The sequence below is a fragment of the Microcaecilia unicolor genome, chromosome 3, assembly GCF_901765095.1.
Source record: "Microcaecilia unicolor chromosome 3, aMicUni1.1, whole genome shotgun sequence".
NCBI classification, from domain to species: Eukaryota; Metazoa; Chordata; class Amphibia; order Gymnophiona; family Siphonopidae; genus Microcaecilia; species Microcaecilia unicolor.
Genome location: NC_044033.1, coordinates 313,564,443 through 313,708,621, shown reverse-complemented (window position 1 = coordinate 313,708,621; position 144,179 = coordinate 313,564,443). Strand labels below are relative to the sequence as shown.

Below are 144,179 nucleotides of genomic sequence, written 5' to 3'. Positions count from 1 at the left end.
AAGAAGTACTTCACCATTCAAGTTTAACTCCTCTGCTTGCCAACCGGTGATGCCAAAATAACATGGTGCCGGCGTTTGTTCCAATTAATTAAATAATCAGCTGTTGGAGTCTGCCTATCAAATAACTTTATTCCTATGATGTCATATTAAAGAGGCCCATTTGATCTCAAGACTGAGCTCCATAGTAGTTACCGCCTGTAACAAAAAAATCCACTGCTGCTCTTTAAAATTGAGTGTATTCTCATAAGTACCACCCTCCCACCCTTCTTCTATTTGCTCTAAAATTCACCATCAAATATCTTTCACCGTATGCTGTTTTTCTCTCCAGTGGGGAACTAAAGGTGCCTCCGTGTTATTAGTAGTAATTTGAGAATTATGTTCAGTCAAACGTATATGCATTGGTATGCTTCTCCGACCTACATAAACTAGCCCACATGGGCATTCAATCATATACACTACATTAGAACTGTTACAATTTGTATTAGAATGAGATAGAATGTTTCTTCCTGTATGATGATCTGTCCATATTGGAACCATAATGGCTAACACCATTGACAGTGTCCACAAATTGACTGGCTTCCCTATCAAGCTATTTTTGCATGTTCCTCATATTTTTGTCTAGATAATAGCTCACCAATTGTGCGCCCCCATTCATAAGCAATAGTAGGAAATCTTTCTAAACATGGATGCAACTTTAGAACATGTGTGTGTTTTCAAAATGCTGACAAATGAATACATCAAATTTGAAAAAGGTAATATACATGTAAGATCAATAATATACCTGAATGCGGAGCCCCACAGGGATCCCCCCCCTTTCGCCGACTTTATTCAACCTAATGATGACACCCTTAGCCAAACTATTATCAAATCAAAACCTTAACCCATACATTTACGCAGACGACGTAACGATCTACATCCCATTTAAACATGATTTAAGGAAATTTCCAATGAAATCAACCAAAGCCTCCAGACCATGCATTCATGGGCGGATGCATTTCGGCTGAAACTTAATGCAGAAAAGACCCAATGCCTAATACTCACCTCTCAACATAACAAGAACAAATTCACCGCCATCAACACACCAAATCTGAACCTTCCAATCTCAGAAACCCTTAAAATTCTTGGAGTTACCATCGATCGACACCTAACACTCAACAGCCACGCGAAAAACACAACGAAGAAGATGTTCCACTCAATGTGGAAACTAAAAAGAGTAAGACCTTTCTTCCCAAGGACTGTTTTCCGTAACCTGGTGCAATCAATGGTGCTCAGTCACCTAGATTATTGTAACGCACTCTATGCCGGCTGCAAAGAACAAATAATTAAGAAACTTCAGACAGCCCAGAACACTGCAGCGAGACTCATATTCGGTAAAACAAAATATGAAAGTGCTAAACCCTTACGAGAAAAACTACACTGGCTTCCAATTAAAGAACGCATCACGTTCAAAATATGCTCCTTAGTCCACAAAATCATTCATGGAGATGCACCAGCCTACATGTCAGACCTGATAGACTTACCACCCAGGAATGCCAAAAGATCATCCCGCACATTCCTCAATCTGCACTACCCTAACTGCAAAGGTCTAAAATACAAACTAATGCACGCATCAAACTTTACCTTGGAACGCATTGCCGCGCAGCCTAAAAATGATCTACGAACTACTGAACTTCCGCAAACTGCTGAAAACCCATCTCTATAACAAGGCATACCACAAAGATCAACCAATGTGAACACACACAATTCCTCCACATATATTCAAAACTGTCTTATAATATCTGCTTGTTATGCTATTATCTTGCTTTATCATAATCATATTGCTTGTTATACTATTATCTTGCTTTTTCATTATCATATTGCCCAAGATTCCTCTGTAATACTAAATGTCTATTTTCTAATGTCTTCTATTTTTCAAGATGTACTGTAAGCCACACTGAGCCTGCAAAAAGGTGGGAAAATGTGGGATACAAATGCAATAAATAAATAAATAAATAAATAAATAAATATATACATGTAAGAACTTCAGTGTCTGACATCTGGGACTTGTCCATCAAAAGCGGTTCTCTGTTTGCAAATCGTGCCCTTAAATAAGCTTTAGAAATAGCTTTCTGAGGATAACCTCTAGATAAAAAGCTTTCACTTAATAATGTAGCTTGATGGGGGCAGAGTTTCAAGATGGCGGCGCATTGACCTCGCGATAAACTTTTCTCTGTGAACACTGTGAACTAAGCCTGATTTTCCTCTTCAATGTGCCTCATACAAAATGGGAAGGTTTGGTTAAAACCGTTGCCTCTTCAGTTAGAACCTCTTCACCTTTACAGCGAACCATTGAAAGTTTTGCCGTGAGGACTCCAGACTTTAATACCGGAAGACGCCCTGCTGTCCTATCGGTAGGAGACCTGCAGGACCTAGGGCTGGATGTTTCATTATCCCCTCTGGTACTCAATTCACTACCTCCACCAGTAGGATCTTCCTCACAGTCAGAGATTTCTCCGTTGGAAGTCGATAAAGGAGAAACTCTGGAACGAGGCACTGAGGGGATTCGACCCAAAGGAGGTTTGGGCTCTTTGGGCCCACTAACTCAATCTAGAGTTTTAATAATGAAACCGGAGACGGTTACCTTAGAGAGCATTTGGGAAGCTCTCCAACAACTGGATACCAAATTGACCAACTCAACAGAAGAAATAGCTTCATTAGTGAGTACTGTTGATTTATTTTCCAAATCTCTAGACGCCATAAAAAAAGATTCTTATAATCAAACAACTGAAATAAAAGAAGAGGTAAAAAAATTACAGGAATTTTCAACTGCGTCTATGAAACATAAAAATTGGACTCATAGAAAGATAGATTGAAAATTATAATCGCAGACTAAACCTACGCTTTTTGAATTTTCCTAAATTTGTGGGGATTACCCCCCTAGATGCATTTAAGAAATACCTAATAGAAAACTTGAAGTATTCCCCTGAACATATTCCTCCAGTAAATCTTGTATATTATATATTAAACAAGAAGAAAATAGAAGAAGCTGTAAATATGGATCAACAGACGGAGAAAAAAAAGAATCAGGATCAATTAAACTTAACTGGCATTTTAGAATCATCTTCCTTTGAAATTTCTGAATGGATGACTTTGATAGTATCTCTCATATTTGAACAAGACTTAGAAACGATTAAGTGATTATATTTTCGAAACTCACAACTTTTGTTTTATGGCGAGAAGATCTGGATATACATGGATGTTACAAAACAAACACAAGATAGAAGAAGAATTTTTCTAACCCTTAGAAAAGAAGTTTTGGCAAAAGGAGCCTCATTTTACCTTAACTACCCTTGTAAATGTGTAGTAAAATATATAGGGCTTAAATATATCTTCTTTGATCCAGAGCATTTAAAAACTTTTTTAAATGATAAAAAGCTGGGGACAATTTGATGTCATTGATTGAGAATTTGTAGAATTTGTCTGTGCAAGTGCTAAGCAATACTTGATCTTATGCCTGGTTTATCTCCTGAAAAATGATTATACTCCACCCCAATTTTGTGGTCTGAAGAAGATTAATAATATTATTCTTGTAATACATTTCCCCCCCCCCCCCCCCTTTTTTTTTCTTTCTGTATGCCATAGTAATATACAGAAATATCTAGTCTGTTTTGACTAATAGGTAAACTTGTTTTCAATTTCCTTGGATGGAAACTTGAAAAATGTAAAAACCTGTTTCTCTCCACTGGTTTACAATATAAGGTGGTCTTGATTTTAATATGTTCTTTCTGAATCAAAACATCTAGACACTCAGTTTGGGTTTTATAATAAGTCAAAGTAAATTGCAAATGAGTATTCAGTGAATTGATCCAAATACTGAACTGTTGGAGGTCTTCCTCAGTGCCTTGCCAAATGAAAAAAAAAAAACATCATCTAAAAATCGTTTCCAAAAAATCACTGATTTGAACTCTGTAGTTTGATATAACTTCATCTTCTCAAAACGTGCTATATATAGTGTTGCTACAGATGGTGCTAGGCTCCCATTGCCACCCCTTGTAATTGTAGATAGAACCCTTTCTGCCAAAAATAATTCCGTCTTAATACTAAATCAGCTAAAAATTTTAAAAACTCTAGATATGCGTGGAGCATCTTAATGTGCCTCTAAGGTTTCTTTAATAATTTCCATAATACCGTCTTCTGAAATCTGCAAACAGTGAAGTCACATCTAAAGTTGCAAAGATGGTATTGGCCAGCAAACCCCCAATAGTAACATACATAGTAGATGACGACAGAAAAAGACCTGCACAGTCCATCCAGTCTGCCCAACAAGATAAACTCATATGTGCTACTTTTTGTGTATACCCTACTTTGATTTGTACCTGTGCTCTTCAGGGCACAGACCGTATAAGTCTGCCCAGCACTATCCCCGCCTCCCAACCACCAGCCCCGCATCCCAACCACCGGCTCTGGCACAGACCGTATAAGTCTTCCCAGCACATCCCCGCCTCCCAACCACCGGCTTTGGCACAGACCGTATAAGTCTGCCCAGCACTATCCCCGCCTCCCAACCACCAGTCCCGCCTCCCAAAAGTCTCAAATGGCTTGTATCTTTTAAATATAATGGTATTTTAATTACCTATTCCCTTAAAAAACTGTCCACAAATTGGGAAAGGGGTTCCTATTCACTACTGGAACCACATCACTCAATCCAACTAGGATACATCAATGCAAGATCAGCAGTAAGCAACGCAGTAGACATACTAGATTGGATCATCACAGACAAATTGGACCTCCTATTCATCACAGAAACCTGGTTCCATAGTCCCACAGACCCTACCATCTTACAAACGTGCCCACCAGAATACAAAATCACGCACTGGACAAGAAATGGAAAAAAAAGAGGAGGCGGAATAGCTATTATATACAAACCTGAATTCACCATCACAATCACAGGCGAATCCACCTCACCACAACTTGAAATTGCATCAACTAGAATCAACCATCCAAGCCTAACAGGACACCTCAGCACAATCCTATTCTACAGGCCACCAGGAAAATGGCAAGACGCCCAAACACAACTCGTGGATTTCATCTCGAATACTTGCGTATCAGCCTCAAACATCCTCATACTAGGCGACATCAACTTACACCTAGAAGATGACACCTTACCAAATACACGAGAATTCAAAGAATTCCTAAAACTCTGGGATCTGCAAACACCTAACATACAACCAACTCACGAAAAAGGACACACACTAGATATCATAATGAATAGATTCGAACCGGACTCAACTATCATACTCGCTAACACAACATGGACACCCACATTATGGTCAGACCACCATAAAGCAAATGTCACTCTTTACTGGCGAAAAATACAACTAAACACAAACACCAAACATAAGCGAACAACCTACACCACGAGAGGAAAAATAGACCCCACAACATTCTGGCAACAGATCTACCAGAACGAATGGACTACAAACGCTGACACCACCCAATTCCTCCAAGAATGGGACGATATAAGCACAAGAACATTAGACAAAATTGCCCCAGTCCAAACAAGAACATCACACAGGAAAAATGCAAATCCATGGTTCACCGAAGAGCTGAAAAAACTAAAAACACAGGTCAGGAGACTAGAACGAGCTTGGAACAAAAAAAGAGACGAACAAACACGAAACGACTGGAAACTACTCCGAAGAAAATACAAATATACCATAAAACAAACAAAAAGACTACACTACAAAACATTAATAGGACCAAACTACAAAGACACACATAAACTCTTCAACCTCGTGAACAAACTGTTAGACACCACACCAGTTACAACCAACGGCAAAGATACACCAAGTGTTGACAACCTTGCGACATACTTCAAGGAGAAAATTATACTACTACGACACAAAATACCCGCCAGCCCTACAGAATACACCACTCTTCTAGATTGTCTAGATCCAGAAGAAGGAACACACCCAGCAGACAGAACCTGGACCGAATTTGAACTACTGTCAGAAGACCTCATCTCGATAACTCTCAAAAGATATGCCAAATCCAACTGCAAACTAGACATATGCCCAAATAGCCTCATGAAATCTGCTCCTCAACAATTCATACTAGACCTAACAAACCATATAAACCACATGCTACAAAATGGACTCTTCCCAAAAGAAAAAGGAAAAATCTTACTCACCCCAATTCCTAAAGATACAAAGAAAAACACGAGCGAAATAACCAACTACAGGCCAATAGCATCCATACCACTAATAACCAAGATAACTGAAGGTATGGTAACTAAACAGCTCACAAACTATCTAGACAAACATTCAATACTCCATGATGCCCAATCAGGATTCCGTTCGAATCACAGCACAGAAACAGTATTAGTCACTCTCATGACCAAATTCAAACAAATAATTGCAACTGGTAACAATATACTCCTCTTACAATTCGACATGTCAAGCGCCTTCGACATGGTTGATCATGGAATCCTACTACACATACTTGAATACTTTGGCATAGGAGGAAATGTCCTGAACTGGTTCAAGGGGTTCTTAACCATGCGTTCGTATCAAGTCACATCAAATTCAACCACGTCCAAAGCATGGACACCTGAATGTGGAGTCCCACAAGGATCGCCTCTCTCACCAACTATATTCAACCTAATGATGATCCCTTTAGTTAAACTCCTATCAAACCACAACCTCAACCCATACATATACGCCGACGATGTGACAATATACATCCCATTCAAACAAGATACCAAAGAAATCTCCAACGAAATCAATCAAAGTCTACACATCATGAACACATGGGCAGATGCATTCTGCCTGAAACTAAACGCAGAAAAAACCCAATGCCTGATACTCACCTCCCAATATAACACAAATGAATTCAACGCAATAAACACACCAACCCTAAACCTCCCAGTCTCAGAAACGCTAAAAATCCTTGGAGTCACCATCGACCGCCACTTAACACTCGAAGCCCACGCAAACAACACAACCAAGAAGATGTTCTACTGCATGTGGAAATTGAAAAGAATAAGACCATTCTTCCCAAGATACGTCTTCCGCAGCCTAGTGCAATCCCTCGTCCTCAGCCACCTGGACTACTGCAACTCACTATACGCGGGCTGCAAAGAGCAAATACTGAGGAAACTTCAAACAGCCCAAAATACAGCAGCCAGGCTCATCTTCGGAAAACCAAGATATGAAAGGGTAAAACCACTACGAGAAAAACTACATTGGCTTCCACTCAAGGAACGCGTTACTTTTAAAGTTTGTACACTAGTCCATAAGATCATCTACGGCGAAGCCCCAGCGTACATGTCTGATCTAATAGACCTACCACCCAGAAACGCTAAAAGATCATCCCGAACACACCTAAACCTCCACTTCCCCACTTGCAAAGGCATGAAATACAAGACGCTGCACGCGTCAACCTTTTCCCACAAGAGCACGCAGGCTTGGAATACACTACCGCGCAACCTGAGAATGATTGACGATCAAGCTTCCTTCCGCAAACTACTAAAGACTCACCTGTTTGAACAAACTTACGGAAAGAGCCAACTCACATAGAGTCCATACTCACTATTCATCAATGCAATTTACATCCACTTTGATCCCTCATCCCGCACCCCAGTCTATCACGCACTTATCCATGGAACTATGGACACCATATGTCTTTGTCTAACACTACCCTCTAGCTTCCCATTGTCCCCTCCCAATTATTTCTATGTTGATGTCCCATTGTCATATTCCAAATTTGATATTTGAATGTCTCGTATATCTTTGCACAATGTAATCCATAACCAAATTGTAACAAATGTATTTCTATTATTCATATGCTATTGTAAGCCACACTGAGCCCGCAAAAAGGTGGGAAAATGTGGGATACAAATGCAATAAATAAATAAATAAATAAATACTATGGGGCGACCCGGAGGATGTTCTACATTTTTATGAATCTTGGGAACAAAGTAGATTTTCGGCATCTTGGGATGTAATTCCATTAAGAAAGAGGCTTCTTTAGTTGTCAACGTTCCTCTGTCCCTTGTGGTGGTAACAATAATCTTTATTTCCTCCTTCAGTTTAGTCCTTGGATCAATATCCAGAGAACTGTAAATTGTAGTATTAAAGAGCTGGGTATTAGCCTCTCGCTCATACTGTGCCTTGCTTTGTACAACAGTTGCACCCCCTTTATCTGCTCTCATAATTATCAATTCAGATGACTGCTTAAGATTTTGCAATGCTTCATAGTGACGCTTAGTTAAATTGAGCTGCTCCTAAAAGATCTTCCTTCCTCTAATTCTATTAAATCTCTCAGGACTAAGTCTCTAAAAGTCAAAATTATAGGGGTAAGTGTCTCTGATGGTTGCCATTTTGACAAAGGTTTCTTTACTGATATATCTATCATGGGGAGTTTGCATGAAAATAAACTCAAAGTTGCGGTTTTCATATAAAATGAAAAAATGCTATTCCTTATTGAAATGGATCATACATTGTTGTGGGTACAAACCCCAATCCTAGTTCCAGCACCTCTAGTTCAGCTGTTGAAAGATTTACAGATGAAATGTTGATCACTGTGGACAATGTTGTGTCATCCTGATTCTCAAATCTGATTTTGCATTCCATTGGGTCTAGTCCAACCTCCTCCTTTGGACCAGTCCTGCTCTACATCCACTTCTACTGGACCTTTGTCCCCAGTAGTACTACTTCTTGTTGGTTCCACTCCTTCATAACTTCCACTATCAGTGTCTCGCAGGACCACATATATACACGATCTGTTTGATAGTCTCTTTCATCCCGCCTAAATTTTTTTATCTTCACTTGTCGCATACTTTCCTTATATTTAATTATCTGTCTCTTTACATCATTCATCTGTTTGTCATATTCTTCCCCTATAGATGTTTTCTGTAATTCACTCTGCATCAATTCCACTTTGGTTCTCAAATCCTTTTCTATTAATTCAGTAGTCTCCACTAATAATGTCCCGACTGCAACAATTCAAAATCCCAATCCATTTATCCATGAACATTTTATCGTAGTTAAAGGTCTTAGGTTCTTTAATTATTCTCAGTCTCCTTGGAATAATTTGTTTCTTCAAATACTGAACTAGGATGCTGCTATGGATTTCTGCCCTGGTTAATCGTTTCTGAATGTTTAACAAATCTGACCAAGAGTTCTATATGGTGGACTCCACATCTTCATCCAACAAGGCAGGTCTGCATATCCACCAAATTTCTCAACTGATTGAGCTATATTTAGTCCAGATAAATTTTCCATGATATAGCAATAATAATCCCAACTCTAGCGATGGTAATACAAATGTCTTACAAGAGTCCAAATCAACCTCAGTATTTCAAGCTCAAAGCTAGGAAGTAAACAGACCTCAGTAGTGCAACTTGGAGCTGAAAGATAAACTTTGTTACAGCTTCAAAAATCATGCACTCCATTCCTCATCAGTCTCTTTATACTTTTTACATTTTTTGTATAAAAATTTCTTCTAATGTTACTGTCCTATGGAATTTAAATGTTTAAATATTTAAACTTAGCTTTATCAAATTTGTTGGCTCATGGGCAACAGTCCGACATGGCACATGTTTCGCTTAACTCTGTTTCAAGGACCAATCCCCTGAAAAAGATCCAAACAGAGAAACATTAAGTTCCTATAATATTGTAATTAAATATTTCTCAATAATACCCCAAAACAATCTCCCATTGTGAACTCCCCCCCCCCCCAAAAAAAAAGCTTTTAAAGAGAGGTACTTCACCATTGAAGTTTAACTCCTGTGCTTGCCAACCAGCGATGCCAAAATAACATGATGCCAGTGTTTGTTCCAATTCTTTCAATAATCAGCTGTTAGAGCTCGCCTATCACATAACTCTGTTCCTATGATGTCATATTAAAGAGGCCCATTCGATCTCAAGATTGAGCCCCATAGGAAAGAGAATAGTGGTAAATGGAGCTCATTCTAAAGAAAAGGACGTTATCAGTGGTATGCTACAAGGTTTGGTTCTTGAGCCAGTTCTTTTTAACATTTTAGTAAGTGATATTGCTATCTGGTAAGGTTTGCCTCTTTGCGGATGATACCAAAATCTGCAAAAGAGTAGACACCCTTAATGGTGTGGATAACATGAAGAAAGACATAGCAAAGCTACAGGAATGCTCTGGAATTTGGGCAGCTAAAATTTAATGCTAAAAAATGCAGAGTCGTGCAGTTGGGCTGCAAAAACTTGAGGAACAGTACAGTTTAGACAGTAAAGAACTTTTGTGCATGAAAGACAAGCAGGACGTGGGTTTGGTCATATGTGATGATCTTAAGGTGGCCAAACAGATAGAAAAAGTGACAGCAAAAGCTAGAAGGATGCATGGGTGCATAGGGAGAGGAATGGCCAGTAGGAAACAGACAATGATGATGCCCCTTATAAGACTCTGGTGAGACCTAATTTAGAATATTATGTATAGTTCTAGAGACTGCATCTTCAAAAAATATAAGCAGGATGGAGTCTGTCCAGAGGTCGGCTGCTAAAATAGTCAGTGATCTTTGCTATAAAGAGTGTAGGAACAGACTTAAAGATCTCAATATGTATACTTTAGAAGAAAGGCGGAAGAGGGGAGATATGATAGAAATATTTAAATACCTACACGGTATAAGTGCACAGGAGGAGAGTCTCTTTCAATTGAAAGGAAGCTCTGGAAAAGGAAACATAGGATGAATTTGAAAGGGGATAGACTCAGAAGTAACCTGAGGAAATACTTCTTCACAGAAAGTATGGTGAATTCATAGAGCAGCCTCCAGGTGCAAGTGGTGGAAATGAAAACAGTATCTGAATTCAAGAGAGATTGGGACAAGTACATAGCATCTCTAAGGGAGTGATAGGGAGAGTAGATGGCATGGATGGACAGACTGGATAGGCCATATGGTCTTTATCTGCTTACATTTTACTTTGATTCTATCTATCCAGCATTCTCCTTTCTGTCAGTCTCTCAGTGTCTCCTGTTAATCCTTTCTCTCTTCCAGCATGTCCCCTCTTTCCCACTTATCCTTTCCCTCCAGCATCTCCTCCCTCATTCCCCTTCCCTAATGTCTTTTCCCTTTTCCAGCTGTAGTGGAAGTGAATTTTAAAGATTGTTTTTCAACTCTGCCTTGATCGACAAGTGCACTTGGGGTCTGTATTTTTAATTAGAAGTAATTCTGTTTGAATGAAAATGAGTTGGAATGTAGAAGACACTGCTCTAATTAATTTGGCATGTGAAGGGAGCGGTGGAGCCTGTTTTGGGTTCAGACTGGCCACCTGGACTGAGAAACATGTGAGCATATTCCCACAGTATGGCTTGTTTACCAAAACAGAGAAATTCTCAAGCATTCTGCAATGTTCCTTAGCTCTGAACAAGAGTTCTAAGCCTAATAAAAAAGGGGGCCTTTTGCAGTGAAGCTGGACGCTCATCTATGGGTGGATGCATCACATAGAACCAGACTCCTGGTCAGACTCCGGCTTCGCTGAAAAAGGGGCATCTCTCAGCTGATGTAAAGAGCCTGGATGTAGAGATTAAGGACCAGTGATGATGTATGTATAGTGCATTATTCCTTCTTTTCCTGGTCAAGGGACTCCTAGCATTGCTTGGATGTAGGGACCAGTGATGTAATGATTGTTTATAGATAGGTATTATTGTTTCTTTTCAGTTATATAGCTAATCATTGTTTATATAGCTTAATCATTGAGTATTTTAGAACCTCTAATAAAAGTCTCATTTACCTAATATGAATCCAAAAGAATCCACAGTAATTACTGAGTAGTTTGTGTCAGTGAAGCAGGCTGTAAAACTAGGGCAGAACATTTTGGAGATGGGGGTGGGATTCGTAGAAGTAATGGCACTTTTTAAGAGGAATGCAGAGGAGAGTGTCGAATTCCCAGGCTGGGATGAGGCACCATATGGTGTTATAGCCACTGATTGGTCAAAATGTGCAGGGTTATTCCTGTTTAAAGGAATCAGAGCCTTTGGCTGTGGTTTGTTGCAGGCAAAAATTTAAAACAGAAAGGGAGAAGGAACAGTATGGCTTATTGGAAAACCCATTAGAGCCGGGATCAACAGCATAGGAAAAGTACAGACTGATAAGAGGAAAAATTAATAAAAAGAAAATATATTTATGCATTACTAAAGCAGGGTTGGATTCATAGTCCTGCCATCTATAATCGGATGGTGGCAGATCATTTAGATGAGTTTTTTTCCATAGTTGATTACATACAAATTGTATATTACATTGATGATAGTATGATTTATACATAGGAGGACTCATTTGGAGTCATTAATTGCACATTTAAAGGACAAGGGATGGGAGATAAAGCTTAATAAGATACAAGGACCGTCTCAGGCAGTGAAATCTTTAGGCATTGGAATTTAACTACTCAGCTTTTGCAAGCAGCACATAAGTAAAATTCTAGCACAGGTTACTCAGAAAATAATATGACCTTGCGTGGAAGGAAAAAGAGAAACAGGCTATTAAGCAGACAACACAGTGTTTCAGATCTGTGGTTAGTGCAACTAGAAGTAGAATTAAGTGTCTCAGTGAATGATGATGAGGAGGGTGAGAGACAGGCACCAACACCACCAGCCTTCTTCACACCATCACCACCACTAGCACCAGCTGAGCACAATGCTGCTGTACTGCACCTCCTGCAGCAGGCTAACGAGTAGCACTTTGGGGCATAGAGGCAGCTCCTGGTGCTGCTCGTTAGCCTGCTGGAAAGGGCCATGCAGGGAGGAGGATAAAGCCCTCATTGAGAGACTATAAAAAATATTTGTACATAGTTCTGTTTTTTTGGTTAAACACACGTTTCATATTTTTCTGATAACAGGGTGTGTGTGTGTCTGTACTTTGTGCACTACATATTATCAAATACTGGGGTTGATGTGAGAGGAGGCAGCAATCTGGGTTGCATGACAGGTGAACTGTGACAGACAAACTTTGGTACATATGTTTCATAAGTGTGGCCATACAGAAGGCCACCTGTTCCTTCCAAACTGCATGGCTGTATGGTAAGTGGGGGGAGGCTGGGTGGGCATTTCTGTTGAGGAACAGATATGCCCATCCAGTCTCTCCCCCCTTACCATAGAGCCCCACAGCACAGAGTTGTGTAAATAATAGGTATGTTGTCTAGCACAAGTGCTGTCTGATCACCAGACACCCTTACCCATAACCAAACCACATTGGTGAAGGCCAGGAAGGAGCTACAAATAGCTGGGTCATCTTTTCACATTGAATGTATCAGCAATGGTATATAGTGCTGAGGAGAAAAGGGAAAACAACAGTAAAAGCATTAGATGGATGTTTACTTCATCACAATTGCAATATAATACATCAGGTACAGAAGGGCACAGGCTAGGGGAATTATATAGGCACCGGGCTGTAGCCATCTGCAGGTAATTTAGAATAGGAACTGTAACCAGAACCCCTCTCCCTCACCATGACTTAAGGGCTCAAGGCCGTGGTAGGCACGCACCTGTGGCCACCTAGAAAATGGTAGGCAGGATAGAATTTAGAAATGTTGTTCCATAACTATGGAGGATTGTAGGACTGTGTTGAATAATGTGGAAAAGACATTCAGTGCATATATGCTTCCCCCCTCCTCACCCCCAGCAACCTTGAGAATGGGTGGGTACTTCATAAAAGGGGACTGGGGTTCACCACATAAAGAAGGATGGAACCTACCAGGGAGACACATGTGGTGCAAAGCGGGAGAAAAACTACCAGATGTGGATACTCGTGAACCTGGTGAAAATAGAGGTAAGATTTGAATCCAGAGAACATACACAGAATGGGGAGTCCTTGACCATGAGGGCTAAACATATCCATTCTCAGGGCCTCTTCCCCTCCCCCACCCCCACAGGCAGCCACAACTGAGTGTGTCCAATAGAGAACAAGACATCTGTACAATGAATTGGGTAGAAACAATCATCACTATCAGAGTCCAGTGTATTAGAGTCCACTGCTGTCCCTTGCAAGCCTGTTGACCAGCTACAGTGCAAGATGCAAGAAGTGTTTGTTTAGCACCTACATAGCAGAAGGAGAAGAGGTGGCTGAGAGGTATGAGCTTACCTTGAATTTCTGGTGCAAGAAATTGCCAAAAGGAACACCAATCTGTTTGCGCAAGGGGCCAGAGGCTGGCTGCTTCAACTAAGGAGAGAGAATGGGGGGTCAGTGAGGGACCACATCAAACACAGCAAGCAGCTCCTGGAGGGTAGAGGATGGAGAGTTGGTCAGATGCAGAAAATGCAGAGTATATGCTAAGCTGCCAGCTAACACCCAGTCAGAAACATTTTGAAAGGAAAGGTACATAGCCCACACACCAGTTATTTATTTATTTGTTACATTTGTATCCCACATTTTCCCACCTATTTGTTATCTTTCAAGAATTGGCCAAAAGGTGTCTCCCCCCCCCCCCCCCCCAAAAAAAAAAAGGTGTACAAAAGCATACAGTGGCAAAAAGAAGGTTTACTATAACTGAAGCTAAAATGCTTAGAAATACCACCCCATAATCTAAATAAAAACCTCTTAAAGTGCAAGCACAGAGAAAGCCGTTTTAAAGAGGCGCCAATAAAGGGAATGCAAACTTCCAAACTGGAAGAGCAGCTGGGGACATTTATCATTTTCACCCATAATTGGAATGAAGGCGTCCAAAACACAGAGAGCAGCTGGGGACGTCCATAGTTCCCACCCATAAGCAAAATTAGGACGCCCAAATCGGCAGAGCAGCTGGGGACATTTAGGGATTTTGCCCATAATTGAAATTAGGACGTCCATCTTGGGGACGCCCATCCCGAAATACATGGACGTCCCTGGGGCAGCATTTAAGCATCCTTCTCAGTATTTTTGAATTTTTGCATCCCATTGTCAGAATGGCACCAAAACAGGCACCCACCCTCAAAGGTAATTTCACTGTGTCCCCTGCACTCCTTCCACAGTTCTATGTCTACCCACCTGCCTGTGTGGCTCTCTTGCACATCAGTCTATAAAGTGCACTGTACTCCTTGTCTCCAGCTCCGTACCATCTACAATGACATCTGTGATTGCCTGCTAATGCCATTCTTCACCATCTGTTTCCTGGGTCTTCACATGTGGGGCTATGTATATGAATGCTGCAAAACAAAACTGGGTTATTTTGAACAACACACTTCCTCCCCTTTTGCTATGCAGGTGATGACACCAGTCAGACACAGAAGCTGGTCTTAGTGGCCACCAGCCTCAACATACTGAAGGGCAGATAGAGCAGGAAACCAGGCACACAGACAAAGGTAACAGGGCACTGAACAACTCTCAACTTTCTCTCCAAATGACGATCCCACCACTCTCCAACTACACAAAATCTCTAATAGGTCTAAAGACTACTTACCCCTTACCCTGGACACTTTTATATCAGGTCTAACTAAGGACACCCATGTTCCCGCCCATGCGAAGCCATTTTGCTATCCGTTATACGTTGGAGGCGCCCATCTCGTAACGCCGCCCAGAACACATCCCCTGTGGGGACGTCCATAGATGGACGTCCTTGCTCTGAGGACGTCTTTATGGCCCTGTTTTGATTGTTGGACTTGGACTTGTGTTGCTTTTTGGGCGTCCTTCTCTTTCGAAAATGAGTCCAATAGTGTACTAGGCTAAATTCCAGAACAATAGACTGAAGATGAGATGGGAGTGCGAGATGGGCTGGGCAGATGCTGGAACAGAGTGTCTTGGATGGAACAGGGTTAGAGGGAGGAATGTTGAGGGGGCTCACAGGTGTTTATGGGACAGGGTGGCTGGTGGGGGGCTATAGAGGCAGGCAAGACAGGGCTGTTAGCAGGTTGAGGGAAGGGAGTTGGGTGGTATAAGGATCATAGATAACAGAAATAACAATCAGACTGTTTCACAGCTATTCCACAGTCAACACCAATGAAGCAGTCACATGGACATGCTTGGTGGCACTTATTCCCAATGTAGATCTTGCATTGCCTGTATGTCAATCTGCTATCTGGAATCAGAGATAGATGTAGAGAATGCCGCACTGCCCATGATATGCCCCCATACCGCCCCAACATACATTGGTTGGCCCTAGACATTTTCGCGTCTTAAATGTTTTGTCCTGATCCTTTGTAAGATGCCAATTCTGTTAAAACGTCTAAGTGCTGGGATTGGGATGTTTATAGCATGAACAGTGCTTGTAAAATGACTGCCATAGTCTAGACTAACATCACACACAGTTCCAGTACTACTTACAGCAATTAATTGTAGAAAAATCTTTAGTTGTTCTGGGTCAAAAACATGTACCTATTATTACAACACTAGTAAAAAAGGCCCGTTTCTGACACAAATGAAACGGGTGCTAGCAAGGTTTTCCTCGAAGTGTGTATGTTTGGGAGAGTGTATGTGAGAGTGACTGTGTGAGAGTCAGAGTGAAAGTGTGAGTGTGTGTGTGTGAGAGAGAGAGTGAGTCTGGGTGTGAGTGTGTTTGTGAGAGAGTGCGTGTGTGAGAATGAGAGTGTGTGCAAGTGTGTATGTGAGACACAGTGTGAGAGAGAGTGTGTGTGTGTGTGTGTGAGACACAGATTCTCTGTGAGAGTGAGTGTATGAGACCAAGCGAGTGTGTGAGTGACTGTGTGGCACATAGAGAGTGAATGTGATACAGTGTGAGACAGAGTGTGTGAGAGTGAGAGTCAGAAAGACATTGTATCTGAGAGAGAGAGTGTGAGCCCTGCCCTCCCAATCCATGCCCATCTGTCCCCGCCCCCTCCATTCATCCCTATCCAGCAATTCCCCTCTCTCCCTGAGCCCTGCCCTTTAATCCATATCCATCCATGCCCATCTGTCCCCTCCATTCATCCCTATCCAGCAATTCCCCTCTCTCCCTGAGTCCTGCCCTCCCAATCCATGCCCATCCATGCTCCTCTGTCACCTGCCCCCTCCATTCATCCCTATCCTGCAATTCCCCTCTCTCCCTGAGCCCTGCCCTGCAATCCATATCCATCCATGCCCATCTGTCCCCTCCATTCATCCCTATCCAGCAATTCCCCTCTCTCCCTGAGCCCTGCCCTCCCAATCCATGCCCATCCATGCTCCTCTGTCCCCTGCCCCCTCCATTCATCCCTTTCCAGCAATTCCCCTCTCTCCCTGAGCCCTGCCCTCCCAATCCATGCCCATCCATGCTCCTCTGTCCCCTGCCCCCTCTATTCATCCTTTTCCAGCAATTCCCCTCTCTCCCTTCCATGACCCCCCCTCGCATCCATGCTCCTCTCTGTCCCATGTCCCAGCCTGGCCCGCCCTCTTCTCCCCCCCCTTTGCATCCATGCCCCCCCCCTTCGCATCCATGCTGTCGTTTCTCCCCTGCCCTCCCGCTCCCATTGTTCAACTTTACTGCCCACCCTCTTCTCTCCCCCCAACATCCCTTTTTTTTTTTTCTTTTTAAATTTACCTCCGTGGCGGTTCCGGCAGCGCAGCGTCAGGGAAGGAGGCGGCGCTCCCGACGTCTAGCCTTCCCTTCGCTGTGTTCCGCCTTCTTCTGACGTCATCCTTGACGTCAGAAGAAGGCGGAACACAGCGAAGGGAAGGCTAGAGACGTCGGGAGTGCCGCCTCCTTCCCTGACGCTGCGCTTCCGCAACCGCCACCACGGAGGTAAATCTAATATAATAAAATGCACCGTACGTGGGTGCGATCCGTTTGTTTGTTTTTTTTTTCCGCCCTCGACGTCATGACGTTTGACGCGAGGGCGGGGCAGAGACGGCTGGCTGGCTGGCTTCACACCATGAATCCACGAACCCTACAGGGAGTGTTTGAGTGTCTTCAGAACGTTGCCTTCAGAACGTTCACGGTGCGTTTTATTATATTAGATTTATGAAGAAATTTTAAAGAAAGAAAGAAGAAACTTTAATGGTCTTGGACATCCAAGATGGTGCTTGACTGAGAAGCACAAACCTGCCGCTCATTTGTGACTACCAGCGTTTGGTGTGACTTTGGTGCTCTTGCCCGGTGCTAAGGGCAAGAGGAAGGGAATGACAAAGTTACGACTCCCAGCACCTAGCCAATTGCCTCCATTGTGGCAGATCTCACTTGAGGGTTTCCAAGTGGTGGCGGGATCTGTAAGTCCCATCTCTTCCGCTCCAATGTTGTCAGCTGCCCTCAGCAGCAGTGGAGACAGGGTTTCCATAAGCCCCATGAACCGTATGGCATCCCAGCAACCCTAAAGGAGTCTGTTAGAGGAACAACGCCGAGATGTAGACTCCGGAGAGTTCCCGGATTCTCCTGCATTGGCCAGGAGTTCACCTCTTGCAAGTCCTCTCCCCACGAAGCGGCTATCCCAGAACAACCCGCACTCTTGGACCAACAGGCTTGATTATCTGTGAGTGAAGAGAATGGAGAGAGTATGCCCTCTGGTGGAATGCAGCTGGGGAGGATAGCTAGACCTACCGTTGTTACAGTGGATGTACTCTGGGATGTTAAACAAGGTCTGAATACCTCTTTTTTGAGTGTTATTGAGAAAGTGGAGGGCGGTACAAATGCTTTGCAAGAAAATGCTTTACAAGCCCAGGAGTTTGACCAACAGGCCACTAAGGTTGTATCTTTGGAAAAGAGAGTTAAAATAGTACAAGATCTTGGTGAAGTGACTGTGAAGGATAAGAATATTATGCAGAGGAAACTGGAATATCTAGAGAACCAGCTAAGAAGGAACAATTTGCATTTTTTGAATTTTCCCCAAGTCCCCACTTGTATCTGCAATGGACTTGGTGAGACGCTACTTAAGATCCCAGAAGAGGCCCTCCTTCCAACTGTTAGAACACAGTATATTCTTGGGAAACATGTGGGGGGAAGGTAAAATTATGTATCATACCTGACAATTTTCTTTCCATTAATCATAGCTGATCAATCCATAGACTGGTGGGTTGTGTCCATCTACCAGCAGGTGGAGATAGAGAGCAATCCTTTTGCCTCCCTATATGTGGTCATGTTCTGCCGGAAACGCCTCAGTATGTCGATATCAAAGCTCCATCCGCAGGACTCAGCACCTAGAGAATTACACCCACAAGGGGACACTCTGCCCAGCTCACCACCACCGAAACGGGGGAGGGGAATGAACACAGCTCATCCCCACACAAGTGGGGGAGGGGAATCCATCCAGCTCATCCCCGCGGAGCGGGGGAGGGACACCACACCCGCCGATGCAGGGGGATCTGGCTTATCCTGCGACCGCAAACGCGGGAGGAGCTGGCTGACCCTAACACCGCCGAAGCGGGACGGATATAAGGCTGCCCTACTGCCGCACGAAGTGGGAGGGAGCGCCGGCAGAATTTAGGTCTCAATCCAGCCCCATAAAACGGAGGGGAGAGGAATGCAGCAGCTCACTGTAACACAAAATCGTCTCAATTCCAGAAGAATTCAATCGAAAAAACTTGAACACGAAGATCCTCCTGAACAGGAACTGAAGACTAAACTTGAACCTGAAATGCAACCAGAATATAAACAGTACAGATATCTGGGAGGGGCTATGGATTGATCAGCTATGATTAATGGAAAGAAAATTATCAGGTATGATACATAATTTTACCTTCCATATCATCATGCTGATCAATCCATAGACTGGTGAGATGTACCGAAGCAGTACTCACCCAGGGCGGGACATAGAAATCCCTGACCGCAACACTGAAGCTCCAAACCGGGCCTCCGCCCGAGCAGCCACAGTCAAGCGGTAATGACTGGAGAAGGTATGAGCCGATGCCCAAGTTGCCGCCTTACAAATTTCTTCCAAGGAGACGGACCCGGCCTCTGCCATCGAGGCCGCCTGTGCTCTAGTGGAGTGATCCTTCAGCTGGATAGGCAGCATCTTCCCCCCGGCCACATAAGCTGCTGCAATGGTTTCCTTGACCCATCGTGCCACTGTAGGCTTGGATGCCTGCAGACCCTTATGAGGACCTGCGAACAGCACAAACAGATGATCCGACTTCAGGAAATCATTGGTCACTTCCAAGTATCTGATGATGACTCGTCTCACATCTAGATATTTGAGAGCAGAGTACTCCTCTGGGTAGTCCTCCCTACGAAAGGAGGGTAGGCAGAGCTGCTGATTCACATGGAAACGAGACACAATCTTGGGTAGGAAGGAAGGCACCGTGCGAATAGACACTCCTGCCTCAGTGAACTGCAGGAAGGGCTCCCAACATGATAGCGCCTGGAGCTCGGAAACTCGTCTGGCTGAAGTGATAGCCACCAAAAAGACTGCTTTCAACGTCAGGTCTTTCAGAGATGCCCTCGACAAGGGTTCAAAAGGCGGCTTCTGCAAGGCTCTTAGCACTAGCTTGAGATTCCACGCAGGCACCACCGAGTGCAGAGGAGGGCGTAGGTGATTAACTCCCTTGAGAAAGCGCACCACATCTGGCTGCGAGGCCAGGGAAGCACCCTTCAGGCGACCCCTGAAGCAAGCCAGAGCCGCTACCTGGACTTTAAGGGAACTGAGCGACAGGCCTTTCTCCAGACCTTCTTGCAGGAACGCCAACACTGAAGAAATTGGAGCAGTGAAGGGAGAAAGAGAGCCTGCCTCACACCACGATGCAAAGGTACGCCAAACCCTGGCGTAAGCAGTAGAAGTAGAGCGCTTCCTCGCTCTCAGCATAGTGGCGATGACCTTGTCTGAGAAGCCCTTCTTCCTCAGACGCTGCCGTTCAATAGCCAGGCCGTAAGACCAAAGGGGGAGGGATCCTCCATCACCACGGGACCCTGATGCAACGGGCCCTGCACCGCTGGCAGTCGCAGAGGGCCGTCCACCGAGAGCCTGATCAAGTCCGCATACCAGGAATGTCTGGGCCAGTCCGGACCCACCAGGATTATCTGACCCGGATGCTTTGCCACCCGGTCTAGCACCCTGCCCAACATGGGCCAGGGCGGGAACACATAGAGAAGCTCCTGTGTCGGCCACCGTTGGAGAAGAGCATCTACTCCCAGAGATCGAGGGTCCCGTCCTCTGCTGAAAAAGCGCGGCACTTGGCAATTGGCCGATGACGCCATCAGATCTATGCTCGGCTGGCCCCAGTGCTTTGTGATGTCCAAGAACGCCTGAGCCGATAGCTGCCACTCTCCGGGATCCAAGGTATGGCAACTGAGAAAGTCCGCCTTGACATTCATGACTCCCGCAATGTGGGCCGCCGACAGCTGTTCCAGGTTCGCTTCCGCCCACTGGCATAGATTCATGGCCTCCTTGGCTAGAGGGGCGCTCTTGGTACCTCCCTGGCGATTGACATAGGCCACAGCCGTGGCATTGTCCGACAGGACCCGTACTGGCTTCATTGCCAGTACCGGGAGAAACTCCAAAAGCGCCAACCGAATGGCTCTGAGTTCCAGGAGGTTGATAGACCACTTTGCCTCTGCAGAAGACCAGAGCCCCTGCGCTGCCTTCCCAAGCAGTGGGCTCCCCAGCCCGTCAAAGAGGCATCCGTCGTGATGACAACCCACTCTGGGGTCAAAAGAGGCATTCCTGCGGACAGCTTGTCTGGCCTCAGCCACCAGCTCAGCGCCTTGCGCACCGCTGGATCCAAGGGAAGGCGCACAGCGTAATCCTCCAACACTGGAGTCCATCGCTGCAGCAGAGAGTGCTGTAGAGGTCTCATATGGGCCCTGGCCCAGGGCACTACTTCCATCGTGGCCGTCATAGAGCCCAACAGCTGCTCATAGTCCCAAGCCCGAAGAGGAGAGGCTACTAGGAACTGGTCCACCTGAGCCTGAAGCTTGACAATCCGATTGTCTGGCAGGAACACTCTGCCCACTTGGGTGTCGAAACGAACTCTCAGATACTCCAGGGACTGAGTCGGGCGCAGCTGGCTTTTCTCCCAGTTGATGATCCACCCCAGGGACCTCAAAAGAGCAATCACCCGGTCTGAAGCTCTGCCGCACTCTGCATAAGAGGGGGCTCGGATCAACCAGTCGTTCAGATAAGGTTGGACTTGTACTCCTTCCTTTTGTAGGAAGGCCGCGATGACCACCATTACTTTGGAGAAGGTCCGCGGAGCCGTAGCCAACCCGAACGGGAGGGCTCTGAACCGGAAGTGTCGGCCCAGGACTGCAAAACGCAGAAAGCGTTGATGAGGAGGCCAGATGGGAATATGCAAGTAAGCTTCCTTGATGTCCAAGGATGCCAGGAACTCCCCTGCTTTCACTGCCGCTATAACAGAGCGGAGAGTCTCCATTCGGAAGTGTCGAACTTTCAAGGCCCGTTTGACCCCTTTGAGGTCGAGGATAGGCCGCACAGAACTTCCTTTCTTTGGTACCACAAAGTAAATGGAGTAACGTCCCTTGCCAAGCTGATCTTCTGGCACCAGAACGACCGCACCCAGGCGGATCAGATTGTCCAAAGTCTGCTGCACTGCCACAGCTTTGACCGGAGACTTGCAGGGAGAGTGCACAAACCCGTCTCTTAAGGGTCGGCAGAACTCTAGCTTGTAGCCGTCTCTGATGACTTCCAGCACCGAAGCGTCTGAAGTTACCCTGGTCCACTCGCCCAGAAACGAGGATAGGCTTCCTCCAATCTGCTCTGGGCCATGGACCAGGGCCCCGTCATTGGGTACGAGACCCTGGGGGAGGACCGGAGGACGCACCTCCGGGACGGCGGTCTCTGCGAAAGGAATGCTGCTTGGGGGAGAAGTTCCTCTTGAAGGAAGAGGGGGCAGAGGAGCCCGACTTGCCCGGGCGATACCGACGGGCTTCCTGAAACCGTTCTTTGGAGGAACCGAGGTGGGCACCACTGGCCCGAGCCCTGACCTCCGGTAACCTCTTGCCCTTGGACGTGCCGAGATCGGTCACAATCTTGTCCAGCTCGACCCCAAAGAGCAGCTTGCCTTTAAAAGGCAACTTAGCCAGGCGAGACTTAGAGGCATGGTCAGCAGACCAATGCTTCAGCCAAAGCCAGCACCTTTAGCCAAGGCTCTCAAGACATCATACAGCAAGCCTGCCAAGTAGGCCAAGCCCTATTCCAGGGCCAGCCAATCAGCCCTCAAGGAAGGATCCGAGGGGAAAGCCCGCTGCACAATCGTCAGGCACGCCCTAGCCACATAGGAGCCACAAACTGAGGCCTGCAAACTTAAAGCAGCCGCCTCGAAGGACGACTTTAAAGCCGCCTCCAATCTTCTGTCTTGGGCGTTCTTTAGGGCCGTGCCACCTTCCACCGGCAACGCTGTTTTCTTAGTCACCGCAGTGATTAAGGAATCCACGGTAGGCCAAAGAAAGGCCTCCCGTTCGCCTTCAGGCAGAGGATAGAGGCGGGACATAGCCCTAGCCACTTTAAGGCTCGCTTCTGGGAAATCCCATTGAGCCGAAATCAAGGTGTGCATGGCTTCATGCACGTGGAAGGTTCTAGGCGGGCGCTTTGTCCCCAGCATAATGGCAGAGCCAGCAGAGGCTGAGGGAGAGACGTCCTCCGGAGAGGAAATCTTCAAAATGCTCATGGCCTGCACTAACAGGTTGGGCAAATCCTCTGAGCGAAAGATCCGCGCTGCAGAGGGGTCATCCGCTCCATCCGAGCGGGAATCCGTCTCCTCCAAGGAATTCCCAAAGGACCGTTGGTAGAACTCAGATACGCTGCCCTCATCTACATCAGAGGAGACAGAGTCCTCTAGGGCCTGGAAATTCACCCGAGGGCGTTTGCTTCCGGAGGCCTCAACCCCTTTATCAGACAGGGAAGCAGGGGCAGCGTTTTGCATAAGAAAAGCCTGATGCAGCAGCAAAATGAACTCAGGGGAGAACCCCCCCAGACTGTGCACTTCTGCACCCTGGGCCACAGCCCTAGACGCATGCTCAACCGGCGCTCGCAAGAGTGGGGGAGAAACATGCTGCGCATCCAAAATGGTGTCCGGCGCAAAACTCCGAGGAGCCGCGCGGGAAGAACGGCGCTTAACTTTTGCCGCTTTTTTGCCGTCGCCCGAATCAAGGGCGACCATAGCATTAACGTCTCCCACCTCGAGGGCGGCCCAAGAAGAAGCTGTCCGAGCAGAGTGGCCGGCCAAAATGGGGAGGGGGCGAGCAGCGGGGGATGGGCGCTTATGGCGGGAAAAACCGCCGCACCGGAGGAAGAACCGGGACACTGACTGGACTCCAAACTGACGCCCAAAAAAGGCAATTCAGGCTTTGAAACCCCCGCATCCCGGCTAGACGCGCACACGTGGTCCGGGGAGCGATTCTTCGCGCCCTCGCCCTCCGACGCCATAAGCCACGTGGAGACCGATCGGGGAATCCCCTGCCCACTACAAAAGGTAAAAGTTACCTGCTCCTTGCTCCTCGCTGTAACGAACTGGTGTCCCAGTGAGCAGCTGCAATAAACGCTGATATAAACGTTGAAATAAACGCCCTTAAAGGACGCCCACATTTTTTTTTAAACGGAGCCAGCGGGAGGGGGGAGAAAAGGAGGGACCTGGCACCACCAGGTTTGCACTTGCTCAAGAAGAGCCCTCAACCCCAGGTACTCAACAAAACCTAAGAATTAGGCTTGGAGACCTAGCCAGAGCTGCTGCTGTGTGTGACCACCACCTGCTGAGATAGAGAACATACTGAGGAGTTTCCGGCAGCACATGACCACATATAGGGAGGCAAAAGCTTTGCTCTCTATCTCTACCTGCTGGTAGATGGACACAACCCACCAGTCTATGGATTGATCAGCATGATGATATGGAATGGTGAATCCTGGACAGAATACTCCGGAGATGGACTTAACAGTTTTTCTTGAGTCTTCACTTGAAGTGGTAACTCAGAGACTCACCTTAGTGGTCACTTTTGCACTGTAATTGGATTGCAATAATGTATTGCATTTATATTTCCACAATATTAAATCAGCAGTTTATGGTTTCAAATATACATATATTTCCTGACTTGTCTCGAGACACACAGAAGAGGCGCCAGGCTTTCTTGGCATTTTGGCCAAAAATAGTAGCTTTGGGGGCTACTTTTGTTTTGAAATTTCGCTGTGTATATGTGGTACTTAAAGATGGTGTAACATATAATTTCTTTGACCCTAAATAGCTTTTGGAGTTTATAGTGGCTAAGGAGGAATGTAAGATTAATGTATAGTTTTCTCAGGGATTGATGGACTTGGATGGGCTTTGTGGAGGTAACATCATCTCTTTGTATTGTTTATCCTGATTCTTGTTTCCTGATTTTGGATCTAATATTGTGGTCTGTTGTATAGGATTTATATTCCTTATATTACTTTCCTGTAATATTTGCTTATTTCTTATCATTCACATTTTTGAAGTGATTGTAATCTTAAAACTATTAAAAATAAAAAGTTAAAAAAAAGAAGAAACTAACAATGATGAGGCCCAAGAACTAGTGACTGCAGCTTCCTAACTAAATACTTTTTCGACCTCCGAGTATTTCTGGTCTGGAGAATTAACAGGAATGCCTATATGAACCCAGGTATCTCCCCTAGCTTTCACTGTATTTAAGGAGTTAGAACCAGGTACCACATAAACCAGAATCAACATGAGCATGTATGTACAGCAGCAGTACTGGTTCCCCTTCTGTTGCTTCCTCTTTGCTCTAATTCCTAGAGCTCCTTCCTAGATAATTTCACAATTTATTTCTTATAATTTCTACTGCTTCCTTTTCTCAAAATTTCCTTCCCCATGTTTTCTCTTAAGCCGTGCATGATGTGTTCATGCTTTATGTACATCAGTGCAACCTCGACACTGAATTCTGATGAAGATACGCTATTTAAATGTCTGAGGTGTATTAATGTTTTTCATGTATCAGCGTGACACCTACATTAGACTTCAATGAACTACTCTACAGCTTTCCATGCAGCTGTCCAGGTTGTATTCATGCACTATGTACATCTGGGTAATTTCTGCATTAGGTTCTCATGAAGATCCTCTTTTTCAGTACTCTTTGCTGTATTCATGCTGTACGTCATCAAAGTGCTGCCTGTGTGAGTAGCATAACAGCACCACTGATTTACTTAGACTTATAATAGGGTTACCATATGGCTCCAGAAAAAGGAGGACAGATTGAGCAAGTCTGGGTTTTATTTCCATTGCTTTCAGTGGAAGCAAAACCCAGACTGGATCAATGTGTCCTCCTTTTTCTAGAGCCATATGGTAACCCTAATAATGAGTCCTCTAATAACTCAGTGGCCTTTTACTAAAGCTAAGCTTATTATTTGTATAACCCCATCCCAAACCACACCTCTTTTTGCTTAGGCCCATCCCATCCCTTGTCCCTTTTGGTGGTCATAGGAAGTGATGTCATAGCCATGTCCATTTTCCAAGATGGCAGCGAGTACTGGCTATATCACATCACTTCTTGTTTCACACTACTACTACCATCTTGGATGTATCACATGATGGGAAATGACATCAATCGCCTCCCCCCCACCAACACCATCCCCTATAGTCCTGGATAAGCATGCACAGTTTGTTTTATCCCTGTCCTTAAACCATTTCCTTATTTTTAATTCCATTCACTCCCTCCTCCCCACCCGCTTGTTTTTTCAGCTCTCTATTTTTTTTTTTAACACATGACTAAAATGTTAATTCCACAGACACAAGGACATCACCTTCCTTTAAAAAAAACAAATCAGCAGACATGAAGCTGCTTTACATAGTAACATATTAAGATAACTTTCACAAGAAATCAGAGGGAGGTCTGGCTTGTCAGGCTTTCAATGATATCTCTCAATACATGCTGACTTGTAAACTCCTTTTTCTGAACACTGCAGCAAAAAGGCTCGACCCCAGACCCCCCTCCTCTTCTTTCTCCCTGTCATGACAGATATGAAAAAAAAAAGCATTTTTAGCCGTTGCAGGAAAAAAAAATCAAAATTACATTTTACCCATGTTTACTAAGCCACTTTGAATGGGCTGTGTCGGCATTGCTGTGCGGCTTAGTAAAGGGGGGGGGGGGGTAAGCTTTAAAGGAAACATAAGCAAAAGAACTAGTGGGAATGGTTAGTGTTGAATTTTAAAATAAACCTAATGGTTTTACATTCGTTCCCCCTCTCCTTTTCCCTACAGCAAGCTCACGTATACACAGAGATCAGCAGATCGTACACAGAGATCAGGATCAGCACACAGAGATCAGCAGATCGACTGCTTTTAACATATCTCTCAAATCATGCTGCTTACAATGTTAGCAACAAAAAGACTTGTTGTTTAACAAAACAATGAACAATCCATGCCTGAAGAGCTGTTTGATTTTTAAGACAGCAAACCCTGAAGTGTGTATTTACAGTGCATACCACTAACCCCAGACCTCCTCTCCCTGGAGCAAACCCAGCTGATAGAGCAATGTTCTGTATTGTGTGAGAGAATCCACACCCTCTCCCATATCCTACACTCCCCCTTCTCCTCTCACAGCCCTCCTGTTTCAAGGCATCATAACACTTTCCCTGTCTGAATTAGAAATTAGATTATTTATTAGTCCCTGGATTCTATATATGGCGCCCAAATGTGGATGCTGAAATTTGTGCACAGATTGAAGATGTGCACGCAAATTAATTAGTTAACAAGCCATTAACTAGCAATAAACTGATGTCAAAAATCAAATGCTACAGTTTGTTCTGTCCTCCGACAGCCTCGCACTAATTTATAACGTGATCCTAAAAGGGGTGTAATGCCTTTACTGTTATTCTTTAACGACTATCATTGCTGCAGTTTCTCACTGCAAAGATACATGAGCAATGCACTGTGGGTAATGTAGTTCACAGGCAGTGCAACCACACTTGCTTGACTGTGTAAGAACTGTTCCACTGGTTATGAGGCTGCCCAGACCTCCTCTCTCTCTCTGCCAAGCTTGGCTCTTTTGTCTTCCTGCTATCATTTCCTGGCCATTCTCACTATCTCTGTCCTAGGAGGTCAGCCAGGTATGACCTTTCCCTCCAATCGAGAGCCATCCTCTAAGACCACCCCTTGCTACCCGATGGCAGGCTCTGTCACCATTGGTCTCTATCTGCTCCTCCCTGAACCCACGTGAAGCCTCATCACCTCTTTGTCCTTTCAGCCATGAGGCTTTCCCCCACCTAGCCAGAGACATGGAGCTTGTACCATCCTACTCCTGACAGCTCTGTCCTGCTGAAACTCCCTGTAACGAACCTGTTTTTTTTTACCTTGAAAATATCTCCTCTCTAATGAGATATTGCACATTCCAGTCACCCAGCTTTGGACCATTTCTACCTGTTCACCTATCCTTCCCCCCTGCAATATATCTACTTCTCTTCAGATCTCCACCCCCAACAGCTCTCAAATTAAGGAGTCTCTGTGTCCTGGAGCAGCACCTCAGAACATCTATTTGTGAGTAAATTATCTGTGATTTATTCAATAAAAGAGACTTCATAAAATAATAGAGACTTCGGGTGATTGGTGTGCCAAGGTTATACTCCAAGATATTGGGGTCTTTAGTTATCAAGCCCCAAGAGTCTTGAACACAGTTAATTGGTAGTAATTAGATTTCACACACATCTTCCTGCATGCTATTCTATAATCCTGCGTATCTAAATCCCGTGGAGGGGCATAATCGAACGGGGCGCCCAAGTTTTCATGAGGGCGTCCTCGCAGGATGGCCCCGTAAAGGGGCGGGGCAACCCGTATTATCGAAACATCCAATTCCCTGCTAAGCTTCTTTGGATCCATTTCTTCTAAATAGTATTTCTTTGTGTTTATCCCACACATTTTTGAATTCTGTAACTGTTTTCATCTCCACCACCTCCCGCGGAAGGGCATTCCAGGTATCTACCACCCTCTCTGTGAAAAAATACTTCCCGATATTATTCTTGATTCTGCACCCCTGCAGCCTCAATTCATGTCCTCTAGTTCTTCCACCTACCCATCTCTGGAAAAGTTTTGTTTGTAGATTAATACCTTTCAAATATTTTTAAGTCTATATCACCCCATCTCTCCTCTCCTCTAGGGTATACATGTTGCTCCAGTGTCGAGAATGATTGTGAATGAGTCTTTGGAAATGGGCACAGTGCCTGAGCCCCTGAAGCTGACCACAGTTAAGCCTCCATCCATGGACCCAATTCAGGCAGAAAATTATAGACTGATCTCAGACATACCAATGTTAGTGAAGATTCTGGAGAGTGCAGCTGCATTTTGTTATTTGAAGGAAGCTCAGACTGTGCAGCAGCACTTCCACTGTTTTCCTGTTTACTCCACGCCACCCATATGTGTCTTTGTTGTTCTAAGCAAGATTGTATCTTTTTTACTGATTGACATATAATTGAAAATTGTCTCTTCACAAGTTCCCAAGTTCCCGCACTTTTTGGCATCTCCTTTTTTTAAGTTCCCCTAGCAGACCTGTCTTTTTCAAGACAAGTTTGTTTATCATCTTTGGACCACTTGTGTTAGATGTCAAATATAGACCCCTGATGCAGGCATTTGTTGCCGAAATACGGACCGTGTCAGGTCTGACCTAATAAAGTGTAGCTGAGACGCTTTCAATTTTGAAGGCTTCTTGTGCATTTTTGCTTTCATGAGTGCAGTGTCAAAGCAATTTCGGGAGTATGTTGGGACAGTGGAATTTTCTGGACCTTATCAGAATGGATTTCACACAGCTCAATATTGTGGAAACACTACTGGTATTGACTGAGGATGTGCTGAGGTGCATCTTTATTGTTTTGTGATGTTGGACATATGTTCAACATGGATATTTGATGCAGATGAAGGAAGTGGGACACCTATCACCTGTGTACCCCATAAAGTTGGGGGTGCCACAGGGGTCAGTGCTATCAACATTGCTGTTTAATGTATGTATCGTTCTTTGGGGAAACTTTCGCAGGAGTTGCATGTATCTTATCGAATATATGCAGATAATGTGCACTTCTTTTTTTCTGGTGGGAGGAACTACTGAAGAACATATTATATTTAAAATGAAAGGTATTTGCTTACTACTGATATGCTAATGCACATGTATCACAACAAATACTGGAATCCACAGAGCTTCTGGGGTCAGCTGAAGAACATGGCAAATGTTGAGGTAAGCTAGTGGCCACATAAGTACATAAGTAATGCCATACTGGGAAAAGACCAAGGGTCCATCGAGCCCAGCATCCTGTCTACGACAGCGGCCAATCCAGGCCAAGGGCACCTGGCAAGCTTCCCAAACGTACAAACATTCTATACATGTTATTCCTGGAGTTGTGGATGTTTCCCAAGTCCATTTAGTAGCGGTTTATGAACTTGTCCTTTAGGAAACTGTCCAACCCCTTTTTAAACTCTGCTAAGCTAACCGCCTTCACCACTTTCTCCGGCAACGAATTCCAGAGTTTAATTACACGTTGGTTGAAGAAAATTTTTCTCAGATTTGTTTTAAATTTACTACACTGTAGTTTCATCGCATGCCCCCTAGTCCTAGTATTTTTGGAAAGCGTGAACAGACGCTTCACATCCACCTGTTCCACTTCACTCATTATTTTATATACCTCTATCATGTCTCCCCTCAGCCGTCTCTTCTCCAAGCTGAATAGCCCTAGCCTCCTTAATCTTTCTTCATAGGGAAGTCGTCCCATCCCCGCTATCATTTTAGTCGCCCTTTGCTGCACCTTTTCCAATTCTACTATATCTTTCTTGAGATGCGGCGACCAGAATTGAACACAATACTCAAGGTGCGGTCGCACCATGGAGCGATACAACGGCATTATAACATCCTCACACCTGTTTTCCATACCTTTCCTAATAATACACAACATTCTATTCGCTTTCCTAGCCGCAGCAGCACACTGAGCAGAAGGTTTCAGTGTATTATCGACGACGACACCCAGATCCCTTTCTTGGTCCGTAACTCCTAACGTGGAACCTTGCATGTCGTAGCTATAATTCGGGTTCTTTTTTTCCCACATGCATCACCTTGCACTTGCTCACATTAAACGTCATCTGCCATTTAGCCGCCCAGTCTCCCAGTCTCGTAAGGTCCTCTTGTAATCTTTCACAATCCTGTCGCGATTTAACAACTTTGAATAACTTTGTGTCATCAGCAAATTTAATTACCTCGCTAGTTACTCCCACCTCTAAATCATTTATAAATATATTAAAAAGCAGTGGTCCTAGCACAGACCCCTGAGGAACCCCACTAACTACCCTTCTCCATTGTGAATACTGCCCATTTAACCCCACTCTCTGTTTCCTATCCTTCAACCAGTTTTTAATCCACAATAGGACATTTCCTCCTATCCCATGACCCTCCAATTTCCTCTGTAGCCTTTCATGAGGTACCTTGTCAAATGCCTTTTGGAAATCCAGATACACAATATCAACCGGTTCCCCTTTGTCCACATGTTTGTTTACTCCTTCAAAGAATTGAAGTAAATTGGTCAGGCAAGATTTCCCCCCACAAAAGCCGTGCTGACTCGGTCTCAGTAATCCATGTCCTCGGATGTGCTCTGTAATTTTGTTTGTAATAATAGCCTCTACCATTTTCCCCGGCACTGACGTCAGACTCACCGGTCTATAATTTCCCGGATCTCCCCTGGAGCCGTTTTTAAAAATCGGTGTTACATTGGCCACCCTCCAATCTTCCGGTACCACGCTCAATTTTAAGGATAAGTTGCATATCATTAGCAGTAGCTCCGAAAGCTCATTTTTCAGTTCTATCAGTACTCTAGGATGAATACCATCCGGTCCAGGAGATTTGCTACTCTTCAGTTTGCTGAACTGCCCCATTACGTCCTCCAGGTTACCCGTGAATCAGTAAGTTTCTCCGACTCGTCCGCTTGAAATAGCATTTCTGACACCGGTATCCCACCCAAATCTTCCTCAGTGAAGACCGAAGCAAAGAATTCATTCAGTCTCTCCGCTACGTCTTTGTCTTCCTTGATCGCCCCTTTTACCCCTCGGTCATCCAGCGGCCCAAACGATTCTTTTGCCGGCTTCCTGCTTTTAATTATACCGAAAAAAAATTTTACTATGTTTTTTTGCCTCTAATGCTATCTTTTTTTCGTAATCCCTCTTGGCCTTCTTTATTTGCGCCTTGCATTTGCATTGACACTCCTTATGCTGCTTCTTGCTATTTTCAGACGGTTCCTTCTTCCATTTTCTGAAGGCGTTTCTTTTAGCCCTAATAGCTTCCTTCACCTCACTTTTCAACCGGGCCGGCTGTCTTTTGGACTTCCGTCTTTCTTTTCTAATTCGCGGAATACGTATGGCCTGGACCTCCAGGATGGTATTTTTGAACAGCGTCCACACCTGTTGTACAGTTTTTACTCTCTCAGTTACCTTTATCTCTCTGCTTTAATTTTTTGAACGCAGCATTAGGACCCACCTGAAACTACCATGCATCACCCACACATCGAGATTTAATTCAATGTTTTGAAAAGTGTTTTTTTTTTTTAGTTCTCTCCGCCGCCTAATTAGCACGATGGTTCATAATCATGATCCTACAGTAGCATGATGTTTTTTGTTTCAGTACTCAGTTTAAACAAATTGTGTGTGATTTTTTTTTTTTTAAGTACGCTGCTTTACTATAATACCTACAGTCCGTTATCACTTTAAGAGGCAGGTGATTACGGATGTAGACGTCAACAGTCAGGTAAGTCACGCTGAGAGTTCCGGGAAACGCCCTCTTACGATTTTACCAATCAAAATACAGCAAGCCGAACGGCAAAAAAGAGGCAGCTTTTTCGCTTTCGAACCCCCAAAGCTAGGGAATCACCAATCCTCGAAGAGCCTCTGCCAATCTCCGTTTAACAGATAGCCGGTGTGGCCAATTGAACGAAACTTAAGAATTACAGAGTCTCGACCAGTGACATCCTGTCCCTTTCTAACCAATCTGAATAGAGATAAGCAAGCAGCAGACGAACTTAGCCAGTGAGAAAGCGCGTTCGCTTTATGTTTTGGGAGGGACGAGTGGAGGCGGGTTGGACGGGGATTGGCAGGATCTTTCAACCAATCAGGTGTGATCGGTGTCAGAGCGAGAGTAGGTCCACGTCGGCAGGAGCGAGAAAGATGGAGGCACTGATCCTGGTGGGTACTGTGGAGGTGGCGGGTTTGGGGAGGTAGGAACGGCCGATCGGGTCAGTTATGCTCGTTGCAAGACAAACTCCAAGCAAGCCGCGCTTTTTTTTCCCTTCTTGGATGTGTATCGCTCCAAGACGGTGTAAAATCCTGGCCCTGTTGGTCCGGAGTCGATTGGTAACTTCACCCCCGGGGCATTGGGGGGGGGGGGGGGGACGCTGGTAGCGGCTTGCTCGGCTCTGCGGGATGGAAGCCGGTTGGGGAGTTTCCGTACACTCTAATTCGGGTCTGGGGCTGATTGGCGCCAGTAATGGTTGCGTTCCACTTAACCCGGATATGGAGCTTCCTTATAGCACCAGCACACCTGGGCCGCCCGGTGGCTGACAGCTGTTAGAAATTATTGTCATCTTGACAAGGGCACAGGGACGAAGAGATGAAGACTGAAGAAATGAGTACAGGGGTTATAGCTCTCCTTTCTATACTGTACGTTAAAGGAGTTTTAAGTTTGTAATTTAAACAGGGTCTGAGTTTTTTCTGCTGCCCCCCCCCCCCCTTTATCGGTTTGTCACCTATTTGGTAAGTGAGGACAGATAAAAACAAATTGGCCCATCTGGCCAGTTGTTTTCCTCTTCCCCCCCCCCCCCCCCCCCATCGTCGGATAGATGAGCATATAAATTCCTGTATTTAAGCTAGCTCTTGCCTTTTTCTCTCCCACCCACTGTTTATATTTATTAGATTCTATTAGTGGTTTTTTTTTTGCTTATGTTTCTATATCTGTCTCTAGCATGTTTAAATTTCATGGAGTTCTCGTTTACTTAATGGGACAATCAGAACACCCTATAACTTTCACAGGTTTTCCTGTCTTCTTGGAAGCCCAGGGTGGCCATACTGCTGCTTTCAGGGGGGCATGAGGAAGCAGACCAATCAGTTTGAGGGCCTAACAGATTTTCTTCTCTCAAATGACTTATAAATAACTTTTGTTTTCTCTGCATTGTTTCTTTAGGGAAAGTGTTTCAAAATACACACTTCATTGTGTTTTAATAATGACAATGTCAAGGAGGGAGAATAACATCTATTTAAAAGTTACAGATGTTCTGGATCCGTATGTATGTGACGCATCCAAAGTAAATTAAGGGTCAACATGAGTGCCCTGATTTAATTAGCATATTAATGGTGGGATTCTGGGTGCACTGTATGTTAGCTACACTTAGACAAAATTAGTATTCCCCGATCTTCCTGTGCCTTTGACCTCCAAATGGTGCAGCTATGGAAAGTGCACAACCCTTAGGTGGTTTAGGACAGTGGCAACCTATGAAGTGCCTGCCCAGGTCATGACTACAAATGCAGGTTTCTTGATTCTGTTTGGGTCCTGATCTCAGATCAGGAAGCTCCGGACTATATAGGTTTGGGTCCTGATCTCAGATCAGGAAGCTCTGGACTATATAGGTTTATTACAGAGTGATGTTTTTTTTCGACAGGTAATAGTGTCTGCAGAAATGAGAGCGTTGATTATTGTTCATGTCCATAGTAAAAGCACCCACACTTTTCAGTAACTTGTGGGCACAAAAGATGGAAAGAAGGCAAAGATTGGAACAGTGTGCAAGGTTTTGATTATATAAAATTGCATTCCCCCCCCCCCCCCCTTGGGAATTACCTTCAGAGAAAGCAGAATCTGTGGATAACCTTTTCCATGGGGAAGCATGAAATCCCATGCTAAATTATTCACAGGGTTTGCTAGTCTGAAATAGTATTTTCCTAGGCCATAGACACTAACAAAATATTTGTGTCAGTCCATGAATTCCTGTAAATTGAATCTAATAGTAGTTTTTTTTGTTTTCCCCTTTCCTGAGTGCCCATTCTTTGGGAGGAGACATGGTCTGATGCTTACAGAATTGGGCTGTTTATTCAGGAGCTATCCTGGACTTCCACTGATTGTGGGGCTAACACAGAAAAGTTTGCATTAGAGCTGTGCGCTGATGATTTGAGTGTATAGCTTGTAATGCTAAAGTTTTGCTTGCCATTGCAGTACGTTAATTGTGCAAATTTGAAGCTCACAGAACTTTCACACTAATTATGGCGAGCACATTGGATGTATGTACGTAATGTTTTGTGCTGAGGGCAGCTAGTACTGTGCTCATGTTCGAGCAAAACAGTGTTGACACACATCTGCTCATATCTTAGAATGTGATTCTACAGATCAATATCAGCAACATAAAAATTCTTGTGTGTAAAATTTTTGTGATGCTAATATTTATGCAGAGAACACTCCAGCACATGTGCAGATAAGAATTTGATTTTCTTACTGAGATTTGTGTGGAACCATTACCTCCTGTTTTGTCTTTAAAAAAGTTATGGATATTGTTATGCTTGGAGCAAAAAGAAGAAACTAGCATTACATCTTCAGACCTTACAAAGAATGAGTTAATCCTTCTATACCTTCTCCAATCTGATGTTCAAGTTCATTCATTGTGCTCCCTTAGTCTTCTGCATACTCCTCTGGGGTTTTTTTTTCTCTTCTAAATAAACTATGTGCTGGTGTCTGAGGTTTTATGCAGGGTTAACCAGTGCAGAAACTATTTTCTGCATCCTGCACCCAGAAACTTATGTGCAGACATGGTGCTAACGGCTTAGTACCTTTGCGTTAGCCTCCTGCATTGACCCCTCTGACTTTCAGGCAGGTTGTTTATTACGGTGTACCCCTATTTCCCAGTGAAAACAAGGTATTACATTTAATCTGGCTTTTTTCTAAATCAGTAAATTAAATTAAGTACATTAGTCTTTAATTTTTTGATTGTACTGGCAACAGGACTACAGATTTCAGAAAGGCCGGTAGAGTTTAAAAAATAGGAAAGACTCGAGATCCCTAGCGGCCTGGAATTAGTTGGTAACTATGAATCCTCTTTGCTGATAGAAGGAAGTATAGTAATTATGGTATGATCCTTCCCCTCCCCCTCCCCTCCACGCATCCTGTGAAGTTCAAGCAATTGTGCCAGCCTAAGGTTGCTGCCTTTTTCAGGTAAGGCATACTGGTAATTTTAAAAAGATAACGGGCAAGATCAAACTTGTGAAATGTTTGGCCCTCTGCATTTGTATACTTCTGCTATGCTATAATGCACCAAATAGGTTGTAAAGTGTTTGCCACTTGTTCTTGTTTTAATCTTCTAAAGTGTATGAATTTGTCTCCAAACTGACCTCCATGTTTGTTCTGGTTGTTTGTAGAGAAATGTTGCAAATGTGTGAGAATAGATTAGCAGAAGTGGTGGAGTAAGGAAGCCAGTGGCAGATTATCCCAAAGGGGGGGGGGGGGGGGTGTCACTCTTTGGGAGCTACCAGGAGAATTTTGCAGGGTCTGAGTTCATTACTGAAGGGAGTGGAAAGGAGAGGTGTCTCAGCTTTTATCCTGCCCCAAGTGAGATTAGAAGTGGGGTTTGTGCTAGTATTTTAATGTATTTGATTAATGGCAGAAGATCACTATCTTGTCTGGGGCAGTGGCTGAAGATCTGCATCAGAGTTTTCCCTGATGCCCTCCCTTCCCCTTCTTGATACTATTTGAGGAAAAAATTGTTTGACATTTGAAATGAAATAGAAAGTGTAAGACTTGGCTCACTAGATGGGCAAATGTAATGTTTGTAATGTTGAGCTATTCAATTAAAATTAGATTATTTTTTAAAGTATTTGCTGGAAATTTTTGTTAATGCATATAAAATAGCTTGATGCAAAGTGCAGAAACCTATTTCTTTTGGTAACTTTGTAAGATGAAATGATGAAAAGCACTTAAGAATCAAATCATCAAGCATATACGACACACATTAATAGGAAGCGCCAACATGGAATTTAGCATCCTTGCACATCCTTATAAACGTATAGACTTTTTTTTGAAGATGGTATAAATATGTGGATGCAGGAAAGCTGGCTGATATACTAGTTTATGTGAATTTTTAGCATAATCCTCGGGGGTGGCTCCTGAGGAAATTAGGAAGCCATGGGATAGAAGGCAGTCAGACTTATTTTTGAAAGAGAAGGGCGCCCATCTTCCGACAGAAATTGTGAGATGGGCGTCCTCTCAGGGTCGCCCAAATTGGCATAATCGAAAGCCGATTTTGGGCGCCCTCAACTGCTTTCCGTCGTGGGGACGACCAAAGGTCACGGGGGCGTGTTGGCAGCATAGCGAAGGCGGGACTGGGGCGTGCTTAAGAGATGGGCGTTCTCGGCTGATAATGGAAAAAGGAAGGGCGTCCCTGACGAGCACTTGGGCGACTTGGTCCATTTTTTTTCTTGCGACCAAGCCTCAAAAAAGTGCCTGAACTGACCAGATGACCACTGGCGGGAATGGGAGATGACCTCCCCTTACTCCCCCAGTGGTCACCAACCCCCACCCACCCTAAAAAAATTTTTTTTTTTGACAGCCTGTATGCCAGCCTCAAATGTCATACCCAGCTCCATGACAGCAGTATGCAGATCCTTGGAGCAGTTTTAGTGGGTGCAGTGCACTTCAGACAGGTGGACCCAGGCCCATCCCCCCCTACCTGTTACACTTGTGGTGGTAAATGTGAGCCCTTCAAAACCCACCAGAAACCCACTTTACCCACATGTAGGTGCCCCCCTTTACCCATTAGGGCTATGGTAGTGGTGTACAGTTGTGTGGAGTGGATTTGTTTTGGGGGGGTTGGGGGGCTCAGCACACAGGGTAAGGGAGCTATGCACCTGGGAGCAATTTGTGAAGTCCACTGCAGTGCCCCCTAGGGTGCCCGGTTGGTGTCATGGCATGTCAGGGGGACCAGTGCACTACGAATGCTGGCTCATCCCACGACCAAATGGCTTGGATTTGGTCATTTCTGAGATGGGCATCCTCTGTTTCCATTATGGCCGAAACCTGGGGACGACCATCTCTAAGGTCGACCTAAATGTTGAGATTTGGGCGTCCCCAACCGTATTATTGAAACAAAAGATGGATGCCCATCTTGTTTCGATAATACAGGTTTCCCCGCCCCTTCACGGAGCCGTCCTGTGAGGATGGCCCCAGGAAAACTTGGGCGTTGGATTAAGCCCCTCCACGTGATTGAAAACTGGTTAAAAGCTAGGAACCACAAAGTGGAATTAAATTGTCAGTTTTTCCCAGGGTGTTTTTTTTGTAGAGTTGACACTTGCCTTCTCGGTAGCTCATAAGTACATAAGTAACGCCACACTGGGAAAAGACCAAGGGTCCATCGAGCCCAGCATCCTGTCCACGACAGCGGCCAATCCAGGCCAAGGGCACCTGACAAGCTTCCCAAACGTACAAACATTCTATACATGTTATTCCCGGAATTGTGGATTTTTCCAAGTCCATTTAGTAGCGGTTTATGGACTTATCCTTTAAGAAACCGTCTAACCCCTTAAACTCTGCCAAGCTAACCGCCTTCACCACGTTCTCCGGCAACAAATTCCAGAGTTTAATTACGCGTTGGGTGAAGAAAAACTTTCTCCGATTTGTTTTAAATTTACTACACTGTAGTTTCATCGCATGCCCCCTAGTCCTAGTATTTTTGGAAAGCGTGAACAGACGCTTCACATCCACCTGTTCCACGCCACTCATTATTTTATATACCTCTATCATGTCTCCCCTCAGCTGTCTCTTCTCCAAGCTGAAAAGCCCTAGCCTCCGTAGTCTTTCGTCATAGGGAAGTCGTCCCATCCCCACTATCAATTTAGTTGCTCTTCGCTGCACCTTTTCCAGTTCCACTATATCTTTCTTGAGATGCGGCGACCAGAATTGAACACAATACTCAAGGTGCGGTCGCACCATGGAGCGATATAACGGCATTATATCATCCTCACACCTGTTTTCCATACCTTTCCTAATAGTACCCAACATTCTATTCGCTTTCCGAGCCGCAGCAGCACACTGAGCAGAAGGTTTCAGCGTATTATCGATGACGACACCCAGATCCCTTTCTTGGTCCGTAACTCCTAACGTGGAACCTTGCATGACGTAGCTATAATTTGAGTTCTTTTTTCCCACATGCATCACCTTGCACTTGCTCACATTAAACGTCATCTGCCATTTAGCCGCCCAGTCTCGTAAGGTCCTCTTGTAATTTTTCACAATCCTGTCACGAGTTAACGACTTTGAATAACTTTGTGTCATCAGCAAATTTAATTACCTCGCTAGTTACTCCCATCTCTAAATCATTTATAAATATATTAAGTAGAGAGGTGTGGTAGCCGTGTTAGTCTGATCTGACGAAGAAGGGCAACCTTCGAAAGCTAATCAAGAAATGTATTTAGTTATGTCCAATAAAAAAGGTGTCACCTTATTTTCTTTTCCATGTTTTGTTTGATTTCTATTGATAAATATATTAAAAATCAGCAGTCCTAGCACAGACCCCTGAGGAACCCCACTAACTACCCTTCTCCATTGTGAATACTACCCATTTAACCCCACTCTCTGTTTCCTATCCTTCAACCAGTTTTTAATCCACAATAGGACATTTCCTCCTATCCCATGACCCTTCAATTTCCTCTGTAGCCTTTCATGAGGTACCTTGTCAAACACCTTTTGAAAATCCAGATACACAATATCAACCGGCTCAAGGTGAGTTACATTCAGGAGCAGCAGGTATTTTTTGTTTCCTGAGGTCTTATATTCTAAAGCAGTGCTTTTCATCCCAGTCCTTTGGGCACACCCAGCCAGTCAGGTTTTCAGGATGCCAATAGTGTATATGCATGAGATTTACATATGGTGGCGGTATAGCCCATGCAAATCTCATATATATTCATTGTGGGTATCCTGAAACATGACTTCTGAAGTGTCCTGAGGACTGGGTTGAGAACCACTGCTCTAACAGTCTACTGTAACTTGCGTAAATGGAAAAATGATTTCACCACTTGCCTAATTTAAGATTCCATCTCAAGGGAAGATTAATAGGTGATCTTTGTTAAATACAAGAAGAGGCATCTCCAAAGGCTTAGGACAGTCTCTACCACCAATCCATAACAAGGTAATTCTTTTTCATCACTTATCCAGGTTGAGGTTGTATTCAAACAGACATTCAATCATAGGCCTTGATTGTTTCTTAAAAAAAAAAAAAAAAAAAAAAGAGAGAAGAGTGCCATGTTAACAGGTGGTTACTACCCATTGTGCCTAGGTCTTTGCTATAACTCAGACCACGATGTCATCTTCACGTCCATGTCCATTTGTTTTCATAGAAACCATCTTGTAAGGATCTGCCAGGTGCCCTTGACCTGGATTGGACGCTGTCGGGGACAGGGTGCTGGGCTCGATGGACCTTTGGTTTTTTTCCCAGTATGGCATTACTTATGTACTTATGGGTTTAGGTCATGTCTTTTTCAATAGTAGCACGGTGCAAGTTACATTCAGGTACTGTAGGTATTTCCTGTCCCCAGAGTGCTTTGTCTGTACTTGAGGCGGTGGCAGGTTAAGTGGGATGTTCAAGATCGTAAAAGGTATTTGAGAAATTTGGAAAGTACTTGTAGATTGCCAGCTCAAGAAAGAAGTGCTTCTGCATTGATGGCAGATGACTGCTCTTTCTGGACCATTAACCCACCGTCTTGCACAGTGGCTTATGATATCCAGCTGTACAGGAGCAAAATTGAGTGGCATAACTGTAGCTGAGCTCCATGGAGGTTCCCAGACAAGGAATGATTTTGTTGTACCACTTGCTGTAGTCCAAGGTATCCTAGAGTATATTAAAAGGATTGGTATTATCGTTTTCTTTCTGCGTAACATCACCAAAATGTATTGCTTCCTTATCCACACTGTCATCACCCCACACTTACTTTATTGGGAATTATTAACTGCTTTTATGAAGAGATTCACCTAAGTGTACAGTAGGTACAGTTTAACATAAAACTTAGAATTTTGTTAGCATGACAATAGTAAAATAACCAAGAATAAACATAAATACAGTAAATGACGTAAACCTGAAAACAGTAAATTGAAACATAACTTGCTTCTCAAGGTCTCTTGCTAAACCATTTCTCTCCCCTTCAACTATTCAAAATTCTTCTACATGATTTATCTTCCACCAGTGTCCTTTACACTCGCATAACCCCTCTCCAAGTCACTTCATTGGCTCCTTATCTTCTGTATACAGTTCGAACTCCTTACTGAGGAGCTGCAGAAAGAATGCACTGTTCATCTGGTTGTCTTTTTTCTGTACCCTTCTCCATTGCCAACTCCAGACTTTGTTCCTTTTATCTTGCTGTGCCAAATGCCTGGAATAGACTACCTGGCTGTATTCAAATCTAGGCTAAAAGCCCACCTTTTTGAGGCTGCTTTTTAACTCTTAAACCCCCTATTCATCTGTCGGTACCCATATCTATTTTTATCATTCCCATAATAACTCTCTAATTCCTTGTTTGTCCTATCTTGAATAGATTGTCAAGCAGGGACTGTCTCATATGTTTTGTGTACAGTGCTACATACATCTAGTAGCGCTACATAAATAAGTAGTACTACTGAAGCTTTAGAACAACTTTTGGTACCCGGTCAAAATGGCCCCAACAAAAAAGCTCCTGATATAATAGCCCCTGACATGACAGCCGCTATCAAAATGGCCTGCCCACAATATAGCCCTTGACAAATTACCCCCCCCCCCCCCCCGACAAAAGGGCCCGATCAGACTGCCCAGAATATGGCACTGCATTTTTTTTCCTAATAATCTTACCTTGCCAAACAGGATAAGATTGGTAAGACTATGAAAATGGTGACAATATTGTTTGTTTTTTAATTAGCATGTTGGTGGAAGAATAGTTTTCTTAAACAGCAAAACAGATCATAAATACAGTTGGTAGCTATAGAATTTTGTTTATATATGCTTTATACAGTGCAATGCTGGTAGGAGCCTTTATCAGTGAAGATTTCAGTTGTAGTTTATCATTTTTTTCTAGGGGGCTATTTTGTCAAGGCTTATTTTGTTAGGGGTTGATTTGTCGGGGCTATTTTGTCAGGTCTGTTATGTTGGGGAGCCCAACTTTTTCCATGTACTAGTAGTTAGCTAGGATACTCCCCATCAGAGGGAATGGATAGCAAGTTATGCACGGAATTTTCAGCATAGCTCCCTGTGCACACAGCCAGCTTGAGGCCTCTTTGACATTAATTACCAGTAACGAGCACAACTGTTTTGTTGTTCAACCAGCGCTGTGATCTTGTTCTCCTATTTTTGCGCATAGACTTCTTCTGTTTCTACTGGTCATTGTAATATGTTTTTGTTTTCTTTTTTTTTTTTTGATGTGGACTGTATGATATAGCTCTGCCCTGGCATAACAACTCCAAATTCACCGGTGTTTCCCATCCTCCCAGCCCCTCTCTGGTTCCCTTCCTACAACTGGAAGATCACCCTTCAGGGCCATTGTACAGTCCATCTGGATCACCCTTGCCTGTACTTTCAGAACACACTAGAGACTTTTGCAAAGGTGAACCAGAATTGCAGGTGTAACTCATCTTGACACTAAAACGAGTATACTTCTGCACATCTAGATATATATTTTTTCTGTGCAACCAAACATTTAAAAAAAAAAATCTTGCTTATGTGACTGCTTTTCATTATAAAAAAGCAAAGTGGTTTACCTGAGATTCATTCATAAGAACATAACATAAATACTTTCAGTTCAACAAAGTGCAGACCCACACTCTGATTTCCTTGGCCTTCTGTGATATTCCTATAGAACAAAACAGGCCATTGCTGCTGGACCAACAGCTAGTTTTCTAAACAGACTTCATCAGCCTGGAGCACTTATACTTTTAGCAACGGCTGTTAAACAAACATATGTGCCCTATCCATGAATTATCAGTAGCAGTATAAGGATGCCTTGTGTATAATTCTTTCCCATGTCTGTTGGGTTATAAAGGATAAAAAGGTATGAAGTATCTTAGAAAATGAAACAAGGTGAATTACCTTGAAAAGCTGAGGGCTATGGGGAAGGTGGGATAGTTAATACACAAGGGGAAAAATTGGAGAGCGGCTGCAGCCTCTTCTGCTGCTGTGGCGCTGAAGGCAAACTTTGAACCCTGTGGCTCAAATTTTGTATTCAGGAGGAGACTGGCCTGACAGGCAGCCACTCTCCTTTTCTTCCACTTATGATCCAGCAGGGCTAGGAACCTGTGGAGTTGGGGGGTGCTTATGTATGCCGTATGGAGGAGGTGAAGTTTAGATAGGCCGTACGCATGCTTTCTGCAGCCCCAGTAAAACTGCCTATGTTTTCAGGCTGGAAAACCTAGCGTATGACTTTTAATGTTACCATGGCGCCTGGGGTTGTTAGAGTCCTGAGCTAAGGTAATAAAACATTTTGAAGAAAATTTATTTAGCATTGCAAAAAAAAAAAGTGTAGAACTGTTTTTTGGGTGTTTTTTAAGACAACAGAAAAAAGGTTGAATATGTAGAAGGGTTCAAGGGACAAACCAATAAAAAGATACAGTGCCTACTGAAGAAGGGATTGGAGAAAATCCACAGAGACACAGGCGTACATACAGTAGAGGGATAGACCTCTTTCCATTTACAGAAGAGGTTTTCATGTGACTAACAAAAGTTGACAGCGAACAAGGCAGTGACATCATATGAGAGAGAGAGTAGCACAATAAATAATGGCTGGTATGGACTAGTTGGCTCCTACTGTTGTCATCTTCTCTGGACCTTTAAGCATTTAGGGTAGGAAAGTATATACAATCCATATTTAAAATCAGCTTCCTATCCTCTGTGTTTTTACCCATTTTCTGACTCTCTAGCATATTTTAAATTCTTAAGATTGGTGGCCTTGACTTCCTCTATAGTTCTTACAAGATGCATACATAATCTGACATCTAGACTTCTCTCATGTTTACTACCAAATATGTCAATGTGACCAGCCACCGGAACTAGTGGAGTGGTTTTCTGTCTGAACATTTAGCTGATCTGTGCTGGTTAGTGTTAGGGGTTGTTGATCTGCTGTTTTTTGTTGCAGAGTTCCACTGTTTTCACTTTACATCATGTGTGGGGAAATACTCATTTCAAGATTTAATTCTCAAAACGTTTGCTTTTCAGTTTTTCTAGACTTCTAACCTAGGCCATCTCCTCTCCCTCTCCCCCATGGTGCTGAATTGGATACCTTTGTAGGCAAACTAAAAAGGATTGGGCATCTTTGAAAGTTACAGAATAACCATGGTATAATGAGACTAGATATACAGAATTGAATGTCTGGAATCCAGGCTCCAATCCCATCATTTACGGCATGACTGTTAGAAAATCTCCGTCTCCTACTCAAATGACCCATTTCAAGTGCATTTCTATTTTTGGGCCCTGCAAGTTTCTTTTGTTTTAGCCAGCTCAGTTGCAGCCAAGGCTACGTTTCTGGAACCCTTAGAGTGCACACTTTCCTGAAGTGTATGTGCAAACCATTGTGCGTGCATTTTTTGGGAAAGAATGTGTTCTGTGTGCAGTCTATTGGCGAACGATATTCGTTTCAAATGACAGCCTACAGCCCATATTATGACTAGACTGGTCATAGCAGCAATGGTCCTCAGGCCAGACCCTTTATCATGGGCTCTGAATCAGGTCAGTGGATGTTGTGTTGTTGAGTATGACTTTACATCCCCCTCAAGCTGTGTATGCTGCTTCTGCAGAATCCTTTCTCAGTTTGATCTAAACTGGTCTCTTCATAAGCACTTCCAAGGTGCCTTCATAGAAACTGGATCCCAGTAATGTCTGAAACAGAAGAAAGTATCCATGTCGTCATGTGTGGGATACATGGAAGGGCAGCATATTTTTTTTTAGGTTGGAAGGAATAATGTTACAACCCCAGATCATAAGATAAAATGTTTGCAGAGGGCATGCAGTCATATGGTCAACACTAGCATATCTCCCAGTGTAAATATCTTGCATGAACATGAAACATTTTTTGTAATTCTGTGTACTAAAAGTACTAAAAAAAATGTACAGATGCAACATATAAAATATACAGTGGGAAACAATGCTATGGTATTCTATACTGAAAATTTACAGTAGTCTCTGGTGAAAAGCATATCTCTAGCTGTAGTACTTACAAAAATCAGACACATGTGACCAAGCCTTCACTGTGTATGTATGATAGTAATGTATCTACATTGTCCAGGAAAGTTTAAAATGATTGCAGTAGTTGAAACTACTTCCTCTGTTCAGGTCAGGAGTCAAAAGTATGCTTTTGAAAAGACCAGGCTCTCTGGTTCCCATGCAGAAAGATGTAGCTTAGTGACTTTTATGAGAGGAGCATTACAGCGATTTGCTGGCTTTCCCCCCTCCTGCTCTTCTCAGCCACAGTGGCCTACTGTAATTGAGTCAGATTAAACTTTAGGAACCTTATGAGCACACAAAATGTAGAAATACATTTCAGGGTTCAAAGCAGATCAGGGGCTCATTTTCAACGCACTTAAACTTGCATAGGTTACTATGGAACTTTGTAAGTCTAAGTGCTTTGAAAATATGCCTTCAAGTCTTTGTTGTAATTACTTCACTTCTTGTAACTAGCATGGTACACTCCATTATGGTCTTCCTCAATTCCAGGCTCTTTCCCCCCCTTCAGTACAAGCATTTGGACTAGCCTCCAGAAAGAGCCATATTTCCCAGCTTCCTGCACCCAGTGCTAGTGGCCTTCGGGGGGGGGGGGGGGGGGGGGGGGGGGGGGGTGGAAAGGCGTTGCCAGACCAGCCACTGTTTTATGCTGCTATCATGATGACCATCTGGATTATTGCACATCTACTTTAATAGATTGAAGCTTAATTTATTGAGTCTTTAAATTAAATTATCTGAATAAAGCCCACCATAACTCTTCATGTCTACTTTTAATGGTGGTTTGCTGGCAGCAGACCTCTGCTTGAACTAAAACCTCAAGCAGAACGATTTATGCAGCTCATGTCGCCTCTTCCCTTCAGTGAGCTCTAGTGTGGTGTACCGCTGGCTCTTATGTAGTCTCAGCAGCACTGTATACACTTCTATTGCCAGGAGATATTTCACATTTGATATTTTCATAATTGTTTTAGCCGCTGTCCAGCCAACATTTCCCTAACATAACATACCCATTTATTTTTGATAAAGCCATTCCTCCTATTGGAAGAGGATAAGAGCAGGGTAATGTACAAGGCTGTTCTTTTGTTTGGAGGGATTTTGAACTGTTTTTCAAGGACAAGCAGGCCAGTTGTATTCTCATAGCTGGTGACGTCATCTGATTGAGCCCGGTGCGTTTGCTGATAAGCGAGATTAATGTAGAATTTTCTAGCACGCCTGAAACTTGAGCTGCGGGACCCTCAGTCTTTGTTTTTCTGTAAAGCAAGGAGGACATAGCATTAGGTTCTCTTAGTGCATCTTTTCTCTGATTCTCGGGGCCTTCCCAATGGATATTTTTGTTCCTTTCGTAATTATTATTCCTTCCTCTTTATTTTATTCTGTTATCCTTTCATTTTTGTACTGTTTTCAGCTAGTTTCCTTTTTTTTTTTTTTTTTTTTTTCACGAGTTGCTAGGCCCATTCAGGCCAGAGTACTGACCTCAGTTTGAACGCTACCCCCTTTTGAAGCTCACAATTGCAATTTTTGTTTTGTAATTGCAATTTGCATCCATTACAAAGGAACAATTAAAAATAAGGAAAATACAGAATATCAAGATATAACCTACATATTATAGATTCAAGTCCACATCAAGGAAAGAAGAGCTAAGTTAGCTGCTTTACTAACTACAAAGGAAAAACGTACCGCTTACAGCAGTGAAGTAAACAAAATACATAAACACAAGTACAACCTGCTGCTTGGAAATTTTCCAAAGAATCATCGACCACTTTAGGTGCCAAATAAAGTCTGTAAATGCACAGGATTAAAATATATATATGTAAGCCCCAGGACCGGTCAGCATCGGGCCCAACAGCAAGGGCACATATGGTTTCGACGTTCTAGTTGGCAGCAAACTACTAAGGTGCTGAGCATTGAGGGAAGCCTAAGAAGCATAAGCACATGTCCTCTTCGCCGCATGGGGCTGGGAGCTCCAGGACATCTGCATCTCCAGTACCTGGGAAGTGCCGGCATCGGGAAGAGCATGCTCCCTCTTTGATAGTCTGGTGCGCAAGTTTCCAAGCAGCCAAGTTCCCGCTTCCAGTTTGGCACAGATGCCTTCTCATGCTGCATCTCTCCCGCCTTTGCCGATGCCCTCCTTTGACTGGTTTCAAGCCATGCTGAGGGAGGAGTTGCCACATATGCTACAGTTGCAATTCACTCAGGCTTCGTGGGTGCTTGCACTAACAGGATCAGCCCCAGATTCTTCCTGAGGCTCCATCCTTGCCTGTGAAGAGATCCTTGGCGCTGGTGCCTCGAATGGTGTTGACATCGACTCGTGCAGTAGCTCTCGATGTCAGGGAGGAAGCTTCCTCAGAGTCTTGAGGGTAGCGCTGTACCTTGGCAGTCTTCGGGGCATGGACATGGTTCCACTGAGTCAAGGCAGGTACAGACTCGTTCAGTTTGGTGTGAGTACGGGGAGGAGTCTGACTGGGACTGCTCAAGGGACTCTGAAGAAGACCCTCATTACTTCTTGGAGGAATCATCTTATGGAGTACCTTCTAATCCTTCCCCACCTCAAGAGACATAAATCTCCACATGATGGTCCCTCTTTCACTTGTTTTGTCAAGGAGATAGCTTCTTCCATCCCATTTAATTTGGAGACAGAGGAAGAACCCAGGGCCTTACTGGCCGAGACAGATCTGGTTTCCTCTTCTGGAGCTGTTCTCCAAAGATCTGTGGAGTTTGTAGTATTTTCCAACTCTCATCACACAGAACGAGGGATCTTTTCTGCATCCCAACCTCCAATCCGTGGCCCTCACAACTTGGATGTTGAGAGCATATAATTCAAATTCTTAGATTTGCCGGAGAGTGTCTCCTGCATTTTGGTAGCTTCCAGGAATGACTCCATCTGGTGTGAGAACAAGACCTTAGATCCCCCTTCACTTGCCCTACACAAAAACTACTTGAATACCTCCTGCACCTCGGAGTCTGGCTTGAAAACCAACTCTGTAAGGATTCATCTTGGTGCAATTAGTGCTTATCATCTAGGAGGTAAGCCCATCTCTGTACAGCCTCTAGTTAGGATCTCAACATTGTTCTCACCCAGTTAATGAAAGCTCCTTTTGAGCCGTTTGATTCCTGTCAACTGAAGTTTTTGGTGGCGGTAACATCAGCTCGCAGAGTTAGTGAACTTTAGGCCAACCCTGGTGGCTGATCCACCTTAACAGTAATAGAGTAGTCCTCTGCACGCACCCTAAGCTCCTTCCTAAGCTAGTGTTAAGAGTTCCATCTTAGTTAAGATTTCTGCTGACATTTTTCCCAAAACCACATGGCCATCCTAGTGAACCGCATACCTTGGATTGCAAGTGAGCCTTCTTTCTGGAATGGACTAAAGCACATAGACAATCCACCCAGCTTTTTTTTTTTAATCCAAACAGGATTGCGGTAGCCATAGGCAAATGCACAATTTCTAATTGGCTAGCCTAGTGGTTCCCAAACCTGGTCCTGGAGGCTCCCCCTCCCTAGCCAGTCGAGTTTTCAGGATATCCACAATGAATATTCATGAGAAAGACTTGCATGCAGAGGAGGCAGCAAAAACCTGACTGGCTGGGGTATCTTCAGGGCCCGGTTTGGGAACCACTGGGCTAGCAGATTGCATTTCCTTCACTTTTGCCCAGACTGGACTGACTCTAGAGCAGGATTGGCCAACCTTAGTCTTCAAGGGCCACAATCCAGTTGGGTTTTCAGGATTTCCCAATGAATATGCATGAGATCTATTTGCTTTAACTGCTTCCATTGTTTGCAAATATATCCTATGAATATTCATTGGGCAAAACAAACAAAGCAGATCAGTGGTAAATCCGAACAAATCTTTATTGCAGAATTTCAATCAAATAAAAATGGTCGACATAGGCTGTGTTTCACCCAGAGGGGCTGCAAAATAATAAATAATCAAAAACTACACATAACACAAGATAAATATGAAAAACATAGACGTATAACATATGGATATGGAACATTAATAATAGTAATAACATCACTTAAAAGCAAATCATTAAAAATACAAAAAGGTGAACTATTATAATAAACGTATAATAAAATAAATATATTAAATTATAGTAGACTTAGAACATACACCTATTCTGTGGTCTTTGTGTATAATATAATATGTCTACTATAATGTGCTTTATTTGTTTCCACGTTGGAGTTTGCGGATTGTCTGCCTTATTATATTGGGGAAATCCTGAAAACCTTACCTGATGAGGGCTGAGGTTGGACACTCCTGCTCTAGAGGGTCATGTCCAGGCTCATAATGGGGCTCATTTTCAAAGCACTTAGCCTTCCAAAGTTCCATAGGTTTCTATGGAACTTTGGAAGGCTAAGTGCTTTGAAAATGTGCCTCATTGTCAGTCATGGCTACGTTGGTAGCCCATTTGAGATCATAAGAGCATAAGCATTGCCATAGTGGGACAGACCAAAGGTCCACCAAGCCCACTATCCTGTTTCTAACAATGGCCAGTCCAGGTCAAAAGAACCTGGCAAGATCCCAAAACAGTACAATACATTTTATGCTGCTTATCCTAGAAATAAACAGTGGATTTTCCCCGAGTCTATCTTAATAGTTTATAGACTTCTTTTAGGTAGGTATCCAAACCTTTTTTTTTTTTTTTTTTAAACTCCGCTAATCTTAACTGCTTTAACCACATTCTCTGGCGGCAAATTCCAGAGTTTAATTACACATTGAAGAAATATTTTCTGCGTTTTGTTTTAAATTTACTACTTTTTAGCTTTGTTGCATATCCCCTAGTTCTAGCGTTTTTGGAAAGAGTAAACAAGCGATTGAAGTCTTACACTCATTATTTTATATACTTCTATTATATCTCCTATCAGACATCGTTTCTCCAAGTTGAAGAGCCCTTGCCGCTTCAGCCTTTTCTGATAGGGAAGTCAGCCCATCCCCTTTATAATTTTCATTGCCCTTCTCTGTACCTTTTCTAATTCCACATTTTTGAGATACTGTGACCAGAATTGCACACAGTATTCAAGGTGTGCTTGCACCATGGAGAGATAACAAAGGCATTATAACATCCTAATTTTTGTTTTCCATTCCTTTCCTAATACGTAATATTCTGTTTTCTTTCTTCACCGCCGCACACTGAGTAGAGGGTTTCAACTGTTGTCAACGATGACACCTAGACCTTTTCCTGGTTGGTGACTCCTAATATGGATAGTTCAGGTTCCTGTTTCCAACATGCATCACCTTGCACTTGCTCACATTAAACTTCATCTGCCGTATGGATGCCTAGTCTAGTAAGGTCCTCTTGCAATTTTTCACAATCCTTTGTGGTTTAACAACTTTGAATAACTTTGTGTCATCAGCAAATTTAATTACCTCACTAGTTACTCCCATGTCTAGATCATTTTGAAATACATTAAAAAGCAGTGGTCCTAGCACAGACCCCCTGTGGAACGCCACTGTCAACCTTCTCCATTGAGAATAACTGACCATTTAAACGTACTCTCTGTGTTCTTTCTTTTAACCAGTTTTTAATCTACAATAGAATACTACCTCCTATCCCATGACTCTCCAGTTTCCTCTGGAGTCTTTCGTGAGGTACTTTTCAAACTCCTTTTGAAAATCCAAATACACAGTATCCGACCAGCTTACCTTTATTCACATATTTGTTCACCCCTTCAAAGAGATGTAGTAGATTAGTGAGGCAAGGTTTCCTTCCACTAAATCCATGTTGGCTTTGTCTCATTAATCCATACTTATGCATATGCTCTGTAATCTTGTTCTTTTTACACCTGCTGGAATTCAGCGCCAAAAAAAATCAAAATTGTGCCCAAAAAGATTCAAAATTGTGCGCGCAAAATTTGCAAATTCTGCAAGTTTATTTGGCATCATTTAACCAATATTACCAATACATTTTGCAGCCCCCTCTCACCCACAGCATTTTTAAGTCCTCCACAGCAGCCCCTCCCTCCCTTATAACATACCCCTTTTTTTAGTCACCCACAGCACCCCTCTTTTTTTTTTTTTACAGCCCCCTCTCACAGCATTTTTTTTTTTTTTTTTTTTAATAGTCACAGCAGCCCCTCCTCCAACCACCCCCTTACCTGTGATGTAGAAGGAGCTGAACCAGGAGAACCTCTTTGGGGCAGAAAAAAACCCCACTCTTTCCTGCCCTCTGCTGCTGCTCTTTCGCTTTTTTCAAATGGCTGCCGAGACAGTAGTCTCACAAGATTATTGCTTGAAGTCGTAGCCATTTTGAAAAAGCAAGGCAGCGAGACTAAGAGTGCAGTGGCAGCGGGGCAGGAAAGGGGGGGGGGCTTCTTTCCTGCCGCCAAAGAGGCCACTTAGACTACCAGGGCATGCTGTGTTCAGGTAGGTGGGCAGGGGGGTCAGGCTGTGGCAGCAGCATTCAGGGGGGTTGGGCAGCAACGGGTGGGGGGTCAGCTGGGAGAAAGCACAGAAAATGGGCAGCGGCAGCAGACACGAGAGGTCGAGCAGCAGCGTCAGGCGGAGGAGAGTGCAGATTCTACACATAAACATTGAATTCTGTGTGTCTGGGTAATTCTGTGCAAATTCTGCGCTCCACAGTCGCGCAGAATTCTGCATAGTCTTTACCATTTTGCCCGGCACTGACATCAGGCTCACCGGTCTGTAATTCCTGGATCACCTCTGGAACCCTTAAAAAAAATCTGTGTTACATTGGCCACCCGCCAATCTTCTGGTGCCATGTTTGATTTTAAAGATAAATTTCATATTACTAACAAGTTCATTTTTCAATTCTATCAATACTCTGGGGTGTATATCATCCAGTCCAGGTGATTTGCTACTCTTCAGTTTGTCAAACTGCCCCATTACATCCTCCAGGTTTACAAAGATTTGATGTTTCTCCTACTCGTTAGCATTGAATACCATTTCTGGCACCGGTATCTCCCACATGTTCCTCGATGAAGACCGAAGCAAAGAGTTCATTTAATCTGTCTGCTGTGGCCTTGTCTTCCCTGACTGCCCCCCCCCCCCCCCCCCCCTTACTCCATGGTCATCCAGCGGTCCAACTGATTCCTTTGCTGGCTTCTTGCTTTTAACACCTAAAAAAGCTTTTACTATGTGTTTCGCCTCAAACAGAATCTTCCTTTCGAAGTCTCTTTGTCTTCCTTATCAGCCCTTTTCATTTGACTTGCCGTTCCTTATGCCAGTTCCTATTATTTTCAGCCTGGTCCTTCTATATTCTGAAGGATTTTCTTTTAGCTCTAATAGCTTCCTGTTCTCCCACAGAGCGGGACAGAGGATGTTACTCCATCTATTACATAGTGCCAAATAAAGGGAGTTCCTTCAGGCCCATTATGGACTCCCAGGGTGTCAACTGAGTGCTTAGAGTGTCAGTTTCAGATGGAAGCGCTGCATTCCGTCATTGCTTCCATTCAGCTGGTCAGGTTTCTTACCTCTCTGGCTCTGATGGAGGCCTACCTTCACATTCCCATCTGAGCAGCTCACAAGTGCTACTTCACAATTGCTACTTATGCTTTGTCCTGGGGAAGCATTTTCAGTTCTGTGCCTCCCCATTTGGTCTGGCACCAGCCCCTTGCACCTCTTCAAAGATGGTAGTGACCCAACTCCACTACCAAGGCATCAGGGTGCATCCCTCTCTCAGCTGCTGGCTGATCAGCGTCAATTCAGAAGAGAAGTCAGGGGCGGTCATCTCCTAGATGGTAAAGGGAGAATCAGTGGCATTTTGCTTTCAGCACAGCAGATGTCTTGCAGTCCTTGAAGGGAGAGTCGTGACCATAGCACCCCATTTGTCCTTTTCTCCCTTCATGAAACTTGAACCTCATGCTGAATATTCTTGCAGGCCCTCCCTTTCAACCATTGAGCATGATCTCTGTAAAAGATCTAATGCTGAAAACAGTTTTCATGGTTGCTATCATCTTGGCATGCAGGGTTTCAGAATTACAGGCTTTTTATTGTCTGGACCCATTCTTGTCCATTTCAGATAAGCTGAGTCTGTCTTCATTTACATAGTCCTGGTCCTTCTGCTGAAGGTGATTTTCCCCATTCATTGTTAATCGGGAGGCTTACGTTTGAGAGACAGGGAATGACCTCTTATCCCAGAAAACGTCATAAACTGTGTGTAGAGTATTGCTCCACTTCTTGCAGGAAACAAATGAACTCCTCTGTACTGTTCCATGGGCTGTGCAAGGGTCTAGCAGTTTCCAAGGGAACAATAGCATTCTGGATCAAGGCAGCTATTTAGGTGGTATGCATTTGTTGGAACAAACCAGTTCTGAGGTGCCTTGGGGCCCATTCTACTCATGGGTAGAGGCCCGCACAATTTTATCTGAAGACATTTGCAAGATGGCCACTGGTCATTTCTTCACTCCTTTGTGAAGTTCGATTCCCACTTCAGGCACAGGCAGCTCCTTGTGACTCTGGGCAAGTCACTTAACCCTCCATTGCCCCATATAAGCCGCATTGAGCCTGCCATGAGTGGGAAAGCGCGGGGTACAAATGTAACAAAAAAAATGTTACACTTAATGTTCTAGCCAGAGACTGCTCGATCTTGGCAGGACAGTGATCCGGGTGCCTTGTCTTCCTCCCCCAGTGAGATTCTGCTTAGGTACTTCCCACTTGTCCAGCTCACAGGACCTTGTATGCTTTTACAATACAATATAGTTGATATTATTTATTTATTTATTTAGATTTTTCTCACACCTTTTTCAGTAGTAACTCAAGGTGAGTTACATTCAGGTACACTGGGTATTTCTCTGTCCCTGGAGGTCTCACAATCACAACGGTTGTGTCAAGTCTTTTCTCATCAATAAACAAGCATTTTTAAGATTCATCTCTCCAGGTTTTGTTTGTCCATGGTCAAACATCCCACTCTCTTCTATACTTGTACCTGAAGCAATGGCAGGTTAAGTGACTTGTCCAAGATCACAAGGAGCAGCAGTGAGATTTGAACCAACCACCTCTGGATGTCATGACTGGTGCTTTAACCACTAGGCTATTCCTCCACTCCATTTATATAACACTGAAAAAGAGAGGAACAGGCTCCTGAATTACAACTTTGTAAAGTTAACTAGTTATGATTATATTGCCAGAAGTTTCTGAAAAAGCCAGGTTCCATATCATCAAGCTGATCAATCCATAGACTGGTGGGTTGTGTCCATCTACCAGCAGGTGGAGATAGAGAGCAAACTTTTGCCTCCCTATATGTGGTCATGTGCTGCCGGAAACTCCAGTATGTTCTCTATCTCAGCAGGTGGTGGTCACACACAGCAGCAGCTCTGGCTAGGCCTCCAAGCCTAATCCTTAGGTTTTGTTGAGGCCTGGGGTTGAGGGCTCTTTTGAGCAAGTGCAAACCTGGTGGTGCCAGGTCCCTCCTTTTCTCCCCCCCCTCCCGCTGGCTCCGTTAAAAAAAAAAAAAAAAATTTTAAACGTCCTTAAAGGCGTTTATTTCGACGTTTATTTAAACGTTCATTGCAGCTACTCACTGGGACACCAGTTCGTTACAGCTCGGAGCGGCAAGCAGGTAATTTTACCTTTTTATAGCGGGCAGGGGGTTCCCCGATTCTTCTCCTCGTGGCATATGGCGTCGGAGGGCGAGGGCGCAAAGGGTCGCTCCCCGGATCGCTTGAGCGCTTCTAGAGGGGATGCGGGGGTCTTACAGCCTGATTCGCCCTTGTTGGGTGACAGTTTCGTGACCGATGAATGTCCCGGTCCTTCCTCCGGCGTGGCGGTTTTTCCCGCCATAAACGCCCATCCCCCGCTCCTCGCCTCCGCCATCTTGGCCGGCCACGCGGCTCGGACGGCTTCTTCGTGGGCCGCTCTTGAGGTTGGAGACATTAATGCCATGAACGCCCTTAATTTGGGCGACGGCACAAAAGCGGCTAAAGTTAAGCGCCGTTCTTCCCGCGCGGCTCCTTCGCGGAGTGTCGCGCCGGACGCCATTTTGGATGCGCAGCATGTCTCTCCCCCGCTCTTGCGAGCGCCGGTTGAGGGTGCGTCTAGGGCTGTTGCCCAGGCTGCGGAAGTGCACAGTCTGGGGGGTTTCTCCCCCGAGTTTGTTTTGCTGCTGCATCAGGCTTTCCTCATGCAAAACGCTGCCCCTGCTCCCTCTTCTGGTAAAGAGGTTGAGGTTCCCAGAGGTAAACGCCCTCGGGTTGATTTCCAGGCCTTGGAGGACTTTGTCTCCTCCGATGTAGATGAGGGCAGCGTGTCTGAGGTCTCCCAACGGTCCTTTGCGGATTCCTTGGAGGAGACGGATCCCCGCTCGGATGGAGCGGATGACCCCTCTGCAGCGCGGCTTTTTAGCTCAGAGGATTTGCCCAACCTGTTGTTACAGGCCATGGACACTTTGAAGATTTCCTCTCCGGAGGACGTCTCTCCCTCAGCCCCTGTTGGCTCTGCCATTATGCTGGGGACGAAGCGCCCGCCTAGAACCTTCCACGTGCATGATGCCATGCACACCTTAATTGCGGCTCAATGGGATGTCCCGGAAGCGAGCCTTAAAGTGGCTAGGGCTATGTCCCGCCTCTATCCTTTGACTGAAAGTGAACGTGAGGCCTATCTGTGGCCTACCGTGGATTCTTTAATCACTGCGGTGACTAAGAAAACGGCGTTGCCGGTGGAAGGTGGCACGGCCCTAAAGGACGCCCAAGACAGAAGATTGGAGGCGGCCTTAAGGTCGTCCTTTGAGGCAGCTGCTTTAAGTTTGCAGGCCTCAATTTGCGGCTCCTATGTGGCCAGGGCGTGCCTGACTATGGTGCAGCGGGCTTTCCCCTCGGATCTTTCCTTGAGGGCTGATTGGCCGGCCCTGGAATCGGGCTTAGCCTATTTGGCAGACTTGCTGTATGATGTCTTGAGAGCCTCAGCTAAAGGCATGGCTCAGACAGTCTCTGCGCGGCGGTGGCTTTGGCTGAAACATTGGTCTGCTGACCACGCATCTAAATCCCGCCTGGCTAAGTTGCCTTTTAAAGGCAAGCTGCTCTTTGGGGTCGAGCTGGACAAAATCGTGACCGATCTCGGCACGTCTAAGGGCAAGAAGTTACCAGAGGTCAGGGCTCGGGCTAGTGCTCGTCCCGGTACCTCCAGAGGACGGTTTCAGGAAGCCCGTCGGTACCGCCCGGGCAGGTCGGGTTCTTCTGCCCCCTCTTCCTTTAAGAGGAATTTCTCCCCCAAGCAGCATTCCTTTCGCAGAGACCGCCGTCCCGGAGGTGCTCCCTCCGGTCCTCCCCCAGGGTCTCGTACCCAATGACGGGGCCTTGGTCCACGCCCCAGTGCAGATTGGAGGACGGCTGTCCTCGTTTATGGGCGAGTGGACCACAATAACTTCAGACGCTTGGGTGCTGGAAGTCATCAGAGACGGCTACAAGCTAGAGTTCTGCCGACCCTTAAAAGACGGGTTTGTACTCTCTCCCTGCAAGTCTCCGGTCAAAGCTGTGGTAGTGCAGCAGACCTTGAACAATCTGATCCGCCTGGGGGCGATCGTTCCGGTGCCAGAAAATCAGCTTGGCAAGGGATGTTACTCCTTTTTTCTTTGTGATACCAAAGAAAGGAGGTTCTATACGGCCTATCCTCGACCTCAAAGGGGTCAATTGGGCCTTGAAAGTTCGGCACTTTCGCATGGAGACCCTCCGCTCTGTTATAGCGGTAGTGAAGGCAGGAGAGTTCCTGGCATCCTTGGACATCAAGGAAGCGTACTTGCATATTCCCATCTGGCCTCCTCATCAACGCTTTCTGCGTTTTGCAGTACTGGCCGACACTTCCAGTTCAGAGCCCTCCCGGTCGGGTTGGCTACTGCTCCGCGGACCTTCTCCAAAGTAATGGTGGTCATCGCGGCCTTCCTGAGGAAGGAAGGAGTTCAAGTCCATCCTTATCTGGACGACTGGTTGATCCAAGCCCCCTCTTATGCAGAGTGCGGCAAAGCTGTGAACCGGGTGATTGCTCTTTTGAGCTCCCTGGGGTGGATCATCAACTGGGAGTAAAGCCAGCTGCGCCCGACTCAGTCCCTGGAGTATCTGGGAGTTCGATTCGACACCCAAGTGGGCAGAGTGTTCCTGCCAGACAATCGGATTGTCAAGTTTCAGGCTCAGGTGGACTAGTTCCTAGTAGCCTCTCCTATTCGGGCTTGGGACTACGTGCAGCTGTTGGGCTCTATGACGGCCACGATGGAAGTAGTGCCCTGGGCCAGGGCTCATATGAGACCACTACAACAATCTCTGCTGCTGCGCTGGACTCCGATGTCGGAGGATTATGCTGTGCGCCTTCCCTTGGACCCAGCAGTGCGCAAGGCGCTGAGCTGGTGGACGCAGACAGACAAGTTGTCTGCAGGAATGCCTCTGGTGACCCCGGAGTGGATTGTCGTCACGACAGACGCCTCTTTGATGGGCTGGGGAGCCCACTGCTTGGGAAGGACAGCGCAGGGGCTCTGGTCTCCTGCAGAGGCAAGTGGTCTATCAACCTCCTGGAACTCAGAGCCATTCGGTTGGTGTTGTTGGAGTTCATCCCGGTACTGGTGTTGAAGCCTGTACGGGTCCTGTCGGACAATGCCACGGCTGTGGCCTATGTCAACCGCCAGGGAGGTACCAAGAGCGCCCCTCTAGCCAAGGAGGCCATGAATCTATGCCAGTGGGCGGAAGCGAACCTGGAACAGCTGTCAGCGGCCCACATTGCCGGAGTCATGAATGTCAAGGCGGACTTTCTCAGTCGCCATACCTTGGAGCCCGGAGAGTGGCAACTATCTGCTCAGGCGTTCTTGGACATCACGAAGCGCTGGGGCCAGCCGAGCCTAGATCTGATGGCGTCATCGGCCAATTGCCAAGTGCCGCGCTTTTTCAGCAGAGGACGGGACCCTCGATCCCTGGGAGTAGATGCTCTTCTCCAACAGTGGCCGACACAAGAGCTCCTCTATGTGTTCCCGCCCTGGCCCATGTTGGGCAGGGTGCTAGACCGGGTGGCAAAGCATCCCGGCAGGGTAATCCTGGTGGGTCCGGATTGGCCCAGACGTCCCTGGTATGCGGACTTGATCAGGCTCTCAGTCGACGATCCTCTGCGGCTGTCAGTGGAGCAGGGCCTGTTACATCAGGGTCCCGTGGTGATGGAGGATCCCTCTCCCTTTGGTCTTACGGCCTGGCTATTGAGCGGCAGCGTCTGAGGAAGAAGGGCTTCTCAGACAAGGTCCTCGCCACTATGCTGAGAGCGAGGAAGCGCTCTACTTCTACTGCTTACGCCAGGGTTTGGCGTATCTTTGCAGCATGGTGTGAAGCAGGCTCACTTTCTCCCTTCACTGCTCCAATTTCTTCAGTGTTGGCGTTCCTGCAAGAAGGTCTGGAGAAAGGCCTGTCGCTCAGTTCCCTTAAAGTCCAGGTAGCGGCTCTGGCTTGCTTCAGGGGCCGCCTGAAGGGTGCTTCCCTGGCTTCGCAGCCAGATGTGGTGCGCTTTCTCAAGGGAGTTAATCACCTGCGCCCTCCTCTGCACTCAGTGGTGCCTGCGTGGAATCTCAATCTGGTGCTAAGAGCATTGCAGAAGCCGCCTTTTGAACCCTTGTCGAGGGCATCTCTGAAAGACCTGACGTTGAAAGCAGTCTTTTTGGTGGCTATCACTTCAGCCAGAAGAGTTTCCGAGCTCCAGGCGCTCTCATGTCGAGAGCCTTTTCTGCAGTTCACTGAGGCAGGAGTGACTATTCGCACAGTGCCTTCCTTCCTGCCCAAGATTGTTTCTCGCTTCCATGTGAATCAGCAGCTCTGTCTCCCTTCCTTTCGTAGGGAGGACTACCCAGAGGAGTACTCCGCTCTTAAATATCTGGATGTGAGACGAGTTATCATCAGATACTTGGAAGGGACCAATGATTTCCGGAAATCGGATCATCTGTTTGTCCTGTTCGCAGGTCCTCGTAAGGGTCTGCAGGCTGCTAAGCCTACAGTGGAAAGATGGGTCAAGGAAGCCATTGCAGCGGCTTATGTGGCCGCGGGGAAGGTGCCGCCTATCCAGCTGAAGGCTCACTCCACGAGAGCTCAGGCGGCCTCGAGGGCAGAGGCCGGATCCGTCTCCTTGGAAGAGATATACAAGGCGGCAACTTGGGCTTCGGCTCATACATTCTCCAAGCATTACCGTTTGACTGTGGCTGCACGGGCGGAGGCCCGGTTTGGAGCTTCAGTGTTGAGGTCAGGGATTTCTATGTCCCGCCCTGGGTGAGTACTGCTTCGGTACATCCCACCAGTCTATGGATTGATCAGCTTGATGATATGGAAGGTAAAATTATGTATAATCATACCTGATAATTTTCTTTCCATTAATCATAGCTGATCAATCCATAGCCCCTCCCAGATATCTGTACTGTTTATATTCTGGTTGAATTTTAGGTTCAAGTTTAGCCTTCAGTTACTTCAGGAGGACTTCGTGTTCAAGTTCTTCTTTCACTTGGATTCTTCAAGAGTTGAGACGAGTTTGTGTTACAGTGAGCTGCTGCATTCCTCTCCCCTCCGTTTTACGGGGCTGGATTGAGATTTAAATTCTGCCGGCACTCCCTCCCGCTTCGTGCGGCTGTAGGGCAGCTTTGTACCCCTCCCGCTTCGGCGGTGTTAGGGTCAGTCAGCTCCTCCCGCGGTTGCGGTTGCAGGATAAGCCAGATCCCCCCGCATCGGCGGGTGTGGTGTCCCTCCCCCGCTCCGCGGGGATGAGCTGGACGGATTCCCCTCCCCCACTTGTGTGGGGATGAGCTGGGTTAATTCCCCTCCCCCGTTTCGGCGGTGGTGAGCTGGGCAGAGTGTCCCTTCGTGGGTGTAATTCTCTTAAGTGCTGAGTCCTGCGGATGGAGCTTTGATATCGACATACTGAGGAGTTTCCGGCAGCACATGACCACATATAGGGAGGCAAAAGTTTGCTCTCTATCTCCACCTGCTGGTAGATGGACACAACCCACCAGTCTATGGATTGATCAGCTATGATTAATGGAAAGAAAATTATCAGGTATGATTATACATAATTTTACCTTTTAAGTACGTTCCTAAACATCGAATAGTTAAGTTCCAGATGGGGGTACAAGTATCCAGGCTACAGTAAGAAGTATTTTCTCAAATAAGGACCAACTGAGGGGACAATGGGTCGAAAGAACTCTTCCAACTAACATCAGAAATAGTAAAATACTTGATAGAAAAGAACCTATAGACACAAGAGTCTATTTGATGACCCCTATTGTGTGTGGAAGCTCCCTGAGTACCTTCAAAACCTAGGGAAGTTAAATAACAATAAAATTGAGTAGTTTTCGCATCATTAAGATCTTTAAGATGGAGATTGAAAATCACCCAGAATAACAATATTCTGGTATTCAACACCCAATCTAGAAATAGTCATAAAAAAAAAAACATCCTGGGCTTCTAGCTATTTACCCTGGGGGCTATAACATAAAACAAACTGAATTGTCCAGAGTATCATCCTCGATGATACATGATAAAATCTCTCCAATGATGGTAGAGTAATAATCTCTTCTATTTTTGGTTGCCAGAAAGCTTTATAGATCATTAATAGGCCCACACCTCTTCCCTTTACACAACAGCTGCTAATGACTTTATAACCTACTAGACATATATCATTGACATGATTCTCATTTCTTAACTAAGTTTCACTATAAAAAATAGATATGGCTGTTCTTCCTCCAACCAGTCTCTAATTAAAACAGCCTTATTTACTATAGATCTTGCATTAAAATACAAAATAGGGATAAGTACCGCCTCTCTTGTAATATCTTGATCAAGCTCAGTTGTAAGTGATGACACGTTTTTACCCCCTACCTTTCATCTTATTACATTTTATATAGGATCTAGTTGAAATAGGATTTTCACATCAGCCCCACTATTAGAAGATAAAAGTATATCTCTGATCTTATCTACCTTTGAGGTTGCAAAGCAAAATAATTGGCAATATGATATTGAGATGCAATCACTGGTATAGGCCTACTCGCACCCTCACGCCTTACCCTCCCCCCAACCAACAAAATTAAAACACCCTGTTAGACTGTAAAAAAAAGTCTAAATTAATCTAAAAAAGAAAACATTCATTACCTTCAAGCAGCAGCTTACAATGTTGATAATTTTGTGTTTTGGGGTATATTATTATCATCAAACTTGGGCATGTAACATCACCAGCAAGAGTCCCGAATGTGCTTAGTCAGCTCTCTCCTGCAGATGAAAGTGCAGCAGTTGTAGAGTGCTGGAAAGTCTCAAAGAGAATACTGGCCAGATGGAACACACACACACAGTCTGTGGCCTCAATAACTCGTGTCGCTTTTACTTGGCCAGTGACATACAGAAAAGTTCCAGCAGAGCACCAGCCTGTAATCTGGTTGTGTCACAGGAAGTTTCAGCTCTTTACCTCCATCTGCTGGTAGGAAAGGGAAGACATCACTTATCCAGACTGGTATGGCTGGACTAAAGGAAAGGACATTAACAGGTATGACCAAATTTCACCCTTTTTTTTTTTTTTTTTGTGGTGAGGTGATATCAAATCCCATCCAGATTTTGGTTGGGTATATATATATATATTGGGTGTTTAAAAAAAAAAAAGATTCAGGCAAAATGGAAAAACAGACAAAAACAGATACTTAGCCTCCCTTTACCTTAGATTTTGCTCTTCACTTCAGTCCGTGATGTTCAGACTCATCTGTCAGGAGTCTCTCTTCTTTGCTTGCCTCACATAATCAGGAAGTCGTCCTATGACCTGCAAGACACTTTATAAGGATCTCCAACTCCAATTCTGTATTGCAAGAGGTTCATAAGAGTTTCCAATAGGCACCCAATGTAAGACACCTCACCACCTCAAATTTCTTTTTCTCCAGGCACTTCCAGCCTTGTATGAAGGATGCACCTCACATATACTTTACCCTAGTAGTCATAGGACTCCAGCACTGCCCCCTCTGTTTTTGCTTTGGTGAAAAAGAGATAATAGATCATAACCCATCAGATGTTTCCTTTGTCCAGGGAATGGGCTAGTACCCAGAGCCCTTCTCCCCAGGAGCCATGTGCTCCCCCTCTTGGCAAAAAGGAGGTAGTGTTCCCTCCAACATTTTTGTAATCTGTGACATCAAAAACTCGCATCATTGCATTAGGGCAGATGGTACCTTCAACAATTGAATTAATACTGAGGTCATTGCTTTCACTAGGGCATTTTGTGATCTGGGTCGTACTTGCTCTTTGTACTTTACAGAAAGAAATGGGCCATGTTTGTCATTTGATCCAGTAGGTCCTCATATAGTGTTTCTCATATGTGATTATGTGATGTTGACCAAACATCTTGATTGTGACATGATCTCATTTCCTGTGTTAAAAAAAATGCTGAGTGCTCCATTGCACATGCTAAACCTTTCTGAATTCTCTTGTAGCATATTCATCAGTAGGGTAGGGTTGTGAGGGTCTCCTGTTGGTGGTCCAAACAAATTGATATCTTCACATCACCCTGGGACATTAATGAGCACGGCATTTGAGGTGAAGTTCTGTCATACACTCTGACTGTAAGTAACTGCAAGTCAGTGCATCACAGAACTTTGTCTCGAAAGCTTTCCAGCATCCAGTGAAGGAGTTTCCTCGGAGTACCAGGTCTCTGGTTTTTAATCGTGGACTGTGCTGATTGGCTGAGCCACCTCTGTGTGATCATGGATTTAGAGTGTAAAGACATCGCTGTCTAGACATGGAATGTTCTTTCAAATCTGTGATATTGGGGCAACATGGGCAGTAACATGCATTTTAACATTTGTGCTGCAGTATTGATCTCCAGCCACTAGAGACAGCTGGAGCTCATTTTTGCTGATGTTACAATATTTGCTAACTACAGGGATTCATAAAACACTGCCTGCATGTACTGCGTTTCCCAGTAACTATCTAAGAAGAGAAAGCAAAAGAGATTTCCAATGCTGGTGGGTGGGTATCATGATTATTGTAGTGTTATAACATAACTAGCCCCTGTGCAGTCCAGACAGCCCTCACTGACCATTTTAACAGCAGAGGACGCTTCAGCTACATATTTCTTAGGGTAAGCAATAGAAGGGATGTGACTACCTGCAGCTCCCAGCTGTGTTAACCCATATATATAATGGATATAGCCTTAAACTATGTGCTTTGTATATGTATGTATAGTGGCTAAGACAAGTTGTTATCTTCATATTTGAGAGGCATCAGTGTTTCCATGGCATGCCTATGTCTACACATACGTACACATGCAGCTCAAGGATGCCTTCATTACCCTTGTTCAAGATCTCTCTCCCTCCTGTCTAGCTATGTATAAATAAAAATAGTTTATACTTACTGGAATAAAGTAGTGTGATCATTCTAAAATTTTCAGCGTTACCATACTTGGACAGACTGAAGGTCCATCAAGGCCAGTATCCTGTTTCCAACAGTGGGCAGTGCAGCTCACAAGTACCTGTCATGATCCCAAAAGAGTAAAATAGATTTTATGCTGCTTATCCTAGAAATAAGCAGTGGATTATCCCAAGTCCATCTTAATAATGGCTTATGGACTTTTCTCTTTAGGAAATCATCCATATCTTTTTTTTTTTTTTTTTTTTTTTTAACCCCACTAAAGCTTTTATTACATTCTCTGGCAACAAATTGCAGAGTTTGATTACACTCTGAGTGAAATAATACTTTCTCCGATTTTTAAATTTATTACTGCTTAGTTCATTGCATGCCCCTTAGTCCTAGTATTTTTGGAAAGAGTAAACAAGCAATTCACATCTACCCGTGCCACTCCACTCATTATTTTATATACATCTATCATATCTCCCCATAGCCATCTTTTCTCCATGAGCCGCTTTAGCTTTTCCTCATACGGAAATCACCCCATCCCCTTTATCATTTTCATCGCCCTTCTCTGTACCTTTTCTGATTATGCTGTATTTTCTGTGTGACCAGAAATACACACAGTATTCAAAGTGTGATCGCACCATAGAGCAATACAGAGGCATTATAATATTTTCATTTTTGCTTTCCATTCCTTTCCTAATAATTTGTAACATTCTATTTGCTTTCTTAACCGCCGCTGCACACTGAGCAGAAGGGTTCAGTGTCAATGACACCTAGAGAAGTGGTAGGAATAAAATACCAAGATAGTGTATTTATCGATTTGCTGTATATTCTATCTTGATCCAAACCATGTATAGACACAGTCCCAGATGCACTTATACACTCAACAGTGGCCGTGCATCGACTTTTGCAGCCTTTATCAGATGTAAACTGCAGCTCACTTTTTACAACACTAGTGGTTTAGCTTTCTTGTGGAGGAAGAGTTGTCCAGTTTTTTTCTGCTTCTAATAGTGGCTTTTGCTAATTTGTGTCTTCAGACATTTTCTCTTTACAATCCATAGCTGCAGTATACTCCTGATCTGAGACTGTCTATACTTAGTTTGGATCAAGATAGAGTATACAGCAATCAATAAAGACACTGTTTTTATCATATTGGTTCATTTTAGTACTTTATTCCTACCACTTCTCTGGGATTATGAATACCATCTTGTCCAGGTGATTTTCTAGTCTTCAGTTTGTCAAATTGCTCTATTCATCTTCCAGGTTTACAGAGATTTGATTGAGCTTCTCTGGCTCATCAGCACTGAATACCATTTCTTGCACTGGTGTCTCCCCCACATCATCCTCTGTAAAAACCGAAGCAAAGATTTCATTTAATCTCTCTGCTACAACCTTGTCTTGTGTGCCTTTCTTACTCCTGAGACACCTAGCGGTCCAGCTGATTCTTGCTTCTAATATACCTTTTAAAAAAAAGTTTTTTACTATGTGTTTTTGCCTCGAACACAACCTTCTTTTAAAGTCTTTGTCTTCCTGTATCAGCACTTTTCATTTGACTTGCTGTTCCTTATGTTTCCTATTATTTTCAGTTAGATCCTTCTTCCATTCTGATTGTTCTGCTAGTCCATTTGGATTTCCAAAATTAAAGGTTAGCAAACTAGTAGTAAGTCATACTCATTACTGAACTAACATAGGCCATTTATTAGCTTTTCAGGGCCATAGGAACATTAGTTTTCATTAGCAATTAATGTAAAGTATTTCTGTTGCTCGCTTCAGTTTTGTTTACTCACTTTCTTTGCCATTGATTTACTTGGCGTTAGTAGATTGAGACTGGACGTGAAGAGACACCTGTATCCTGGAATTCAGGCAATCTCTCTCTCTCTCTCTCCCTCACGTGAGCCATTACATTAGATGCACTAAAAATGCAGGTCTCTCCCCAGAAGCTCATGTGTTTACAGCTGCTGCGTCCCTTCTTTGAGCTGCTGAATATAAAAAATAGTCAAGCAATCTGACTGTATCCCACAACCCATTATGGTAATGCATGGTTGGAAACTTAATATATTGTTTCCAGAAGGCCTCTTGGCTCTCCCATCTGCTTTTGGTAGTGATAATTTAGTAATGCAGGAGAAGTATCTTCAGGTCAGGCAAATTGTTGGAAAAGTAACTGCCAAAAGATTTGGGTGCTGGCTTCTGCCCAATAAGTGGAACTAGTTACTGCTGATGATTCCTGTTATGTACATAAATTAAATGTAGTTTCTCTAGTAACTTCTCGGGACTGGGGTTTCACAAAAATGAATCCAGTGTGAAAATAGGGTTTGTTGAAGTAGCTGGATATTGCTAATGCATTCCTGGAGTGGGCCCACCACAGTCTGTAAGTGGAATAGCAGTCTTTGTGCAACTTTGTTGGGCCTTCAGGTTAAGTTCTTTTACAGAGTTTTCTTGCTTTGCCTCCAAATAAACAGATCATTCTTGGCATGTATTTTTTTCTGTTACAGAAAACTAGTCAGTCCATTGAAAGTGGGTCAGGATAAGCCCTTTGGCAGGCCTTTCATTGTAATATAAATACATTTTAAAACTTGCACACCCAGGCCTTGTGCACTTCTGGTAGAGGAGTAAGCAGCAGGTAAGAAGGGCTGCTCGCTGACTCTTGCTAACTGGAGGACAGTGCACAGGGGGTGGGGTGATGACACCTCTGTAGACAGTGGTGGCTCTGCTCCCCTCTCTTTTTTTTTTTGCCAGTAGATGACACACTCCAGGGCCCTTCCTAAATATTTGAACCCTAGGCACAGGCCTAGTTTACCTGTGCTTTAATCCTATCCTGATGGAGAGAACTTAGCAGTGTTTTCTATGATAAACTCATCTTTAATAAAGGCCCATCATCTTATAGCTGAGCATTGTTTTATAGAATAGTTTAATGTTAGAAGTTTAGAATTATAAGTAATTAGACTGATTGATTCATTCTGCATTGGAGATGTCCTTGCATTAAAGACAGAGTATCACTGTAAAAGGAGGCATGTGACTGTTACAGAATAGATGGCTGCAGCCTTGTGTCCCTAATGAAGCAGAAACAGTTGGATGTCCATGTGTTCCAAATTGCCATACCCCCCTCTTTTATTGTATTCTGTCTCTGGGATAACAAGTCTATTATGATTCTAATTAGGGCTATACCAAATATCTGTGTCCGATGCGGCCCCGAATAGTGCCCTGAGTACATTATTCGTATTCGGTCGAATAGTGATTTAAATTTGAATACGAATAATCCGGGGCTGTACTGTGTTAAATCCTACTGAGATTAAAACACTTGATGTATGATTTCACGTTCCTTCTTTTAAAGCTCAATGCCCATTCATATTTGGTATTCGTATTCAGCCGAATAGAAAAATATGCTATTTGGTACAGCTCTAATTTTAATGTTCTGTATTCTTCCCCTCTCCTTTTTATGCACATTGATGCTTGATAAGGAAGCTCTTCTAATGCTCTTTTCAACCCCTTCTCATCTTTGCTGAGCTTCATGCTTTTTTGTCACTTCTGTTCTAGGGATGTGCTTCCCAAAACTTGGTTTTAGCTTCCCGTGTCATATATGGGAATGTTTCATTTGTGTGTGTTTTCATTTTGGGGACCCTGTCAAAAATAGTCTGGACTGTTTGCAAAAGAGTGGGCACCACTTTCCACTAATGGGCACGTGTCTACACAATTTTTGACTGGGGGAAGGAACAGTTTCAGGGTTTTTTTTTCTTTTTCTCTTTTTCTCTATTTCAGGCTGAAAATGACATGGTAAATGTTATTTCAAATCAACGTACATCATGTTCTGTTCTGTGCTTTAATAGAGCAAAGGAAGAAAATTAATGATAGGAGCTCAAAAAGAGCCCAGTAGAAGCTGCCACTCCCCTTTATTCCCCATCAGGAATGTTATCAAGGAATAATTGCGAGTATTGTAGGTTGATGACTCGTGTGCAACTCATGGTAGATTATGTAGGGTACTAGCCTCCAATAGTCATTATTCTGTGGGCTTAGCCCAGCGACTCTTGCCTTCATTGATGTGTATGTTTTTCTGCAGGAACCATCCCTGTACACCGTGAAGGCCGTGCTCATTCTGGATAATGATGGAGACCGCCTCTTTGCTAAGGTAAGATGTACAGAGAAATATTCTGCAAAAACCTGTTTGACGAACTTCTCAGCCCTCTCCTATTCTTTTGTTCTTTCTACTTTCCACTTACATTTCTGTGTTCTATTTCCTGGTGGTTTCCTTCTGTTTCAACTCCAGATCCTAACCAGAGAGAGGATTTTGTACCCTGACATTCATTCACAATTACTTGGGGAATTTCTCCCCTATTTTATATCTCCCACCATCAATTCCCTGCACCTTCCCTACCACCCCTCCCTAATTTCACCAGGTCCATTCATCGCTGTCTCAGCAAGTTACTAAGGCTTTTCCATAAACCTGATAGTTTGAGCCTTAAATCTGGCCACAGTGTGCCACCATCATGCAGTGACGACTTTGTTTATATTCTGCCTTTCAACAAAGTGAAATACAACATAACATCCACAGTATTAATTAAAATAAAAATAAACACAAAAACCACTATAAAATAAAACAAAATGAAATAGCATCAACATAAAATAAACTAAGAAACCATAAAAGAATTGCAGATAAAAATCTTACCAAATAGCATATTACTCCTGCCTGAATTCTGACTGCGCAGAATTCCCCAGCCACCCAGGATTTACCATTTTTGCACAGAATCTGTTTCCCGCCAACAGCCCTTGATATCATCTGGCACTTCAGAAGAGGCGATAATGGGAATCTTTTTAAAACTCCCATGGTAGTACTGTGGTAATAGGGCTAATTTGGCCGGCTACCCCCCCCCCCCCCCCCCCCCCCCCCGTGCGCCTCAGCCGGGCTTTAATGTGCCTTGGTAGTTTAGTGGCCTCTTCAGGGGCAGGAAAGAACCCCACTCTTTCCTACCTGCTGCCAGTGATGCCGCTTCTTCAGAATGGCCACAGGAAGTCTCAGTGGCCATTTTGAAGAAGTAGACACCGGCCAGAGCAGCAGCAGCGGGCAGGAAAGAATGGGGTTCTTTCCTGTCCCAGGAGTGTACTCTCAATATGTGCCTCTGCAGCTCCTCCCGCGCTGGGCCACTGAGTGGAGGGCGGGGGGGACTGGAAAAAGATGGATGGAGTGTGGGGGCTGGAAAAAAATGAATGGTATCTATGTACAGGGAGGGAGGCTGTAAGGTGGATAAAGTGTGGGTGCAGAGAGGGGGGGCTAGGAACAAAGGTGGATGGGTGCAAAAATATTGTTTAAAATATGACAAACTTTCAGAATTTTGAAACTTTTTTTGGCGCAGAATTCCACCAGGAGTAATTTTCCAGCCTATCTGTGGTAGTACTCCCTTAGTGATGAGTGCTCCATCTACAGCATCCCTAGTCAAACGGGGGAATGGAAGAGCAGACCGAAGAAGAATCAAACCCAAGTTCATTGATGGAACTTATATAATACATATGGATTTATATACATATGAACTTATACTTGTATAATAAATATGAACTTATGTAATACATATGGATTTTACCTACCATATGCCTTTCAGTTTTTCAAGAGTTCTTATATATAAGGACTTATCTAAGATCAATTAAAAAAATTATCAAATTTTCTTGACTGACAGCTTGTGGGAAATTTAGAACAGGGACAGTGAATTCGGTCTAAATGCTGCTGTGTAATTATCTGAGGACAGGGAGGGTCGTGACTGGCCCGAAATCCCAACAGTTGCTAGTGACGGCAGCAGCAAGATTTGAACTTTCATTTCCATCCTGCAGCTACGTAATCTCCAGTAACTCACGAGCTTGGTGTTTGCATTTGTGCAAGATCTTTGTTTATTTATCATACTTATGAAGGGTGACAATGCTTTATGGGTTTGTCTAATGAGACAGCATAGAATAGATGAAACCATTTTTCTCAGGTTAACTGGTAGAATTGGCTGTGGTGTAATATGCATATTTTTTACACTCTGAAGTGAGTTAGCAGACCTTGGATGTCTAGATTGTTATATGGCCCTCTCTTCAGGGAGGCAGCATGGTATAATACAGTGCTTCCCAAACTTTTTCATTATAACCTCATTTCAACCCTTTAAAAAAAGGATGCAAACAAAATAGCAGACCCCCGTTGCCCTCTTCTCTCTCATGAACTTCCTCCTCCATAGTATGAAAGCGACAGCATCAGTTGGCACAGGACCATGTGTGTCAGTATGCACTCACCTCGGTGCTGTACATGGGTTTCCAGTCTATCAGGAATCCCAGACAGGAAGGGGTAGGGCACATGAAACTTCTCCGACTCAAACATCGTACTGACTGCCACTACTGAGCATAGATTATAGAGAAGGTCCGGAGGGAGGAGGAACAGCCCTCTTTCTGTTGATCCCATTTGGGGTCCCAACCTACGGCTGGGGAATTTACTGGCCTGATGTATCTTAGCCTTAAGATCGACTTGTAAAATGAAACACCTAGGTTTAGAGCTATGCTTTGAAGCCAGGCCTGCCTTTGGCCCTTATGCCAAAATTGATGGTGCCCTAACTCATTGGGGCACATGGTGATGTAAGAACTATTTCCAAAGCAGGAGGACAAAACCTACGTTCAAAAAGAAGAAACTCAGAACCATAATATGTATAACTTCAAACCCTAGCACTGTCACTGATGTGCTTCTTTTCTAATCTCAACTGTAAGTGAAGAAAATATGATGATCTCCTTTGGAGGCTGTTGTAGGTACTAGTATCAAAATTTATAACTTGACTATATGGCCTGAGGTGGTTGCAACAGTGATCCAAAATTGCAAAATGTTTTGTGATCCTATGTGGAGGGCAACACATTGTGTAATAAATCCCCATTTCTGTTTGTACGAATATTTCTAATTAACCTGTGATAAAATTAATTTAAAAAAACACTCAGGTATTGGAGTTGTGCGGATAAATGACATTGAGAGTAGCTGTTTAATAGTCTTTGAACAGTGCAAGATTCACCTTCCTCCTTCCTTTCTCCCCTCCCCCACATCCCTTCACTTTCTGAAAATGAATAAATCAATTAACAGGGTAGTGGGGGGAGGAGGATAAGGGAGGGCTCAGCACTCAAGAGCTGTTCCACTGGTAATTGAATGTAACTGTGCAAAGAACCTTTTGCAGTTACTAAATGTCAAATCCATCACAGTCTGAGCTCAATTGACTGCAGCTGATTAGTTGGGGAAGAACTGAGGGAGGGCAGGCTTGGAAGTTCTGCGCATGCCTGGGGCAGCCAGTCAGAGGCTCTGTCCTTGGCGACCTGGCATAGTACTTGGGAAGTGACTGTTCATGAAGACACATTTATTTATTAGGATTTATTTACCACCTTTTTGAAGGAATTCACTCAAGGCTGTGTACATTTAGGAATCTGTGGGACAGAGCACTATGACCATACAACGAGAAATGCTTCCTGCTAATTACTATACAAGGAACTTTCATTTTTCCCTTATTTGAGTATTTCAGGGATGTACACTTTTTAAAATGGAAAGTTCTATGTTCAGTCTCGATTATCTAACCTTCATTGATCCAACCATTCGGCATATCTGTCAACCCCCCCCCCCCCCCCCCCCCCAGTGATGTCATTGCTGTTTGTTTTTTTTTTAACACTTTCCTGACATCTGATTTACTGGAAGAGCAGACATACCTCTGAATTTGCTGTTGAGTATCTGTTTTCACTGCAGCACTTAGAAATGATTGGCTTTGCTGACTGCTGAGATCCTGCTTTCACTACAGCCCTTGAATTATGCATTTTCAATGTGTTCTATGTTATCCAGCTTTTCATTTATCCAACAATGGGCTGGTCTCGTTTACGTTGGATAATCAATACTGTACTGTATTGCCCTTTATCTCTTCAGCATGTAAGATGTCTCTTGCTGCTCTTCTTTTCCCTTGCCTTGTGTCTTGTCTGTCAGTAGTTCTGTATCTGTTGATTGGTCCTGATCTTCAGTTTCCAGCCCTTTTCTCTGTCTTTAGCAGTTCTACATCTGTTTACTGCCCTCACCTTGATGACTGATCTCCCATTTTCTCCAATTGAAATAATCTTTTGGATATGTTGCAGTCAGCTGCTATTCTATGCATCTTCTCTGAACTCTGCCCTGTAATTACCCAGATAAGACCCTCTGGCATTGTTCATAGGCACTGCTGGGTTTAAACAGAAGTGCTCATTTATTTAGTACCTAACAAGAATTGGGCACTGATTCACACAGTGACCAGTGGAACAGCAGCCTGCACCTCCTAGCCATCCAGTTAAAAACAGCATCTCCTGATACAGGAAGTACTCAAAAGCCAGCATCATTAACATCCTGAGCTCTTCTGTTATATGCTGGAGACATGGGACCTGAATCCCAGAGCCATCCCATGGAGTTTGGTTCTTGTGTATATCTTACATATCTAATGCACTTTGAACCTTATGATTTTATGTAGATGTGTTGTTGGCTGTCTGCTGTCTAGAGCTTATTTGGCTAGGGGATCAAAAAATTAAATAGATTATCTGACTTTAAAGATACGTGGTGTCGTCATGCCCACTGGCATGAAATCACAGGCTGTCTGATCATCCATTCACAGGTTATATTTCATTCATCACTGTTCAAAACCCCATTGAAGCTCCAATCTACAGCTTTTCTCCAGCATTGATTCTAACTTGCTGCCTGAGTGTCTGAATTCATGTGTTGTTTTTTTTTTTGCTTGTTTTTGTTTCTGCAGTACTATGATGAGACCTATCCCAGTGTGAAAGAGCAGAAAGCTTTTGAGAAGAACATTTTCAACAAAACTCACCGGACAGACAGTATGACAAACCTGGCTTTGTATTCTTATGTGTGCATGGGGGTGGGGGAGAATGCTCCCTGCATTTTAATAGTAAACTCTGCAAGTAATATGGAGTTAAGCACAGTACTTACTGTGGACTTTAGATTTGCCTGTTAAGCTACCCGTCTGCATTCACGATTTATTGGCCCCACTTGGCAAATTAAACAGCCATGATGCCTATTGTACCACATCCATTAGGGCAGGTAAATGAAATCTTTAAAGGTGACCGCTCTGCGTTCTAATCATGGAATTAGAGCTGAGGTTGTGTTTTGTTTGCAGAATTAAGATGTTACCATCGCAGCCCAGCAGGTGTGGGAACTGGGCACTTAAATCTGTTTAACCTCTATATCATAATTTTCAATTGAATTTTAAGAGTAGTGTTTCCATCATGAAGTTGATGGGTCTAATGAGGACAGGTACTGTGCAAACATTCCATGGCAAAGCTCTCAGGGGCAGATGCTCAAACCTCCAGCGCTGTACTGAATAGTGCCAGAACAGTGCATCAGAACAACTCCATAATGCTCAGTGCTAATGAGATGCAAATATAGGTGAACTCGGAGTTGAGCATTAGGGAGTTAAGGGGGAAGATGTTGCCTGAGCTTGTGCACAAGAGCATGCTGCGGTGCTTACCCCAACCCCTTTCCTGTTTAAAAAAAAAAAATAAAACCTGGCCTGGCTCTAGTGGTCCAGTGGGACCCCTGACAGCCCCCCCTCAAATGGATAAAGCACTGGTGGACCAGTGGGGGTCAGACCAGATCCCTCCCCCCCCCCCCCCTGTAGTCTATCCTGTTGTCCTAGTGGTGGCCTCCCAACCCCATCAAAGGAGTCCTTCTCGCTCCTGCTGGGCTTGTCATCAAAATGGTGGTGCCCTGCCCCACCCGGTGCATCCTGGGATGCACTGGGTAAGGCCAAACAACCCTTATATGGTGGTTGGGCCCTGCCCAGTGCATCCCAAGATGCGCCAGGCAGGACGCTGCCATTTTAATGATTCACCCAGCAGGAGGGAGTAGAATTCCTCTCCTTCTCCTTGCAGGTATGATGGGATTGGGGGGCCACCAGGGTAGACTTTTGGGGGCGGGGTCAGGGGTCCACTGAACCACCAAGGTCATGGGTCCACCGGGGCCAGGCCAGGGTTTTTTTTTTTTTTTTTAAATAGAGAAGGGGGTCCCACTGGACACCCTAATGCCAGTGGCATAAGGTTCCCAGTGGCAAGGTCACCCTTGTTCAGGTCGCTCTTTGAACATCGGAGGGAATATGAAATGACTAGTCTAAATAGTATTAGCATGCTATTTGCGTTATCCTTCGGTGTGCTCGCTATTCCACACACTAGAGCCCTGAGTATTCTGTGCTTGCAGATGTGGGTGCTAGTCTGGCACAAGTGGCCTCTAGCGCCTACGTTTGCTTTTGAGCATTGGGGCCTTGGTGCACTCCTGTCCTGCCCTCCAGTGCCCCTTGCTGTTCTAGAACTGAGAAGCATATAGGCTCCTCCCTGTGCTCATTGGCCCTGACAGGAAAGATGGTCAGACTGCTGCTTTGAAAGTATTCTGGGGTATATAGTTCCATTCTTTCAGTAAACTTATCAGCAATGGAAACCCCAGAAAATACTTAGTGAAAAGTCATATAAAAGACATCTGTACAGAGCCCTCTGTAGCCAGTAGTAGTTGACTCTACATTGTGCCCTATTATAACTTGTTGCTTGCCTTTTTTTTCTGCTCCTCAGGTGAGATTGCACTTCTGGAAGGGCTAACAGTAGTGTATAAAAGTAGCATTGATTTATATTTCTATGTGATCGGCAGCTCATATGAGAATGAGGTAAGATCCTCCGAGCTTGATTTCACCAATGATTATAACCTGTGTTGAACAGTGATTTGATGGAAGACTAAAGCCAGCATTTAACTAGGAAAAAATGATCTGAAACCCCCCCCCATATTTGATTATTTCTTTTGTAGTGAGAGAATGAGAACACCCAAGCAGGAGACCTAGTACTGGTTTAGCAGCCATCTCAATGTTACAGAAAATCAATTTTTTATCATTTGGTTTTTAAAAATATTTTAGAGCAGTGCTTCTCAACCCACTTCTCAGGGCACACCCAGCCAGTCAGGCTTTCGAGATAGATTTGCATAGCAAAGAGGCAGTGCATGCAGATCTGCTGGGTGTGCCCCAAGGACTGGGATGAAACACTGCTTTAGTGCAGGAAAAGAAATTCTGTGAGGACAAACACGCCTTTTCTCACGTGGATGATGTCATCCATGTCAAACAAGCTAATATAACTTTAAGAGCATGCATGATTCCCTTCCTGCCTGCCACGAGAGCGCTGGACCATCAGTCTCTTCTCATCTGCTTGTCCTGTACGCTGCACAGCTTCTGGTACGTGAGCATATTTTTGTGCCTTTCCTTTGGGGGGGGGGGGGGGGTTCTTTTTAATTTTTTTTGTTTGTTTTGTTTTGTTCAGGAAAGTTCATCTCCCTTCCTGTAGAGTTTGTTTTGATATTTCCCCACTTTTAAGTTTCCTTTATTTTTTGTTCTCTCAGTAGACCTCTTAGGCCTGAGCTTCGGTCGGGAGTTTGTCCCTCTTTTTTTTTTTTTTTCCTGCTGCTTGCCCCTTTTTCAGTCACCATCGAGCTATTTGATTTGACCATGGCTGTTTTCTCTTTCCTGTCATCAAAGGTTCCCAATGGCTTTAACAGCTGTAGCCAGTGCGATAGGACCATCTCTGGCAAAGACACTCATTCTTGTTGTCTTCAGTGTTTGAGTCCTGAACATACGCCTTCCAGCTGTGTTCTTTGTGTTTTTATGAAGAAAAGAACCTAGCTGGCCAGAGAGGCTCATAGGGAAAAGATTTTTGGAGCCCGGTCCAAAACCTCAGTGTCTGTATCGACATCTGGTGATTCAGTCTGTATGGCTGAGAGGCCTGTCTCAGACACAGGGAGTGGATGTGCATCAAGTAGGTCTCCACCTGCCTCGATGCAGACTACTGTGCAGGATCCCTGGGACCAGTCATCATTGGACCCGACCCTGAGGCAGCATGGGGATTCGGCAGCATCCTCGTTGGCACCAAGGAGCATCGATGACAGTCATCGGGCGAAGGCCAAGAAGCATTGGCATCGATCCCCCTCAATTCAGTGTGAGTTTCGGTCCCCGGGAAATGTTGGTGCTTGGAGGACCGCTCTCACTCTGTACAGGAGGTGCCAATACGCGGCTCTCCATGCAGCCAGGACCAGGCACCCATGTCGACCCCTGCAGTCCTCTAAACTGGCACCCCAGCCTTTCCCGATGGATTCTCTTAATGAGCGCATCCAGGCTATGCTCCCTGAGCTTTTGGCGGAGATTTTACAACAGTGTGCATCGGCATCTGGGGTGCTTGTACTAGCCATTCCTCTTGCTGCTGTCCTATAAGACCCTTAACCAGCAGTGAGGTCTCAGATGATGGTGTTGCGTATGGCACTGGTGTCAACAGCCACCCATGTGTGCACCCCTCGACGTCTGAGGAAGCCGCCAGAGTCGAGGATGGAACCGATGACACCTCAAGGCCCTTCTCAAGGATGTGGCTCCTGTGTTTCGATGCAGGCTCAGTCTCAGCCCTCCCATTAGGAGTTTTTTGTTGACACAGATGACAAGCGCTTATGGGAGTCGAGGATCCATGGTACTTCTTGGAGGAGGAGTCCTATAGTATCCCATCTGACCCCTCCCCTCCAGAGGAAATGAGAAAGTCTCCATCCGAGTGCTTTTCCTTCCCAATTTTTGTCAGGGAAATGGTGATTCCTATTCATTTGTTTGGAGACCGAGGACGAGCCCAGGGCAGAGATGTTAGAGGTCCTGGACTACGAATCTCCTCTCAGAGGCTACGGCGATTCCCCCTTCACCGGCTCCTAAAAGATCTTCAGTTGAAGAACTGGGAGTCTTCTATCAGTTTCTGACCTACCCAAGAAGGTAGACACCATGTATCAAATCCGGAGTTCCCCAGGGTTTGACAAGCCTCAGTTGCCTCATCATTCCTTGGTGGTGGGATTCGCACTCAAAAGAGCCAGGAATTCTAGGACTGTGCTTCAGTGCCCCCTGGCAGAGATGCTAGAAATATGGATTCTTTTGGGCGGAAGATGCATCAGGCTTCTATACTCATTTCCTGTATTCAATCTTACCAGCTCTACATGAGCCTGTACTTGCAGAACTTGGTGCGCAGTATGTCTGATTTGGCGCATTCTCTCCTACAGGAGCAGGCCGAATCTCTTCACCAGTTGGTCAAGCAGGCATATAGAAAGTTCTTTTTTGAGGTGGTGTCCAGGATCTCTGCCCAGAGTATAGCGATGTGCACACTCTCATGGCTGTGTCTTTCATGGTCAACAGAGGTTGGCGGATGCCACGTGCCAGGGAGAGAACCTTTTTGGAGAAAAGGTGGAGGAGGTCACAGACCTCATCAAGAAACACACTGATACCATTAACTCTCTCTCCTGCTGGACGTCTTCTGCACTTTCCTCCTCATCTAGGAGGTTTTTGGGGCAAGTCAAAGAGGGGTCCCTACTACTCGGACATAGGTACGCGCCATCTTCTTAGCAGGCTCAGTTCCAGCACGCTCGTTCTCAACAGCGTACACCCAAGGCCCAGCCAGCTCTCCAGTCAAAAGCTGGGGACGAACTTTTGATTGGCTCCAGCAGAGCATAGCCGCAGTCAGTGACTATCCCAGATGACCTACTGGTTGGGTGGAGGCTGAAATTTTTTCCAAGAAAGGTGGTCCCTTGTAATCTCTGACCAGTGGGTACCCCAAATAGTTCATATTGGTTATGCCCTGCATTGGCATCAAAGACCACCAAATTGCCCACAGAGAACAACTCACTTTAGCTCTTGGCACAAGCAGGTACTTGCAAAGGAACTCTCTGCCACTAGGGTAAGAAGGGCTAGGATTCTATTCCGGGTACTTTCTTATGCCCAAGAAAATGGGGGGGGGGGGGGGGGGGGGGGGGGGGGGAAAGCAACCCATCCTAGACCTAAGGGCCCTGAATGAATTCCTGGTCAAAGAAAAGTTCAGGATTGTTTCCCCGGGCACCCTTCTCCCCATGATTCAGGAAAACAATTGGCTATGCTCTCTGGACTTTCGGGATGCTTGCACTCGTATCCCTATACTTCCAGGTCGCAGGAAGTATCTTCAGTTTTGGCTGGTAACACTATAAACAAGGATTTGTATATTAAGGCGACCCTGCCTCTTTTCTTTTTAGTTCTGTTGATGTATGTTATTTTATATCCCAGTAGGCATAAGTCAAGCATTACTGGGTCATATTGCATTTGCAGCCACGTTTCTGTTATGAATAGTATACCTAATTGCTCGGTTTCAATCGAATCTGTAATTATGACTGACTTGTTAACTGCTGATCTCGCATTTATGTAACCTATAGGAATGGATACATATATATCGATGTTGGTGTACTTAACAGTCTGTAAATGTCTGTGCGCTCTATCTTTTTTTTTTTTTTTTTTTTTTTGACGTGGCCATTGCATAAGAACTTAAGAGTAGCCATACTGGGTCAGACCAGTAGTCCATCTAGTCCAGTATTCTGTTTTCCAAACAGTGGCCAAGCCAGGTCACAAGTACCTGGCAGAAACCCAAATCATGGCAACACTCCATACTACAAATCCAAGGGCAAGCAATTGTTTCCCATGTCTGTCTAGTAGCATACTATGGACTTTTCCCCCAGGAATTTGTCCAAATCTTTTTTTAAACCCAGATAATGCTAACTGCTGTTACCACATCCTCCGGCAAAGAGTTCCTGAGCTTAACTATTCGTTGGGTGAAAAAATATTTCCTCCTATTTGTTTTTAAAGTATTTCCATGTAACTTCCTCGAGTGTCCCCTAGTCTTTGTACTTTTGGAACGAGTAAAAAATCGATTTCCTTCTACTCGTTCTACACCACTCAGGATTTTGTAGATTGTGCTTATCTTTTTGGCATTGGATAGGGTGATGATCTCCGGTTTGTTTTTGTTTTTATAATTTGGTCTTTCCAGTTGGTGAGGGAGGCATTGTCTTGCTGTAGTAAGTATGGGGATTTTGTTCCATTTGTTGATTGAGGCAGCTTGAAACCCCGTTATCCAGAGTACTATCATGCAGTAGAAAAACCATGATCTAATGGCCATAATGGGATATGTTGTGGGACTTGTGGTAGAGTGGTGGTAATGAGGGGTTAATTGCCGGACCCACCAGTGGTCTACCCAAGTTGTTTAGTAAATTTGACTTTATTCCACAGTTTTTTTTTCCTGATGCACAGTGGTGAAAATTGTGTATTCAATGGTGTAAATTGTTTATTATAAAGACTTGAGACAGAACAGGCAACAAAAAACTTGTGATAGGAATCCTGTCTATCATATCTAGGAGGCTCCACAGTCAATCTGAGCTGGACACAGACCATGAAAAAAGTGTTTGCCCCCCTGTTATTAGGTAGGATTTCTTTCAGGCTGCCGTCTTCCATAGTCAGTCGTGCAGCTGTGAAGAGAGAGTTTATAGCGGCCACAGTGTAGCTCTTGTGTTCATGGATTGGAAAATATTCTTAGTTGCTGTTTGATGGAAGGTTACAAATGCAGACAGTTCTCTTTTTCAAGTTGCTGGCTTGAAATTACTTCAAGCAATTGGGGGGGGGGGGGGGGGGGGATGAGCTGAAGGTATTTGAGGAAAGTAGTTGGCCTTAAGATTGGAATGCAGCTATGAGAAAAAGCTACCACAGTTCTTGTTTTAAATCTCCACAAAACATATGCATCATTGTTATTAGGTAGGTTCCTCTTTCAGGCAGACGTTCTTCCATAGTCAGCTGTGCAGCAGTGAAGGGAGAGTTTAGAGCGGGGTGACAGGCCACAGTGTAGCTTTCATTTTCATAGATTTATCAATTCCCTTTGCTTTTTGAAGGAAGGTTACAAATGCAGACAGTTCTCTTCAAGTTGCCAGCTGGGAATTACTGGAGAGGGAAAGGGGGGGGGGGGGGGGAAGTGAGCTGAGTAGGACAAGAATTTGTGACCTTAAACACTTCTTGGAATGCAGCTAAGAGAAAAGCTTCCACAATGCTTGTTTTAATTCTCCACAAAACTTAAATCTTGATAGATACATTTACTTTGTTTAGTTCTTTTCTAAATGCACTTAAACTGTCTTATTTAAGTCAGAAACATTGCTTTTCTTGAGGCTGTTGTGTCTTCTTCCCCAGGTTACTAGGGTGTTTGAAGATCTTTATTTGGCCAGAGCATATTTTTGTATTAAAATAAGTGAGATTTCAGAGCTTTCTATCTATTCAGTATAACAGAGAGCCAGTTTCTTTGGCAACAATTAACAGGGGAGTGTTGATTTCGCTGACAGTTCTCAATGAAAGTCTGAGTCTCTTTGAAGTAGGACAGTTGAGATTCTCTGATAGATATGTAGTTCAGTAGAACTGCTTATTCTATTTATATTTTGTACATTTATATCTTAAATAAGGTAAAATAGTTTTAAAGTCCATGATATCTAGCAGGCACTTGTTCACTAGAGACATCAATCTAAAAGCTGTATGTTACTTCTGAGATTTGGATGTTTGAGGGGGAACTTCAGCAGGATGTCTGAAATTTGTTGTGTGGGGTAGAAATGTACTATAAATAAATAATATAGGTTAAAGATGTGAACTTTAACTCCTGAAATTGGTTATGGTTTCATCATTATGCAGTTCCTGAATCCTGATGTTGTTTGATGATCCAATTGATGCAGACGCAAATCACTGGAGGCTTTTTCTTTTGTTGTTGTAGATCTGTCTCATCACAGGAAAGAGAGAGGTTTCTTACTTGTAAAGTGCAGGGAGACAAAAAAATTTGTTTTTATCCAGTCAAAACAATGAAATTAAACTAAATGAAGGAAAAAAACTCAAAATAAACTTGGGGCCGGTAACCCAACATATACTGAGCAGAAGTATGTAAGAATTTGAGCAGTAAATAAACAAATAGAGGCTTATTTTCGAAAGAGAAAAACGCCCAAATTCCGACCTAAATCGGGAGATGGACGTCTTTCTCTTGTGGGTGCCCAAATCGGTATAATCGAAAGCCGATTTTGGGCGTTTCCAACTGCACTCCGTCGCGGGAACGCATAAAGTTGACGGGGGCGTGTCGGAGGCGTGGTGAAGGCGGGACTGAGGCGTGGTTATCGGCTGAGCAGAGATGTGCGTGCTCGGCCGATAATGGAAAAAAGAAAGGCGTTTTCAGAGAGAATTTAGGTCACTTTTGTTGGACCCGTTTTTTTCATGAACAGGTCCCACAAAAGTGCCCTAAATGACCAGATGACCACCGGAGGGAACCGGGGATGACCTCCCCTGACTCCCCCAGTGGTCACTAACCCCCTCCCACCAAAAAAAAACGAATGTTAAACACTTTTTTCCCAACTTGTAAGCCAGCCTCAAATGTCATCCCCAGCTCCATGACAGCAGTATGCAGGTCCCCGAAGTAATTTTAGTTTAGTTAGTGCTGTGTGGGACCCCTGCAGAGAGGAAAAATCGGAAGAAAAAAAAAAAAACAAGCAAGTGCAGTCAGGGACGTCTAAATTACCAGGATAGTAAAAGGGGGAATCGAACCAGCAACCTTCTGATTACAAGCTCAGTGCTCTAGCCAGTGCACCACTGATTAGATGTCCTTCCCTTTCCATTAAGTCTCTCCAAGTTTGTCAGCCAATCACCGCTGTTTAGCTGACACAGATGTCAGCTAAATGAGCTGTGATTGGCTGACAGAAACTTGGAGAGACTTAATGGAAAGGGAAGGACATCTAATCAGTGGTGCACTGGCTAGAGCACTGAGCTTGTAATCAAAAGATTGCTGGTTCGATTCCCCCTTTTACTATCTTTTAATTTGGACGTCCCTGACTGCACTTGCTTGCTTGTTTTTTTTTTTCTTCCGATTTTTCCTCTCTGCATGGGTCTCGCGCAGCACCAACTAAAGTAAAATTGCTCTGGGGACCTGCATACTACTGTCATGGAGCTAGGTATGATATTTGAGGCTGGCACAGAGGCATCTCAGGGGGACCAGTGCACTACGAATGCTGGCCCCTCCCACGACCAAATGCCTTGGATTTGGTCGTTTTTGAGCTGGGACGCTTCGGTTTCGATTATCGCTAAAAAACAAAAACGCCCAGCTCAAAAAACGCCCTAATCCAATGTATTTTCGAAAAAAAAGATGGACGTCCATTTTTTTCGAAAATACAGTTCGGCCCGCCCCTTCACAGACCCGTTCTCGGAGATGGACGTTTTTACAAATGGGCGTTCGCGTTCGATTATGCCCCTCATAGTGTGTTATTTAGCCTGAAATGTGGGATCCTGATGTGAACACAGCCCTGGCTGTGATGCAGTCTGTCTTTTATTGTATTTATGATCTGCATAACATTGTTGTAATCCACCTTGTGTCCCCGTTCATACTTTTCTTCTACAGATGGCATAAAAAAAAACAATACAAGGAGTAATAAAATTCTAATTTTGCAGAGACAGCAAAAATATGCATTCTTCAGAAAACTATGTTAAACTGCCTGCAGGAGGGAACTGTGGACAGGTTAGCATCTGTACAAGAAATATGCACAACTGCCCTACTTTCCAGGGGTCACAAAGCTGACAAATGGAATTTCAGCTCCCTTCCAAAAACACACACTATCAGTCTTCCAAACCATTTGGAAGCATTATTCTTTCTTTCCCTTCCTGTGCTACCTCACACCATTAAAAAGACAAATGTTTAGTTCCAAACACTCACTATGGGCCCCTTTTACAAAGCGACGATACCTGTACTGCTGCTTTGCCGTGCGCCAAACCAGCACTACCGCCAGGCTCCTGCAGGAGCCCGGTGGTATTGCCTGTCCCCAATTTGCCTTTCCAGTGTGTCAGGTTATTTTTTTTTTCCCCTTTTCGCTGGGGGCGTACCCAGCAATAATCGGGCAGCACTGCATAGGAGCCCTTACCACCTCCTAAATAAGTGGTAATAAGGGCTTCCTCGGGAAATGGCCATTTCCGTCTCCCGCCTGGACATTTTTTTTTCTAGGCGGTGGTAAAAGGAGGCCCTTGATGCACAGCAAATCCATGCACCTACACCACTGCAGGTAGAAGGGGCCCTATATAAGCTTTAAAAAAAAAATTTTCACAAGAAAAAAAAATTTGTAATTTAATCTCGGATATGGATTCTCCCAAATAAGATTTTATTGTTAGATTCACTTTTTGTTCTTTTTAATCTGTTGACTTAAATATCAAAGAACTATTTGGGTCATCTGAGCAGCACAGCACCTCGCAATATGCTTTGAACGCATTTCAAAGTTGGTGCTTTTAAAGTCCTTTTTAATTCCTCCAGTGGGATCCCTGTTTCCCCACCATGACTTTAATCAAGTCTTATGAGACTTGAAACTGTGGGACCAACACTTCCACGTTTGTTTATGTGAGCAAAGTGGGGATTCAAAAGAGGGAGTAGCTGCCTGCCCTGATTTATGAGGGACCTGTGCAGGCACAGCACTGATAAACACCCACATAAAGCATGAATACAGCACAGACAATCGGTGGAATCTGAAGGAGATTTAAAAATGGGGCATGGCAATAATAAATGGCGCCAACGGGCATAATATAGTTAAAGCACCTGGTTTTAGGCTTTAACTGATAAAATACCTGGTGCAAAAACAAAAAAAATAGGTGTTTATTGCATAAACATCAGGAAAAAAAACCATCATTTTCCCTAGTACTCGTTCTCTCTGTTTTTCTGTCTTTTTCACATTGATGACTGTGAAGCTGCACAAGTATGTATATGTGACATCCCCCAGAAAAGGTGCCCAGCGGTAGCACCTGTGTCAAGAAAACACCAGTAAGCACTGATTTTTATTTATTTTTTTGCAATCTTCAAATATATAAACGGCTAAGAATAGCAGCCCTAAATATACTAAGGGAAAAGGAGCATGATACTGCCTGCAGGACTCTAGCCAGCACTGCTGCATGAGGAGAAGCAGGAGCGGCAGCAGCTGATGAGCTGTGAAGGTGACTGCTGCAAGCACTGCCTTAACCTTTATCATTATAGTGTTGGCATTCTGCCATATCCCAATGAGGTTTAAACCTGCCACTGCTCTGTATCCAGAAAGGAGAAGCCTGAAATAAAAGTTGTTCCACTTTCAAATACCCGTTCGGGCTGTTCTCTTATCAAGAAAAGGTTAGTTTGGTTTTGATGATAACCAGCAAATCAGAAAAAGAATTGTAAGAAAGTAAAGGAGAAAGGACATGGCGAGTGGAAGGGAGAAGCAAGTAAAGTTTCTTATAAAAAGGGAATGCTTCTGAAAATGTACTGTCGGGTTGGGTGGGGTGGGGGGGGGAGGCAGGAAAATAGGCAGGGCCAGCTTGGTGGTTCATTTACAGTGCTGCTGCCCTGCAGTGCCTGTGACTTCAATTCCTGGATTGGATAGTCCACTGTCTGGTTCAGCAAATGGAGGCAGTTGCACAACCTTTTTTTTTTTTTTTTTTTGGGGGGGGGGGGGAGGTTGTTACACTTAATGATGACATACATCTAGGGGTGGATTTAGAGAGCAGGGTAATATAGTTCCAGGAGACCTGGTGCCTGGTTTCCTGTCTCAGGATAGTTGCAGGAGTGACCAGATTAGGAACAGGCCAGATGAAATTGAGGGAAAAGTCAGGTAGTTGTAAGTAGAGGCCCATGATCTCAGGATTCTGATACTGGTTTCTGCTGAGCTGAAAGAACAAGGAGGGATTACTTGCCCCCCCCCCCCCCCCCCCCCCCCCCCCCAAATGACCTTTTTTCTATGAGAAGTGTTAAAATATGGTATAATACAGTTCAGTTATTAACAGTCAGGTGTTCAGCGCTGCGTGCGTCTGGTAGCGCTATACAAATGCTAATAATAATCTCTTCAGAATCGTGTACCAGTTTTCGTATATCCTAGGGCTTGCGTTCTTGGCAGTATTTTTCTAGCTTAATTGCCATTGGAGCTGCAGAGCCATGAGCCTTCAATTCCCAAAATATTTTCCCTATTTTGCAATGCCCTTGTGCCCCCCTCCCAAAACCCCAGCTAACACAATAATCATTGTGGTAAGGGCCCCAGACTGCAACTTCCAATGGAGCCTGCTATAGCTGCACCCTTAACCTGGCCCCTAACTAAGGCATATTTTTGACTGTACACAAATGGTTCTATTAATATAAAATTCTTGGATCGCCAGTCCCACCTGTTCGTCGAAGATATGTTAGTATGAGGAGAATTATAAACTGCTGTAAGACTCTTTTTCCCAAGAATTTGCACATTGAACATCTGAAGAGCTATAGGGTTGACTATGTTGATAGTTAGTCAGGACAGAAAGATCTCTGTTCCCCAGTAGACAGGAAGATTCTAGAATTCTTTCTAAACCTCAGAAAGCACTAGACTTTTCTCCCCCTCCCCCCAGGCTCTTAAGTTACATAGGATAGTACTGTCATATGAATACCCTGACCTGTCCATTATAGCCTTCACTGTGTTACAGTACATGGTTAGGCAATTAACTGAATTCTTAGTCATTGTCATTAGATCCTGTATTTATAACCTGATCAGCAGCCATTACTTCAAGAAGGGATCTACAGCAAATTATTTAAATGTGCTGGTAACAGCTGCCAGTCAAGATTAGAAGAAGAAAAAAGTTTTTTTTCCAGCCCAAAGGAGTTCTATGTCCCAAGAAGAAGTGTTGGAGGAAGGGAAAAGGTCTACACTGTCATATTTTAGGTTTCATATTGATGTGTAAAGATGCATTTAGAAGTAAATAAATCAGATGATTTATTATAGTGAACGGAACTCTGGAAAACCCAAAGTCTTGATACATGGTAGTATTTAACAGAGCCCGGTATAGCAGATGGGAAAGATGAGGTCTGTTGCAGCTCTCCATTCATGAACAAGTCTTATGGAAATGGCCTCTTGACAGGGAAGTAATATTCAGAAAACAATTTGCCTCATTATAATATGCTGCAGCAGAGTAGTTGGTAAAAGTGATTCGGCCTTCTACACTTCCACCTGCCCCTCTCCATATTGGAGCAGCTGCTACTGGATGTTTCCAGCAGCAACACCTTCAACCACCCAAAACAACAATAAGCACACACTGCTGAGGAGATAGGATCACCCCAAGACACCTAACTACAAACACAACACAGAAAACTGAGGGTCGGATTTAAGATTACATGACCCATAGGCTCTTCAGCTTGGAAAAGAGATGGCTGAGGGGGAGATATGATTGAGGTCTACAAAATACTGAATGGTGTAGAACAGGTAGAAGTGAATGTTTCTTGCTTTTTTTTTTTAAATTATTTTTGCTCTTTCAAAAAGTAAAGACTAGGGAACACGCAATGAAGTTACATGGAAATACTTTTAAAACAAATAGGAGGAAATATTTTTTCACTCAACAAATAAGCTCTAGAACTCGTCAGAGGATGTGGTAGCAGTGGTTAACATATGTGGGTTTAAAAAAGGTTTGGACAAGTTCCTGGAGGAAAAGTCCATAGTCTGTTAAGATGGACATGGGGGAAGCCACTGCTTGCCCCGGGATTGGTAGCATAGAATGTTGCTACTAATTGGGTTTCTTTGGCCACTGCTGGGAGCAGGATACTGAGCTAGATGGACCATTGATCTGACTCACTATGGTGGTTATGTTCTATAGGCAAAGGACTGGTGGGGAGAACAGTGCCCCAGAGATTGGAAAGTGGAGCATCCCAAGCCTCAGTTTTTGGGTGCCTTAAGCACGTGTTTTTATGCTATCTATGCTTAAATTCAGCCCTGAGACATCTGAATGGTGACTTTTGGGGAAAAAAGTGACTTAACATTTGGGCGATCCTGATTGTGACTATATGTTTTCTGATGCAGTAAAACAAATGTGTACAGTTGCACACTGTGTGCTCTAGAAAATAGTATTTCTGGGAGTATGTAGGATTATGCATTGTGCCTGGTTTTAATCGTGTTTTTGCTCACTTTATTATCTGTGGTGTTCTAGTTGATGCTGATGGCGGTTTTGAATTGCCTCTTTGATTCCCTGAGCCAGATGCTGAGGTAAGAAATGAGAATAGTAACCCAACTGTTTGTCAGAGAAAGCTCTTCAGGGCATGATGTCAATAATGAACCAGGAAAGGAAATAGCAAAACTCAAAACTGTTTTGTATTTCAGGAAACAACCAAAAAGAAATGTTAATTGGTTTACAACTGGTGTTATACAGATACGAGGCTTACCTTGAGACTGGGGAGCACTAATATTTGGGAGGGAGGGGAGGGATGGAGCACTGATATTTGATAGTGTGTGCACATAAAAAGATAGTTGTAGCCCAGGTATGTCTGTTTTGGTGTCAGACCTTTGGCCTGTCCCAGTATGGCAATACTTATGTAGATGAAAGACCAGTGCTTCTAAGTGCATTACAGTATGTCATGTGATTCTGTGGGTTTTTGTTTGTTTTTTTTTGCCCACATCACACATAATGAAAAGAACAAATGTCATACATTTTCTGTAATTAAAAAGGTACCTTTTATTTATTTTTTAATCTTTAGCAGTGTAGTCCCGCTCTGTTGCCATTCTTTAGCTTCTCAAATTGCTTGGTGTACTGAGTTAGTTGCCTGTTTGTTTTTTTGATCTGCCAGTTCATCCTACTTTGGGCTCCCAGCTGTGTTGGAACCATGATAGGGATCTGGTACCATGATCCTTTCACTTTTCATCCCAGCCAGCTACCCCTCAACTGACCACCTCCATTTGTTTGTAGGAACAGGCCACAACTGCAAGCCATACATCGTAATCTAGTATAATGACTGGGACTCGCATACCCCCACAAAATCCCTATCCCCAGCCAAACCAAGAAGCAGAAAACCTGAGTTTGGAGTGGAGGCATTTGGCTTCCTCTAGGTGGCAGTACACAGCACTGTCACTGTGCTGCCTCTCTGCTCATCTGACCAGAGGAGGAAATTGGGTGCTGTCCATTTTAAGGGCAGCAAACAGGCTCATTTTCTGGATAAACATGCAACTCTGATTCATGTACTACATGCACACACAAGGATCTCACAATGAATAATGAATTCCTTAATATCAGACTGGTTTTAGTTCTCAAGGGCTGGTGTTTGCCACAGCCCCTTGTGGGTGGGGTACAATGTGGCTAAGAGGAGTTGTGCTTGATGGGGTCCTGAAGAGAACTGAGATGAGGAGGAAAGGGTATCCATGAGGGCCCCTGAGGATCTGGTTAGGGAAGAATGGAGAAAGAAAGAAATACATATAAGCAAAGATCTGAACTCTAGCAAACTTACAGTCTAGTCAAGACCCAGTCAGGACTAGGTTTTCTGATGCGAGATGAATGGGAAGGAATTGTGCAGGGGTAGGCTGTCTGTAGTGGCTTCATGGGAAGAGGTAAGGAGAGAAGCAGTGTATCATGGGAAGGGGCAGGAAGGATAATTATGCAAGGAAGGGTAAATGAGAAAAAAGGTAAATAAGATTAAATGTGGAGCTAGTAAATCAAGGGCTGATATGGGGATCTGGCCTGTTTGAAGCAGTTTCTCATCATCATTCTGCAGTCATCCATGTCCAAATTGCTGGATGAACATTCTGCTGATGAGAAAAACAGAAAAGTGGCCATTTAATGCAATTGGTGTCACTGTGAAACACCAGGTTTATTAAATGGTGTCAACCTAATAGAGCAGATCTTGGCAGCCTGAGACAGAAGTTAAACTGATGGGTTTATTCCAACCAGTCTTGGCCAAATGAGAAGTCTTATGAAACATATAAGATCTTATTCTCCGAGGACAAGCAGGCTGCTTGTTCTCACTGATGGGTGACGTCCTCGGCAGCCCCTCCAATCGGAATCTTCCTAGCAAAGTCCTTTGCTAGCTCTCGCGCGCCCACGCGCACCGCGCATGCGCGGCCGTCTTCCCGCCCGAAACCGGCTCGAGCCGGCCAGTCTTCTTTCGTCCGCACTCGGTACGGCTGTGTTTTTTGCCGTGTTGAGCCCCGGAGAGTCGACCTCGCGCGTCCGTTATTTTAATCGACGTGTTTTTTCTTCGGAAAAAGTTTCTTTTCGTTCGGAAAGTGCTCCGGAAACCCCCTTGGGTTTCGTTTGCCCCTTCCCGTATTTCCAGTTTTTGCCCCGGTAAGTTTTCTTTCGTTGTCGGGGTAGGCCTCTTTTCGGCCTCGGTCGATATTTTTTCTCCCTTAAAGTTTTGGTGCTCCAAATTCGTCATTTCGGATTTTGACTTCGCCGGCGTGATTTTTCCGCCCATGACATCGAAGCCTTCCAGCGGCTTCAAGAAGTGCACCCAGTGCGCCCGGGTAATCTCGCTCACTGATAGGCACTCTTCGTGTCTTCAGTGTCTGGGGGCCGAGCACCGTCCCCAGAACTGTAGTCTGTGTTCCCTCTTACAAAGGCGGACTCAAGTAGCGAGATTGGCCCAGTGGAACGTTTTGTTCTCGGGCTCTTCGTCGGCATCGGCACCGGGGTCATCGTGTGCATCGACGTCATCAGCGTCCAGACCTTCTTCCTTGGCTGCCAGTGCATCGAGTGCATCGAGGCATCGGCGCCGAGACATCGGATAGCTGCATCGACGTCGGTGGTACCGGGACCTCGTCTCCTGATGTCGTCGGACGGTTGTGCATCGAGTGGAGTGCAGGTGAGGGCTGTCCATTCCCCTGCTGGTGGCGGTGAGCCCTCGGGTGGGTCTCCTCCTATCCTGAGGGCTCCTGCGGTACAGCCCCCCCGAGACCGACCTCCTTCGGCCTCGGCCCCGAGGAAGCGACGGCTGGATTCTACGTCCTCCTCGTCGGTGCCGGGGAGCTCCGGTGACATGCTTCGGAAGAAGTCGAAGAAGCATCGACACCGGTCCTCTCCCCGCGTCGGCACCGAGAGCTCTGGGTCGCCGAGGGAGTCGGCACCCAGCAGGCATCGGCACCGAGAGGACCGCTCACCCTCTGTTCAGGAGGTGTCGATGCGCTCCACTCTGGACAGCCCGGAACAGCCTCCACGCCCGGAACAGGTTCTGACGTCGACGCCTGCATCGACCTCTATGCCTTTCTCTGCAGCCGCTCTGAACGAGAGCCTCCGGGCCGTTCTCCCAGAGATTCTGGGAGAGCTGTTGCGCCCTACCCCTCCGGTACCGGCGGTGCTTGCGCCTCCGGTACCGTCGAGCGTGGCGCCGGCTGGCCCATCGCCCGGGGTGAGGTCCCCGACGTCGGTACCGCGTGCGGTGCCGACTGCGGCCACCTCCCAGGAGGGCTCCCCGACTACGTCGGCGGAGGGAGCTTCGCCGATGCGGGCGAGGGAGTCTACCTCTCGACGCCCCCATCGTGGACGTGGCTCCACGGAGTCGAGCCGGGCACGGTTGCAGACGCAGGTCCGTGAACTTGTGTCTGACACCGAGGGTGAGGCCTCGTGGGAGGAAGAAGAAGACCCCAGATATTTCTCTGACGAGGAGTCTGAGGGTCTACCTTCTGATCCCACTCCCTCTCCTGAAAGACAGCTTTCTCCTCCCGAGAGTCTGTCTTTTGCTTCCTTTGTCCGGGAGATGTCTACGGCCATCCCCTTCCCGGTGGTTGTGGAGGACGAGCCCAGGGCTGAAATGTTTGAGCTCCTGGACTATCCTTCTCCACCTAAGGAAGCGTCCACTGTTCCCCTGCACCATGTCCTCAAAAAGACATTGCTGGCGAACTGGACCAAGCCTTTAACTAATCCCCACATCCCCAAGAAGATCGAGTCCCAGTACCGGATCCATGGGGACCCAGAGCTGATGCGCACTCAGTTGCCTCACGACTCTGGAGTTGTGGATCTGGCCCTAAAGAAGGCTAAGAGTTCTAGGGAGCATGCTTCGGCGCCCCCGGGCAAAGACTCTAGAACCTTAGACTCCTTTGGGAGGAAGGCCTACCATTCCTCTATGCTCGTGGCCAAAATTCAGTCTTACCAGCTCTACACGAGCATACACATGCGGAACAATGTGCGACAGTTGGCGGGCTTGGTTGATGCTCTTCCCCCTGAGCAAGCCAAGCCTTTTCAGGAGGTGGTCAGGCAGCTGAAGGCGTGCAGGAAATTCCTGGCCAGAGGAGTTTGACACTTTTGATGTTGCGTCCAGGGCCGCTGCTCAAGGTGTGGTGATGCGCAGGCTCTCATGGCTGCGTGCCGCCGACCTGGAGAATAGAATCCAGCAGCGGATTGCGGACTCGCCTTGCCGTGCGGACAACATTTTTGGAGAAAAAGTCGAGCAGGTGGTAGAGTCTCTCCACCAGCGGGACACCGCATTCGACAAGTTCTCCCGCCGGCAGCCTTCAGCTTCTACCTCTACAGGTAGACGATTTTTCGGGGGAAGGAAGACTGTTCCCTATACTTCTGGTAAGCGTAGGTACAATCCTCCTTCCCGACAGCCTGCGGCCCAGGCTAAGCCCCAGCGCGCTCGCTCTCGTCAGCAGCGTGCGCCTCAGCAAGGCCCCGCGGCTCCCCAGCAAAAGCAAGGGGCGAGCTTTTGACTGGCTCCAGCAGAGCATAGCCGACATCCAAGTGTCAGTGTCGGGCGACCTGCCAGTCGGAGGGAGGTTGAAAGCTTTTCACCAAAGGTGGCCTCTCATAACCTCCGATCAGTGGGTTCTGCAAATAGTCCGGCAAGGATACACCCTCAATTTGGCTTCCAAACCTCCAAATTGTCCACCGGGAGCTCAGTCCTACAGCTTCCAGCACAAGCAGGTACTTGCAGAGGAACTCTCCGCCCTTCTCAGCGCCACTGCGGTCGAGCCCGTGCCATCCGGGCAAGAAGGGCTGGGATTCTATTCCAGGTACTTCCTTGTGGAAAAGAAAACAGGGGGGATGCGTCCCATCCTAGACCTAAGGGCCCTGAACAAATATCTCGTAAAAGAAAAGTTCAGGATGCTTTCCCTGGGCACCCTTCTCCCCATGATTCAGCAAAACGATTGGCTATGCTCTCTGGACTTGAAGGATGCCTACACTCACATCCCGATACTGCCAGCTCACAGGCAGTATCTGCGATTTCAGTTGGGCACACGCCACTTCCAGTACTGTGTGCTACCCTTTGGGCTCGCCTCTGCGCCCAGGGTGTTCACAAAGTGCCTAGCTGTGGTAGCAGCGGCGCTTCGCAGGCTGGGGGTGCATGTGTTCCCATATCTCGACGATTGGCTGGTGAAGAACACATCCGAGGCAGGAGCCCTGCAGTCCATGCAGATGACTATTCGCCTCCTGGAGCTACTGGGGTTTGTGATAAATTATCCAAAGTCCCATCTTCTCCCAGTGCAGAAGCTCGAATTCATAGGAGCTCTGCTGGATTCTCGGACTGCTCGCGCCTATCTCCCAGAGGCGAGGGCCAACAACTTGTTGTCCCTCGTCTCGCGGGTGCGAACGTCCCAGCAGATCACAGCTCGGCAGATGTTGAGATTGCTGGGCCACATGGCCTCCACAGTTCATGTGACTCCCATGGCCCGTCTTCACATGAGATCTGCTCAATGGACCCTAGCCTCCCAGTGGTTTCAGGCTGCTGGGGGTCTAGAAGACGTGATCCACCTGTCCACGAGTTTTCTCGAATCCCTGTATTGGTGGACAATCTGGTCCAATTTGACTCTGGGACGTCCTTTCCAAATTCCTCAGCCACAAAAAGTGCTGACAACGGATGCGTCTCTCCTGGGGTGGGGAGCTCATGTCGATGGGCTTCACACCCAAGGAAGCTGGTCCCTCCAGGAACGCGGTCTACAGATCAATCTCCTGGAGTTGCGAGCGATCTGGAACGCTCTGAAGGCTTTCAGAGATCGGCTGTCCCACCAAATTATTCAAATTCAGACAGACAACCAGGTTGCCATGTACTATGTCAACAAGCAGGGGGGCACCGGATCTCGCCCCCTGTGTCAGGAAGCCGTCAGCATGTGGCTCTGGGCTCGCCGTCAAGGCATGGTGCTCCAAGCCACATATCTGGCAGGCGTAAACAACAGTCTGGCCGACAGGTTGAGCAGGATTATGCAACCTCACGAGTGGTCGCTCAACTCCCGAGTGGTGCGCCAGATCTTCCAAGCGTGGGGCACCCCCTTGGTGGATCTCTTCGCATCTCGAGTGAACCACAAAGTCCCTCAGTTCTGTTCCAGGCTTCAGGCCAACGGCAGACTGGCATCGGATGCCTTCCTCCTGGATTGGGGGGAAGGCCTGCTGTATGCTTATCCTCCCATTCCTCTGGTGGGGAAGACTTTGTTGAAACTCAAACAAGACCGAGGCACCATGATTCTGATTGCTCCTTTTTGGCCGCGTCAGATCTGGTTCCCTCTTCTTCTGGAGTTATCCTCCGAAGAACCGTGGAGATTGGAGTATTTCCCGACCCTCATCACGCAGAACGAAGGGGCTCTTCTGCATCCCAGCCTCCGGTCCCTGGCTCTCACGGCCTGGATGTTGAGGGCGTAGACTTTGCCTCTTTGGGTCTGTCAGAGGGTGTCTCCCGCGTCTTGCTTGCTTCCAGGAAAGATTCCACCAAGAGGAGTTACTTCTTTCTGTGGAGGAGGTTTGCCGTCTGGTGTGACAGCAAGGCCCTAGCTCCTCGCTCTTGTCCTACACAGACCCTGCTTGAATACCTTCTGCACTTGTCTGAGTCTGGTCTCAAGACCAACTCTGTAAGAGTTCACCTTAGCGCAATCAGTGCATACCATTACCATGTGGAAGGTAAGCCGATCTCAGGACAGCCTTTAGTTGTTCGCTTCATGAGAGGTTTGCTTTTGTCAAAGCCCCCTGTCAAGCCTCCTACAGTGTCATGGGATCTCAATGTCGTTCTCACCCAGCTGATGAAACCTCCTTTTGAGCCACTGAATTCCTGCCATCTGAAGTACTTGACCTGGAAGGTCATTTTCTTGGTGGCAGTTACTTCTGCTCGTAGAGTCAGTGAGCTTCAGGCCCTGGTAGCCCAGGCCCCTTACACTAAATTTCATCATAACAGAGTAGTCCTCCGCACTCACCCTAAGTTCTTGCCAAAGGTCGTGTCGGAGTTCCATCTGAACCAGTCAATTGTCTTGCCAACATTCTTTCCCCGTCCTCATTCCTGCCCTGCTGAACGTCAGCTGCACACATTGGACTGCAAGAGAGCATTGGCCTTCTACCTGGAGCGGACACAGCCCCACAGACAGTCCGCCCAATTGTTTGTTTCTTTTGATCCCAATAGGAGGGGAGTGGCTGTAGGGAAACGCACCATATCCAATTGGCTAGCAGATTGCATTTCCTTCACTTACGCCCAGGCGGGGCTGGCTCTTGAGGGTCATGTCACGGCTCATAATGTTAGAGCCATGGCTGCGTCGGTAGCCCATTTGAAGTCAGCCTCCATTGAAGAAATTTGCAAAGCTGCGACGTGGTCATCTGTCCACACATTCACATCTCATTACTGCCTGCAGCAGGACACCCGACGCGACAGTCGGTTCGGGCAGTCAGTTCTTCAGAACCTGTTTGGGCTTTAGGATCCAACTCCACCCCCCGAGGGCCCTGTTTGTTCTGTTCCAGGCTGCACTCTCAGTTAGTTGGTAAATTTTTTTAGGTCAATCTCAGTTATGTCCTCGCCGTTGCGAGGTCCAATTGACCATGGTTGTTGTTTTGAGTGAGCCTGGGGGCTAGGGATACCCCATCAGTGAGAACAAGCAGCCTGCTTGTCCTCGGAGAAAGCGAATGCTACATACCTGTAGAAGGTATTCTCCGAGGACAGCAGGCTGATTGTTCTCACAAACCCGCCCGCCTCCCCTTTGGAGTTGTGTCTTCCCTTGTCTTTGTCTTGCTACATACTGGACTGGCCGGCTCGAGCCGGTTTCGGGCGGGAAGACGGCCGCGCATGCGCGTTGCGCGTGGGCGCGCGAGAGCTAGCAAAGGACTTTGCTAGGAAGATTCCGATTGGAGGGGCTGCCGAGGACGTCACCCATCAGTGAGAACAATCAGCCTGCTGTCCTCGGAGAATACCTTCTACAGGTATGTAGCATTCGCTATGCGGGAAGAATGTATATGAGGTTGACATTCCTGTGTTTATCACTGTCAGTGGGTACAAAACTTGAGAGGGTGTGTTGTATGCTAGTTAATGTCCCTACCTCTTAAAGCTTGCAGGAGGTGGTAAATATAAGGAAATTCTTGCTGGGATCTCCTAGTATGCAGTTTTGAGCTTTATTCATTGTTGGCATTGCTTCATTTAGGTGAAGAGATCCCTTCCTAGTTTACAGATATGTTGTAAAACAAATGTGGTGTTACACTGTATAATGACTTTTTTTTAAAACAAAAAAATTTAACCCAAAAGTCCATCAAATGCAGCTTCATGATGGTACAAATATTTTGTATATCTAGGAAGTAAAATCCAATGTGTATCACTTATCGCTTGATGCTAAATTTCACCTGCCATTTAGAGAGGGTACTGTATGGGGAATGGGAACATTGCAAAGAATCTATTCCCAGTTGTGGAAATCCAAATCAGAATTTCCAGGGAGCTACCCTAGTTCTTCTGTTTGCTGAAGTGCAAGAAGCAAATAGTGATATTTATCTTAGTTGCATCTGGTGTGGCAAAAACAAACCACAGTGTTTGTGGGAGGCTGGCTGTCCAGTGAGAGTGCAGAACAGGGGTGTAAGGCTAGGCAAATTGTAGCTCTTTACAGCTCTCCAATCATCCCACCTTGGGGTGGGGGGGATGCTGTTGCGAAAGGGAAAGGAATATAAGAGAAATGGGAGAAAGTATGAGAGAGTTGCTGCAGGCTGAGAAATTGCTGGTAGCAAATGCAAGATCATTACTTGATGGTGGGCAGAGCTGGTTGTGAGGGAGAGGGTACTGACTGAACACGTGAACCGCATATAGCAACCCAGCGTCTGAAGAAAGAATGTGTATAAAAAGTGAGAGTGCATACATGTATATGTGTTTGAAGGATGTGATGTGTTTGTATATATGTGTATCTGAACAGTGAGCATGCATGTATCTGAAAAATGAAAGTGTATACATGGGCATGTATGTATGTCTTGAAGAATGAGTACATACCTGTGTGTGTGTGGTCTCTGGGTGCAGTTTCTTATAGTTTCCCTTTGAAAATTTGGGCTAGAATGGAGAAGTCCATTGGTGCAAATGTACCTGTGTGTATATTGAATGAAGGGGTTTTTTTTCAAACCAGAGAATCTACCCAGCTAACTATTAAGTTACTTGGGCAAATTGATTTGAAAACTGTCTCAGTGCTGCCTCCACTCTGTATCTTTTTAGAAGCATAAAAGAAAGCTAGGTATTTTCTTTCACTTCCTTCACTTTTGAAGCTTTCTTCACATGTAAAAACTTTGAAATTTGTACCTCAGATACATCATTCATAAATTTCGCTTTTTGAATTGGTCCTCCTTTGGAATTTCTGGTTTGTACCAAATGATTTGCGCATCTTCCTTGATCACTGCTCCACAACTGCCAATTGACCCAGTTTCAGGAGGGACACTTTTTGGCCAGTCCTGTTTTTTTTAATTTACATTCTATCAGTGGTCTCTTTGTAGTTTCTGATTTTTACTCATTGAAATTAGTGCCTTGAATTCCGTATTATACCAGGATAGTACAATCCAGGAGTTGCCTAAAATCTCCTTCCTGAAACTGAATAACTTGGCAGCTCTCCTGTTCTAACCATTAAGGCCCAGATGCATCAACCAAACGTAAAAAAAGCAAAAACGTAAAAGCCATTACCGAATTTTAAAAAACGAACAATGCTCCAAAAAAACAAGTCGCACATGTTCGGTGCGGTATTGTAAAGAACAATGCATCAAACTGGCGTAATCCCCGTCGGTAATCGGCTCCTAAAGCATGCGCAGAGCAGCCAAGCGTTATGCTGGCTGCTCTGCGCATTCCACAAATGTCAAAACCTAAAAAAAAAAAAACAAACACGTGGCTCCCCTCTTTCCCCTGCATGTCTCCACAAACATTAAAAAAGGATCGGGAGGGGGCAAAGGCGCTCATCAGGAGCGTCCTGTGTGGACAGCCTTGCCCCCCTCCCTTCCTGTCTCTCTCTTCTCCTTCTGTCGCCAATGCTCCGCCTACCGCCATCCTCCCCCTCCGTGCCTTGCCCCCCTGAGTTGGCCGCCGCCGCTCCCCCCTCCACCGGACCCCCCCTCCGCCATAATGGCCGGTGCAGTGCCTCTCACCTATGTTTGAAGGCGCTGCACGGGATGGATCAGCTGTTCGTCGATCGCTTCTGTCTCCTCCTACGTCGCTTTCCTTCTTCCTGTGCCCGCCCTCACGATCCTTTTTTAATGTTTGTGGAGACATTTTATGCAGGGGAAAGCGGGGAGCTCACTTTTTTCTTTTTAAACTACTACTACACATGATTTTTATGGTGCAGGGGGCAGCAGGGAGATAACAGCTCCGGCCTTAACGACAGGTCTGAGCTGACGTTAAATTTCTGACGGTAAATGGTTCGTTGCAATCGTCGGTATGCTTAGTTAGTGCATTCCCAATTGTCCACATTTGAATGGTAGTTTCTCGTTTGCATTCCGTTTTCGTTAGCTGCTAGTATTGTCGGAAAATGGCCTTTAATGCATGCTATGGTTTAAAATTTCCTCGTTAAGGGTCGTTAAAGTTTTGTGCATCTGGGCCTAAGTCATTCCATTCAAAGCATGTATGCTCACAAGCTATTACTGCTGCCACACTCGCAGCTAGGCTCTGCAGTTTCCCTGCTACTTCTGGAGAGGTGAAATGTGGACAAAGGTCAAGAATGAATATTGGGGTGGGGGGAGGGAATGTGAATGTGACTGGGTAGTGAGAAAATAAGTAAATGGGGCCCAGGGTGGAGGGTTTACAAATGTATGTCACTCGGGCCACAGTGCTCAAAACTCTAACACTGTTACGAATAGTGCAGTCCTCTCTTCCAACAGCCTGACGCCTGCTCTGACCTGGTGAAATTTTTTTTCAGTGTTAAGGCAGTCTTTTTTTTTTTTTTTTTTTTTTTTTCAGGAACTCTTTTCTGAACATTGGGGAGGAATACAAAACAACCTCATTTATATGAACTTGACTACATTTGCATGCTATCTGTACTAATGCCTAGCGCACACATTGTTTTCCGCGCTAGACCCAACGTTCTGCGCAGGTAAATGCGGGCATTAGTGCAGCTCTAATGGCCTCCAGCACACATGTTCACTTTTGAGCATCGGGGCCCTAGGGCAGTGCTTCTCAACCCTCTCCTTGGAGGCACACCCAGCAGATTTTTAGGCTTACCAAAATGAATGCAGCCCTGGTGCAGAACAAGATGTGTCAATACAATATAGCTACTTACTGTCAAGTGGAATGAATTTTACAAAAAGTGTGGGGGGGGGGGGGGGGGGGGGAGGGGAATGGATGGAAAAGTCCTGGGTGAGATCCTCGGGTCAAGGTTCTGCGCCTTGTGCTGCTGGTGATTCTGCAGAAGCAACATAAGTCTCAGCTGTTGCTCAATGTGCCACCTAATGGCAAGACTTAAGGGTCCGCATTAGCTGGGTTATGAAGGGTTTGTGTCCTCTGGCTGAAGACTCTTTCATTGACTGGGAAGAGTTCAGAGGGGATATAAAATTGGAGGATGGAGGAACCATGAGTAGCTGTCAATGAAGGTTGGAAGTGGTTTATCTCTGAGAGGCTGGCTCCTGAGCTGAAAGCTCAAAAGTAGGAAAAGTTGCTGGAACCTGGAATGCATTTAGATTAACAGTGCACATTTTTTTTCATAGTGCTTACAAATATAATAACAGGTGTCCAGTTAAGTTCTTAATTTATCTGCTTTCTAAGGCTGCATGCCCCAATCCATTCATGAGCTTATGCAAACATTAATAATTACTTAACTGTCCAGCTTAGTGCTTGTCTAATGCAAGCCCATCCTGTTTATCCTGCAGTTGTTCCCCATCCCAACACCTTGTAGCTTTCTTTTTAATTGCTCTGTCCAAGCACTTCATAGGGAGCCCTTGGTTCTATCACTGATTTTGTAAGCTACTAATTCGCCACCTGAAAAATCAGATTGTATAAATAAATGCAGGTTTGCTTTGCTGATTGCATTAATTTGTAGAAGGAAATGCACTTTCACTTTGCAGTCTCTGTTCTGCCATATCAAAACTCCATCCTGTATGATTTCTGCAGCCATGTTACTGCTGAGTAAAGGGCTTAGGCCTGAAACAGACCCGTATGGCATAGGAGGTGTATTTCATAGTTTTCTTGGCAACATAGTTTATGGCACTGCTGTACTAGAACAGCAGTTGCCCATCCCTTTAATCAGTGAGGCCCAAATGTCAGGCATGCTGTAAACCTGGGATGATGCTAAGTTAAAAACATTCTTTTTTTCTGATACCTATGTGCAGGTAGAGCTTCTAATCTGTGTTGACAGTGAAATCAGCAAGACTTCAGTACTGATGACATGTCTAATAACAGAGAATCCATTTGAGGGTCAATGAAAGCTCTACAGAGGTTTTTTTTTGTTGTTGTCCCATTAGGAAGAATGTGGAGAAGCGAGCACTGCTGGAGAATATGGAGGGACTGTTCCTGGCTGTTGATGAAATTGTAGATGGAGGGTAAGTATGTGAAGGGGTTGATCTTGTCATGAATATGTTAAGCACTTGCATGTCACGGGTGTCTTGGTCTAGCAGCACTGGGAAACGTTTTATGATCTTGGAGGTTCTTAGTCTTACTAAGTGCACATTTTCTTGTTGTTACAGGGTGATCTTAGAGAGTGATCCACAGCAGGTGGTGCATCGTGTAGCATTACGGGTAGGTCAGAATACTCTGTCAGGGGGGATGGGGGTGCAGGAAGCAACATCCACTCCCAAGATTGTTGCGGTTGTCTGGATCTTGCCATGCACGAGTAAGTAGGATTTAAGTTTGTCATCGCACTGTGTCTTTCTTGAGGGTTTATATTTGTTTGTTGTGTGGTCTCCAGTTTGTCTTTTTATATAGTGGGTTCTCAAACCTGATTGATTGTGGTTTGAGGTGGGCAGCTTTCCTCAGGAAGGTGGGAGATTTTGGTGGGAAATTGAGATGGTAAAATCTGTTAGTTATACATTTTGAATTTTGGTGCAATGGTTTAGTCACACATTTTAAAATTGGTGGGAAAATGGGAAATTCATTGGAACACTTCTGACTGGGGGATTTCCATAGGTCATATTCAGAAACACGGGGGGGGGGGGGGGGGGGGGTGGAGGAGGCATGTGTTTGGTGCCAGTTCTGTTTGCACTAAACTTTTAATAACTGGTTGCTAGGCTTTAAGATGAGCCCTTTTTCTCCATTGAGGTTTTGTAGGTGTTTGGCTATCTCCACTGCTCTTTTGATCCTTCTCAACCACCTGTGATCATCTTTCTCCAACATTTTTGTCCTCAAATCTAACTGTATTTAGCATAGAGAAGCTGCAGCTGATTTTATTCCCATGTCATATTGTTTTACCACCAGAATTTAAATTTGTAACCAATAAACTTTCCTCCCAAAATCTCCTGCCTTCCTAAGGAAACCACCGACCTTAACCCAAACCAATCAGGTTTGAGAGCCCACTATGTAAAGATGAACTGCAGTCTCCACAGCATACCCTGAAGAACCCAATGACTGAAACTTCGGTTCCATTTGCTCAGGTTGGCAAGACCCGGACAACTGCAGCAATCATGAAGGCAGCCATGGAAGCCTAAGAGCATATAATCCTCTCCTGTTCCTGTAATATAATTTTTTGTGGCTGAGTAGGGGAACTTTTTTTTTTTTTTTAAGGCATAAAACTTTAGATGTGTGTTAATATGTCTAGATGCTGTGTAGTGGCCCAGTGGTTGGCAACACTGTTCTGACTACAAAGTGGCATCCTCCGCTATAAAGCATACATATGGGCAAAGCAAAATCGCACAAAACTGCAGAAAGCCTTGGGTTTAGAGGGAGGCAGAAAGAAAATGACTGCTACTGATGAAGTAGGAGAGAAGGGAAGGAAAGAGAATTAATCTTAGCCAAGGGCGACGGGAGAAGACTGTTTGGTTCAAGTTGGAGCTCCATTGTGCTGAATGGACCTGTCACCCTTGGCAGTTCTAGATGTGAGAAGCTGCCTTCTGGATAGGAGAGGGGAGAGTTGGGAGAGTTGAGATTCTGTTCTATTGCACCCTCCTTCGACTGCTTTACATAAGTACATAAGTACATAAGTAGTGCCATACTGGGAAAGACCAAAGGTCCATCTAGCCCAGCATCCTGTCACCGACAGTGGCCAATCCAGGTCAAGGGCACCTGGCACGCTCCCCAAACGTAAAAACATTCCAGACAAGTTATACCTAAAAATGAGGAATTTTTCCAGTCCATTTAATAGCGGTCTATGGACTTGTCCTTTAGGAATCTATCTAACCCCTTTTTAAACTCCGTCAAGCTAACCGCCCGTACCACGTTCTCCGGCAATGAATTCCAGAGTCTAATTACACGTTGGGTGAAGAAAAATTTTCTCCGATTCGTTTTAAATTTACCACACTGTAGCTTCAACTCATGCCCTCTAGTCCTAGTATTTTTGGATAGCGTGAACAGTCGCTTCACATCCACCCGATCCATTCCACTCATTATTTTATACACTTCTATCATATCTCCCCTCAGCCGTCTCTTCTCCAAGCTGAAAAGCCCTAGCCTTCTCAGCCTCTCTTCATAGGAAAGTCGTCCCATCCCCACTATCATTTTCGTCGCCCTTCGCTGTACCTTTTCCAATTCTACTATATCTTTTTTGAGATACGGAGACCAGTACTGAACACAATACTCCAGGTGCGGTCGCACCATGGAGCGATACAACGGCATTATAACATCCGCACACCAGAACCATTAAGCAAGCTGTGTCTCTTCATAAATAGAAGGAGAGGGTATTTTGTTGCATCTGAAATTCTGCAACCAGCTGTAAGAATGTTTTAATTTTTAGATTCTTGAATAAATATTCTAAGTATTTGAAACTAGGAAAGGATAAGAAACCATTCTAAACCAGAAAAGGTAAAGGAATGCAACTGTGAGTATCAAAGGGATTAAATGAATCCACTTTCCTCCCCAGTTCTTATTAATTGCAGACCATACTTGGAAAGTGTGTGAGATTATAAAATGTCTAAGATTTGTCTGAGATCCATTCGTAAAGCTGTAGCCAAACTAATCATCTGCTTGACCCTCTTCTAGAGAAACCCCCAGCTGTGCTGGGTTTGAGCCTAGCCATGAAGACACACATACTAGTTTAGCAACCCAATAGTAGTGTCAAAGATAGGAGGATCATTCCACCCTGATCAGTAGGTTTAAATAATGTGGAAAAGTTCTGCAGATATCCAGAGACTGTATGAAGGAAGTATCGCATCTAAGCACTGTAACCAGACTAGATAGCCCCATGTTTAAAATATTTTTTTGTTATTGATCCTACCCAGCGATGTCCATACTTTAAGGTCAATCCTAATCCTACTGAGCACCAGAATATATAGTTGAGTTTAAATAACTTTAGCAAAGTTTGAGAAGATGTGTACACTTATTTGAAACCATGGATGGCCATCTTAAACTGAAAGGCTCTACCTGGACAATCCTCCATTTTAAAGCTATTTTATTTTGAATCCTGAAATATACATCCTTGAGATACTGTCATAATACGGAAAAGGCTGATCTATTAAAGATTATATGGAGATTTTGAGAGTCAAAGCTGGTTATCAAAGCACAGTTTCAGATCATATGTATCGTGAGGAGATTAGTCAAGCGAAAGGCAACCCTGCCTTATATCTGAGACACAGCAGCCCTTCTAAGCACTTGACCAGTGGAGAATGCCCGAATCCATAGGATAATTTTATCAGCTAAGCCTCCACCTTAATAAATTCCTAAAGCTTGATGTTTTTAAAATTCTGTCAAAAGTCATGTATACCAATAAATCTCCACCTCAAGTTATTTTGGGACTGAGCCAAGGGAAAGATATTGACATTTTCCTCATGTTAAGTGTTGACCACCTTTTAATAAAGTCTGTTTTTGCTCTGGGGATTATAACTTTTCATTGTGTGCTGCAGCACTTCAAGTCCACACTTACTAAAGAAATAGGTCTAGCTGCATTGTGGTCTAAGGCTTATATATTTTTTTTATTAACTTAATTCTCCTATGGGCAGGATGCATCAACTATGTAAGTGGATGATGTCATGCGACACTGTCAACACTAACTTGAAGTGAAACACCTGCACAGCCACTACTTGAGTATCCTCAGTCAGTTTTTTTTTATCTGTGCTATTGCCTGGAAACAGTTTAAGCTCTCTTCAGTTTTTGCATTTGCCACTGAAGTGTTCTCCCCCCTCCAAGTTCCTCTCAAAGAGACCTCCAATCCCAAATTTATAGAAACATTCCAAATTTTCCATGAAGATGGAGTTCTGATCTTGCAAACCATTTTTTTAAAATATATATATATATATATAGCTACCAAATTACTGTTACTGTGCAAGGATGCAGCCAAGGGTGAGAGAGGAGCAATCTCAGGTGCCCCCATTCATCAGCAGAAAACAGACACTTCAGTTCATGACATGTGAGAAGCTATCAAGGATGCTACTTTTTTAATGCTGAGCCACGTGACCTTGACTTTAATAAGAGGTTAAAAATCATTGTGTATGAGGAAGCATCACTGGCCAATTGGGTTTCTCATTTGGTAATATGGTGTCAAAAGTATTTGTGGGCAATAAGATAGACCTGGTTGGCAGATGAGGTGCATGTGGTTTGTGCATAGATTGGCTGTGGACAGCAGTGCTAGATTCATTAAGCCCCATCCATGTACACTGCCCTGTGCAGCTAGAGGAAGAGGAATAACGTTTAAAAAAAGAAAAAGCTAAATGGAGAAAGGCTTAAGGAATTTAGCTCCAAAGGGTACAATCTAAGATACAGAACAACAACATTGAAATGAACAGTAAAACTGCTCGAACCCTCATTCTAATGACTCTGGGCTGGCATCAGTTAAGCATTTCTAAATTGGAGCTCATTAAACTGCCTACACGCCCATTCACTTCATCTCTTCTGATTTTTGTAACATATGCCTCCTCGTGTTTTGTTCCAGCCGACCTGCTGTTACAGCAGTTTTGCTTTTCAAATTAACATACTTGCCCATGATGCTTTGCTGAGAACAAATTAAAAAAACATGGTCTTAGATTGATGGCCTTGCAAAAACAGATTCTCTGATAGCTTTGCTCTCAGGCAGCTCCAGTGTAGCGTAGACTAATAGTAGCCGTATTGGTCTTAGAAATGCTGGATTTTTTTTATAGGTTGTACTTCTTTTTAAAGGCCCCCCCCCCCCCCCCCTCCACACACACACACATCAAAAAAAATGTAGTATGAGGCTTTATGATTAGATGAAACAGCGATACAAAGTCTCTCATTTCAGGGTCTGGGTGTCTTAATACAGGGGTCCCCAAATATTCATGCAACATAGAAACAGTATTTATTTTAAATCAAGAGGATTGGAAGGGATGGGGTCCCCCCCAAGAAAAGAGCTTGCTGAAATGAGGGGCCAAGGAAGGGGATAATGTCAGATTATCTGAGCTCAAATCCTGAGGAAGGAGGAAAGCAGGAAGTAGTGTTCACTGAAATATGACAAACCTATCCCTTGTTTTCCCCCTTGTCCCATCATCTACCCCTGATGGAAGTGGGAGTGTATGGATACACTTTTCCCACTAATATTTCCTACGTTCTCTTCCCGTTTTCTTTACACTCCTTTCAACTGTAAACAATCCCACCTCCCTATCCACCTGAGCAGGATCTACTTTTGCACGCACACCCCAAGTGCTGCATTCTTGGAGTGGAGAACACCAGCACAGACCTCTGCTCCTGCACTCCCTGGAATTCAAAAATCCACACAAGCTTCCAGAGTTGCAACCCTGGATCAGCGAGACAGGCACACAGCCTTAGTCTTGCATCACCAGAATGGGAAACACCCCCTCCCTGGTAGCCTCAGGTGTGTGTGTGGCAAGGCTGAACTCCAGAAGTGTTGCTTGGCATCTGTTGGGCAGATTCACTTTTGGCAAGTTGGGCAATGCCTGTTACCTTATTCCTGGGGAGGAGGATCTAAACTGCCAAAAAGTTCAACAAGGACAGGCCCTGAGATTGAGGTTGGACTGCTCACAGTATGTGGGCTGAAATACCCAAGCTGCAGGAGGGAGCAGGGAGAATGGCAGAGTGGAGTGCATAGGCAAAACCTTTCTCCACAGGTTAGATTTGGTCTGGGGACAAGAAAGATGTTGAGGGCTAAGAAACCTTGCTCTTGAGTGCTACAGTTTGGGGATACCTGGCTTAAATCAGAACCTCTCACCTCTAAAACTGTGGTTGACTCAGGGGATGGGCAAAGGGATACCAGAGCGTTTCTGGCTTGTTGGTGTAGATACCATGCATTCTGATATATTGGGATTTGATGGCAGTGGTTACAAGTGCTGCTTTTTGGGCATACCAGATAACTGAACCAATGCAGCAGAGCAGTTTTAGGAAAATACATGTTCATAGCAGTCTGCCAGATGATGTTGGCTTTAGGTGTGGGAGGGAGACATCTCCTTCAGAAGCCCTGAATGAAGATAACACAGTTTACCTCCAGAGTATTCAAAAGTAGAAAAGATGATATATGAAAATTTGAGGTCAAAATGTGGAGGCACATAGAAAAAGATGTGGTATATATTGTCTATGTTAATTTAAATAAAGCATGATATGTTGTTGTTTCCTTATCTCTCTCTCTAACTTTTAGGGATGTAGAAGTGCTGTAGGCACACTTTTCTAATTAGCAACCTGGGGAATTGGTTATAGCTCTTGTCACTTTGGCTGAGCAAGTTAGTGGTCCCTGTCACTTTAATCTGATTCTTCATTGTCTTTTTATGTTTTCAGGGCGAAGACGTTCCACTCACAGAACAAACAGTATCTCAGGTGCGTGAGGCTCTTCCTGGTTGTCAGAACTTTACTTTCTTTACTTGTACTAAGTTCAGGGTGGTTATTTCAGCAAGTAGCACACAAGGTCCACAAATCCATTAATGACACAGGCAAATATTATATAAAGAGGAGCAGTCATACAATCTGTTTACTATAGATAAAAACCCTAAATAAGCTGTTTAACTTTCAAGTGAATTCACTTGTATCAGAGACAGTCTTTCCAGCCTAAAGCTTACCTTGTAAACTCTGCTGAAGTTTGTACGGATATGATTTTATAGTTAAATATCTCACACTTGTGCTACAGTCCCTTTTGTGCATGGTTGAAAACAGGATTGTTTCTACACTGTTACACTTTAAAGGTCAAAGCTACAAAGAGGCAATGAGTAAAATTGAAAAACAAGTGGTGGATGGTGGGGCCTCAGCCCACAGTGTTTTTCTGTGGAAGCTGTGCTCCTCTGACACCCTAGGAGGCACAGACTTGCAGAAGTGCATAAGCACAAAAGAAAACCCATGCTGTGTCAGACCAATGTCCATTGAGCCCAGCGTCCTGTCTCTGACGGTGGCCAGTCTGGGTCACAGGTGCCCAGAAGATCCAGATATTAAATCTTTTCCTAGAGTTCATTTCCAGAGGTGAGCCATGGTTCTTTCAAGGCTACTAAGTTTCTATGGTTTGGTCCATTAGACCACCCACTGAGTCATAAACATTTCAGGATTGGGGCGGATTAGTTTTCATTTGAGAGTTTAAGAATTTTAGGAGTGGAAATTGATAGTACTTTTACTATAAGAAATCATATAAATTTGATAATTAAGAAATCTTTTTATCTTAATCGTACCATTAAAAAAATATTTTGATAGAGCAACATTTAAATTTATGGTACAATCTCTTTCCTATCTAGATTATATTATTGCAATGTAGTCTTTTCTGGTTGCACAAAAGTCTTATTCGAATGCTGCAATTAGATTAATTTTTTTCATTAGACAAATTTGACCCATTAACCCCTTTTTAAATAGAATTGCTCTGGTTGTCTGAGACCAGGGTCCAGTTTAAGGTAGGGGTTATTATATTTAAGATTTTACATGGTGACTCCCCCTCCTTATGACAAACATGGTTAATCCATTGTTAGGTCAAGTATTATTGAAGGGAGTGAGATCGGCCAAACTTTTGTCCTCTTTTTCGTACCAAGCTGCTTCGTTCTGGAATTCTCCACCATTGAATCCTAGGAAAACTAGCCATTATCTAGTTTTTAAAAAATTGCTTAAAAGTTATTTCTTTAGGAAATAAGTTCATTTTACCTTAGGTTTAATGAACATGGCTTTCAGATGTGTTATGTTTTTCCTAAATTAGTTATGAAGAAATGGTTCACTAATACCCCTCTTATTGTAACCTGTGGTGAACTAAATTTTCATATTTATGGGTTATAAGCTGTGTATAATGTAATATTTATTTTTCTTATGTTTGTACCCCGCGCTTTCCCACTCATAGCAGGTTCAGTGCAGCTTACATATTATGTACAGGTACTTACTTGTACCTGGGCAATGGAGGGTTAAGTGACTTGCCCAGAGTAGCAAGGAGCTGCCTGTGCCTGCAGTGGGAATCGAACCCAGTTCCCCAGGACCAAAGTCCACCACTCTAACCACTAGGCCACTCCTAATGCTACCTGTCAATTTTTTTTGAACTTCCAGGAACTTTTAAAAATCTCTTCAGAATCCCACTGCTAGCTTGACCACATCCTTCAGTAGCAGGCTTCAGAGCTTAGGGGCCCTTTTACAAAGATGTGGCAAGCCTACTGTGGGCTTGCCACATGCCAGTTTGGCACTACCGGCAGGCTACTGCAGGAGCCCAGTAGTAGTGCTTGCCCTCATCATGTACTATTTCTGGTGCCTCAGAAATTTATTTTTTATTTGTGCGTCGGGGCTGCATGCTGCCCAGTTACTGCTGAGCTACTGCAAGAGCCCTTAGGGCTCCCTTAGGAAATGGCTGTGCAGCAAGTGGTTAATTTACCAAAGTCATTTCCTTTATTTAAAAAAAAAAAAATTGTGATTTGTTTTCAATATGCTGGTCCATTAGTTATGGGGTGTCTTTGTTTTTATGTTTTTAAAAGGTTAAACAACCATCCCTTACTATTCCACCCCACTCATAATTTTATAAACTTCTATTATATCCTCTCTCGTTTGTCTCTTCTGTAAGCTGAGGAGCCCTAACTCTTTAGCCTTTCTTCATAAGAGATGTATGCCATCTCCTTTTATCATTTTTTTGCCTTTCTTGTTCTGCTATATAATTTTTGAGGTAGGGTCACTAGAACTGCATACTCTGTTCAGGGTGTGGTTGTACCAGAAACCTGTACAGAGGTTGGAGAGAGAGATGTATTCCTTTTCAAATAATCCTAACATTCTACATTCTGCTTTTAGCAACTGTGGCTGAAAGCTTCAAGGCATTGGCCACAGTGATTCCATGATAAGTTTCTTTGGCGGCAACTCCTAACTCAGAATCTAGCATTTTGTACCTGTAGTTGGGATTATTTTTTCCTCCTATATGCATCACTGTGCATTTGTCTATGTTAAATTTCGTCAGCCATTTAAATGTCTAGTCTCACAAGATCTTCAGCAAGTCCTCGCAGTTTTCTGCTGTTTTTAACAACTTTGAATAAGTTTGGCTCATTCATAAATTTGATCATATCACGCCAGATCATTTATGAATGTTAAACAGCATAATCATTTATGAATGTTAAACTAGGAAAGGATAAGAAACCATTCTAAACCAGAAAAGGTAAAGGAATGCAACTGTGAGTATCAAAGGGATTAAATGAATCCACTTTCCTCCCCAGTTCTTATTAATTGCAGACCATACTTGGAAAGTGTGTGAGATTATAAGATGTCTAAGATTTGTCTGAGATCCATTCGTAAAGCTGTAGCCAAACTAATCATCTGCTTGACCCTCTTCTAGAGAAACCCCCAGCTGTGCTGGGTTTGAGCCTAGCCATGAAGACACACATACTAGTTTAGCAACCCAATAGTAGTGTCAAAGATAGGAGGATCATTCCACCCTGATCACTAGGTTTAAATAATGTGGAAAAGTTCTGCAGATAGCCAGAGACTGTATGAAGGAAGTATTGCATCTATTGTCCCAGTACAGACCCCTGGGGTACTTCACTACTGACCATTTTGCATTTGGACAACTGACTGTTTAGTTGTCTTCTCTGTTTCCTGTCTTGCGATCTACAAAAGGGCATAAGAATATAACATAAGAATAGCCATACAGGGTCAGACCAATGGTCAGTCTAGCTCAGTATCCTTCTCACAACAGTGGCCAATCCAGGTCACAAGTACCTGGCAGAAACCCAAATATTAGCAACATTCCATGCTACCAACCCTAGGGCACACAGTGGCTTTCCCATGTCTGTCTTAATACTAGACTATGTCCTTTTCCTCCAGGAACTTATTCAAACCTTTTTTAACCCCAGATATGCTAACTGCTGTAAGCACATCCTCTGGCAATGAGTTCCAGAGCTTACCTATTTGTTGGGCGAAAACAATATTTCCTTCTATTTGTTTTAAAAAGTATTTCCATGTAACTTCGAGTATCCCCGTGTGTTTGTACTTTTTGAAAGAGTAAAAAATCGATTCACTTCTACCTGTTCTACACCACTCAGGATTTTGTAGACCTCAATCATATCTCCTCTGAGCTGTCTCTTTTCCAAGCTGAAGAACCCTAACCTCTTTCCTCATATGAGGAGTCCTTCCCCTTATCATTTTGGTCTCTATACTTTAAACCCTTTCTAATTCAGCTATATCTTTTATTGAGATATGGTGACAAGAATTGAATGCAGATCTCAAGGCGAGGTCGCACCATGGAGCGATAGAGGGATTACAGTATTCTTGGTCTCATTTACCATCCCTTTCCTAATAATTCCTAGCATCCTGTTTACTTTTTTGGCCAACGTCGCATACTGGGCAAAAGATTTCAGCATATTGTCTACAATGAAACCTAGATCTTTCTTGGGTGCTGACTCCCAAGATGGATCCCAGCATCAGGTTTTGGATTATTCTTCCTGATTTGCATCACTTTGTATTTGTCCATACACATTTCATCTGCTATTTGGATGCCCAGTCTTCCAGTTTCCTAAGTTCTTCCTGCAATTTTTTTGTTTGCATGTGTTTTAAGAACTTTGAATAGTTGTCATCTGCAAATTAAATTACCTCACTTGTTTCAATTTTCATATCATTTATAAACATGTTAAATAGCACTGATCCCAGTACAGATCCCTGCAGCACTCCACTATTCACTCTCCTCCATTGAGAAAGATGGCCATTTAACACTACTCTGTTTTCTGTCCAAGGCAAAAAATATATATCATTTTAGTTTTTTGGCTTGAGCACTCTTTTCACTCTTTGGTCACCCAACTGTCCAACCAACTCCCTCATGGGCTTTTTGCATTCGATATACTTGAAAAAGGTTTATCAGTTTTTGCCTCTACAACAATCTTCTTTCAAAGTCTCTTGGCATGCCATATTACTATTTTACATCTAAATGCCAGTGGTACCTGGTCAAAATGGCACCGACAAAATAGCCCCGACAAAAAAAGAAAACTAGACAAAAATGCCTCTGACAAAATAGCCCCTAGCAAATCAGCCCCTGACAAAAGAGCCCGCCCCTGAGTATTTTACCTGCTCCTGCAACTGTCTGTCTGAGGTATGTCTCCCCTTTGCCCTGGAAGCGTTCCCTCTGTTGTGTCCCGCCTCATCTGATGCAACTTCCTATGTCTCGTAGGCAGGACATAACAGAGAGAATGCTTCCAGGACCAGCTGAAGCAGCTTGTTGAAGCTGCCAGTAGACCACAGGAACGTTGGAGGATTGGGGGGGGGGGGGGGGGGGGGGAAGGATAGGATAAATACCGGACTGCAGAAGGTAGGCAGGAGGAAGAGGGAGATATGTTGGGAGCTGGAGATAGAGGGGGCAAAGAGAAGCTGGATCCTCAGAGGGAAGGAGACAGAGTTTTTACTATACTTCTTATTTTTGTGAAAGGTTATGGACTATTTGGTTACATGGGCTATTTGGTCCAGGCTATTACGTTGGGGTGCCACTGGTAGTACTTGTGCTCCTCCCTATTTTCTTCATTAGTGTCTGCTTTCCATTTTCTGAAATGTGTTCTCTCGGCATTCATAGCCTCTTTTCACCTCACCATTAAATCATGCTGGTCGTTATTTGGCTTTCTTTTGGCCTCTTATTACATGGGATGCATTTTAACTGTGCTTCCAAAATGGTCTTGTTAAATGTGCACACCTCATGTAACATTTTGACCTGTCAACTGTTTCCTGTTAGGTTTTTGTTCCTAATTAATTTCCTTATTTTATCATAGTATTCCTTTTTATAATTAAGTGCTACAGCAGTAGGTTTTATTGGTGTCTTCTTCCAGTGATGACAGATTTGACTGTATTGCAATCACTTGCCTAGTAACCCTATCATCATCAGCCCTTGTACTAGGTCTTGTATGTCAGTAAGGATTAGGTCTGGTCAGTTCTTGGACCAGCTGCTCCATGAGCAGTCCTTTATGGCCTCCAGGAACCTTACCTCCTTAGCATATCCTGACCATTTGACATTAAATTAATAGTTAAATTGACAGGGGGGAGAATAAACCACCAAATATTAGTTGTTGATGGTGATTGTTCTCTGAATCTACCAGGGCTGTGGAACTTAGATTTGGGAGAGGAGAAAGAGAAAATTGAGAGCCACTGGTAAAATTTTGAATCACCACAAGGGTTTTGAGCAGGAGGTATGGAAGTGGAATAGAACGCAAGTATTCAAAAAATAGCTACTTCATTCTTTTTCATGTCTTTGATTTTCTGTAACTTTTTAAATTAATAATTGATCAGCCCTTTGATGTGACTAATAACAGCTATCTCACTCCTCCAAGCCCATAATCTCAAAACAATAAAAAAATATTAAAATATTAAATATTTTTTAAAAAATCAAGTTCAGTAGAACCCTCCTTGGAAAATAACTGAGCGAGCAGCAGTCATCATTACTTGATAGTTACCTCAATAAATCTTGATAGTTACCTCAATAAATCTAAAATATATCAAAGCTTATCTTTGGAAGAAGTCCACCACATCAATCCATTCCAATGCCACTAAAAAACGTTGTTGATTCTGCTCATGGCAGTTTATTATTCAGTACTCAAAGCGCTCAAAGACTCCAACCTTGGCCAATTGATTTCACCCACAAAATTGGCTTCTTCAAGAATAATTGGCTTTCATCACAGCTGTCTACTGTGTGTAATGTCTTCCTCCTCCCCCTCTTCCACTTTTTTCTCATTCTTTTCTATCTCCTATTGACACTTTGTAGTTCCTTTCTTACTCATTCTACATGATATTATTGTATTGTAAACCACCTAGATGACTTGCCCTAGGGTGGTATATCAAGTATATAATAAACTGGAAACTTGAAACTAAACTGAAGCTACTGTGAGCTGTATTCTGGCCTGCAAAGACCAATGCTAACATCTTACTCCAGTCCAGTGGGCTAGTATATTTCACTGTCTCTCTTAAATTCTACACAACTTCTGCATTATGCAGACTTAGGCTCATAATAGATGTAGTGGATGTAAAGGTAGGATTGATATGGCTATTCTCTTATGACCGGGAGCTTCTAGTATTAGTCTTTCGGGCATTTTTGGGTTAACTGTTACTAGAGTTACTAGATGGTTCCATGTTACCTAGACTGATTATAGACTACCCCTTCTGCATCTACAAGTTTTTATGATGCTTTTCTTACGCACAAAAAAGCATTGAATTAGTCCAAGTCTGAAACCAGACTTCAACCCCAAGGCAGTACAATTTCAGAATTCAGTCATCTTTTTAGATTCCTCTCATGTTTGAGTTGGAAAGTGCTAAACATTCAGACTGAATTCTTAAGGTGTTTTCTTAGTAAATGTCAATAGGGGAATCATGTTTCTAGGGCAACATGACTGTCTAGGGGTGAGTTAATCTAAGATGTACTTCATTGGAGGGAGTCTTTATTTATAGACAATTAAATATGAATGTATATGAAAGACATATGAATGAACAGCCAGCATGTAAGTTTTGACTGCTGGCACTGCTGCATACCAGGTTCAGTCTCTTTTTATGTCTGCTCCCCTGTGTCCATTATGTCTGCTTCTGTAGTTCTGTGCTTTTTGTTATGGAAATCAGAACTACACCTCCAGGTATGCAGTGGGGTAAAACCAGGTCTAGATGACCCTGACCTGAGAGAAAAATGGGTCAAATGCTAACAGTACCAGCCACAGTCTAACACCAACTTTCTTTCCCTCTACAGGTCCTCCAGTCAGCCAAGGAGCAGATCAAGTGGTCGCTGCTCCGATAGCACAGACCCAATCATGCAATGCCCTGCACAAAAGATTCATTCCATGCTACTGTGATTGTGTGACTTTTCAGTTCTGTACAACTGTGTGTGTTAGTCTGACCTCATAGGATTTATTGTCAAGGCCTCCAACCCTGGTGTCTATGCTCAATTCTAAGAATTTCAGTACTTGAACCCTGTTAAAAAACTTTGTTGTTTGTTTCTATCATATGTGAATGACCTCTAGTAGCTGAATCTGGCACTGCAGGTTCCAGCCTCTGGTTCTGTATATCTGTTTTGTTAACATCCAATAGGGCAAGTGCTGTTTTTGGACTAGCTGATGCCCCTAATGCAAATTATATGTACATTGTACATAGCAGTTGAGCTGTGTGGCACCTTGCAGTTTCCTCATTCCATTTTATAAGTTGTGGGGGTCAAAGCTTTTCATTTCAAGGTAAATGCCTTTACTGAAATCCTAACCAAATCTCTTCTCAGTGGATGGGGTGAGAGGATCTTATGGTCCCCTTCAATCCCAGCCTTCACTGGTCGGGGCAGAGAGCTTTTAACCTTTTGTTAAGGCTACACAGAACTGTAACAGTACAAATAATAGTGTTTGTGTAAACCATGTATTTATTTTAGAATTAGTATGATTACACTTGTAACATGAACATCCTTGTGTCAATTATCCTCAAATAAAATCATTTTGTGTACACAGCTTGCTGATGATGAGGGGGAAGAGGAGCTGAATTGTCTCTAGAGGATGGTACTTCTGTTAGCCCCACTAGTGTACCTGTTGGTAAGGTGTGTTTGCTTCTGTTCAGTAAGAAAAGAGATCAGTGTACACCATGCATAGTAAAGAAAAGTAATGGAAGGTCGGTATCATGGTTTGTCTAAATGCTGGGAAAATCAACACATCAGCATGTCTTATCAGCAACATTACAGGCTGGAGTTGCTTAGGCATTGACCCCTACAAACAGTTCTAAAAATCAGATTTATGAAATATGTTGTAAACTTTAATTTAAAGCTGGCATCCTAGAACAAACTTACTGGAAACAGATACTTACAACTACAGACTGTGTGTTCACTTTTGACAAAAAAGTATGCATTAATGAAAGAAAAAGTGTTTCTCCGTTGCAGATCAGTACTGACTCAGGGGTAAGAGTGGCTATAATACCATGCTGGGACAGTGTCAGTAACGGAGACTCGTCTCGCCAAGCAACTAATACCATACTGATGCACAATTTCAGTACCAATTCAGAGGAAACTTAATTAGATAATTCTACACAAAACTAATGGTAGAATGTAGAGCTGGGGAAAAATACCCCACCTCAGACTCCCTTTTGCTCCTAGCATCTCCTAAAAACTTAAGTTGTTTAATATTTGTTCATATATATATATATGTCCCTCTCAGAATCATCTTTATTCTGGTGTCTTAAAAATGGGGTATGGCTAGGACACCAGATAGGAAAGTTATTAGTGGGGGATAGCCAGGCATATACAGCTAAAAGTAAACTAATAAAATTGGATATAGTCCACAGTTCTCTAATACTCTTTGGCTAATTTCTTTTATCCTGCATTTTTTGGTTGTGTTTGCCAGCAACTGAGTTTCTGTCGGTTGGGCCATCTTTCTATTCATGTGGATGTATATGGGACTGTCTGCAGCTGTATCAGGCTGAAATCAGTTAGAAAAGTGTGGTGCTAATATTCCTGGCACCTTTTTTGCCACATGGATTTGGGGTCAGAGTCTGATGTGTGCAGGACATCACTGCTGTCATTCAGAGGAGCAGGGCAAATGGAGTGTGAGAGGATAAGCATGCTATCTGTTATAAGTAGCAAAAGTATACGTTTATACTGTTTCCTTTACACTGAGCCCGCAAAGAGGTGGGAAAATGTGGGATACAAATGCAAACAATAAATAAATGTAGTTTATATCCTTATTCTAAGACCTCCTTTCTTCTCATTGCTCTTGTTTTACACCTGTCTCATGTTTTTACTGGAATTTGATATTTTACTTGTTTTAATAATTACAGTTTGAGGTGCCAGAAGCTCTCTCTCTCTTCATTGTATTTTCCCCCCTTCTTCCCCAAGATATTCTCTCTCTCCCCATCATCAACCACCATGTATTTTTCTTCCCCCTTGTTCTCAGATTTCTCTTCTTACATTTATCTTCTAGCCTATCTCCACTTTCCTCTGTGTTCTGTTTCCCTCCCCCCCCAACAGCTTTCCATCTACTTGATGAAACGGGTAAACAGGTTGGTGGAGGGAAGTATGGAGGTCTGGAAGATGAGAAAGACCATGAGCTATGCAACAACGGATTGGAGTCCTGAAAAGGACTAGATGCCTATACAGATGGGGAGGAGAGGATGGGAAAGGATGGATAATTTGGGGGGGGGGGGGGGGGGAAGGAGAGAGGAAAATGGGGTAACATTGGCAAATCTAGTGTTCAGCTGGGGATATAAACACTATAATGCTATCCATATTTAAAATAGGAGGGGGGTGCCTTTGACCACTTGCTTTCTACCTGTCTTTTTACCTTCCGTCCTCTCTGGATTATACCCTCTTGGCTACGTTACAGCGGCCAAAGATGGAACCATATAAATATCAGGTCTACCTTTGGCTGCTATAACTTAGCTGGTCAGTATTCGGCTGTGATAGCCAACCTCTTGCTGAATTTTGGCAGTTGGCTTAAGGCTATTTAACCGCCAGGAGCTGTTCCCAAAGTACCAAAAAAAAAAATCTATGCCATCTTTTCATTTCTATTAACTAGCTGCAGTGTTATCACTCACACTGTGAAGAAACAGGGGTGTGGGCATTGACAAATAAAAGCTAATAAAATGAAAACTGAAATACTCTAATTAGCAGATGTAATATAATGTGCACAAGTGCATAGCGGTGCACACAGTGAAAAATAATCCTGCATACAGAAACCTTATAGTCAATGTAAAAAAAACACCTTAGATTGTGAGCCCACTATGGCCAGAGAAAGTACCTGCATATAAATACATCACTGTATGACTAGTAGTGCTATAGCCGTAGTAGTAGTAGCAGCAGCTAAGGAATGGATCTTTGGGTTAATTGTGGGAAACCGTTCAAATCATTAGCTCAGTGGCAGTTAAAGCAAATGAAATGATTTGGAAAAGTGTTTAGAGTGCTGCTGCAATGCCACATTGACTGTGTTGTGTAGGTCTAGTTACCCCCATAACAAAACTAGAGAAGGTTCAGAGAAGGGCAACAAAAATGATAGAAAAGGATGGAAGTCTTGTATGAGAAAAGACTTGGTTAAGAGTAGGGCTTTTTATCTTGGAGAAGCTTTTTAGCTTGAGGCGACATGATAGAGGTCTGTTAAATAATGAATAAATGGGGAATTAAGTTACGCAGGATGTGCATTCAGTTCATTAGTACATATTTTGAATTCTATGGGCACTGGTCAATTCTTTGAAGGGCGGGGGGGGGGGGGGGGGGGGTTGCAACAATTAGTTCTTGCACCTATGCTTCATTGTAAATCAGGGAACTATATTATATGACATTACACTTGTAAGCCACAGACACTAATAAATGGATCTGTGCGGCTTATAAATGAGACAAAATACGGCATAACCCTAAAAATATAACACTATGGAGAAGCATCAATTCTATATTACAACTCACATATCTTAAACATAGTATTTATTTTTTGTATCTTAACACCAACTTCTGCAAAAGCCAAGGTGTTTAAAACTGTCTGGGACCCTGTATAATTTTATGTCTTCTGTAATGTGGTAATTTGTTCCACCACTTGGCTGCTTGGTAAGAAAAGGGACTTTTCTAACTCCATTTATATATAACCTTTTCAGGTGAGGGGAGTGGCAAAGTCAAGAACTGCTGAGTGCTAAATTCATAATTCTTCTCAAGTAGTAAAAGTAAAGATATCATATACTGCGGTGCTAAGCCATGAAGAATTAAAAAAAAACAACAACCAGACAACATAATTTAAAGACAGAATGTGCCTCAACTGGTTACCGATGAAGATTTTGAAGCAGTGGTTTTAGCACTCTCAAGCTTTGACACTTTATCAAATCAGCTGCCATATTTTGCAATACTTGTAGTTGCCTTTGAATGGCTCTCGTGCAACTGATATAAATGATATTACAGTAGTCTAGGTGCGCCAACAGCAATGTCTGTAAAATCGGAACACATCAACCCTAAAAAATGATCTGATACGTATTGGTTTCCAAAGTAATCTATACCTTGGTTCTTTATATTTGTACATGGGGTTCAAAAAAAGGGTATTATTCAAGATCACACCTAATATTTTCAATTGTACTTCTAACATAGTTAATTCTATTAATAGTAACAATATTAGAGCTCAATTTATGAGGATGACTAATAACCAGGAATTTCATCTTTTCAGTATTAATTTTCAATTTAAGTGACTTTGCCCACAATTCCAAAAAGGCTCATAGCTATTTGATCTTAAGGGTTGCATCTAAAATATGATCATCCAATGGAGTGTAAGTAGTGTCATTTGCATAAATAAATGGTCACAACTCCAATGACTACAACCTATCGCCCAGTGGAACCATCAATAACAGGATTGGAGACAGTGGAGAGTCTTGCAGGATACCACAAGCTGGCAACCATTCCTGGGCCGCCTCCTAGCCTTGTTGCAGCTGATTCAAAAGGTGAGTGCCTGTGTTTTGGTATCAAATCTTGAAACTATCTTTCTAACTGATTGCATTGCATTGCTGATGCAGTTTCCTTGCTAATGCCACCACTAACCAGTGTCTGAGTAGAGCTCTGTGTTCACAAGATCCAGGAATGATGAATGCACTGTCCCTACCATTGGCATGTGAAGGGAGACCTTATTGCTATGTTATGAATGTTCAAGCACCCAGGTCCATGATTTTTCAACTGTTTGCTGTCTAAAAAATAGCCTGTTTACTCCATTTATTCTTGAAGGAGGGGCGGTAGGATGGTTATGATTATGGGGGGGTGGGGGAGAGGAGGGGGGACAGCTAAGTGCCTAAAGGTTACCTAGAAAGTGCAAAGCTGACGGCGTATCAGCCTTGTTTTAATGAGATATACCAAGCACTGCATGATTGGTGGAATTATAAACTTTTAATAAATATATATTACCTGGTACTTGCTATGGACTCATGGGAGAGCAGGGACTGGTAATGATTCTGGAAGAAATCGGTGAATGCTGTCAACACTGGTTGTGTAGAAAGCAGACTACTGATGGAAACCATAAAGTTGAACCATAGAAAATGATTGCAAAGAAAGACCATATGCCCGATCCAGTTCCTTTGAGATCTTGTGTGCTTGTCCCATGCTTCCTTGAATTCAGATACAGGCTTTTGTCTCCACCAGGAGGCCGTTTCATGCATTTGTATTTCTTTAGCTTATTCCTGAGTCTGTTCCCTTTCACCTGTGCCCTCTAATTGTAGAGCTGTTTTCAAGTTTATTATGGATTTACTATCCCGCCCATCATATAGTATCGAGGTGGCTTACAATTGCAAAACAAAATGGGGGGGGGGAGGGGGAGAAAAGGAAGGAAAAAAACAGGACAATGAGTAAGATAGGAGAGAGTGAACTACAATTTTAATAGGAGAGTAAGGAGCAGTACATAAGGGAGAGGAATAAGGCCATTCAAGTTTGCCTCAGAATGGCCATGGCTTTTAGTTATAGGTATCTGGAAATAAAAAAAGCTTTCAGCTGGAAGATTCTACTGCTCCTGAGTAACAGGAGCAGTAGAATTAGCCAAGTGAAAGTTAGTCACCAAGTATGATGGAGGATCTGCAATTAATGCAGTGATCAGTCAATATAGGTTGGAGGGAATGAGAGGAAGGTGGGGGCAGGTGGTAGAGGAGAAGGAAATCTGTTGGAGGAGAAGATCTGAATTGGAAATGTAATAGTTCTATTGGTGGATATGAGCTATGCTGAAAATCAATTAGAGGTAATTGTGAAAGAGACTCAAGTCCTGTGCATTTATGCTATGGAGGTATTTAAACATCTCTATTTCCCCTCAGCTTCTAAAATATACATATTGAGATGATCTGTAAGACTGATTTGATATGCTTATTGATGAAGACCACTGGCCATTTTAGTGGCTGCCAGAGTAAGATACAGCCTATAATTTAGAAGAATTCATGGCTGATGTGTTTTGGTAACTGGGCAAAACAGAAGGTTAGTAGTATTGCTGCACTGCAAAGGAGTTTTAGCCTTGGACAGGGCCGGTGTTGGACATGCTAGGGTCCAGAGCAGAAATTAAAGCGGGGGCCTTCTGATCCTCTCTCCTCTACCCCCAAACTCCCCATCTGCTATTACTACCACATATAGCAACTTTACATGACCACGCACAAAACACAGGCAACCCCTCACCAAATCCAGAACAAGGGATCAGAACTATAAAGACAAAAATTGATCTAGAAACCTCAAAGTTAAACTTGGCAAGTACTGCAACACTAGAGAAATAATTTTAAAAAATGCATTTCCTTGTGTACTGAACATGAACAAAGACGTCCCAAATCTAGTACTAGCAAAAGGCCTTAAAACCAGGCCTGAAAGAAACACAAACAATTGGAGCATAACTAAAGAATGATGTATATGGGCCAACATGATATGGTGTACCTATTGATGGAATAGACAGGGTCTGAAAAAGAAAAAAGTGCGTTGCTTCCAATTATGCTATCATGCCAAAGAATGAATCTGTATTCTGAAATCTGCTAATAAAAGCAGCTCAGAAAAACAGTGCATTTTGCAGCTGTGTGATAAACTCTCCTAAGGCTGGCTTTAGTTTTAGCTTTAACATGGTGCTGTGTGTTTGTTTATTTCCTCAAACACTCCTTGGGCTCTGAAATCTAAGAGCCAAGGTAAAGGCAAGGAAGTCCCCAGGTTTCTACAATCATCATTCTCATAGGCTGTATTCATTGAACAGCAAAATTTAAGATGAGATGAGCCACTGTTTTTGCATGACGAGGTTAGCAAAAATCCTGTTCCAGTTTTTGCTGCTTCATCTGGTTTATCGAGGAATTGTCATTTATGTCTCACTTCTGCTTTTACTTTTAACTACAATCATCAGGTTTAACCAAGGGGCTCATTTTCAAAAGAGAAAAAACACCCAAAAAGTGTAATAAAGCACCATTTGGACAGATTTCTTCTTAAAATGTCCAAATCTGTATTTTTGAAACCTGTTTTGTATACATCTATCCATGAATTTCATCTGTAATGTGTCCAAATCACAAGGGGGCATTTTGAAGGCAAGATTAGGGCATGCCTAATACTTGAACATTTTACAGTCATAATAGAACAAAACCAATTTGTTTAGGGCAAAAACGTCAATGTTTTGGTCTGTACCTGTTTTTCTAACTAATAAGACACAAAAGCGTGCCGTAAATGACCACTGGAGGAATTCAGGGAAGGGAAATGGGACTTGATATACTGCCTTTCTGAAGTTTTTGCAACTACATTCAAAGCGGTTTACATATATTCAGGTATTTATTTTGTACCAGGGGCAATGGAGGGTTAAGTGACTTGCCCAGAGTCAGAAGGAGCTGCAGTGGGAATTGAACTCAGTTCCCCAGGATCAAAGTCCACTGCACTGACCACTAGGCTTCATCTCCACTCCCCCTTTACTGATAACCCCCCCTACTCCTCCAGTAGGCACTGACCCCCCTCCACCCTCAAAAAATGTTAATAAAAAATAGTACTCGCCAGCCTCTATGACAGCCTCAGTTGTTATATTCTGGTTCATTACAGCAGAATGCAGGTCCCTGGAGTAGTGTAGTGCTGGGTGCAATGCACAGCAGACAGCTGGACCCAGGGCCATACCTCCCCCTACTTGTTACACTTGTGGTGAAAACTGTGAGCCCTCTAAACTCACCAGAAACCCACTGTACCCACATATAGGTGCCCTTTTCACCCATAAGGGCTATTGTAGTGGTGCAGTTGGGGGTAGTGGGTTTTGGAGGGCTCAGCAGACATGAAAAGGAACCAATAGTGGAATGTGTACCTGGGTGATTTTATATGAAGTCCACAACAGTGCCCCTTAGGGTCCTCCATTGCTCTCCTGAGGTGTGGGGACCAGTCTGCTAAAAATGCTGCCCTCTCCTACATCCCAATGGTTTGATTTTCTACGTTTTTCACTTGTGCATTTTATTTTCCGAAAATGGTCTGACAAGATAAATGCAAAGCACACCAAACATTCAGGCAGTCTCCACTGTGTTACAGCATGGTCAGTACAAATAGAGAATATTGCGCTTAATAAACTCAGTCTGAGTCTGTTCAGTAACAGTGAGTGAGCCTGCTGCTAGACACGGCCCCATACTCCAGACATGTGGCAGCTTAGGCGTGGACTAGAAACATGGGAACAGAAAAATGAAGGCAGATAAAGACCATACAGCCCATCCATACTGCCTATTATCTCTTCCTCTACCTTAGAGATCCTATATTCTTGTCCCAAGCTTGCTTGAATTCAGATACTGTTTTCATCTCCACCAGGAGGTCATTCCACAAATTCATCACCCTTTCTGTGAAGAAATACTTTCTCAGGTTACTTCTGAATTTGTCTTCTTTCACCTTCATCCTGTGACCCCCCCCCCCCTCGTTCCAGAGCTTCCTTTCTGTTGAAAGAGACTTGCCTCCTATGCATTTATGCCACAGAGGTATTTAAACATCTCTAGCATATCTCCCCTCTCCTGCCTTCTAAACAAACTGCCAAAAATCGTAGTAAGAATTTAAAGGAAAATTGTGATGGTATGTTAGTAAACATGAAAAAGAATGACTCCAATTTTGAGACAGTACTTAAAGATGTAAATTATAAACTAGACAAATTCAAACACGAAATAAGAGAGACCAAAGATATCAAATTCAATAGAGATGAGGCAGGTTATCGTAAATGATCCATTTATCCCTTCAACACAACGCTAAAATATACATTAACACTAGAAAAGAGAGGCCATCCATCTCTAAAACAGCACAGACTGTTCCACAACATAGCACTAATACACATAAAGAGAACAGTAGAAAGAGGATTAGAAGTGAGTTGGGAGATGTATACACTTCTCCATTCAACAGTCCGGTTGATCTACGACTACCACAGTTATCCTCTCCACTACCAGACTCTCAACAGGCTTTTTTAGATCTGATATGGGAGAGACAGAACAGAGCCCAACCTTCTTGACCACCATATCCTCCACAGGACAGACAATATCCACCTCCAAAACAGATTTTATCCTACTACCAGAGGATGAGGACATGGTAGGGGAACTTTCAGACCATACCCACAGATGAGGAGAGAACACCAGCTAGGCAGCTGGAGATAGAAATCCCAGTGTTCAACCTTTCAAGTACCGAAATCTCAGAAATAGAATACACGTGCTACAAAAGGGCCTTTCCTTTGTGCCCACTACAAAATACAATCTTTTTCAAACTAGAGTGGACCTTTTTAAGTTCATCTGGAAATCACACTTAATTTTTCTCACAACAAATACCTAGTGTTGATCTATCAGTGGTTAAGAATCACTCTACCTGGGTACCTCAAGGACCAATGGATCCTCTAATTCAAGAATTTAACTCATGTGTCCAGAAACCTAAAATACACAAATTCCTCACTAATCCCGCAGGGGAAACCAATCATCTCTGCCAATGGTTCCATTGTAGAACCTATCTCAACATTTGTCGACTTCTTTCTAAGGCCTTTCATACTGCAAATCCCTTCTTACATTTGTGACTCAACCCACATGATACAGCTACTTCAGGAGTACCAGGAAGATCTCTGAGATAATCTTGGTTACTATGGATATTGAGGATCTTTATACCAATATTCCACAGCTAGAATCATGATTATCATCAAAGAAATCCTAAGAACAAGAACTATATACAGACGCATACCTAATTGCTTCATTGTCACCCTTGCAAGTATAGCCTTGATCAACAACTTTTTTTATCAACAAATGAGCACACAATGGGAGCTTCCATGGTTCTGGATCTAGCCAATTTATATGTCACCAGTTTTGAAAGAAAAGTCCTTGCCACACACCCCTTCCAAGAACACATAAGATTCTACAAGTGCTATATTGATGATATTTTCATTTTATGGAAAGGTTATACAATGATCCTAGAAGAATTTCATACTTGGCTAAATAGACAAGATGAAAATCTCAAATTCAAGATGCAACACAGTTCTTCAGAAATCAGCTTTTTGGACCCTCTCATCATCAAAGAAAGTGACCATCTTAAAACCAGCCTTTTTCAGATACCCACAGATCGAAACACCTACCTACATTATAATAGCTACCATCATCAAGCGCTAAAAAGAAATCTACATTTATGCCAGTTTTTGTGTTTAAGAAGTATTTGCACAGATTTGGAAGATTACAATCGTGAAGCTGGTCTGATGCAAGAAAGGTTTAAAAACAGGGGCTATCCTAGAAAACATATTACAAGTGGACACCATAGAACCATCATGGAGGACAGAGAAGAACTAATTCATCAGAAGAAATTTGAGACACCAGATTCCCCATTTCTCATACCTGTCTACATATATTTAAAAAAGTATGAAACACCGGCACATCCTTGAAGGTCTCTAATGCTTCAAGAATAAATGTCTTATATCACCTTCAAGAGACAAAAACCTCAAAGAAAAATTGGTCCCATCTTACCTTCCAGAACCCCCAAGTGAGAGGAGTCATACACACAGACCTATAGTCACTGCAGATGTGGGAAAGCGGCGTTTGTGAACATGCTCTCAAAATAACTACGTTTATCCATCCAAGGACTAAGAAATCATATTTTCTCCATCATTCACCTAATTGCAACACTGCCAACATCATATACATAATTATCTGCCCATGTAATTTGCTATACATCGGCAAAACGACAAGAATGATCAAAACTAGAATAATCAAACATTGCAGTAATATTAGGCGTAACAACCTGACAGCACCACTGGTCAAACATTGGCAGGATGCAGGGCACACTATAGAGGATCTGAAATTCTTAGTTTACAAGCAGGCTTATTTTCGAAAGAGAAGGATGCCCATCCTCAGACACAAATCGGGAGATGGGCGTCCTTCTCTCAGGGTCGCCCAAATCGGCATAATCGAAAGATGATTTTGGGCGTCCTCAACTGCAGTCCGTCGCGGGGATGACCAAAATTCATGGGGGCTTATCGGCACCGTACCGAAGGCGGGGCTGGGGCATGATTTAGAGATGGGTGTCCTCCGCCTATAATGGAAAAAAAAGGGCGTCCCTGACGAGCATTTGGATGACTTTACTTGGTCCATTTTTTTTCATGACCAAGCCTCGAAAAGGTGCCCGAACTGGCCAGATGACCACCGGAGGGAATCAGGGATCACCTCCCCTTACTCCCCCAGTGGCCACCAAACCCCTCCCACCCACCCCCAAAAAAAATTTAAACATTTTTTGCCAGCTTTTATGCTGCCTCAAATGTCATACCCATCTCCATTACTGCAGTATGCAGGTCCCTGGAGCAGTTTTTATTGGATGCAGTGCACTTCAGGCAGGCGGACCCAGGCCCATCCCCCCCTACCTGTTACACTTGTGGTGGTAAATGTTAAGCCCTCCAAATCCCCCCAAAACTCACTGTACCCACATGTAGGTGCCCCCCTTCACCCTTAGGGCTATGGTAGTGGTGTAGGGGCATCATCACCTCCTTTTTCCTACTGGCCATTCCTCTCCCAATGCACCCAAGCATCCTTCTAGCTTTCGCTGTTGCCTTTTCTACCTGTTTGGCCACCTTAAGATCATCACATACAATCACACTCAAGCTTTGTTCTTGTAAACCATGGTGTGTGGTTTATGCTTTTCCCAGAGTGGAAGTTTGCTGGTGTTTTACATCTCTTAGAGAGTTATTGATTATGTTGTTTGACTACATCTGGCAATTTCTAAATTGAATTCACCTTTTCATGGTGATTCATTGTGCCTTTTTTAATATCAACTCAGATTGAAGCATTTAGACTCCTGAGGCAGGTGCACAGCACTGAAACTCAGGACTGCGTCAAGTCCTTTTACAACATTTATGTTGATTAACTATTAATAAATATCGCTGTGTTAGAACTTCTGTGGTTGTGCCCCCCCCTTTTTTTGTATTTTGCCACCTTAATATCATCACACATGATCACACCCAAGTCCCACCCCTCTTTCATGTACAAAAGTTCTTCACCCCCCCCCCCCTTAAATGTACTATTCCCTTGGGTTTTTGCAGTCCAAATTTATGACCTTGCATTGTTTAGCATTAAACCCTTAGCTGCCAAATTCCAGACTATTCTTCAATCTTTGCCTGTCCTTCCTCATGTTATCCACACTATCAAGTGTGTCTACTGTATAGCAGATTTTAGTATCATCTGCAAAGAGGCAAGCTTTACCAGACTGCCCTTCCATAATATTGCTTACAAAGATGTTCAAAAGAGCCAGCCCAAGAACGGAACCTTGCCGCAAAGGGTACAAAATTAAGTGGCAAAGGTTTTAAGATTCTCCCAATGTAGCACTTTGGCAACACATGTAAAACTGTCATACCAATAATGTTATCTGAATCTGAAGATTCTCAACTATTCTGTGGTAGGATTGTATAATTTGCATCAGTTTAACAGTAATAGCATAAAAAGGATTGAAGAAAGAATGAGTGGAAAGAGGAGATGATCATCTCTTCTTTTATAGTCAATTATTCTAATTAGGATAACAAAAGGAGAGTTTTCATTAGAGTTTTAATTACATTTAATTAGTTTCTGAGAAGCAAACACTAAATAAATTACACATTATACCATATAATCTTAAGATTCTTTATATTAATCTAATATCCCTAGTACCTTAAGAAGTTTTATTTAAACAACTCTATAATACTAAGATGCAGACAGCAGTTCAGCAATGAGAGGGGTGCTATCCAGCCTTTCCCATTGAGTGTCACATGTATGATTATCTCCCAGTTGATGAGCAGATATGTATGTGCTTGATGCAAAGAGCTCATAGCTCTTAGAATACAAGTCCATTCTCTTGAGGCTAGAGTAGCAGACTTGGAGGAGCTAAGGGAGACAGAGAGGTACATAAAGGAGTCCTACAGGGACATTGTAGAGAAGTCCCACCTCCAGTCTGGCAGCCCTTGCTCTGCCTTGGAGGAGGAAGGTCTCTTAGAAAAACAGCATTACCTTGATGAAGTTGGAAGTAATTCTGTAGCCAAGACCAGCCCAAAAGGGGGATGCAGTATCCTTTCACACCAAGGATGCGTCTCCAGGAGCTTCTGCCCAGGAGGAAAGGGTTATGATGGCTGATGTAGATTACTGGGTGACTTGTGCATGTGAGAATCACCTGGTTATTTGGCTGCCTGGTGCGAAGATGGTGAATCTCATGCGTCGCCTAGATAGGATTTTAGATAGTGCTGGGGAAGAACCAGCTGTCTCGGTATATGTAGGTACCAATGATATAGGAAAATGTGGGAGGGAAGTTTTGGAAGCCAAATTTAGGCTCCTGGGTAGAAAGTTGAAATCCAGATCCTCCAGGATAGCATTTTCAGAAATGCTCCCCCTTTCAATGCACAGGACCCGAGAGACAGGCAAAGCTCTGAAGTCTCAATGCATGGTTGAGACGATGGTGCAGGGATGAGGGATTTAGATTTGTTAGGAACTGGGCAACATTCTGGGAAAGAAGGAGCCAGTTCCAAAAGGATGGGCTCCACCTTAACTGGGATGGATCCAGGCTGCTGGCACTAACATTTAAAAAGAAGACACAGCAGCTTTTAAACTAAAATGGGGGTGGGGGGGGGGGGGGAGCCGAAAGGTGAGTCAGTTGATTTTCAGAAAGCTTTTGACAAAGTACCTCAGAGAGACTCCTGAGAAAATTAAAGAGACATGGAATGGGAGACAATGTCCTTCTGTGGATTAAGAATTTGTTATTGGACAGAAAACAGAGGGTAGGGTTAAATGGCCATTTTTCTCAATGAAGGAGGGTGAATAGTGGAGTGCCACAGGGATCTGCACTGGGACTGGTACTATTTAACATATTTGTAAATGATCTGGAAATTGGAATAGCAAGTGAGGTGATTAAATTTGCAGATGTCATGAAACTATTGTCAAAACGCATGCGGATTGTGAAAAATTGCAGGAAGACGTTAGGAAACTGGAAAACTGGACATCCAAGTAGCAGATGAAATTTAATGCAGGCAAATGCAAAGTAATGCACATTGGGAAGAATAATCTGAATCATAGTTATCTGATGCTAGGGTCCACTTTAGGAGTCAGTATTCAAGAAAAAGACCTAGGTGTCATTGTAGACAATACGCTAAAATCTTCTGCCTAGTGTGCGGTGGCGGCCAAAAAAGCAAACAGGATGCTATGAATTATTAGCAGAGGAATGCAAAATAAGACCAAAAATGTTATAATGTCGCTGTATTTCTCCATGGTGTGACCTCACCTTGAGTATTGTGTGACATCTGCTGGCTAAATTTAGATCACATGATATGGGGTTACAAGAGTTCTGATGCTTGGTTCCTGGCCTCAGGACTATTGAAGGAATGCTTAAACTGGGCTGGTGGTGGTGGTGCCTATTAAAAATTAGTGGAAAATCCTTAGGTAGTTGTGAATGAAGGCTCAGGGCACCAGTAGAAACTGGGCTGCAAAGAGAAAGGAGGACCTACCAGCAGTACTGCCAGATGGTGAAAACTTTTCCAGCCCAAAGTAGCCCCCAAATAGCCCAATATTAATATAAATATTAAGCTCAATATTAATATTAATAAGCGCATTGTTAATATTAATAATGTAATTGTAATAATCAGAATCAGCATCAGCATAATAATCAGTACAAATTCATAATCCATCCATCCACCCACAAAACAAAAAGAGCAAGTTCCTACCTCAAACCATCTCTCTCTTTTGATCTAGGCACAGGAAAACAAAGATTTTACATGTTTCCAGGTTTCAAACTAAATCATGTTTAATGTGGGATATAAATATTATAAATAAATAAATAAATAGGTAGAAACTCTGAATGTTGAGCACCTAATTCTCATAACATGATGTCTGCTTTAGTGGTCAATTGTGAAGCTCTGCGTACGACTGGTAGCGCTGTAGAAAAGATTTGTAGTAGTAGAAGCAGCAACAACATTTGAACAGAGTGAGTTTAGGCAGTGGCGTACCAAGGGGGGGGCGGTCTGCCCCGGGTGCATGCCGCTGGGGGGGGGGGGGTGCCGCGTGCCTGTCGGCTCCGCTCGTTCCCTGCTCCCTCTACTCCAGAACAGGTTAGTTCCTGTTCCGGGGCAGAGGGAGCAGGGAACGAGCGAAGCCGACAGACGCGTGGCACCCCCCCCCCCCCCAGCAGGTAAAAATGCACCCGGGGGGGTGCCCTTTCATCAGTGGGAGATGTCCTTTTGCCGGGGGTGGAGCGCATCAGCAATCCGCCCCGGGTGTCAGCCACCCTAGGAACACCACTGAGTTTAGGATGTAGAACTGCAACACAAGGAAAGGAGCCCTGGTGTGCACAGCACACAACCAGTAAGGTAGCTACGTGGGGGCACGGGGGCCTAGCCCCCCCAAATTTCCTGTGGGCCCCTGGTTTTGCTGAAGGGTGTCCCAACCCCCACCAGCTGAAAGCATTGTCCAGCGCCAGTCTCCAGCACCGCCATGTTGCCTGCCCTGCTCTGCCTTCCCCTCACATCTGGCACACTCTTTTTAGTGCAACTGAGCATGCTCAGTTTCACTAAAAGAAGCGTGCAGGACGTGAGGGGAAGACAGAGCAGGGCAGGCAATGTGGTGTTGCTGGAGACCGGCGCTGGACAACACTTCAGCTGGCGGGGGTTGGGGACTCCTGCCAGCCAAGGTATTTGCTGCGGCAGTGGGTGGGAAGTGGCAGGGCGGTGGACCAAAATCTGCCCTCTCCCACCACGAGGTCTGGCTAAGCCCTTGCACACAACTGAGATCTTTTCTGCAGTAAGTGGGTGACTAAGTTGAGAGGGGATACAGTGCTATTTTCTAGGAAAAAAAGTGCCAGTATTCATATACAGGGCCCCATATGAGTGACTGTAATGTACTGGTTAGAGCAGTAAGCTGCAACGAGGGAAGCCCGGACCAAATCCTCCTGCTGCTCCCTGTGATCTTGGGCAAGTCACACCTAGAGGGGCATAATCGAACGCGAACGCCCATCTCCATGGGCATCTATGTACGAGAACGGGTACGTGAAGGGGCGGGACAGACCGTACTTTCGAAAAAAATGGGTGCCCATCTTTTTTTCCAATAATACGGTTTGTGCCGGGCAAATGCATCGGATATGTGCAGATTTGAGCTGGGCGGTGTCGTTTTTAAGCTATAATGGAAAACGAAGGCGCCCAGCTAAAAAACGAACAAATCCAAGGCATTTGGTCGTGGGAGGGGCCAGCATTCGTAGTGCACTGGTCCCCCTCACATGCCAGGACACCAACTGGGCACCCTAGGGGGCACTTGCTGTGATGAAGTTGGATATGGCATTTGAGGCTGGCATACAGGCTGGAAAAAAAGTTGTTAAAGTTTTTTTTTTTTTGGTGGGAGGGGGTTAGTGACCACTGGGGGAGTCAGGGGTGGTCATCTGGTCATTTAGGGCACTATTTTGGGACTTGTTCGTGAGAAAAAAGGGTCCAAAAAAAGTGACCTAAATTCTCGCTAAAAACGGCCATTTTTTTCGATTATCGGCCAAAGGCGCCCATCTCTGCTCGGCCATTAAACACACCCCAGTCCCGCCTTCACCAAGCCTCTGACACGCCCCCATCAACTTTGTTCATTCCCTCAACAGATTGCAATTGCAGGCGCCTAAAATCGACTTTCAATTATACCAATTTGGGCGCCTTTGCGAGATAGGCGCCCATCTCCTGATTTGGGTCGAAATATGGGCGCCCATTACTTTTGAAAATAAGGCTGCTAGTGTACCTGAATGAGATTTACTTTGAGCTATTACTGGAAAGGGGTGAGCTAAATCCACAGAGCCATACCCCCTGCAACTAGCCACAGATCATGTGAAAAGACAGCACTGCAAATATTACATCAGTCTCTAGAACACTAACACACCTCTTATTGGGAAAACAGAACAAGCAGGATTTTCTACACAAAAACTATGTCAGAGAAATACCATACCTTAGTCACATATGCAGAACATGCACAGCCTCATCCAGCATCTCCCCTTTCTCTTCTCTTCCCTTCCCTCGATCTATGTCCAGCATCTCCCCTCTCTTCCCCATCCATGTCTAGCATCTCCCCTATCTCTTCTCTTCTCTTCCCTCGATCTATGTCCAGCATCTCCCCTCTCTTCCCCATTCATGTCTAGCATCTCCCCTATCTCTTCCCTTCCCTCAATCTATGTCCAGCATCTCCCCTCTCTTCCCAATCCATGTCTAGTATCTCTCTCCTATCTCTTTTCTTCCTTCCCATATCCATGTCAAGCATCTCCCTTTTTTCTTTCCTGGCCTTATCCAGCAGCTTCAGTTCATATCCTTCATCTGTTCCCTTCCCTCTCAGTCCTCTCATTTCCCTTTCTTACACCGTTACCATTAGTGTTGCTGCTGCCGCCACTGTTCCCATCTTCCCACATACAGTGGTGGAAATAAGTATTTGATCCCTTGCTGATTTTGTAAGTTTGCCCACTGACAAAGACATGAGCAGCCCATAATTGAAGGGTAGGTTATTGGTAACAGTGAGAGATAGCACATCACAAATTAAATCCGGAAAATCACATTGTGGAAAGTATATGAATTTATTTGCATTCTGCAGAGGGAAATAAGTATTTGATCCCCCACCAACCAGTAAGAGATCTGGCCCCTACAGACCAGGTAGATGCTCCAAATCAACTCGTTACCTGCATGACAGACAGCTGTCGGCAATGGTCACCTGTATGAAAGACACCTGTCCACAGACTCAGTGAATCAGTCAGACTCTAACCTCTACAAAATGGCCAAGAGCAAGGAGCTGTCTAAGGATGTCAGGGACAAGGTCATACACCTGCACAAGGCTGGAATGGGCTACAAAACCATCAGTAAGACGCTGGGCGAGAAGGAGACAACTGTTGGTGCCATAGTAAGAAAATGGAAGAAGTACAAAATGACTGTCAATCGACAAAGATCTGGGGCTCCACGCAAAATCTCACCTCGTGGGGTATCCTTGATCATGAGGAAGGTTAGAAATCAGCCTACAACTACAAGGGGGGAACTTGTCAATGATCTCAAGGCAGCTGGGACCACTGTCACCACGAAAACCATTGGTAACACATTACGACATAACGGATTGCGATCCTGCAGTGCCCGCAAGGTCCCCCTGCTCCGGAAGGCACATGTGACGGCCCGTCTGAAGTTTGCCAGTGAACACCTGGATGATGCCGAGAGTGATTGGGAGAAGGTGCTGTGGTCAGATGAGACAAAAATTGAGCTCTTTGGCATGAACTCAACTCGCCGTGTTTGGAGGAAGAGAAATGCTGCCTATGACCCAAAGAACACCGTCCCCACTGTCAAGCATGGAGGTGGAAATGTTATGTTTTGGGGGTGTTTCTCTGCTAAGGGCACAGGACTACTTCACCGCATCAATGGGAGAATGGATGGGGCCATGTACCGTACAATTCTGAGTGACAACCTCCTTCCCTCCGCCAGGGCCTTAAAAATGGGTCGTGGCTGGGTCTTCCAGCACGACAATGACCCAAAACATACAGCCAAGGCAACAAAGGAGTGGCTCAGGAAGAAGCACATTAGGGTCATGGAGTGGCCTAGCCAGTCACCAGACCTTAATCCCATTGAAAACTTATGGAGGGAGCTGAAGCTGCGAGTTGCCAAGCGACAGCCCAGAACTCTTAATGATTTAGAGATGATCTGCAAAGAGGAGTGGACCAAAATTCCTCCTGACATGTGTGCAAACCTCATCATCAACTACAGAAGACGTCTGACCGCTGTGCTTGCCAACAAGGGTTTTGCCACCAAGTATTAGGTCTTGTTTGCCAGAGGGATTAAATACTTATTTCCCTCTGCAGAATGCAAATAAATTCATATACTTTCCACAATGTGATTTTCCGGATTTAATTTGTGATGTGCTATCTCTCACTGTTACCAATAACCTACCCTTCAATTATGGGCTGCTCATGTCTTTGTCAGTGGGCAAACTTACAAAATCAGCAAGGGATCAAATACTTATTTCCACCACTGTATATGGCAGAAGTAAAAATGAAACTGAAGAGAAGGGGCCCTGGAGTCTGTATGAAGGCTCCGCCTCTGCAGATCCCATTCACTCTGATGCAGACTTCTGTGCCGGAGGGGTAGAACAGACAGACATTGAACCAGTGCACAGGCGCAAGAACCCAAGTTGGTCTTTTGCTTTCACTATTGGTGGCCATTTTTGAAAGGTTGGAAAAGACTACTGCCTGGGGGATAAAAAATAGCCTGTAGAAGTGAAAGGTCTTTGAAACATCTGCTAGTCCTTCCCCTCCTGCAGTTATCATTAATCCTTTCTTCCACCACAGCTGCCTGGCCACTGGACCCTGTTTAGTCTCCTGGGAAAGTCGTACCAGTGCTGCAAAACTGGTTGGATCTGTCAATTTGAGCTGTAAACACTGAACGTCTGTATCCACTCCTACCTTTCAGCTTAAGCAAAGAAGTGGTAAATTTCAGACAGAACCTTCTCCTTTGCAGCAGGGCAAGAAGCTAAGTGAGACTAACACCCTTACTCCTGATTGACAAAGAGGAGAGAAAACGGAAGCTCCTGTCTTAAATGTCTCCTTGAAAGTTTTATTTCACTGCCTAGTACCAGAAGGGCTGGAGCAGTGCGTAAATAATGCCTGTACAGCTAAAATGAGTCTTCTGGGTCTTCCCGACTCCTCTGCGCCTCCCCCCTCCTCCCATCACAGCCTTAATTTTGCACAAATGAATCTCTCCATGCCCTGGAGCCATGCAGCGAGGGAGTGTTGCTGCATTGTAATGAGGAAGAGAGTATCAAGGAGATATATAATGTGGGTTCCCACCTTCCTCATACACGACTTCATTTTTAAGGCACATAGATTAAGATGGAAAAAAAAAAGAGGGTGGGGGGAGACAGGGCTTAGGCAAGATGAGTTATATTCTTTCCAGAATTAATGTGAATACCTTGGTTTTCTAACTAGGCCTTGCAGCAGGGCCTCAGCACAGTATAAAAGACCCAGAAACTGCCAGTAAATTCCTTTCATGGCAGGGGCCCTGGTGTGAAGTGCCCAGAGCCATTAATGCCCTCCCATTACAAGCCACCTGGAAGCAAAATGACAAGAGGTAATTCATTTGTTAACCAAGATTAAACCAAACGCTTTGTGTGTAGTTGGCACCAGAGCTGGGATTAGAACCTAGACAGAGGGAGATTTAAGAAAAAAAGGGAATTCTATAAGCTGGCGCTTAAATACAGGTGCTAGAAATGCATGTATGTTATAGAATACTCATGGTTACATGCGTGACTGAAAGTCTGTGACTGAAAGTTATCTGTGCGAGTGCTAGGTGCTGTTCTGTAACCGGTGTGTGTAAGTCGCTTGGGGGGCATTCTATAAATGGCACTCAAAATTCAGTGCCAAAAAAAAAATCTGCACTGACCAGTATTCTATAATGGGTATTCTGGGACTGGCACCCTTAGAAATACTGCGTAGTGACGGGATTCATGCTCAGCTGTGGAAATGAGGAGTTACACCAACTGAAACCAAGTGTAAATTCCAGCATGCAAGCTGGGTGTGGATCTCCCAAATTCTATAATAGTGTGCGCATTTTAAGGGAATGCCCCTGGCCCACCTACACCCCTCCCTTTGCAAAGCCAGATGGAAACACTTAGACGCTATTCTATTAATGAGCGCATAAGTGTATTTTTGTGCAGATCTGCAATTTCTGCGCCATTTCAGCGACTTGCAGCCATTAGAATGCCTTTTCATGCTGAAAATATGGCACAGAAGTAGCGCCTAATGTTTGCACCATATATAGAATTTTCCCCTTAGCATGCATGGTCAGTGGCAGGGGCGTAGCCAGACTTCGGCAGGAGGGGGGTCCAGAGCCCGAGGTGAGGGGGCACATTTTAGCCCTCTCCCACAGCGCCACCAACCCCCACACCACTTTTGACCCCCCCCCCGGCGCCACCACCCCTCCCCATCCCTTTCGACCCCCCCTCCCGCCGCCACCAATCTTCCCCCGCCACCGCCAGGTACCTTTGTTGCTGGGGTCCCCAACCCCCGCCAGCTGAAGTCCCCTTCAGCGCCGGTCTGGATTCTGTTTCTGTGAGTCCTGACGTCAGGACTCACAGAAACAGAATCCAGATCAGCAACGCGCCCGAGACCGACACTGAAGAGGACTTCAGCTGATGGGGGTTGGGGACCCCTGCCAGTAAAGGTACCTGACGGTGGTGGCGGGAGAGGGTTGGCGGCAGTGGGAGGGGGTGGCGGTGTGGGGGGGTGAAAGCAGGGGAGCCAGGGCTAAATCTGCGGGGGCCCATGCTCCGTGGCCACACCTAACTATGCCCTTGGTCAGTGGTCTTTGTCTTAAAGCATACGGGGACAGACTTCAAGACCTCAATATGTATTCTTTGGAAGAAAGGCGGGAGATATGATAGACATTTAAATACCTATGTAGCAGAAATGCACAAGAAACAAATCTCTTTCAAATGAAAGGAAGCTCTGGAACGAGGGGGTAATAGGATGAAGGTGAAAGGGGATAGACTCAGACTTAACCTGAGGAAATGCTTCTTTGTGGAAAGGGTGGTGAATTCATGGAATGGCCCCCTCGTGGAAGTGGTGGAGACAAAAACAGTATCTGAATTCAAGAGAGCTTGGAGCAAGTACATAGAATCTCTATGGGAGTGATAGGGAGAGTAGATGGCATGAATGGACAGACAGACAGGATAGGACATGTGGTTTTTATCTGCCTCCATTTTTCTCTGTTTCTAACTGAAGGGGGCATACACGAGGGCGGAGAATGTGTCAAGAATCATCATTGCGGCATAATGTAAGCCACATTGAGCCTGCAAATAGGTGTGAAAATGTGGAATACAAATGCAGCAAATAAATAAAACAAATAAATGCACAACTTATACTATCAGCTGCACACATCGCATGGCACACCTAGGAGCCCCCAGTTACACCAGCCAATGACATGACATAAGTTGGCCCAGTTAACTTTCAGCTTGCAAATGTGGCTGTGTACTAGTTTCCTATAGTAGCTTAGATGCACCCAGAAGCTGATATAGAATCGGCGCTAAGCACGCCCCATTGTGGTTTCTTCATCTTGGTGACAGTTTATAGAATTTGCTCGAGCCAGTGTTAAAAGCACATATGTATGTGCTCATGTTTTCACACAGGATAGATCAGGGGTTCTCAACCCAGTCCTCGGTACACACCTAGCCAGTCGGGTCTTCAGGGTATCCACAATGATATGCATGAGAGACATTCATTCTATGCAAATCTAACTCATGCATATTCATTGTGGGTATCCTGAAAACCTGAGTAGGTAAAGAACCCCTGATATAGATGGATATAGATACTGTGTATGCCAGATGTTCGTAATTTGGGCCTAGTGTCCTGTCTCCTGTTCAAGTGGGGACAGACTAATGCAGGCGTTCACTCTTCTCCTTACTCCCTTGGTGTGGTCAGTGCAGATCAGGCAGTCAACCTTTCCTAACACACTCCAACAGCAGGAATGGGCCTTAATTGCATGCCAGTGTCAGTCTCATGCTATGAGCCATTTCAGTACCCTAGATTTTGCTGCTCCTATTGTGAGATGGTTCTAAAGGAAAGATATTAATACACAAGCAATTTTTTTCTCAGAGACGAAACAGTACAGCTAGAGGACATGAACTGAAGTTGCAGGGTGATCGACTTATGGAATAACATCAGGAACAATGGTGTAGCTACGGGTGGGCACAGGCCCACCCATTCGTGGCTCAGGCCCACCCAGCAGTGACACCACGCTGCTCTCTCCCCTCTTTTCACTGTGGTGTCCCGGCATCTGCCCTCTTGTCTCTGAATCCCGTTCCTCCCCGGTGTACCATACGCAGTGATTCATTTTTCCTGCCTGCGTCAGCCCCACAGGCTTCCATCTGCCATGTCCCACCAGACAGGAAACAGGCAATGATGTCAGTAAGGGTGGGAGGTGACATATGCAAGCCTATGGGGCTGGGGCAGGCAGCAAAAATGGGGACTCCTGTAATGTACACCAGGGAGGGTCGAGGTTCAGAGACAGGAGGAGAAAGGAGAGAAATGTTGGATGCAGAGTAGATGAAAAAAATAAACTCCTGTATTTTTTAATATCTCTGGGAAGATGGTGGTGGTGGTGGTGGTGGTGGTGGGGGGGGGGGGGGGGGATATATGGAAGAGCCCATCCAAGTTAACTCTGGGCCCATCCAAAATACTGGGTATGGTTACACCATTGATTCAGGAAATACTTTTTCACAGAGAGGGTGGTGAGACTGCAACACAAGTAAGAAAATTACATTAAATTAAATGTGGGGAAAACTCTAGATTGTGGATGGGCTAAGGGATGAGGTAGGAATCCAGGGGGATATTGTAGCATGAAGCCTAGAGAAGAAGAGAAAGAGAAACAGAATGGAGAGCAGGCAGGAAGAGGAGACAAGTAGAAAAGGAAGAAGAGAAGCCAGGAAAAAGAGCAGAAAAAAATGAGACAAGAGGAAGTATGAAAATATCCATTCTAATAGAAAGAGACAAAAAAAAAGGAAAAGAACATGGAACAGAAAAGAAAATGCAAGGAGGACACCAAAAGAGAGGTGAGGTGGTGAAGTGGAATAAACAAAGGCATAGAGATAGGAGCACAGAAGGAGGGGAAAAAAAGAGGCACAGAGTCAGAAAATCAAGCCAGGGACACCAGTGGTTGGAAACCTATTTTATTTTCAGGAACAGAATATTGATTAACCAATATAAAGAATCTTAGAACCTGTTATAATTGTTTATTGCTTATGTCTGGGTTATACTTCCTGTACATCGCCTTTGGTGAATTTCTTCAAAAAGGCAGTAAATACAGCCTAATAAATAAATAAAATCAAAAGTATTATGGCCTGCATGCATCTTCCACAGAGAGAGAATTCCAAAGCTGTGATAGTTTATTTCATTAAAAGAAGGCTTCTCTACTTCTGTTTTCATCCTCTATTTCTGTCCATCTGTGTACTTTGGTTGGAATCCCCTTCCTCAAATACTCTCCAAAATGTTCCTCTTAAGAGGTTTCACTAGTTCAGAGAGCCACTGGGCTAGAGTGCCCAGGAAGATGAGAATAACCTGGTGCTGTTTCCCCTCCCCAGGGGAAGGGGATGAACCTGGTTTTACTAGAGGGCGTTCTTGTCAGACAAATCTAAATTTCCTTGACAGGGTGACCTGAGAGTTGGCTCAAGAGAGAACCCTAGATGCGGTGTACTTAAATTTTAGCAAAGCCTTTGACAGTTAGACATAAGTGACTAATAAATAAACTGAGTGACCATGGTATGGCCCCTGGTTGAGTGGAAGGCAACAGAGGATAGGAATAAATGGATGCTCACTGTGAGGAAAAAGATGTTATCAGTGGTGTGCCGCAAGATTTGGTTCTTGGGCCAGTTCTTTTGGATAACATGAAGAGGGACCTAGCAAAGCTTTAAGAATGGTTCAGGATTTGGCAGCTAAGAGTTAATGCTAAAAAATGCAGGGTCATGAATCTGGGCTGCACAAATCCGAGTTTAGGGGGTAAAATACTATTATGAAAAAAAGAGGAGTGGGACGTGAATTTGATTGTACGTGATGATCTTAAGCTGGCCAAACAGGTACAAAAGATGACAGAAAAAGCCAGAAGGATGTGCATAGGGAGAGTAGTGGCCAGCAGAAAAGGAGGCGATAATTGAGCCTGCAAATAGGTGGGAAAATGTGGGATACAAATGTAACAAATAAATATAAATAAATAATACCAAAAAAAGCAAACAGGGTGCTAGGAATTATTAGGAAAGGGATGGAAAATATATTATAATACCTCTGTATTGCTCCATAGTGTGACCTCACCTTGAGTATTGCGTGCAGTTCTGGTCACCGTATCGGAATTAGAAAATATTCAAAGGGCAAACAAATTGATAAAGGGGATGGAACTACTACTACTACTACTTAGCATTTCTATAGCGCTGCCAGGGTTACGCAAGAGAGCTCACAATCTAAAGGTAACAAGCTATGTAGTCAGTATAGGTATCATGAATGGGGAAGGTGGTTAGGCGCCAAAAGCAAGGGAGAAGAGAGGAAAGGTTAAAGAGGTTAGGGCTCTTCAGCTTGGAAAACAGATGGCTGAGGTGGGATATGATGGAGGTCTACAAAATCCTGAGTGATGTAGAATAGGTAAAAGTGAATCGATTTTTTACTCTTCCAGAAAGTACAAAGACTAGAGGACACTCAATAAAGTTGCATAGTAATATTTTTAAACAAATAGGAGGAAACATTTTTTCATTCAACAAACAGTTAAGCTCAGGAACTCGTTGCCAGAGGATGCAGTTAAAGGTTTGGACAAGTTCCTAGAAGAAAAGTCCATAGTCTGCTATTGAGATAGATATGGGAAAGCCACTGCTTGCCCTGGGATTGATAGCATGGAATGTTGCTACTATTTGGGTTTCTACCAGGTACCAGGTACTTGTGACCTGGATTGGCCACTGTTGGAAACAGGATGCTGGGCTAGATGGATCATTGGTCTGACCCAGTATAACTATTCTTATGTTCTTATGGAGAAAGTCCGTCCAGAGGGCAGCTACTAAAATGGTCAGTGGTCCTCATCATAAAGCACATGGGGACAGACTTAAAGATCTCGATATGTATACTTTGGAAGAAAGGCAAGAGTGGGAAGATATGATAGAGATGTTTAAATACCTCCGTGTCTTAATTGAAAGAGAGCTCTGGAATGAGGGGCCGTAGGATGAAAGTAAAAGGGTTCAGACTCAGGGGTAACTGAAGGAAATACTTCTTCACAGAAAGGGTATTGAATTCATTGAACAGCCTTCTGGTGGAGGTGTTGGAGACAAAGACTGTATCTGAATTCAAGAAAATTTTTGAGACAAGTATATAAGATCTCTAAGGGAGAAGAAAGGATAGTAAATAGTAGATGGCATGGATGGGCAGTCTGAATAGGTCATACGGTCTTTATCTGCCTTCATTTTCTCTGTTTCTATGTTTTCAGCTACTGCCAGTGCACCCAGACAGTTACCATCTGTTGGGATTTATGTTCCAGGGATGCTACTACTTTTTCAGCTGCATGCTGATGGGATACTCTATATCCTGTGCATGCTTTGATACCTTCAGCATTTTTGTGCACTGGATGATTACCCAAAGGTCAGGTAATGTGAACATCGTTCACTACTTTGAGGAGTTCTTGTGTGAGCCCGGCTGGCACACTGACATGCTCAGAGCTGCTCAGGGAGTTTCACAATTTGGCATCCCCTTGGCAAGGGATAAAACAGAGGGTTCAACCACTGTGCTCACATACTTTGGCACAGAACTCAATCCTAATGAAAAGGTATCATGTTTGGCAAAGTCCAAGTTAGTGGAAATGCAGGGCGTAATAGAAACCATCGAGCCTGCTATGAAACTGATCCTAAAGCTGATGCAGTGCCTGATAGGACATTTGGGTTTCATGAGCAGGGCGATTCCCATGGGCAAGGTCTTATTAAGGTGCATGGTGAGGCAGCAGCCAATGTCAAGTGTCACCATCACTTGATACCCATCACACGAGAGGTTGGGGAGGACCTGCATGTTTGGGGATCCTTTTTGAGGGTGTACAATGGTGTATAGCAGGAGCACCGATGTCTTGCAGCGACCTCGATATACATTCCAACACCTTGGGAGAGAGGAGCTTCAGGTCCCTGGTGTATGGCACAGAGAGCTGACAACTGGAAGGAACATAGCCTTTCTCAAGCTCTTCTTGATAATTGTGGTCCTCACAGTCTAGGGTGGAAGTTGGCAAACAAGAGGGTAGTATTCTGATGCGACAGTGACAAGATGGTTGAAATGATCAATAAGCAGGCCCCCAAATGCAGAATGGTCGCCAGGCTTCTCTAGGGATTTACATACTGCATTACGTAATCTTGAGCATGACGGTATGGGTACAACATGTATGGGGTGGAGGTGTGCACAGGGACATAATCTGGTCCCCATCCCCACTCATCCATAATCAATTCTTTTCCATCCCACCCCATCCCCATCACATTGCTACTGTCCCCTCACCATCCCCACTGTTTTCTTTCCCATCCCTGGACTCAACCTACATGTAAAAGATCTTGTAGGAGTGCTGTACTCAATAGTGGTTGATAGTCTGTCAGTACTGGAAAACAGTTATTCTCAGATTTTCTTTCCTAGTAATACTGGGGAGAGGGGCAGGTAGGAGGGGTTAGACAGAGGGATATAGATTAAGAATATTATTTAACTCAAAATCTCGCTTCTTCATTAGTACAACTCTGTTTCTGTATAACCTATCACCTTTTCCTATGAGAAACCTGTGTGATAATAGCCAACATACGTACGATCATAGGGAAATGGGACTTGATATACTGCCTTTCTGAGGTTTTTGCAACTACATTCAAAGCAGTTTACATATATTCAGGTACTTATTTTGTACCAGGGGCAATGGAGGGTTAAGTGACTTGCCCAGAGTCACAAGTTGCTGCAGTGGGAATCAAACTCAGGTCCCCAGGATCAAAGTCCACTGCACTAACCACTAGGCTACTCCTCCACTCTAGTTACTTTATATATTTTTTCCTTTTTTCTGTTTGTCATGTTGGAATGGACTTTTTGAGATTATTATACATTTCCATTAGTACACTTAATAAACAAGCCCCCCTGTTTACTAAGCTGTATTAGCGGCTGCCGCATGGCAATGCCGACACAGCCCATTCAAAGTGCATGGGCCGTGTCAGCATTACTGCACTGCCAGCTGCTAGCATGGCTTATTAAACCGGGTGGGGGGGGGGGGGGGGAATTTGGAAAAATAATTCAAACAAAACATAAAATGCATTCTATAACTTGTTAAAACAACACAAAACAATAGACATTACTTTGTTAAATATGCAAGAAAAATGTATTATTATTAACATGGACTCCTCTTTTGATTTTTTTTTTAGCTGAGGTGTTGGTTTTTCAAATTTATGAACTGAGGTGAGCACAGGGACATAATCTAATCCTCATTCCCTCCCATCCCCATTTATTTACAATCCATTCCCTCCCATCCCTGTGGTATTAATGACTGTTTTGTTACCAACACTGTGAATTCCCGCGGGTTTCACATTGTCCTCATCCCTGTGCACACCTCTACCGGGATTTACAGTGGGATTACTGTACATAAGAATAGCCATACTGGGTCAGGTTTGCATTTAGCGAGTTGCTATTACTCCTTTCGTAAATCTTTGAAAACATATTTGTTTTGTTAAGTTTAATAGGAAGATTTTTTTTGCTATTTTATAATTTTTATCTATTTTTTGTAATTCCTGATGTTTTGCATTAGTATCTTTTTATACTTATTGTATCTCACCTTGAATCTCAAGCTGAGGGAGCTGGCGGGTGATAAGTCCTCTATAACATAACGTAACATAACATAACCAATGGTGCATCTTGCCCAGTATCTTGCTTCCAACAGTGGCCAATCCAGGTCACAAGTACCTGTCAGAAACCCAATTAGTAGCAACATTCCATTCTACCAATCCCAGGGCAAGCAGTGGCTTCCCTCATGTCTATCTCAATAGCAGACTATGGGCTTTTCCTCCAGGAACTTGTCCAAACCTTTTTATAAATCCAGATAAGCTAACCACAGTTATCACATCCTCCGGTAACAAGTTCCAGAGCTTAACTATTCGTTGAGTGAAAAAATGTTTCCTCCTATTTGTTTTAAAAGTATTTCTATGCAATTTCATCGAGTGTCCCCTGGTCTTTGTACTTTTTGAAAGAGTGAAAAAAAATCGATTCACTTTTATCTGTTCTACACCACTCAGGATTTTGTAGATCTGCTGATTCACTTACTTGTTTTAAGTTGTCTCATTTCAGGTAACTGGCACCACAAGTGAAAGAGGAGTAAACACTGGTGCCAGAGGACCTATGCAGACTTGTAACAGCTATGTTTCAACGATTTTTATTGATGACATAGCAACACAAAGAAATTAGACAACCATCTGGCAATGCTGAAAATATAGTCCAAAAATAACACCTTGACTGCTCCTGTATATTACACGATGCCATCGAATTTTAACTAATTGAACTTTCTGCCCCCCTTTCCCCCCCCCCCCTTCAAGACTTGTAACAGCTAATGTGAGACCTGCTAGGAAGATCTGTCTCACAGGTAACTTTAAGGGGCTACAAGCAGGGATTTAGTGCTGCATGTGACTTCTTAAAGAGGCAGCAGGCAATCTTAAAGAAGTGCAAGAAAGCTTCCTAGCAATACATATTATGGATGCCAAAGTGCAAGGATATGCAAGAGCGATGATCAAGGCATATATAACAGGGTTTGTCTATTTGCAAAGCTGCTGGGTTTGGAGATGTTAAGAGGCGTTTCCTCATTAAATGATTATTTAAAAGATGGGCATAACAGGAAGGGTGAAGGAGTGACAGAAAGGCGTCTGATAACTCACTCCATGTTGGTGCAGCTGTAGCAGGCTCTGGTCAGAGTCTGTCACTAGAGTGTGAGACCTTGTCACTAGCATGTTTTGATGCATTGTGAAATAGTGAGTTGGTTGTGGTGTCCAGGAGAGAGGTAAGGTCCAGAGGGCCACTGGCAGAGAACATGACAGTCAAGAATGATAAGCTATGAGTGAAGGTGGACAGGTCTCAGACAGATCAGGAGGGCAAAGGGATACAGCTTTTTTCTGAGAGCTGCGTTCCTGGTCATTCCCTCATAGGCAATACACGGGCATACATAGTGGTTGGCCTGGGTGTGGGTGTGGGGGGTGGGGGGGGGAGGGTTCATACACTAATGCAGAAGGATGGCTCCCTTTTGACCAGATTTCAATTTACAGCAGTATTGAAGAAGATCATTGGGACGATTTGGCTGGACATTGGTTTCTTTGGCACACATTCCTTCCCCAAAGAGATGGCCTGGAGTGGGATGCTCTGGTCCATTATTCAGAGGATTGGGAGATGGAAATCCTCAGCATATACATCCTATGTGGAATGACTTCAGTAAAATGTCTACAACTGAGTTGATAAAGATCACAAAGAGGCACTTAGTGATCCTGAATGCTGCATACCCTTCTGTAAGATCTATTTGGTCCGACATTATACCATGGTCGGCATGGAGATCTGGCTGGTATCAATGTCGAGCAGAGCGAAAAGCCTACAAGCAAATCAGTGACTTTGTCCACCAGAGGGATCGGAATGTCATTCAGCAACAGCTAATGACAGTGAGCATGAGAAGGCTTTGCTACACAGATGGGTTGCACTTGTTGGATAGGAGTGGCCTAGTGGTTAGGGTGGTGGACTTTGGTCCTGAGGAACTGAGTTCAATTCCCGGCACAGGCAGCTCCGTGTGACTCTGGGCAAGTCACTTAACCCTCCATTGCCTGCCGCATTGAGCCTGCCATGAGTGGGAAAGCGCGGGGTACAAATGTAATAAAAAAAAATAATGATATATTAACATTGCAATATGCCAGTGGCATATCCAATCAAGGTGTGGGTGTTGCATACGCACCCCCTGTCAGTCCCTCCCTTCTTCCTCTCCCCACATCTGTCCCTTCCCGGCCTGGCCCAAATTTACAATTCCCTCCCTCCCCCATGCCTTAAAATCACTTCCTGCCTTCACCCGGGCAGTGGCACTCATAGGCTGCCTGTGGGGCTTTCTCTCTGAACTTTCCTGCCCCTTCTGATGCAACTTCCTGTTTTCTGAAGGGCGGAACAGTTCAGAGAGAAAGCCCCAGTGCAGGCTGCAGGCAGCCTGTGAATACCACTGCCCAGGTGAAGACTGAAGGTGATTTTATTATTATTTATTGCATTTGTATCCCACATTTTCCCACCTATTTGCAGGCTCAATGTAGCTTACATAGTTTTTTTAACATTGTCGTTCCAGGAACAGGAGGGAGGGAGGGAGGGGGGTAGAAGCAAGTGGAGGGAGGGAATTGCCAGATGTTTGCAGGACCGGACCAGGCCGGGAAGAGAAGGAGAGATGTGGTAGGAGGGAGAAAGGAGGACAGACACACCCCCATCGAAAATGCCTGGCTACTCTACTGCAATATGCAATTGAGATAGTGTTGGGATCGATGTAAACAAGGTTGCAGCTTCATTATAGGTAGGGTTACTATATGGTTCCAGAAAAAAGGAGTACACATTGATCCAGTCCGGGTTTTGCTTCCATTGAAAGCAATGGAAGTAAAACCCAGACTGGCTCAATCTGTCCTCCTTTTTCTGGATCCATATGGTAACCCTAATTATGGGGGACCTAAGAGAAGGGAATCATTTCCCCTAGGCTGTGGCAGGTACCTGAACCAGTAAGCAGGATGCCAAAGGAGGCACAGTGCAGCTGAGGATTCAACGTCAGTGCCTCCCGGAAAGATGCGAGTGGAGTGGAACCTGAATGGTTGGGGCCAATCACAGCATCAGCCTGCGGACTGAGAGATGGGAACATGGATGGCCATGGTGAACTGTGCCTGGCTCAGGAATGAATACTGGCTTATGTACATCCAAATAAAGCTGTGACCTTGTATGCTAGAATGGTGTTTATGTGGTTAATAGGTTGCTAAGGATGGGGAGGGTGCATTGGCTGCCTAGTTAGGAAACTTAGCATCAGGCAAGGAACAATCTGGGAACCAATTTCTAGGAAGCATAAATTGTCACTCAATAGATGCAGAGAAATTCCAACTGCAGTACAACAGTGCCCTCTGCTGTCCTTACCAAGAACTGTGCCCTCAGGTAACGGAGCCCATCTCCACGTCTCTGAACAGAATTGGGGGGGTTTTGGAGAGGGGGGAGGGTTGTTTTTTTTGGCTGTAGCTCACACCTTTTCAGTACTAATTCAAGGTGAGCAACATTCAGGTACTGATTCTTTGCAGGCTGTAATACCTTAGAATTATCTAATGAAGACGGTGCAGAG

At 44.2% G+C, this 144,179-nt stretch overlaps 1 protein-coding gene across 1 annotated transcript; it reads left to right on the top strand.

Annotated features, from left to right (window-relative positions):
- The first annotated feature begins 32,846 nt into the window (after positions 1-32,846).
- On the top strand, positions 32,847-112,901 carry COPZ1 (coatomer protein complex subunit zeta 1). Its single transcript, XM_030198323.1, has 9 exons — positions 32,847-32,935; positions 67,280-67,348; positions 71,973-72,054; positions 73,795-73,886; positions 86,028-86,083; positions 98,451-98,528; positions 98,673-98,724; positions 104,809-104,847; positions 112,163-112,901. The coding sequence occupies exons 1-9, from the start codon at positions 32,918-32,920 to the stop codon at positions 112,208-112,210; spliced, it is 534 nt and encodes a 177-aa protein (XP_030054183.1). The 5' UTR covers positions 32,847-32,917; the 3' UTR covers positions 112,211-112,901.
- Positions 112,902-144,179: the final 31,278 nt, after the last annotated feature.

Bases quoted from the DNA above. Each gene is read 5' to 3' on its own strand.
- COPZ1 (XM_030198323.1), top strand. The intron at 67,349-71,972 runs GTAAGATGTACA...TTGTTTCTGCAG, and splicing joins GAGACCGCCTCTTTGCTAAG to TACTATGATGAGACCTATCC. The intron at 73,887-86,027 runs GTAAGATCCTCC...GTGGTGTTCTAG, and splicing joins GCAGCTCATATGAGAATGAG to TTGATGCTGATGGCGGTTTT.